Source organism: Mobula birostris, chromosome 5 (genome assembly GCF_030028105.1).
Source record: "Mobula birostris isolate sMobBir1 chromosome 5, sMobBir1.hap1, whole genome shotgun sequence".
Classification (NCBI taxonomy): Eukaryota; Metazoa; Chordata; class Chondrichthyes; order Myliobatiformes; family Myliobatidae; genus Mobula; species Mobula birostris.
In genome coordinates, this window is record NC_092374.1 from 195,300,546 (window position 1) to 195,444,724 (window position 144,179).

The 144,179-nt window shown below is 44.4% G+C and overlaps 2 protein-coding genes across 4 annotated transcripts in view; one reads left to right on the forward strand and one right to left on the reverse strand.

Moving 5' to 3' along the window:
- Positions 1–33,580: 33,580 nt before the first annotated feature.
- On the reverse strand, positions 33,581–104,952 carry ddah2 (DDAH family member 2, ADMA-independent). Of its 3 annotated transcripts, none has more exons than XM_072259233.1 (7): positions 104,770–104,952; positions 103,523–103,784; positions 57,578–57,677; positions 48,897–48,970; positions 46,032–46,151; positions 44,000–44,143; positions 33,581–35,506 (listed from the first exon to the last, which is right to left on the reverse strand). In XM_072259233.1, the coding sequence occupies exons 2-7, from the start codon at positions 103,766–103,768 to the stop codon at positions 35,396–35,398; spliced, it is 795 nt and encodes a 264-aa protein (XP_072115334.1). In that variant the 5' UTR covers positions 103,769–103,784; positions 104,770–104,952; the 3' UTR covers positions 33,581–35,395. The 3 variants fall into 3 exon arrangements, with proteins under 3 accessions (XP_072115334.1, XP_072115335.1, XP_072115333.1); XM_072259234.1 differs by having other exon boundaries at positions 104,908–104,928; XM_072259232.1 differs by lacking the exon at positions 104,770–104,952 and having other exon boundaries at positions 103,523–104,558.
- Positions 104,953–120,529: 15,577 nt separating this feature from the next.
- Positions 120,530–144,179, forward strand: part of LOC140198202 (CCN family member 1-like) — a 24,500-nt gene continuing 850 nt past the window's right edge. Inside the window, exons 1-5 of the mRNA XM_072259235.1 lie at positions 120,530–120,911; positions 126,430–126,628; positions 134,296–134,607; positions 138,079–138,281; positions 142,891–144,179. The exon at positions 142,891–144,179 is cut by the window's right edge and continues 850 nt beyond it. Coding sequence (XP_072115336.1) covers positions 120,783–120,911; positions 126,430–126,628; positions 134,296–134,607; positions 138,079–138,281; positions 142,891–143,199 — 1,152 coding nt within the window. The 5' untranslated portion in view covers positions 120,530–120,782 and the 3' untranslated portion in view covers positions 143,200–144,179. The remainder of the gene's footprint in view (positions 120,912–126,429; positions 126,629–134,295; positions 134,608–138,078; positions 138,282–142,890) is intronic.

Genomic DNA, 144,179 nt, shown 5'->3' on the forward strand with positions numbered 1-144,179 from the left:
CATCTATATCATTTATATACAGCATAAAAAGAAGTGGTCCCAACACCGACCCCTGCAGAAAACCACTAGTCACTGGCAGCCAACCAGACAAGGATCCTTTTATCCCCACTCACTGCCTTCTTCCAATCAGCCAGTGCGCTAACCATCTTAGTAACTTTCCTGTAATACCATGGGCTCTTAACTTGGTAAGCAGCCTCATGTGTAGCACCTTGTCAAAGGTTTTCTGAAAGTCCAAATATACAACATCCACTGCATCCACTTTATCTATTGTACTTGTAAACTCCTCAAAGAATTCCAAGTTTTGGCAGGCAGGATTTTCCCTCAAGGAAACCATACTGACCTGACTTTGTCCTATTTAGTCCTGTGTCACCAAGTACTCCATCACTTCGTCCTTAAAAATTGACTCTAACATCTTTCCAACCACTGAAGTCAGGCTAACTAGTCTATAATTTCCTTTCTGCTGCCTTCCTCTTTTCTTAAAGTGTGGAGTGACATTTGCAATTTTCCAGTCATCTGGCACCATGCTAGAGTCCAATGATTTTGAAAGATCATTGTTGGTGCCCTTACAATCTCTAACGCTATGTCTTTCAGAACCCTAGGGTGTAGTTCATCTGGTCCAGGTGGCCTATGTACTTTTAGGTCTTTCAGTTTCTGAGCACATTCTCCCTTTTCATAGTAACAGCACCCACTTCTCTTCCTTCACACACTACAACATCTGGCATACTGTTAGTATTTTCCACAGTGAAGACTGATGCAAAGACTTCTTTTTCTAACGTGTCTAGTCCTGGTGAAGGGTCTCAGCCTGAAACATTGACTCTTGGTTCATTTCTGCAGATGTTGCCTGACCTGCTGAGTTCCTCCAGCATTTTGTATATTTCACTCTGGATTTCCAGCATCTGCAGAATCTCTCATGTTTATGACATAGTTAACCTCACGTAGTCCCACATTTCACCTCCCACACATTAACTCAGTGATTAATCATGTTTGTATCTAATTAAATTTCTGCGCGACCTCCGACTTAGTTTCATATCATCAGCAAACTTAGATACGTTACCGAGATATACAAGATAACTGTGGTTCTACAATTTCCACCTCTTGGCTAACCCCCAATTACGTTTGTCCTTCATTAAAAGTCATGCAGCTAATTACAGCAGTGTTGCAGATAGTACAATTGCCTCACAATTGATCTGGATTGATCCTGATCTCCAGTGCTGTTTGTGTAGATGTTACATGATCTCCCCATGGCTGCATTGCTTTCCCATGACTGCGCCCATTTCCTCGCACATCCCAAAGTCTTCCTGGTGGTAGACTAAGTAGCTACCATAAATTAACTGTACCATAAGTATGCAGTAGAAAAATTAGTTGTAAATGAGAGAGATTATGTTCCAGAGAATAAGTGGGATTGCTGTAAAAAATGGCATAGATTTGAAGGGCCGAATTACCTTTTCTATGTCTTAATGAAACACGAAGCCGTAACTTGTGTAGCTCCTCATCCAATCCACACTTTCCTCCCCTGTTAAGGCATTGTCTAAAACCCCTTAATAGTCACTTTTGATTAGCCTTAAAATCTGCTTTCTTGTCTTGGAAGAGTTTTGTCACAATAAAGGCCCTATATAAATACAGTTGGTGCACTGCCACATTCTGTGTCGCTGGATCACATGATCCATCAGATATCAATAAAACATCAAAGGTGCTTCCAACCAAGTTATACCTAATGTAAAGCAATCATAAATAAATAAATTTCACTCTAACAACAGTGTTGTTCAGAAATACTGAAATTAGTTGTAGGTAAAGACCATAAGACCATAAGATATAGGAGCAGAATTAGGCCATCTGGCCCATTGCGACTGCTCCGCCATTTCATTATGGCTGATCCAATTTTCCTCTCAGCCCTAATCTCCAGCCTTCTTCCTCATGTCCTGACCAATCAAGAACATATCAACCTCTGCTTTAAATATACATAAAGGCATGGTCCCCACAGCTTCCTGTGGCAAAGAATTTCACAGATTTACCACTCTGGCAAAAAAAATTCCTCCGTATTTCAGTTCCTAAAATTCTAAGGCTGTGTTTTCTGGTCTTAGAATCTCCCATCATAGAAAACATCTTCTGCACATCCATTCTATCAAGGCCTTTCACCATTCGATAGGTTTCAATGAGGTCACCCCTCATTCTTCTGTGGTTGATAGAATACAGGCCCAGAACCATCAAACACTCTTCATATGACAAGTCATTCAATCCTGGAGTAATTTTTGTGAACCTCTTTGAACCCGCTCCAGTTTCAGCAAATCTTTTCTAAGATAAGGGCTCCAAACCTACTCACAATGCTGCAAGTGAGGCCTCATCAGTGCTTTATAAAGTCTCAGCATTACATCCTGGCTTTAGGGTATTATTCAAATCACTCATCAGATCTATGGGCGTCTCAAAAATAAACAAAGTTTAGAGTTTACTTGTGAATTCCAAGGTCAAAATACATTTTAGCAATGTTTTATAATCAGCTGTAACAAAATGGCTGAAGTCTATGCACTAGAGTCAGAGGATAAGGGGTCATTCTGAGAGAAGTTGATAGGGAAGGCTAGAAAAATGGTTTCCTTGAAACTGTGCAGCACTAGCAACCCTTCCCACCAGGATATTGGTCTCCTTCCAGTTCAGGTACAAACTGTCTCTTCTGTACTGGTCCCACCTTCCCTGGAAAAGAGCCCAATGATCCAAAAATGTTATGCTCTCCCTCCTACACCAATTCCTTATCCACATGTTAAACTGCATAATCTTCCCATTTCTGGCCTCACTAGAATGTGGCAGGGGTAGCAATCCTGAAATCACAACCCTGTAGGTCCTTCCCTCTTTCTTAGCACCGAACTCCCTAAACTCACTTTGCAGATTCTCAGCATTCGTCCTACCCATGTCATTGGTACCTATGTGGACCACCACCTCTGGCTGTTCACCTCCCACTTAAGAATGCTGAGGACTCGATCTGAGATATCCCAGACGATGGCACCCGAGAGGCAACATACTATCCAGGAATCTCGTCCACACAACCACCTTTCTGTTCCCCTAACCAATGAATCTCTATCAATATAGCTCACCTCAGCTCCCTCTGCCCGCTAAGTCACAGATTTCGGCTCAGTGCCAGAGACCTGACCAAGACTTTTCTCTGTTAGGTCATCCCCTCCTTCCCCCGAAGTTTCCAAAGTGATATACAGTTGTTGAGGGAGAATGGCTACAGGGGTACTCTGCATTGGGTGTTTAACCCCTTTTGCCTTCCTGACTGTCACCCAGCTTCCTGTGTCATGCACCTTGAGTGCTATCTATTCTCTATGTGTCCTATCTATCACATCCTCAGCCTCCTGAATTATCCAGAGATCATCCAGTTTCAGTTTCAACTCCTTAATGCAGAATGTTAGAAGCTGCAGCTGGATGCACTTCTCATAGGTGTAATCAGCAAATGTGTGCATGACACCAAGATAACGTGTGTAGTGGACAGCGAGGAAGTTTATCATGGCTGGCAGTGGGATCTTGACCAGCTTAAAAAATGGCAAATGGAATTTAATGCAGACAAATTTGAGGTGCTGCAGTTCAGTAGGACCAGCCGGGATAGGTCTTACACAGTGAACATAGGGCACTGCAAAGTGTGGTAGAACAAAGTGATCTGGGAATACAGGTCCATAATTCATTGAAAGTGGCATCAGAGTTAGATAGGGTCATAAATAAACCTTTTAGCCTTCATAAGTCAAAGTATTCAGTACAGAAGATGGAATGTAATGTTGAAGTTGACTGAAACATTGGTGAGGCCTAATTTGGAGTGCTGCGTACAGTTCTGGCCATCTGCTTACAGGAAAGATTTAACTAAAGCTGAAAAAGTACAGAGAAAATTTACAAGGATGTTGCCGGGTCTGGGGGACTTGAGTTAGTCATAGTCATAGTCATAGTCATAGTCATACTTTATTAATCCCGGGGGAAATTGGTTTTCGTTACAGTTGCTCCATAAATATTAAATAGTAATAGAACCATAAATAGTTAAATAGTAATATGTAAATTATGCCAGTAAATTATGAAATAAATCCAGGACCAGCCTATTGGCTCAGGATGTCTGACCCTCCAAGGGAGGAGTTGTAAAGTTTGATGGCCACAGGCAGGAATGACTTCCTATGACGCTCAGTGCTGCATCTTGGTGGAATGAGTCTCTGGCTGAATGTACTCCTGTGCCCATCAAGTATATTATGTAGTGGATGGGAGACATTGACCAAGATGGCATGCAACTTAGACAGCATCCTCTTTTCAGACACCAACGTGAGAGAGTCCAGTTCCATCCCACAACATCACTGGCCTTACGAATGAGTTTGTTGATTCTGTTGGTGTCTGCCACCCTCAGCCTGCTGCCCCAGCACACAACAGCAAACATGATAGCACTGGCCACCACAGACTCGTAGAACATCCTCAGCATCGTCCGGCAGATGTTAAAGGACCTCAGTCTCCTCAGGAAATAGAGAGGGCTATGCCATGACAGAACAAACTCGATGGGCCAGATGGCCAAATTCTGCTCCTATGTCTTAAGGTATTATGGTCATAAGGAAGGATTGAATAGGTTAGGACTTTATTCCTTATGTAACACGGTGTAAGGTTTCACTGCAAATATGATAGCCTCTCTGTAATGTTTCACCGCTAAACCATGTAATGGTTTCTCTGTAGCAGCAATGTTTGGGTTATGACTGGAAATAACTGGGACTTTGGAATGTATGTTATCCAATGAAAGGGATGTTGTTCTTTCTTGTGAGTCTGGAAGAGAGATTCGCGCGGTCTTTTGTCAGCTACAGAAGAAGGAAGACAGGTGTGGAGGGAACTAGGTATGAGATGACCGGACTGAGTGGACTGGGAGCGAGGGTCCGAAGGTCAGAGACGCTCGGAGGAGGTCGATGGTTGATGAACGGCCGTATCAGTGAGCTCCAACGTGCACTTTTGACTTTTTTTCCTTAAAATGGACCCTTTTTCTTTAATTTTCTTTACTAACCCTATATTCAGATTAAGATTTATAAAGTTCAGTCATTTAATTGCATATGGTGTACAGTGCTGATTTGTAACCGGGCAATACATCAGGCAGCATCCACACAAACGAGATTTCTCAGGTTGGCGGGGCCAGAAGTTGTCGTCCCCTAGACGAACGCCAGCTGGTCGAGCCTGAGAGTTACAACTGTGGGGCTATGTTTGGGATTGATTCCGTTGAATGCTTTGTGATTCCCTGAACGTTGAATCAGTGGACTGTGTGTTTAAATCTATGCTGGTATGGATGCCCCCGGGGGTGGAACGGCGGTGCGCCTCCGTGAGGTTACCTGTAACTAATGCGTGCGTCTTGAGTGGGATGGATATTCGTATCCCGGATGAATTGTTAATTCGATTTTTGTGTACGGTTAAAGCTTTGGCAATGTTGAGATCGTAGCGCGGAGTTCTGATAAAGTGGCGGGTTCAAAACTTGTCTTAGTTCAGACTAGTGCTGACATAACGGCGGTGGGACTGCCAGCGTCCCAGGAGAGGCGGGGCCACGGCCTGTCCGTACTGTCACCGAGGAAGAGAAGGTAGCCGAGCGGGCTGAGTCACAAGTCGAGTTCCCGTAGCTAGGGGCGGAGACTTCAAAGACAGAGTTCTATTGTTTCTGAGGAGTGGGGGAAAGTGTGCTCGGACTTGGAAAGTCTGATTTGTCCCCGTCTCCCAGTGAAGAGTGAGAGTTCCGAGTTGGCATCAGCCCTTACATCCCTGGCGAACGAGTGGCCCAATGCACAGGCAGAGGGCCTCCTCAGGAAGCTAAGAATGTTCTCTGGAATAACGCCCACCCCCGAGGGGGAAGAGGAGTTTGAGACGTGGGTGGTGCAGACCTCTCAGTTGTTAAGTGAGTGGCAGTGCTGTGATGACATAAAGCGACAGAGATTGGTTGAGTTTGAAGGGATTGGCGGCTGACTTGGTAAGAGTTGTGAAGACTCGCCAACCTCCGCTACCCTCGCCCAGTATCTAGATGCACTGGAGAACGCTTTCGATACGACTAGGGGCCCACTGGAGCTCATAGCGGGGTTTCAGAACATGTGTCAGGAGAAGACAGAGTTCCGCGTATTTTTTTCGGCTAGAGAGGCAGCTAAATTGTTTGCGGCGCAGAGGGGTCATTCAGAGGGCTGAGGTGGATAAGTTAAGAATGGACCAGATAGCCAAGGGCACCCAGTCCCAGGACATGATTGCTTGATGTTTCGGACAGTCCTGTGAGACTCACCCCTCCCTCCTTTGTGGCAGAGCTGAGAAATGAGATGTCCCAGGTGTTAACAGCGTGGGTGGACCCCCAGTATGACAGGACGGGTAGAGAGAGGGACCCCACCAGGGGACGCACTGCGCAGAGGGTTGTCGGTGGCCGGGTTTCCGTGCGAAGGGGAGCGGCTAGTATCATCTGCTATAACTAGCGTGAAGAGGGCCACTTCAGGTGGGTATGTGAGCGGCAGGAAGCCCCTCGGAGAGTGGGCCCCCGGGTGCCTGAGCAGGGAGAGGTGTCGGGAAACTTGGAGGAGACACGGTGAGAGAACGGCCTGGTGTCTCTGGGGGAACACGTTCCCAGCAATATATCAAGGAACCCCCGGAAGTGAAAGGCCTTAGTCCTGACGGCTTGGTGGGACCATGCTCCAGTGTGTCGCTACGGATAGAGGGTATTTATGCTAAAGCCATATTTGACACGGGGTTGCAGGTCACGTTGTTGTACCGTTCGTTTTACGACCGGTATCTGAAGCATTTACCCTTGATGCCATTCAATGCACTGGAGCTCTGGGGTCTCAGTGCCAGTGATTATCCATACGATGGTTATTTGTCAGTGAAGTTGGAATTCTTGGAGGCCAATGTGGGAGTGTCCAAGGTCCTTGATATATTAGTACTGGTTTGTCCAGACCCCGGTGAGAAGGGCGGCGTTTCAATTCTGCTAGGAACCAACACCCCTCTTGTGGGGAGGCTTATGGGGGCCTGCAAGGAGAAAGCTGGGGAGAGCTTTCTGGGAACACTGTCCGTGCACCCGGTGTTTCGAGCTGCTTTTAAGGAAGTGCGTGGCTGCATTGGGCCGGGTACCGAATTTAAACAAGGGTCTGTGTGGTTCACCCAGTCGAAGCCACTGGTGGTCCGGCCCGTGGAAGTAGCAAGAGTGATGGGGACCCCCACATTTTCCGGAATACCCGAGGGGGAGGCCCTCTTAGTGGACGATCAGGAAGAGCTCAAGTGGGAGGCTGCTGCTGCTCATTTGGGGCTGTTGATTGAGTGGGTGGGGACTTTGGCGTGGAGGAGCCTAGTAGTTTGGAAAGGGTTAGTTTGTAGCCTATGGCTGCAAAAGGGAGGGGGGGAGGTGAGATTGAAGGGGGAGGGCGGGAGACTGTGGAATACTCCAGAAGTAAGGGTAGCCAAAAAAAGGGGTGCATCAAGTGAAAGACCTGAAGTAATGGGGACAACAAATTGAGGAAAATGGGTAAATTGGAGGAATTTATAGTTCTGTATAAAATTAAAGGTCAGAAGGAAGGAGAAGGAGGATTTAGAGCCCTTAGTCCTTTGAAAATGGCAGCAGTATTAGAGAACCAAATAGCTAAAGGATTCCAGGCCAAGATTTTGTTTAATGGATTGCTGAAAATTTGTTGCAAAGATATTGGCCAATATAACAGTGCTAAAATGGTGGGAAAATTGGTTGTGAAAGTGGAGTGAATTACTCTGAAAGAAAGGAGGGAGTTAAGAGGGTAGTGTATGGTATTTGGTCTGGCATGACTGAAAAGGAAGTTTTGGACAATATTAAAGGTGGTCAAGTGATTGAAGCCAAACAATTAAAATCGAGAGAAGGTGGTAATTGGGATTCTCCTGTTCTTCTGGTTTTTGCAGGTGATGTTCTTCCAACTAGAGTCTATCTTGGGTGCACGTCTTATCAAGTTAGAGAATACATTAGGCCTTCCTTGCGCTGTTATAATTGCCAGAGAGTTGGACACATTGCTGGTTCATGTCGAGGTAAAAGAAGATGTATGAAATGTGGAGAGGATCATATTATTAAAGCATGTAAGGCAGCGGTACCTAAATGCAGTAACTGTGGAGGGGACCATATAGCGGTGTTCAGAGGATGTGAGTATTTCAGTAAGGCAAAGCAGATTCAGGATGTTAGTATCCAACAAAATATATCATGTTGAAGCAGTAAAGAAAGTTGATAGAGAGCAAAGGATAAGTATAAAAAAGATTGGAATGATGATTCATCCATTTTGAGTTCTCCAACTATGGTTCCTTCAGGCATGTTGTTGATGATTAAAGAGTCTTTTTTGGTGTTTATTGTTGATGTACTGGTCAGGGCTAAAACTACAGCTGAGAGGTCAGATATAAAAGTATTTGTTGGAGCTGCAGAGAGATTCCTTGATATAAAACAGATTTCGCCGGAAAAATTACATGAGTATATGATGGACAAACAATCACTAAATACTTCCCAGCTGTCAGGATCAGAGAGTACGGAGGAGCTTTATGTGGATGAAGAGGCAAATAATTAGAATTTGGATGTTTTTAATATTACAATGGAATGCAAGAAGTTTATCTGCAGATGGTCAAGAATTAAAAAGATCTGTTGGAACTTTTAAAGACAAGCCTGATTTGATCTGTATACAGGAGACATGGTTAAAGCCTCATTTAGATTTTGTGATCCCTGGATATGATAGTTTGAGAGCTGACAGAACAGGTAAATCTGGTGGAGGGTGTGCAACTTTCATAAAAACAGGACTCCAGTTTAGAAGACTTGATTTTAAATCTAACCTTGAAATTGTGGCTGTGGAGGTTTGGAGCTCTTGGGGTCAAATAACTTTGATTAACTTTTATAATCCAGGTAATATGATGTTATCAGAATTGGATGAAATTATGAATAAGGTAAGATCCCCAGTAATCTGGTTTGGAGAATTCAATGCCCATAATCCTATATGGGGTAGTGAAAGTAAAGATAGTAATGGAGCGGTAATAGAGGAGTTTCTAGATAAATACAACATGGTACTGCTAAATGACAGAAGGCCTACAAGATTTAATATTGTAAAGAATACTTGTAGTCACTTAGACTTATTTATCACTTCCTCAAACTTCGCTGGGGTTGGGGAGTGGGATGTGAAGGACAGATACACACTAGGAAGTGATCACTATCCTATATTATGTAGATTTGGTAGAAATCTGATAGTAGAAGTTGAGGAGAGGTCTGCTAGGTATAATTTTTCTTTGGCCCACTGGGTTGAGTATCAGGAGAAGTTGTGGATATAATAGAAGAGATTAATAGTGAGGGCTCCGTAGACGATTGGAATAAATCCCTCTATTCTATAATTCATAAAGTTGCTCAGTTGACTATTCCACTACGGAATGTACTCAAGGCTCGAGCATTAGTTCTGTGGTGGAATAAAAATTGTGATATAGCGGTAAGAAACAGAAATAGAACTTATAGGAAATTAAGAAAGCACCCAGTGTTAGATAATGTTATGGAGTATAAAAAGGAAAGAGCAGTAGAAAGGAGAGTAATTAAAAATGCAAAGAGGGATAGTTGGAGAAGATTTTGTGGAACCCTGGCCCCTGAGACACCTATAAAGCAGCTATGGACAATCATTCACAGAATGTCAGGGATATATAAGAAACCATCTATCCCAGCTTTGCTGGAAAGAGATATTGAAGCTGTAACCAATAAGGAAAAGGGTGATATGTTTGTAGAGGTGTTCCAAGCATTACACAGTTCTGGAGAGTTAGGTGATTTGAGAAAGGAAGTTATGTTAAAGGAAAGTTGGAAATTGGATAAGAGTTTGGATGATAATAGCTCCATAAATATGTTTTTCTCCCTTCAGGAATTGCAGGAAACTGTCCAAGCAGGTTCAAACATTTCTCCTGGTAGAGATGGACTGTGTTATGAATTGCTTAAGCATTTAGATGACTCTGTATTAATAGAAATTCTAGCATTGTTTAATTCAGTGTGGAAAGAAGGAAAATTACTAGTAGAATAGAACCATGCAGTGGTAGTTCCAGTTTTAAAGCCAGGTAAGGACGTGTCTAGTCCTAGTTCGTATCGGCCTATAGCTTTAACGTCAGTGCTTTGTAAAGTTATGGAACGAATGGTCACTAACAGACTTGTTTATTTTTTGGAAAATAAGGGACACTTTGCTGCCTATCAATATGGTTTTAGAACTGGAAGATCAACAATGGAATCTGTTGCTCTTTTAGATCATGATATTAAAAAAGCATTTCAAAATAGAGAAGTATTTTTAGATATTGAAAGAGCATATTACTTATGGAAGGATTAATTAAACTCTATGATGCGGGAATTAGAGGTAGAATATTTAATTGTATCAAAGATTTCCTTAAGGAAAGGACAATTCAAGTAACAATAGGTGGAACAAGCTCCAAGTCAGTTAAAATAGGTAATGGTACCCCTCAAGGAAGTGTCATTAGTCCAGTTCTTCTTAATGTCATGATAAATGATATCTTTGATCAGGTAGGGACAGGGTTTGGCAAATCATTGTTTGCAGAGGATGGTGCAATCTGGAAAAGAGGAAGAAATATCAAGTATATATTAAGGCAGGGACAAAAGGCTCAGTTGAAAACTGGACTAATAAATGGGGTTTCAGGATTTCTGCTTTTAAGTCCAAATATATGATTTTTGGCTTTAGAAGAAAGATTCCTGATTGTGAATTGTGTCTATATGATTCTCCACTAGAAAAAGTCAAGGTATTCAAGTTTTTAGGTGTCTGGTTTGATGAAAGACTTACTTGGAGGGTTCATATAGATAAAACAATGGGAAAGTGTGAGAAAGTTTTAAATGTTATAAGAAGTATTGCTGGATGCGACTGGGGAGCAGGGTGGGAAACTATGTACTTAATATATCTAGCTATGATTAGATCAGTTATAGATTATGGTTGTGTTGCTTATGGTTCTGCTGCTACAGCAGTGCTTGGAAAACTAGACGCTGTGCAGTCTAAAGCACTTAGACTCTGTTGTGGAGCTTTTAGAACATCAGTTCCGGCATTATGTGTGGAGATGGGAGAAGTGCCTCTGCATTTAAGATGAATTCAGCTGGGCCTGCAGTATTGGGCTAGGCTAAATGGATTCAATCACAGCTGTCCATCAAAGTGTCTTTTGCAGGGGAAGTCGGAGTGCCGAAGTAAAATTAAAAGATACCCATTTTTAGATTTGGTTAATAACTGGGCTGTGAAATTGAAACTGACTGGGGAAGATGTAGTTGACCACATTTGCTTGCCACCTGTCCCTTTTTGGCTTTTTCCAGAACCAGAAGTAGACCTGTTCCTCCTTCCTCATCTTAAAGGAAGCAGTGCAATTTCATCAGCGTTGATCACAAATGAATATTTAAATAATAAATGGGGATCTTATCTGAAGGTTTTTACTGATGGCACAGTGGACCCAGAGAGCAGTAGGGCAGGATTTGAGATGTATGTGTCTCAACTTGGAGGTAAGATTGGTCACCAGGTTTCAGATGGTGTTTCTGTCTTTGCAACAGAATTATTAGCTATCCTCTGGGCCTTATGGTGGATAGAAGACTCTCGACCACGTAGGGTTATCATCTGTTCAGATTCTGCTGCTGCCTTAGAGTCCATAAAAGGGAGTAAATCAAAAGCTCGACCTGACATAGTTATTGAGATACTCTTAGTGTTGTTTAGAGTAGGGAAGATGGGTTGTGCAGTTGGATTTTCATGGATACCTGGGCATGCTGGGGTGGAGGGAAATGAAATTGTGGATGGCATTGCAAAGTATTCCTTACAGAGCAGGCAAGTAGAAATTAGAGATCCCCTAGGCAGAGCAGAATTGAGAAGTAGGATTAAAAAAGGTATAGAGAAGAAGTGGCAGGAGGATTGGAAAAATGAATTAAGGGGCAGGCATTATTTTTCTAGTCACCCACTAGTTAAAAAGTTCTCAGACTGTTACCTTTTATGTCCTAGAGATATGGTGAAATTGACAGGACTTAGGTTGGGGCATTGTGGGCTAAATTATTATTTAAAGATTACGGTATAGGAAAACATCCTACTGGATTATGTGACTGTGATAGTCCAGAGACAGTCCAGCATGTTTTGCGGAGCTGTCATCGATACAAAATTGAAAGAAGCATGTTGTTCAAGAGGCTATCTGGCTTAAATTTATTTTGGTTTTCTATTAAATCTTTGTTTGGCCATCAAGAGAATCAACATCTGATTGAAGAGTCTATTATTCAGTTTATACGTGAGACTAGGTTGTATTCAAGAATTTGAGTTCCTTGAAGTTCTATAATTATTTATACATCCTGCGGCGGGCTGTAATACGCCTAGATGCTTCTAAACAGCCGGAAATAGAAGAAGAAGAAGCTCAAGGGGGAGTCGGGATTTCCTGCCGGGGTACTGGTGAGGCCCGAGCTGCAGGAGGCCCAGGCTGTACAAGCGAGCAGGATGGTAATGATTGTCAGGAACACTACGAAGAGCGAGGTCACCTTCAAGCGGGGGATGCCCCTGTGCATTTGTTCCCGTTGACGGTAATGTCTAGTGTCCCTGTGAAACAAGCTGGTGAGAAACTACTAGAAAAAGGGGGAAGTTGACCACTGAGTCAATCAACTTCGGGGACACCCCAGTTCCTGCGGGTTGGAAGAGGAGGTTGGTAGAGAAGATGTTGAAGCTGGAAGGTGTCTTTTCCACCGAAGAGTTTGATGTAGGTTGCTCCAAGAGCACGTGTCACACTATCCGGGTGACTGAGGATATCTCGTTCAGAGAAAGGTCGCGGCGACTGGCCCCTGCAGAGGTGGAGGACGTTTGGCAGCATTTGTGTAAATTGAAGGAAGCTGGGATCATCACTGAGTCCTGAAGCCCCCATGCATCCCCAACAGTAGTGGCCCGAAAGAAGAATTGGAAGGTACGGATGTGTGTGGACAATAGGACTCTGAACAGGCGTACCGTTCCTGACCAGTATACTGTCCCAAGGATTGAAGATGCACTGGCCTGTCTGAGTAGTGCAAAGTGGTTCAGTGTGCTGGACTTGAGGAGTGGATATTACCAGATCCCCATGAGTGAGGCTGACAAAAAGAAAACGGCATTTATATGTCCCCTGGGATTTTTCCAGTTCGAAAAGATGCCCCAGGGCATCTCGGGAGCTCCTGCAACCTTCCAGTGGGTCATGGAGAAGACAGTGGGGGATATGAACTTGCTTGAGGTATTGGTATATCTGGATGACCTCATTGTATTTGGATCCATCTTGGAAGAACATGAAGTGAGTCTACTGAAGTTTCTGGGCTGCTGAAAGCTGAAGGGTTAAAACTTTCCATGGACAAGTGCCAGTTCTGCCAAACGTCTGTTAGCTATGTTGGGCACATAGTCTCACGGAATGAGGTAGCTACAGACCTAGCTAAGATCGAGGCGGTTACCACTTGGCCAAGGCCCCAGACTGTGAGCGCTCTGTACTCATTCCTGGGTTCTGTGGTTACCATCGGAGGTTTGTGAAAGGATACTCGAAAGTGAGTCACCCATTGAATTAGAGTCTGTGCGGTTACCCTCCCTTGAGGAAGAAAGGGAGTGGGGAAAAAAAGGACAGGAGGGTGGTGAGTTTCTTAGCCCATAGGATCCCTTTGGACCAAGGTGGGATGCAAAATGTGAGGAGGCCATTCAGGCGCTGAAGGAGCTGCTGACCCAGACACCGGTTCTGGCTTTTGCAGACCCCCAATTGCCGTATGTACTGCACACAGATGCCAGCCGAAAATGTTTAAGGGGCATCCTGTATCAGGATCAGGTCACCGGGTTGAGGCCCGTTGCGTTTGTCAGCTGGAGTCTACCTCACGCACAAGTTGGAATTTCTGGCATTGAAATGGACGGTGGTGGATAAGCTGAGTGACAACCTCTACGGGGCCAAGTTTGAGGTGAGGACGGTCAACAACCCCCTAACTTATATCCTGGCCTTGGCAAAACTGGATGCCACAGGCCATTGGTGGTTGGCAGCATTGTCTGCCTATGATTTCAGCCTGACATACAGTCCGGGAAGCAGGAACATTGATGCTGATGCTTTGTCCCGATGGGCGCATGCGGTCAGGGTCAAGGAGTGGGAGAGCGTTCTGCCCCAGGGGTGAAGGCCATGTATCAGTTTGCCATCACCATGAAGGCAGAGGGAAAGGAGGGGCAGGATTGAGCGGTGGATCAACTTGGGGCTTCTGATGACGCCATTCCCCAAGTTTACTCTCGTCTGGCTGCTCTGAAGACCAATCAGCTGCTGGAATTGAGTTCTGGGGAAGTGGCAGCTGCTCAGCGAGATGAGCCAGGCATTGGTATCATTTAAGCAGTGGTTGAAAAGGGAGACATGGCTCAGGTGGAGAAGACGAAACATGTGTTGGTGCCTCCATTACTGTGAGAATGGCCTAGGTTGAAGAACCAGAGCTTATACTGGGTCACGTCACCCCCAGACCGACCACGCCGTTGCCAGCTGGTTCTGCCCGAGAAGTATTGGAGGATCGTGTTGAAGTCACTTCATGATGATTCTGGACATTTGGGGGTGGAAAAGACCTATGGATTGCTCAGAGACTGGTTTTACTGGCCCCGGATGAAATCGGAGGTCGAAGAATATTGCAAGTTGTGCATTCGATGCATGCGGTGGAAGATACTGCCTACGCGGGCAGGTCCCTTGTCTGACATGCAGAGTGCGGGGCCTCTGAACCGGATGCGTATGGATTTCCTGTCAATAGAACCCGATGCCAACAACAAGGCAAATGTCTTAGTCATCACAGACCACTACACCAGCTACACTCAGGTTTTTCCTACCAAGGACCAGAAGGCGTCTACGGTGGAAAAAGTGTTATGGGAGAAGTATTTCATCTGTTATGGCCTTCCCAGATGGATACATAGTGATAAGGGATGGGATTTCGAGAGCAGACTCATCCATGAGTTACTGGGCATGCTTGGAGTCGACAAGTCAAGGACCACGCCCTATCACCCACAGGGTGATCCCCAGCCAGAGAAGTTTAATCAGACCTCGCTGGACATGTTTGGGACCCTGGAGATCAGCAAGGAGAGCAGGTGGTGTCAACATATTGGGCATCTGGTTCACAGTTATAACTGCACATGAAATGAAGCTACTGGGTACTCGCCATAATATCTGATGTTTGGGAGTGAGGCGAGGTTGCCCATTGACCTTTGTTATTGGACTGACGAGTGTGATATACCACCGAACACTTACCTGAAGTATGTGTCTGACATGAGAAGAGAGCTGAAAAGGGCTTATGAATTAACCGGGGTCGCGGGTGCCAAGCAGAATCAAGGAAATAAGAGGAGGTATGATTGAAAGGTGAGGTTCTCCCAACTCCTGCCAGGAGATAGATTCCTCATAAGGAATCTGGGGCTACCTGGAAAGCACAAGTTGGCTGACCGCTGGGCAGCTACATCCTTTATGTTGGAGAGTCAGATGCCAAGTTTTCCAGGTGAAACCAGAGGATAGGAATAGTCCTGCGAAGATTCTCCATTGGAACCACCTGTTGCCTCTGAGTCAAGAGGTGCAGGTAGACCCAGAGCCTGACTTGGAGCCTACACCTAATAAGAGGAGTCTGCGGAAATGCGGGGTGACTGCAGGGCCCACAGCGGGTGAGGTTAGGCCGGCCCCCACCCCTGAGAGGAATACTGATTCAGAGGATGAGGACCTGGATGTGTGGTATATGCTGTCTTTGCTTGAGGAAGAGACTCGTGGCCCTTCTCCCATTCAGTAAGGTGAAGCAGTGGGAGGCCTATCTGTAGGCATCCTGGGTTACAGCGGGACTCTGCAGGGGAGGAAGCAGGTGTTTGGCCACGGGACAGAGGGCTCCGAGTTGCAGGTGGGCACGAGCGATAGATCGTGGAGGCCCCGCCAGGTAGACCAAAAGTATCCACAATAGTGTCCGAACCTGAAGAGTTAGATGGAGGGTGCGGAGGTCTCAGAGAATTAGGAGACCACCGGATAGGCTGGCCTATGTAGCACCAGGGTAACAGAGTGTGACCCCTACCATTTTGGGGAGCTATGTCACTGTCTTTTACACCTGGATTGGGCTTTGTGTTTTGCAGGAAGGGTTGGCGAATTATCTCAATGTCACGAGACATGACTAAATTTGGTACGGGGAGAGTGTAACACACTGTAAGCTTTCACTGCTAATGTAATGGCCTCTCTGTAATGTTTCACTGCTAATGTAATGGTTTCTCTGTAGCAGCAATGTTTGGGTTAGGATTTGAGATAACTGGGACATTGGAATGTATGTTATCCAATGAGAGGGATGTTGTTCTTGTGAGTCTGGAAGAGAGATTTTCACGGTCTTTTGTCATTGAGAGAAGAAGAAGGAAGATGCTTGTGGAGGAAGCTAGGAGACGAGCGGACGGTGTGGACTGGGAGCGAGGGTCTGAAGGTCGGCGACGCTCTGAGGAGATCGATGGTTGATGAACGGCCGTATCAGTGAGCTCCAACGTACACTTTTGACTTTTTTCCTTAAAATGGGCCCTTGTTCTTTTTATTTTCTTTATTCAGATTAAGATTTATAAAGTTCAATCATTTAATTGCATATGGTGTATTGTCTGATATTTTGCGGTGCTGATTTGTAACCAGGCAACACATCAGGCAGCATCCACACAAACGCAATTTCTCAGTTTGGCGGGGCCAGAGGTTGTCGTCCTCTAGACGAACTCATGCTGGCTGAGCCTGAGAGTTACACTTAGAATGTAGAAGATTGAGAGGAGAATTTATAGAGGTATATAAATATATGAGACTTACAGATAAGGTGAGTACAAGGCTTTTGGCTGGGACTGCAACCAGAGGTCATGGCTTAAGGGTGAAAGGTAACAAGTTTAAGGGGAAGATGAGCAGAAACTTTTTTACTCAGAGGGTTGTGAGAGTGTGAAATGAGCTACCAGCTCAAGTGGTGCACATAAGCTTGATTTCAACATTTAAGAGAAGTTTGCATAGGTACATGAATGGTTGGGGTATGGAGGGCTATGGTCCTCGTGCAGTTCGATTTGAGTAAACAGTTTAAGTGTTCTGCACAGACTAGATAGGCGGAAGTTCTTGTTTCTGTGCTGTACTTTTCTATGATTCTGACTCTATGACTGAAGGAGGCATAGCCTTATTGTTAATGGGTCAGGCCCTTTGGATAAAATAGGAAGGGTTGTCTTTACATTAAGTGTGGTAACCCTTCGCAGTACTTTATCCCAGAGAGCGGTTCTAAAGAGGATACGACAGCCTTACAAAAGGGCGAAAAAAACTATTTATTGTCATTGTTCCCCGGATAAGGCAACTTGGCTATGGGGAGACATCAGAGAATCCAGGAGTATTTAAGAAAGGATATGCTGACATTGGAGAGGGATCAAAGGAGGTTCACAAAAATGATTACAGGAATGAAAGGCTTATCATATGAGGAATGATCGATGGCTCTGAAACATAGAAGAATGAAGGACCTCATTAAAATCTACCACATTTTCAAAGGCCTTGATAGAGTGGATGTGGTGAGGATCTTTCCTATGGTGGAACCAAAGAGCACAGCCTCAGAATAGAACACAGATGAGGAGGTCAGGTTATTGGGTATATTTGAGGCAGATATTGAAAGGTTCTTGATTAGTCCGGGCACATAAAGTTTATGGGGAGAAGGCAGGACAATGAGGTTGAGAGGAGAATGGATCTTCCATGATGAAATGACAGATCAGGCTCGATGGGCCAAATGGGCCTTATTGTGGTCCTATAGTCTATTCTTCTGCAAGCAGAGAGAGTGAAGTGAATGTGTTCTGATCATGAAACTATATTTAGTGTGGAGGGAAGATGGTCAAAAAATGATCAAAATGCCTGTAGTTGATAAGTAGAAATCACGAAGGAAGAATGTTTCTTTTCAGGGCTACTTGTTTTGGCCAGAAAGAAAGATAGTGCAGTTCAAGAGTAGGCTTCAGACATTTAGAAAAAGGACAATACGTGGAGGCCAAAGGTGCAGTGAGTATAAATAGAAAGCCACATTGTCAAATATGGCCATGGACATCTTCTGCTGCATATCTTTCTATGGTCCAGAGACATCTTAATGACAAACAGCCATTAAGAATTGAAGATAAATTTATCCTGAAGTATTTTACAAATAAGTCAGGTATATTTATGCATTCAATATAGTTATTTCTAATACAGTAATAGTGAACCAGAGTTCTCCCTCTGATACTTGTTTTCTGCACGTGCAAAGTATTGACTACTTCATGCATATAACATTAATGACATGAGGAGTCACTCTTCGCACTTCCAACAAAGTGATAGTGCATACTTGGTCATGGAGAATTAAAGAACTCTGCAGCATTCGGGCTCTTCATACCTTGGCCAACTGTTGAGGAATCACTTTCCTGCTTATGTCCATTGTCCCACAATGCTTAATCCCTAATTTCAAAGTATTCATTGACAGTTGCTTAGAAATCTATTATTTATTTTGTTTCTGTTGTCCTTTCAATCTGTGTATTCTGGATCACGTCAACAATGCCTCCAGGAAAACAAGAATAAAGGAGCAGGACTAGGCCCTGAAGTCAATATGTCCATGACTGTTCTGCCCTGGCCTCAAAACCTCTTCCATACCAGTTCCTCATAATTGCCCTGTACTTCAACTATTTCTGTATCTCCAACTGAACTACTTACAGTGAAATCTTTTCCACACTCTCCAGACTCCACTCCCAATCCATTGGTCGAAGAAATTTCTACACACCACAGTGCTTAATTACTTATCTTGTAACTATTTCCCTTTATTCATGGCCTTCCGTCTAGCAAAAGCAACTCAACACCGTCAAGCCCCTTTGGATCTCATATGTTTGATTAATTTCATTCTTCATTCTTGTACATGCCAATGAACGCTGACCCCAAGATGCGTTTTCTTGACAGGAAAACACTCTCATCCCAACAGTTATCATGATGAATTTCACTTAATCATCTTCCAGTGCAACAGTATTCCATAAGACCATGGGAACATAAGATATGGGAGGATGAGAGGTGACCTGATAGAGGTATATAAGATGATGAGGGTCATTGATCATGTGGATAGTCAGAGGCTTTTTTTCCCAGGGATGAAATGGTTGCCACAAGAGGGCACAGGTTTAAGGTGCTTGGGAGTAGGTACAGAGGAGATGTCAGGAGTACGTTTTTTATGCAGAGAGTGGTGAGTGCGTGGAATGGGCTGCCAGCAACGCTGGTGGAGGTGGATACGATAGGGTCTTTTAAGAGACTTTTGGATAGGTACATGGAGCTTAGAAAAATAGAGGGCTATGGGTAAGCCTAGTAATTTCTAAGGTAGGGACATGTTCTGCACAACCGTGGGACGACGGGCCTGAATTGTGCTGTAGGCTTTCTATCTTTCTATATAGGAGCAGAATTGGGCCATTTGGCTCATCGAGTCTGCTCCGCCATTTCAGCATGGCTGATCCAATTTTCTTCTTACTCCCAATCTCCTGTCTTTTCCCTGTATCCCTTCATGCCCTGACCAATCAAGAATCTATCAGTCTCTGCCTTAAATACATGTTCAGTAAAGACTTGGCCTCCATAGCTGCTTGTGGCAAAGATTTCCACAGATTCACCACTCTCCAGCTAAAGAAATTCCTCATCTCCATTCTAAAATGACACCCCTCTATTCTGAGGCTGTGTCCTCTGATTTTAGACTCCCTCACCACAGGAAACATACTCTGCACATCCAACTTTAGGTAACTGTGCACAGTATTCCAGGTGTGTTCTTTTCAACACCTGGTTCTATTCTTAAAAAAAATGAGCTGACATGCTATAACAGCCTAAATATTGCTTGCCTTCTTAATTACTTGTGGAACCTACCAACTTTTTTTGACTAATACAATGGATCATTTAGATCCCTCTGTACTTCCATGCAAGCATTTCTATTTTCTGCCTATAAGGACCGTCACTTCTTCTGTCACCATCACCACCACTGCCCTAATGACTCCCTCATCAGTGAGTTTGCACCATCTGATATGATTGACAGCCACTCTTTCAAGGTAACATAACTGTCATGCTAATATGTTCAAAACATGCCATGCCAGTTGGCATATTTAAATTGTTAACTAAGTTAGAAAGCTGGTATCAGTGACATTTCTGTCGTATAAAACCCTTTCCTTTTATCCACGTTTGTCATGGTGGAATAAAATCCACAGCTTTTTCTTATTTTAGGCCGATATGAGACACCAGGAATATAAATTGTACCCTCTGAAATGGTATCCAAAGTTTATATGTTCGTATGGTTGTATAGACAGAACTGCATCCATGCTGACTTTTTCTGTCCATCTCCACAATTTGCATATGTCTGCATTGTATCTATACCATTCTATGTCTTACTTATGCAAGTGACTGCCTAATATAAAGTATCTCTTAAAGATCATGATTGAATCTAATGCCCTCATTTCCTCTGGTGCGAGTTTCAGATATCAATGACTCTGTATAAAATGCTTATCCTTTGGCTCCTCTTTAAATTGCTTTCCTCTCACCTTAAATCGATTCCCTCCAGTTTTTGATACGACTTTCATTGGGACAACATGCTATCTTCCTTATTTATGCCTCTTATAATTATAAATTCCTCTATCAGGTCTCCCCTCAGCCTTCTCCAAAAAAAAAGGAAAACAATTCCACTCAATCCGATTTCATCCTAAAAAGCCTATGGTTGTAGACGGGTCATATTTGGCATGGAGGTCAGTGACCAGTGGTGTGCCTCAGGGATCTGTTCTGTGACCCCTGCACTTTGTGATTTTTATAAATAACCTGGATGAGGAAGTGGAGGGGTGGGTTAGTCAAATTGCTGATGACACAAAGTTTGGGGGTGTTGTGTATAGTGTGGAGGGCTGTCAGATGTTACAGCGGGACATTGACAGGATGCAAAACTGGGCTGAGAAGTGACAGATGGAATTCAACCCAGATAATTGTGAGGTGGTTCATTTTAATAGGTCAAGTATGATGGCAGAATATAATATTAATGGTAAGACTCTTGGCAGTGCGGAAGATCAGAGGGATCTTGGGGTCCGAGTCCATAAGACACTCAAAGCTGCTGCGCAGGTTGACTCTGGTTAAGAAAGCATATGGTGCATTGGCCTTCATCAATTGTGGGATTGAGTTTAGGAGCCGAGAGGTAATGTTGCAGCTATATAGGACCCCAGTCAGACCCCACTTAGAGTACTCTGCTCAATTCTGGTTGCGTCACTACAGGAAGGATGTGGAAACCATAGAAAGGGTGCAGAGGAGATATACAAGGATGTTGCCTGGATTGGGGAGCATGACTTATGAGAATAGTTTGAGTGAACTCGACTTTTTTTCCATGGAGCAACGGAGGATGAGATGTGACCTGATAGAGGTGTATAAGATGATGAGAGGCATTGATCATGTGGATAGTCAGAGGCTTTTTCCCAGGGCTGAAACAGCTAGCATGAGAGGGCACAGTTTAAGGTGCTTGGAAGCAGGTACAGAGGAGATGTCAGGAGTAAGTTTTTTACGTAGACAGTGTTAAGTGCATGGAATGGGCTGCTGGCAACAGTGGTGGAGGTTGACACGATAGGGTCTTTTAAGAGACTCCTGGACAGGTACAAGGAGCTTAGAAAAATAGAGGGCTGTGGGTAATCAACCCTAGGTAATTTCTAAGGTAAGAACATATTTGGCACAGGTTTATGGGCCAAAAGGCCTGTATTTTGCTGTAGGTTTGCAATGTTTCTATGTTCCTAAAGCCTCCCAGGCCATGTGAAATCAGAGTCAATCGCCTCTGATCTCTTTCCAGCACAACTACATCCTTCCTATAGAGGGGCAACCACTGCACTCAACACTCCAACAGCAAGTCATTCAGCTCAAAGAGAAGGTTGGAAAGGGACATGTATACTAGTTGTCCCAATACCAACAACAGTCTTTGCTACCTGACATCATCCAACATTTTCAATATATAGTGAGAGACAACATTATATGTGTAAAGTTCTACCTCCAAAACAGTCGTGATGTGAACATTGAGGTTCAATGTGAACAGACGCGAACACTAGAGACTCTTCTTTGAAATTCAGGGAGATTGCAGGAGAATGGGGGTGAGAGAGATAATAAATCCACTGTGATTGGATGGCAGAGCAGACTTGTTGGGACAATAGTCTAATTCTGCTCCTACATCTTATTGTATTACAGTCTTACGATACAAGTTGTGCAACAATTTTTTTGTTTGTTGTGCTCTGTGTGACTATGCAGTTTAATTAGCTGCTTTTACAGCTGGCTTTCCTCTTTGTCCATGTTAACTCTGATCAAGAATCACTTCTCCCTGCAGAAAAGCAGTCTGTTCTTCTTTCATTGTCTGCTCAAAAGCGCGAGAGAACATTTTTATTCACTTCCCATAAAACAGTCTCTTAAAAACTGAACTAAATCAGTTTCCAGGTATATATTTGGTTAGCCAACAGTCTGGTGTTCAATGAGCACTGTTTCAGGTTCTGGAGCAAAGTTTGTGGCTTCATGTTCTCACACCAGAACATGACTAAAATAATGTACTGTCTGCAATTCCCTATCAATATATAATGGCTGGTTTGGACTGCTAACTTAAGAACCAGTAGACCCAGATTACTACAAGGTAATGCAATGAAAACATTTTCTATGCCCAGTGTAGTTATGATCAGAATCTCTCCGCTTGTCAGTAATGGGGATGGGGGTCAGTCATAGTCATACTCTATTGATCCTGAGGGAAGTTGATTTTTGTTACAGTTGCCCCAAGAATAGAGTATAAATATATCAATATAAAACCATAAATAATTAAATAGTAATATGTAAATTATGCCAGGAAATAAGTCCAGGACCAGCCTATTGGCTCAGGGTGTCTGACCCTCCAAGGGAGGAGTTGTAATGTTTGATGGCCACAGGCAGGAATGACTTCCTATGACGCTCTGTGCTGCATCTTGGAGGAATGAGTCTCTGGCTGAATGTACTCCTGTGCCCAACCAGTACATTATGTATGGATGGGAGACATTGTCCAAGATGGCATGCAACTTGGACAGCATCCTCTTTTCAGACACCACCGTCAGAGAGTCCAGTTCCATCCCCACAACATCACTGGCCTTATGAATGAGTTTGTTGATTCTGTTGGTGTCTGCTACCCTCAGCCTGCTGCCCCAGCACACAACAGCAAACATGATAGCACTGGCTACCACAGACTCGTAGAACATCCTCAGCATCATCCGACAGATGTTAAAGGACCTCAGTCTCCTCAGGAAATAGAGACGGCTCTGACCCTTCTTGTAGACAGCCTCAGTGTTCTTTGACCAGTCCAGTTTATTGTCAATTCGTATCCCCAGGTATTTGTAAGCCTCCACCATGTCCACACTGACCCCCTGGATGGAAACAGGGGTCACCGGTGCCTTAGCCCTCCTCAGGTCCACCATCAGCTCCTTGGTCTTTTTCACATTAAGCTGCAGATAATTCTGCTCACACCATGTGACAAAGTTTCCTACCGTAGCCCTGTACTCAGCCTCATCTCCCTTGCTGATGCATCCAACTATGGCAGAGTCATCAGGAAACTTCTGAAGATGGCAAGACTCTCATTAGGTTGCTCATTAGAGAATGGGGCATGCATAAGGAAAAATGATTTTCTTGTTATTGTGGAAGTGCATGGGGATGGATTGGCTGGCATACTCTACAAAAGACTATACATGTCTCAGAGGGCCAAATGGTAGCCTGTGTCAAATGTTTGTCCTATTTTCAGACCCAAGAGCCCTGTTAAGAGATTACTGCACACTCAGAAGAGCTAACTTTGGGGTGAAGCATGAAACTAAGATCTCATCTAATCTCTCTTGTAGATCTGTTGTGTTAATTTGGTTACAAAAACATTATATTTAACTAAGGATTATTTGATCTACCAATATTCCTTAGCCATTAAATAGACTAAGCAGAGGTTTATGACATTCTCTTTATGTGAGCCAATAGATCACAACAGTCACTGTAAGGTGGTATATCGGACCCAGAACTGTCTTGGTGATATGGCAGAGGGTGATGGCAAATAAATGTTCTTTTGATTGGAAGTCTGTGACGAAACATGCATTAATCTGTGCTGTTTCTGTATTGTTTTAAACACAGTCATAGTAAAGGTGGCTGAAATACTTCCCTGAACACATTAGGGAACTGATTGTGTTTTGTATTACTATTAAGTGCATAACCACCCGGTCACTACTGTAGACAATAGGTGCATGTGATTAACTCAACAGCCATGGTGGGGTTTGAAATCATTCCGATCTCTAATTCAGACTCAGAATGGGGTCAGGTTGATTATCATTGACCTGTGTCTTAAGCTGTATTGTTTTGTGACAGCAATACAATGGATTACATAAATATACTAATTATTATAAGAAATATATATATAGAATAATATATAATATAATACAGTACAAGATAGATAGGTATTTACATATATTATGCTTCAGGCATTTGATGTTCAAAAACATTAGTTGCACTTTAAGTTCAGTCTAGTCAAATGAGCGATCATATTGTCCTGCAGGGACAGATCCATAGCACTGGTTATTTAGAGGTGGACACTTTGGAACACTGTGACGATAGCTTTATCCCCCGATGAGTCATTCTCTTCTAATCTTCAACACTTCGTTCCAAATATATTATGGCTTTGAAACTGTATGGACCCTTTTGTGTGTGTTTGGCCCACAGGCAAGCCATTACTGTACATAGCGTGTGGAGTAAGATGCCAGAACTTGTGTCATCCCAAGTAACCTTGTGACAGAGGACTGTTCTCAGAGACACACACAGAGACAAACATCGAATGAGGCTGGCGGATCATCAACAGTGAAAGAGGCCCTTTGGTCCGCCAGCACATTGAGATGTCTGTGGAGCAATGTTCCCGACTGGCACATTCCAGGTGGCAGGAGTATATTCTGAGGGACGGACTGAAGCTTGGTGCAACCACTGCAAGGGCTAGGTGGGGAAGAGCCACATTATAAAGTCCTTCTGCTGCTGGACAGGGCGGGGCCAAATTGGAGGAGGAAACTCCTCAATTATTGTGGTGGTGTACCACACCAAGGGTAGGGAGGAGACATGAATGGCAATAGTCCTATTGGTTTTAAGGATCCTAATAGAACAGCATTGAAAGCATTGACAATGTTTATTAGGATGGAAAGGCATTGCATAGTTTATTCTTTTAAATAATATTTATTATGAATGTTTATTTTGATTTAAAACGCGGATTGAACAATATAATTGTACCTGTCTTTACACGTCCTGTTACAGTTTGTTCCATATACCTACTAAACTTTGTCTGGAAAAAGTTGTCCCTCAGACCACCTCCTGAAAAACTTTCCTCTTTTGCCTTAATCCTATGGTTTCTAGTTTTAAACTCCCCTACTCCAGGGGAGGAAAAAGAAAGACTGTGATTATGACCGTCATGATTTTATCACCTTCTCTAAGGTGATCCCCCAGTGCCCTTTGCTCCTGGAAAAACAGTTCCAGCCTATCCAATCCCTCCTTACACTCAAGCCCTCCAGTCCTGGCAACTAAAAAGATTGAGTTATAAGAGGCTTCACCAATATATTCTGAATCTCTCGGTCACATGTCGTCGTCTGTACATGGAGGAGAAGGTAGATGGAGGAATTCTGTAAGACCACATAGGAGCAGAATTAGGCCATTCATCCTTGCAACATTCTCCTTCATTCCATCATCAGTGACTTATTATCCCCTCAACCCATTCTCTGGCCTTCTCCCCATAACCATTGACACCCTGACTAAGAAAGAACATTTCAACCTCCATTTTATACCCAATGACTTGGCCACCACTCTGTCTTTGGTTATGAATTCTGCAGATTCAGCACCTCTGGCTGAAGAAATTCCTCCTCATCTCCATTCTAAAGGGATATCCTTCTATTCTGAGGCTGTCTCTTTGGTCCTGGACTCCCTCATTATAGGAAACATCCTCTCCACATCCACCCTGTCTAGGCTTTTCAATATCCCATAGGTTTCAATGAGATCCCCCCTTATTCATCTAAACTCCAGCAAATATTGGCCTAGAGCCATCAAACGCTTCTCGTACGTTAACCCTTTAACTCCTGCAATTATCCTGGTGAATTTCTTCTGGGTCCTCTCCAATGCCAGCACATCCTTTGATAGATAAGGGATCTGCTCACAAATTCGGGGGTGGTATTTTAAATATAAAGACACAAACCTGTGATGACAAAATTACATATTTTATAATGTGAGTTGTATCTTCTCGGGTGGGGGGGGCAGTTGGGTTGTGTGGGGAAGGGGAATGTTCTGTCCATCCGTCAGAAGTCATGGAGAGATGAGGGCTTTGCAATTACACTCCAAGAGAGACGACTGAGATCAAAGTGACCCAGAGTCCATGCTTGATTAGCACAAGGAGATTCGATGCTGCTGAACTGTACTTTTGACGTTGTGATCTTGAAAACGCACTGCTTACTACCTGTCACAGGTGGTGGGTGCGATGGGGTCGGAGTAAAACAACAACGCTATTCTAGGTCATAGTAACGCCATTCTAGGTCACAACGTACCAAGGGGATAATCCCACCAATTTACCGCACTTACCTGCATCCTGACTGCAACACAATTGAAACACCTGCCTTGAATGGGGAGTTTGCCTTTTAATGCAAACATCATGCCTTCAACATATGCACATCATGGATGGGAACATTAAAAATCCGAGGAAAATTAAGTGTTGGAACGAACAGCAATCGAAATTGATTTATACTTAGACCAACGCTGTTTATTTTTGGAGAATTGTATCTAAACACGTTTATACAATGACAGTTTGCATCTAACTGCAGTTCATCCTTGGAGCGTTGTATCTAAAATGACCTTTCAACCAACATTAGTATCTTGAATGTCAGAATCACATATTGAGGGATATGCTCACACATTCTTCTTCCACTTAAAGGCTCAAATATTTTTTTTCATCAGCTGTGAATCAGAGGTACATGTGCTCCAACTCCACTTAATTGGGGACCAAGAACTGGAGGAGCAAATTTGTAAGGAGATAGCAGATATTTATAGTAAGCACAAGGTTGTGATTGTGGGAGATTTTAATTTTCCACACATAGACTGGGAAGCCCATTCTGTAAAAGGGCTGGATGGTTTGGAGTTTGTAAAATGTGTGCAGGATAGTTTTTTGAAGCAATACATAAAGGTACCAACTAGAGAAGGGGCAGTGTTGGATCTCCTGTTAGGGAATGAGACAGGGCAGGTGACAGAGGTATTTGTTGGGGAGCACTTTGGGTCCAGTGATGACAATACAATTAGTTTCAGTGTAATTATGGAGAAGGATAAGACTGGGCCCAGGATTGAGATTTTTGATTGGAGAAACGCTAACTTTGAGGAGATGCAAAAGGATTTAGAAGGAGTGGATTGAGAAAATTTGTTTTATGGGAAGGATGTAACAGAGAATTAGATGAAATTTTGAGGGTTCAGAATCTTTATGTTCCTGTTAGGTTGAAAGGAAAGGTTAAAAGTTTGAGACAGCCATGGTTTTCAAGAGATATTAGAAACTTGGTTCAGAAAAACAGAGGGATCTTCAATAAATATAGGCAGCTTGGAGTTAATGAGATACTCGAGGAATATAAAGAATGTAAAAAGAATCTTAAGAAAGAAATTAGAAAAGCTAAAAGAAAATACAAGGCTGCTTTGGCAAATAAGGTGAAAATAAATCCAAAGGGTTTCTACAGTTATGGTATTGGCAAAAGGATAGTGAGGGATAAAATTGGTCCCTTGGAGAATCAGAGTGAATGGCTATGTGTGGAGCCAAAAGAGATGGGGGAGATTTTGAACAATTTCTTTTCTTCGGTATTCACTAAGGAGAAGCATATTGAATTGTGTAAGGTAAAGGAAACAAGTAGGGTAGTTATGGAAAGTATGACAATTAAAGAAGAGGAAGTACTGGCACTTTTTAAGGAATATAAAAGTGGATAAGTCTCCGGGTCCGGACAAGATATTCCCTAGGACTTTGAGGGAAGTTAGTGTAGAAATAGCAGGGGCACTAACAGAAATATTTCAAATGTCATTAGAAACGGGAATGATGCCAGAGGATTGGCGTATTGCTCATGTGGTTCCATTGTTTAAAAAGGGTTCTAAGAGTAAACCTGGCAATTATCGGCCTGTGAGTTTGACGTCAGTGGTGGGTAAATTGATGGAAAGTATTCTTAGAGATGCTATATATAATTTTCTGGATAGACAGGGTCTGATTAGGAACAGTCAACATGGATTTGTGTGTGGAAGGTCATGTTTGACAAATCTTATTGAATTTTTTGATGAGGTTACTAAGAAAGTTGATGAAGGTAAAGCAGTGGATGTTGTCTGTATGGACTTCAGTAAGGCCTTTGACAAGGTTCCACACGGAAGGTTAGTTAGGAAGGTTCAATCGTTAGGCATTAATATGGAAGTAGTAAAATGGATTCAGCAGTGGCTGGATGGGAGACGCCAGAGAATAACTGTGTGTCAGATTGGAGGATGGGGTGTAGCAGTGTGCCTCAGGGATCTGTACTGGGTCCAATGTTGTTTGTAATATATATTAATGATCTGGATGATGGGGTGGTAAATTGGATTAGTAAGTATGCAGATGATACTAAGATAGGTGGTGATGTGGATGATGAGGTAGGTTTTCAAAACTTGCACAGAGATTTAGGACAGTTGGAAGAGTGGGCTGAAAGATGGCAGATGGAGTTTAATGCTGAAAAATGTGAGATGCTACATTTTGGTAGAACTAACCAAAATAGGACATACGTGGTAAATGGTAGGGCATTTAGAACAGAGGAATGCTTTAGAACAGAGGGATCTAGGAATAATGGAGCATAGTTCCCTGAAGATGGAATCTCATGTGGTTAGGGTGATGAAGAAAGCTTTTGGTTTGCTGGCCTTGATTAATCAGAGCATTGAGTATAGGAGTTGGGATGTAATGTTGAATTTGTATAAGGCATTGGTAAGGCCAAATCTGGAGTATTGTGTACAGTTCTGGTCACCGAACTATTGGAAAGATGTCAATAAAATTGAGAGAGTACAGAGGAGGTTTACTAAAATGTTGTCTGGGTTTCATCTCCTAAGTTACAGAGAAAGGTTGAACAAGTTAGGTCTTCATTCTTTGGGCGTAGAAGGTTGAGGGGGGACTTGATAGACGTGTTTAAAATTATGAGGGGGATTGATAGAGTTGACGTTGTTAGAATTTTTCCATTGAGAGTGGGAGAGATTCAAACAAGAGAACATGGGTTGAGAATTGGAGGACAAAAGTTTAGGGGTAACATGAGGGGGAACAACTTTACTCAGAGAGTGGTAACTGTGTGGAATGAGCTTCCAGCAGAAGTGGTTGAGGCAGGTTCCATGTTGTCATTTAAAGTTAAGTTGGATAGATATATGGACAGGAAAGGAATGGAGGGTTATGGGCTGAGTGCAGGTCGGTGGGACTAGGATAGGGTAAGAGTTCGGCACAGACTAGAGGGGCTGAGGTGGCCTGTTTCCGTGCTGTACTTGTTATATGGTTAATTATTGAGTGCAGAAGTGTTGTGACATTCGTGTTGAAGGCCATTGGCAGCGGTACTGTCTTTTGCACGGACCTCTCAAGCAGATGAAGGGATTTTACGATTGTGAGAAAGGGCAAATGTGCTTATGCCTGCTGACAACCTCTTACTATAGTGGCTGAATTATAAATAGTTCACAGAGTTGTGAAAATCATTGTCTTCGTCTACTCAATGCTGCCGTAGCGCGGTCAATCTGTAGGGAGAGCGCATGGAGAAAAATAATGGCTGCACGCAGATGCATTATATGTCTACATTCCCCCTTTGCCTTACAGTAAGGAAAGTTATTATCAAATATAAATCGAGTATGAACTGAATCCTGGCCGTACCTACCTAGCTCTACAGTACTCTGAATAGCTTAGAATTACGCAGAATTTAAGTCCCAAACAATGCTCAGAAAATGCTGGAGGAACTCAGCAGGCCAAACAGCATCTATATCTACTGCCTATTACTCTGGTGGCATTTAGGGCAACAATGAAGGTCCTCCATCTCTGGCAGTGTTTAGGGCTTCCCCTAATGTGGCAGTAGCTTCCTCTCAGTTCTCATCACTGTCAGTCATGCAAGTCCCCAGTGGAGACTCAGGGATACCATTACACTCAGATGTAAAAGGCTTCTTAATTGCAGTTTCCATAACAACTTTGTTGTACCAGTCGGGATTGTTAGTCCTGAACTCAACCCGCGAACCTGGAGGACCAATCTTAGTCTGGCCTTTAGCCTTTGACCTGTTTGGCATGGGTGACCCTACCAAGAGCTAAAGCACAAAGCTTAGACTGCAGCCAACATAGCTTTCTGGGTCATTGAGGCACGCAAGCCTTCAAACCCTACAACAAGATTGTGGTTCTCTACGGAGAGGGATAAACATTCAACATTTCAGGCCAAGACCCTTCAACAGAATTGATGGAGAATTTCACCAGTCATCGCTTCATTTAATGTAACCTTAAAATGGGCTTCAAACTGTAGACACGAGATGATTGCAAATTAACAGTCATCAATGACACTATGCAGTTATCTGAAATCCAAATTCTTATGAATTTGGACGCATTCTGGTAAATGCATCCAACTACTTTGTTGCATTTTTTTCAATTTAAAATATGCACCTTCTCAGAAAGAAGTGTAAAAATTAAATATAATTTGGTGCGGTGTTGTAATTTTGCATTCTTAGACAGGGATTAACGCTAAACATTGGCATAAAGTTTCAAATGGTGGCTAAGTAACAAAATTTGGCCTTCAAGATATATAAGAGACTCCAGCTGTAGGAATCTGGAGAGAAAAAGAAACATCTGGAGGAACTCAATTGGTCTGTAGAGGGAAAATCATTGCACAGGCATCTGTGGAAAACAAGGCATTGGGTATATCTAAGATAGAGGTTGATAGGTTCTTGATTAGTACGAGTGTCAAAGGTTATAGGGAGAAGGCAGGAGAATGGGTTTGAGAGTGATAACATATCAACCATGATGGAATACCAGATGAGGGGCCGAATAGCCTAATTCTATTGCTATATCTTATGGAATAGATTGGTTGACACATTGGGTCAAGACTCAGGATCAGGAATGAAACCCAACTTTAAAATCAAAAAGGCTGCAGAACAAGGAAAATAAACTCAAGAGGGGGAATTTACTAGATTTGATACTTTCAAATTTGAAAAAAAAATAGTAAATCAATATACATTGGGAATCACTGATCACTCAGAGCAGCTACTTAATATTCCAGGCTGTGCATGGGGCAGGTAGGAACTGTGTATCTAGAGTCATTTAGTCATGTAGCACAGAAAGAACCGTCCACATCTACAGTACCAGACACAAAATGCTGGAGGAAGTCTGCAGGTCTGGCAGCATCAATGGGACGTTTAAGGCCGAAACCCTTCTTCAGGTCAAGAAATGGAGGAAGACACCAGAATAAAAAGGTGAGGGAGAGAAGGAGGGTGGCTAGATGGTGATAGGCAAAGCCAGGTGGATTGGAAAGGTATAGGAATGGAGTGGAAGGGCAGGAGGAGAAACACAAGCGGGAGGTGATAGGCAAGTAAGAAGAGCTGAGAGGCCAGAGGGTACAATAGAAGGGGGAGGGAAAGGGCTTTTTTTTTTTTAACCGGAAGGAGAAATCGATATTCAGGCCATCAGGTTGGAGGCTAGCCAAGTGGAATACAAGGTGCTGCTCATCCACCATGAGGGTGGTCTCACCATGGTACAAGAGGAGACCATCGGCCAATGCATCAGGACTGAAATGGGAATGGGAATGGGAATTGACATACTTGGCCACCAAGAATTTCTGCCTTTGGCAAACGAAGCACCCACCCCCACCAAATTATGACGTGTCCCACCAATGTAGAGGAGGTCCCAATGAAGAGCATGGATACAATAGACAACCCCAGCAGATTCGCAGGTGAAGTGTTGCCTCACCTGAAATGACTGGGGCCCCAGGTGGAGGTGACGGATTGGGAGGCGGGGTGAATCAGCAGGTATAGCATTTTGGTCACTTGCACAAATAAGTGCCGGAGGGAGATTAGTGGGGAGGGACCAACAGACAAGGGAATCACAGAAGGAGCTATCCCTATGACAGGGGGAGGGGGCAGAGATAAAGAAGTGCTTGGTGGTAGGACCCCTTTGGAGATGGCAGAAGTGTTGGATTTAGAGGCTCATGGGGTGGTAGGTAAGTATAAGTGGAACTATCACTTAAGTTGGCAGGTAGATGGGGTGAGTGTGGATGTCTGGCAACTGTTGGAGATGTGGATGAGGACAGCATTAATGTTGGAGGAGGGGAAACACCATTCTTTGGAGGGGAAATGACATTTTTGAAGTCCTGGAACAGATGTGCCAGAGATGAAGGAATAGAGAAAAGGGAATGATATTTTTACAGGAGACAGGCTGGGAAGATCTCAGTCGACAGTTTGGCTGCAGAAATGGAGACAGATAGATGAAGAAAAAGGGGAGGGAGGTGTCAGAGATGGACCAAGTGGATTTAAGGGCAGGGTAGAAGTTGGAGGCAAAGTTGATTAAATTGATGAGCTCAGTATGGGTGCAAGAAGCAGCACCAATGCAGTCTTCAATGTAGCAGAGGAAGAGTTGGGTAGCATTACCAGGGAAGTCTTGGAAGACATCTATATCAACTCTGAGGTAATGTTCATTCTAGTTCTGTTTACAAGCACTTAGTCTTTAGCCCATTGTGCTGAAGCGATTCAAGTGCATGTCAAAGTGCTTCTTAAATGTTAGCAAAGACTCTGCCTCCACCAACTTCACAATAGCATATCCAGATTCCATCTCTGACCAGGGAAAAATAAACTTCCTCAGATGCCCTACGCTCTGGTTGTGGACAAAGCTGCCACGGGGGTATGTCTTATGTTGCCTGTCCCATTAGTGCCACTCAATCTTGTGCACCTCTATCAGGAAAGACCACCTTCCTCCCCCACCCCCCAGAGCCCCCACTCATCAACACATATGCCACCTACAAGCAAATTAAACAGATTTTTCTGTCACTCCACATTAAGTGCAGCAGTCTACCCCATCTGGGTGAATCTCCTCTGCACTCTCAGGTGCAATCGCACCCCTAGTGGGGACCAGAATGGCATCGTGTTCCACCTTCAGTTTACCCGATGTTTTATAAACTTGTCCCAACATTTCCTTACTCTTACATTCTGTACCCCACAAATACAGGAAATATCCTGCCTGTCTTCCCACTAGGCATTACTGGAATACAGTGGATAGCAATAGTCTCCAGCCCCACACCTTCACCAACCCCTCTCCCCCTACCCCCCCCAATAGGCAAATCCAAAACTAGGGGGCATAGGCATAAAGCAATAGGAACCTAAGGGGCAACTTTTTTCATGCAGAGGCTGGCAAGTGGAAATGGTTGATGCAGGTACAATCATATCATTTAAGAAGCTCTTGAACACGGAGGAGATGATATGGACCAAATAGAAGAAATCGAGACTGGCTAGGAGGGCTCCGTGGACTGGTGGGTGGGAGGGGGTGAAGAGTATCTGTGGTTGTTTTACTGAGATAGGCTCTACAGTGACGTGTACAATTGACAAGTCTCTAGTCAGAATATTTAGACAAGAATAACTATACACTTGTATTCAAAACAAAGGCAAAAGACAGTAATATTCTGCATTTTTCATTTTTAATTGCTTACAAAAAGGGTGAGGAGGAATCAATACAAAAAAGTGGTCAAAGCACCGTGTGACTGGCTCTTCCCCAATGTGCTCCCACAGAACGGAGGTGTGACATGATACATTTTAGGATGATCGGGCTGCAGCGACGACAGGAATATCCCGTGTTTCAGACATACAAGCCAGCTTTGGCGAAAGATCAGTCCAGTACTGGGAGAGCACTCAGAGCTTATATCTAGTCTCACAGCTCGAATGCGAGGCCATTTCAGCTTCACTTAGTGATCCTGGGTTTGGATAATAAAGAACGACCCACACACAAGCTGGAGATATTTTTAGTTCATCAAGCAACGTTATAAGAAAGAATATTCTTCTTCTAACGTTCGGTTAATACTCGCTGGCACAGGGGTCACGAATAAGGCCACAGAAAAATCAAGCGCCCGACCAACATATAGCACATGTTATCCCTTTTCGGAATAAAGTTGCTCGCCTTCTGCTCGTTAAACCAAATATCTACTTGAACGCATTACAAGAACAAACAGCCACGCTCAATTATGCCGTACTGTTAGTACAAGTTTAGGATCACTGAGTTAATGTTAAAAGCATAGGTGGTTCTGGACTTCTGTAGACCCAACTTCCAACTCCAGAGGACGCTGTTGCATCTACAACGAAGCGGGACGCGGCGACTGCGGGAACCAGCGGCGCCTGCTGGCAACGCGCGGAACAGCAGGCAGCTGCCCCCTCTCTCCAATACCAGTTGCTACAAATGTCAGTGAGGAGTTGGGGCCAGGGTGATCAGAGGGAATTGCGTTACCGGCATCTGAGCAGGGCTTGAAGGGGTCAAAAATACAAGTCTTAGTATATTTGCATCAAGCTGTGTAGAATGGTTGACCCTCCTCACCCAGACAGCCTCTCAGCAGAGGAGGTAAGGAGGATGCCGTCTCCCTGCGGTGTTAGATGCAAAAGCAGCTTAAAATATATCTTCCTTCAAAACAGAAAGACGAAGATTTTCCTGATATCAATAGACATCGCCTTCTGGAAATAACTGAAGGGGAAGATTGGAAAGCCTTCGTGGAGGAAATGCCGTCAACAGCTAAAAAAATCGCAAAGGGACGTATTCCGCTCTTTTCATTCAATTATTTAACCCCAAAATATGAAATACAGCAATGTGAACATTTTAAAAAGATGAACGTTGTGTTTCAATAGTATTAACATTTTTGTCCCATTGTACAAGGAACAGGGTTATGGCGAGGTTCCAGGAATATCATTGATTCTTGACTCCCTACATTCCACAATATGCTCAAACGAGCCACAAACTAGGATCAAACACTAGAATTCCCAGTACTCCCCTCCAGATGGCCAGAATTTGTGGTAGGAAACGAGAAAACCCATAGCTATTGTCAAGCACTTCGGTATTTAAAAAAAATATTAAATAGAAAAGTTAACAAGTTCCTGAAAGCCACCAGGATCCACATTTCCTGACGAAGGGACAATGATCATCCATATCCCGAATAATTCCCAGAGCAAAAGCTGCAATAATGCAGGGAAACACTAGATGTCACTGCACTGCCCTCTCCAGACTTTCCCCACGCAATACAGCTTTTCTCAGTTGCTTGTGGGCTGGGGCCCGATCTCTCTCACTCACTCACAAACAAACACACACACACACACACCTTACAGACAAGGATTTGAGGGGGAGGAGCAACAGATTCCTGATGCAAGCATTCCAGTGCATCCAATCATTCAGAGCCAATTCTATTCTATTCCACAGTTGAGCCAAGGCTGAGGGGCCTTAATTGGGTCCCTGTTCTTAATACTTCTTATTGATTAGAATGCAGCAAAAACTGAGGGCAGCTCCGAGTTTTGCTACCTCTGTACAGGAGGCTGGTATTAGCGTGTAGTCTGGCAGCTTCTGGAAAACCTAAAGAACAAATAAAAACAGTATGAAAAGATGGCAGCTAATAATCATTTGAAATAGAATTGGCAGCAGCAGCCCTCAATTAAAACACCTTGCTCTGGCTTATAAATTACAAAAAGTGAGGATCTTCAGTCTTATTCCCCCTCATAAGCAATTCTCACCCATACCCATCAACTATGCCGCACCCCATACTCCCACCATCCATCTACAAGGGGTGGATTACATCAGTCATTGACCTACCAACCCAAGTTGAGATGTGGGAGTAAACTAGAGCACTCACATTCAGAGAACATGCAAACTCCACTCAGCCAACACTGTAGGTTGGGATTGGACTGGATCACTGGTGTTGCAAGCTGGTGACTGCACCAGCTACCAGCAATGCTTGCATTAATTCGTCCTTGGGGAGGCAACCAACGATATTTAATTTGAGCCCCCCCCCCTACTCAAGGAGACGTTGATGTAGCACCATCCATGGCAGCAAGGAAAGACCCCTGACTCAATGATCTGCAGTCAAACCAATACAAAAGGTGGTGGGGGCACCCAAAGGCAGGAACAATCCCAAGATTAGACAGGAAGAGCAGAGGTAGTAGTCACCTATTGCATTGGTATCTGACTGTACATTATTGTTGTGGCTCTTTCCCCACAGATGGTGCCAAGTCAACATCATTGTAACAAAGAGGCTCAAATGAAATAGTAATGTTAGTTGCCTCCCCAAGGACAAACTAATCTATGAGTTGCACACATTAAATGCTGGAAGAGCTCAGTTCAGGAAACATCTACAAAGGGGTTTCATCAGAACTGGAAAGTGGGGGGGTGGGGGTGGAGGGTGAAGCCAAAATAAGGCGAGAGGAAGGTCAGTACAAGCTAGATGGTGATCAGTGAAGCCATGTGTGGGGGGGGGGGGAGGTATAAGGGTGAGGGGAGGAGGAGTGATGAAGTGAGAAGCTGGGAGGTGATATGCAAGAGTTGTTGGCAGCAGTGTTAACTGATTGCTTTGCAAGTGACCCCGGTTAAGTCCTGACCTGCAGTGCCTTCTGAGTGGAGTTTGCATGTTCGCTCTGTGAACGGGCGCGCTTCAGTTTTTTCCCCCACAGCTCAGCTTGGGTCGGTAGGTCAACTGGCTGCTGCAATCACCCATATAGATGGTGGGACCATTGCGATTTGACACTTCGCACAGCAGAACCCTGTGTGCAACATGCACTGGAATCAAAAGCCTTGGCTGTGAAGTGCTTGTGACTCCAGTGCCCAACAGCAAGTTCAAGAGAGTCCCATCACAGAAGAATAGCAGTTGAAGCCAACACATGTCAATCTGACTTCACATCCCGCTGCCTGAGGTTATGCCTGTCCATCAGAGCAGAAACTCGGGTCAGGCAGCACTGTGTCAGGGCAGGAGTAATATACATGCCAAGTCAAATGGTCAAGAACAAAATTCTAAATTCAAGATTGTTTCATGTCATTCCCAGTACTCAAGTGTAAAGGAGAACAAAATAATTGTTGCTCCAGATCTGATACAGCACAAAAAAAATTGTAAAGAACACAATCTTAAAAAAGTGTAAATATATAAGACAGCAGATATACATTAATTGTATGTCCATAATGTGAGACTAAGCTTACATGATGTGATTGACAGGAAATAATTAAGCGGTGGTGAAGCTAGTTGAACACCCTTCTCTAGATATTGAACTGGGAAGCAGGCCACAAATAAGTTTTTCAAAAAATCAGTCTGCAAGTTTTTGTTATAAGTCGGATTCCACCACCCTCTCTAGGTAGTGGATTCCAGATGTTAGCTTTGCTTAAAATATTTCCCGTTTCCTTTCTCGATTTTATGCCAAACTCTAGCCTGCCTGGAGTTAACTCCAGACGGGCCAGGCTTGCTCTCCTCCCCCACCTCCAACTTGCTTGCACTTTTAAAGTCCCTCAGGTCTCCCCTTTAGCCTTCAAACTATTTTCCCTTCAGCTCCAAGAAAGTTTGAAGTTATGACAGAGTATTGGGATTTTACTGTCATGCAGGCAACTATCCAGGAAAAACAGTTGGAACAGATTACAAAGTATTACTGCTTCAGAATACATCAAGCAGTCCAACAGCAGGACCAAACAATTTTTACATACAACTAAAGCAAAACAAAAATTTTAAAAAAATTTAAAGCCCCACTGGCTGAAAACTATTAAAAGTTTGTTAATCGATCTTCTACATTTCTAAAAAGAATGTGTCACTGGTGCAAGTTTGGGGCTCATCTCCTCAGCAACAGGGTAGTGGGCCTGGAATTCTGGGATAGGGATGCTGAACACATTGGGTACAGGATGCCTTGCACTCCAGGAGTACTTCTTTGCCTGCAGAGCTTGCCGACAATTTGATGCACAATAAGAGGCAGTGAACGTGCCTCTGTTGGCAAGCAAAGGATGGAAGAGGAGCTGGCTCAGGGGCAGCCAAGGTTGAACGGATTTTGAAAGGTGCACAGTGTTTAAGGGAGAAAAATGCATATTTTCATAGCGAGAGAACTACAGAACTGAAACGGTCTGGCATGGAGTAGATGAGCAGAAGGGCCTATTATCCTTCCCAGTCCCACCAATCCACACATTAACATAGCCCTCCATACCCCTCTCATCCCTGTACTTGCCCAGGCTTCTGAATTGTTGAAATTGAACCTGCATCCTCCACTTCCACTGACAGTACCTGGAGTGAAGTACCCCCTCGGGTTCCCTTAAATATTTCACCTATCGGCCTTACCCCACCACCTTTCATGGGTTCTGGTTTAGTGCTTCTCTGCATTAAGACTTCACACACTTGGTTGCCTTAAGCCACATGGAGGGCCCCTCCGCCCCCCACAGCCTGTACACCTTTTTTTGCACTTCCTCTCTCGTAACTGAATGCTGTTGAAGCCATGTACATAGATGTTGTTTTCCAAGCCAGGCAAGCCCCTCTGGAAACAAACTTGACTTGCAGTTGTAAAATGGCTTCAGAGAACTGCATCATTTGCATTTACGACAAAGATTTTCTTTTTGGCAGAAACAATAAACCCATGCAACCCCCCCCCCCCAAATCCTCATCCAGTAAGGGTAGTTTGTATTTCCTTTAGTCATTTACTCCACTGAGTCTATACCAGTAATGATACTCATTTCCCCTGTAACCCACTCTCTCCCATTAACAACCACAGTTCTCCTGCAGCTCACTTACACAAGAAGCAGATTTGTGATCAATTCGCAAGTCTGCATGTCATTGAGATGTAGGGGAAAACCAAAGCTCCTGGGGGGCCCTGAAGTTCGCATACATTTAACACCGTGGTTCACATTTTCACTGCTATGCAGTCTGTTCTGCTTTCAGCCCCTTGAAGATAAGGGATGCTGAGGAATGCATGTGTCATCCAATTAGGAGGTTGTCTTGGGTTTTCTTTTGTTCAGTGGGAGATGAAGATAGAAGATGCTGAGGAGAACCAGTCGTAGGATTTGACCCGGTGGGTGACCATCATTCGATGGAGCCAGACACTGAGATTGGCTGAGGATCAGTGAGTATGAATTTTGGGAAGAGCTGAGCTCCAACTTGTGCACATTTGACTGCTTAATTATAATGGGCCCTTTTTGTTTTGTTTTCCCTTTACTAACCCTTTAGTTAAGTTAAAATTCATTAAAAAATAATTCATTTAATCGTATGCAGTGGGCTGCCTGTTATTTCTTGGCACTGAGTTGTAACAGGGTAGCAAATTACACAGCATCCGCGCAAACCGGGGTTTGGGGTGGGAGAGCACCTCAATCTCATGGGTTTGGCGGGACTGGTGAGTGTATTCCCTCGACATTCGCAACCAAGGAGACTCAGTGAGGCTTCACACAGAACATGCAAACTCCACAGACACAGCACCAGAGAACATAGATCAGTACAGCAGAGTCTCTGTACCAACCTCTTAAAGACCTACTTCACAATCTAACCCTTCCCTCCCACACATGTAGCTCCACTTTTCTCTTATCCAGCTGCCCAAGAGGCTATTAAAAGCCCATAATGTACCTGCCTCCACCACCACCACCACTAGCAGGGAGTTCCCTGCACCTTCCTGCATAAGCAGCCTACCTCTGACATCCCCCACTACTCTTTAATCTTAAAATTAATGCCCTCTTGTATGAGCCATTGCTGCCTGGAAAAAGGGTGCCAGCTGTCCCCAATCTTTGCCTTATACACTTCTTAAAGTTACTTCCCATCCTTCTGGGGATTGGAAATGGATTTTTCACCTCACCCCATTGCTTTGGCCTTGCACATACAGAGAACACCAAAAGCTCATTGACATAGAACTGAGACCATGCCCAAAATTTCTTATCCCACTCCCAAATGACCAATGCTGTGGCTTCCCAGTTCTAGACAGCAGCTCAACAAAACAACCTCGGTCTCAACCCCATCCACCCCCACCTGGTTACTGGAGGGATCACCTTTACTTCCATGGAGTTTAGAATACAGAACTCTGCATCTACACTCCATGGCCACTTAAATATGTACCATACACCTGTTCATTAATGCAAATATCCAATCAGCCAATTACATGACAGTAACTCGATGCATAGAAGCATGCAGAAATGCATGAAGAGCTTCAGTTGTTCAGACCAAACATCAGAATGGGAAGAAATGTGATCTGAGTGAGTTTGACCGTGGAGTGTTTGCTGGTGCCAGACGAGACAGTTTGAGTATCTCAGAAACTGTTGATCTCCTGGGATTTTCATGCAGTCTCTAGAGTTTACTGAGAATGATGTGGAAAAACTAAAAACGTTCAGTGAGCAGCATTTCTGTGGGCGAAAATGCCTTATTAATGAGAGGTCAGAGGAGAATGGCCAGACTGGCTCAAGCTGGCCAGAAGGTGACAGCAACAGTGATATGCAGGAGAGCATATCTGAACGCACAGCACATCGAACCTTGACGTGGATGGGCTACAGCAGAAGACCAGTAACATACATCGTGGCCACTTTATTGGATACAGAAGGTGGCCACTGAGCATCTATCCACACAATTACTTATCCTCAATTCAATTCACACTCAAGTGATTTGGTAAGTGCATTTTAGGGCATGTTTGTCAATATTCCATGCTGTTCACACCCCATATTGTCATCTGCAAGCTTTCGGGAGCACTCATGTACAGTCAGTATGTTGCTGCATAGTTTAAACATTTGTGAAGAATTAGCCCCAGCACACACATATTACAATATGGTGCTGAGCCAACACTGTCTGGGTCACAGATGGCTGTTAATTTGTGCTGAAAATATTCAGCTTAGACCCCCACTTCCAACAAGCTAATGCTTGGCTTTGACATCAGAAATAAGTCAGGTGATTAAAGTGTGCAGACTTGGGAAATGGAAGTTTCCTTTCAAACAGAGGGCTCATGTTTCCCTGTATGGCACAGTAGTGTAGCCGCTAGCATAAAGCTTTAGATACTAGCAATCAGGGTTCAATCTCTACAACTGTCTATCAGGAGTTTTTCCACATTCTCCCCATGACCTTGTAGATTTCCCGGCGTTATGATCTCCTCCCACATTCTAAAGGCGCATGGGTTAGGGTCAGTGAGTTGTGGGCACGATATGTTGGCACCAGAAGCATGGTGAAACTTGCAGGCTGCCCCGAACAAATCCCTCCACCGTTGATCATTGACACATTTCACTGTGCTTCAACGTACGTGGGACAAATAAAGCTAATCTTTATCATTAAAGCAGTTCTGCCACATTCCTAACTAATGCCAATGTTGCACCGAGGGTAGTAGGGAAACAGCTCGGCAAACCAGGGTGATTGCTCATTGCTATAGTCGTATCAGGGAAGGGCATTCACAGTGAACGGTAGGACCCTGGGGAGTGCTGTAGAACAAAGGCAGGAAACAAAAGTACAAAGGATCCCAGGAGCCATTTTATTTGCCATGTGCATTTACATGCGTTCGTAATTTGCTCTGGTGTTGGTGTGATATGCAACAAAAACATTCAATAAGAATAAAGAAAATATAATGATAAAGTTAGAAATTAAAGTACAGATATGGAATAAAATGTGCATAACCAGCATGTAAACAGCATTACAGAGAGCGCAGCTTAGGATGATGGTGCCTAGAGGCACCTCCTTTGTTTGCATCTTCTAAAACAGCTCCTTTTCCATCTTTAATCTTTCTTTAATGCACTTTTTCCTTTGTGTTCTTTTGAAGACCCTGACCTGGAGTTACACTCTGACTTCGGTTCTTTGTGGGCATGGGACCTGCTCTCAGGGCCTCATGACCGGCCGTTTATCGATATGCCAAGGAAGCAGTCCGGAAGACCACTGCGCCTTCAGGACACCGGATTTTTGTGGCTCTGGAGGCGGGTGGATTCGAGGTCGGTGCCGCCGCAGAAAACTGGTGTGGCGTGGGAGTACACAGAAGATTGAAAGCAGCAAGCTGGCTTCTGGCTGTGTGCCCAGAGACCCAAGATCTTTGGGCACAGAGCTCAGAAAAAGCGACGCAACAGACTTTTAACACCATGGATCGGCTAGTTGTTTTGTTACATCTCTTCCCCCCCCCCCCCCCGCTGTGAAATGGGGACACCTTTTTCCCCTTATGAGGAAGAGAGGAAGCCTGTTGTATGTCAAATTACTGGGTGAATGAGCAGTCTTTGGGGTACTGCAAGTCTGTCTTTATTGATACTTTGTTGCAAACTTGAGTGCTTGGTGGAAGGTGCTGATGATTTTTTTGCTGGTGGAGGGGCGGTTTCATTGCTTTGCTGCTGTTTATACGTGGGGGGGAAGCTCTGGGGTTCTAACATTTAACTGCCATTTATTCTTTGGGGCACTCGTCTGTTTTTGTGGATGTTTGCAAAGATAGAGAATTCAGGATGTATATTGTATATATTTCTGATTTTAAATTTAACCTATTAGAAAGTAGTTTTAGATGTTTACAGCATAGTGACTGAAGTAATAAGTTAAGATAAAACTTTATTTATCCCGAAGGAAATTATTGTTGCAAGGTTGCTCAGTCAGAGGGTAGATGGCTAACTAAAATGGTTCATCAGGTTAACTGACCGAGGGAAAGCAACCCTTGAGATGGCTCCCAAAAGTGACATCACTTGTAGACAGGGTAGCAAAGGCAGCATCTGGCACACTGGCCTTCAGTCAAGGCATTGAGTATAGGAATTGGGGCATCATGTTGCAGTTGTCCACAATGCTGGTGAGGCCACACGGAGTATTTTGTACAGTTTTAGATTGCCTGTTATAGGAAAGATGCCAGCAAGCTGGAGAGGTGAGAGTGTTGCCAGGCAGCCAAGTTACAGAGGGAAGCTAGGCATGCTGGGAATTCATACCTTGGAAGTTATGCGGTGACTTAAAAGGTGTACGAAATCGTGACTGGAAAAGACAGGGTGAATGCACTACAATTTAATCCACTAATGAAAGAACCACTAATAATCAAGGATGCTCATTAAGCCAGAATTTCAGCTGTGGAAACCAGCTGTAAAAACACAATCAGGCATGCAGAATGCAGCCAGTGGTGGCAAATTACTGATCAGCAAGTACCAGGACAATGGGAAAGAATGGGGCCTGGGCACCCAATTCAGACAGATTGAAAAGATCCGTTTTCCTCCACAGGTCCTAGCTGACCTGCTATGCATTTTCATTTGTTTCTGACTGGCAGCATCTGCAACGTTATTGATAGTCAGTAACTGAAGTGTCAGGAATGGCAAATTCATAAGCTCCTAAAATCATCATAGCAAGGATGCAAACTGTCCAGCTCACTCAGATGCATGGACCTAACAGTACAAATAACAGAACAGTACAACATAGTTAGGCACTCAATTAGTTTGGCAAAAGACTGTGGACCAAAGCCCATTCCTATTCCCTTCTACCTCTACAATATACTCATCCCTCCATTCTCTGCACATTCATGAGCCTATTTAAGAAACTCTTAACTTCCTCCAATCCTGTCCCTGGTGGTGCAGTCCGGACAGGCACTCACACATCTGCTTTGAATCTGTGCCTTCTTAAATGGATGCCCTCTAGAATGAGACATTACAATCCTGGAGGAAAGACGCTGCTGTCTTCTCCATATACACCTCAAGCTTATAAACCTGTCAAGTCTCTCTTCAGCCTCTGCCAATCTGGAGAAAGAACATCCCAAGTTTCTCCAACTTCTCCTTACAGCACAAGTGAATTCTGATGGCATCTGCTAAACATCTTCTGCATCCCCTCCAAAGCTTCCACACTCTTGCTATAATGGGGTGATCAGCATTGAATGCAGTATTCCAGATGTAGCCCAGAGTTTGCAAAACTAGTTTTATAAATCTGCAGAATAACTTAGACTCTTGAACCCAGTGCCTCAACTAAAGGAAAGCATTCCATTTGCCTTCTACACAACAGGCTGGCTTGACAACAGAAGTCAAGGTGATTGGACACTTCTGCTCACCCACAGCTCAGTAACAGAGGTGTTTGATACACCCTCCATTATCACCTCCACCCACCCAGCCCCAGACAGTGGATCGTGGAATGATCACAGAGGGGGTCACATAAATACACCCACTTACTGCAGAGCTTTCTGGAAATTCCTCAGCCGACCGATGCACCAGCGTATTAAACTTGTTAGCGACCCGCACGTAGATGCAGTTGGCTGCAGCATCATCTGGCACAGTCAGTTTTTCGTAGGTGAAGTCTGTCAGTTGCTCCATTGCCTGCCAGAAAGAACACAGCAGGGATTCTTTCCTCTCCTGGGCCAGGGACAACATGGTATTAGGCACAGTAAACCATCCTGCCAAATATCCAGGGCATGCTCCAAGTTTCCTATATATTCCCCTTAAAATATTCATTTTGGGCTCCCATCAGCATTTATTGCTCATCCCCTAAATGAGCTCGAGAAGGCATGAACTGAAACCAATTGTGCTGAACCAATTAAATGCTCAACTAAACTAATCCCTTCTGCCTTTGAACCTGTTCCCTTTCACCTCAATGCATGCCTTCTAGTATTAGATATTTCACCCATGGAGGGGCGACGGTGAAGATATCTGTCTACTCTATGCGTCACAGTCTTGCAAGCCCCAAGGTGAAGGTTCCTGGGCCTATCGGGAAGAGAGTTCCAAGGTTTAGACCCAGCGATGATATACACCTCAATGCAAATATCTAATCAGCCAATCCTGTGGCAGCAACTCAATGCATAAAAGCATTCACTCATGAAGGGCTGCAGTTGTTCAGACCATACATCAGAATGGGTTGGGATGTGATAAGTGACTTTGACAGTGGAGTGAACTTTGGTGCCAGATGGGATGATTCGACTATCTCAGAAATCGCTGATCTCCAAGGATTTTCCACAAGGTCTCTAGAGGTAATGGTGTGCAAAACAAAAACCATCCCATGAGTGGCAGTTCTGGGGGCAAAAACAGTTTGTTAGTGAGAGACTGGAGGAGAATGGCCAGACTGATTCAAGCTGACAGTAACTCAAATATCCACGTGTTACAACAGTGGTGTGCAGAAGAGCATCCCTGAACGCACAACATGAACCTTAAACTGAATGGGCTACAGTAGAAGACCACACTGCTGTACCGAATGACATGGCCACCGACTGTATTCCAAGTCGTATTGATGTAAAACTTGGAGAATCTGTAGACAGTGGCACCCCATTGTCTATTACCCTCATTCTGCTTGAGAGGTTTTGAGAGGCGAAGTTAGTCATACTGAGACATACTGTTTCTCTGAGTCCTCCAGCATGGGAACAGGACTCTTTGGCCCATCAAGTCTGACTAACAATCAAAATCCATTGACACAAACCTCATTTGATTCTCCTCACATTCCCCTCCTGTCCCCTGTTGCAGTACATTTTAATGGGCAACACACATTCCATGGGAGCACCAGAGGGGGCAAATGGTTAGGATGGTCAATGGGTCACTGAGCACAGGAGGATTCTTATTTCTGTACCCCTCACTAAAAGGGGGAGTACAGAAGCCAGCTTGCAGCAACAGTCTCACTTACAAACATCTGATGCTTCCTAATTGGAAGCCAGACATGCAAGCATCCAGGAAAAGGGACAACCAGAAATGAAACTCACACCGCAACGAACTACAATGCCAACTGCATCAAGGTGTGACGTGGGTGAGCAGGGAGAGAGGGGTGGCATGGCACTGTAGCGAATTGCACAATTGGTTTACAGCATCAGCAATCACTGATCGGGTTTCGATTCCCATTACTGTCTACAAGGAGTTTGCACGTTCTTCTTGACCATGTGGGTTTCCTCCTGGTGCTCTGGTTTCTTCCCACATTCCAAAGGCAAACAGCAGGCTTAGGGTACTTTGGACATGCCATGCTGGTGCTGAAAGCACGTTGGCACTTGCACGATGCCCTCAGTACAATCTTTGAACTGTGTTGGTTGCTGATGCAGAACATTGCATTTCACTGTGTTTTGATGCAAATGTCACAAATACAGCTACTCATTAATCTCTTGGAGGGACATTATGTTCCTGGATCTGGGGATTAAAAGTTCAGATTTAATGTTGTACTGGGGGAAGAAAGGGAAGTGTGGATAGTGCCAGAGAGTATACAACAGTGCCCACCCCCACTGACTTGCCTTACCTTGATTGTCTTTCGAGCAAGGTCGCTACTCCCAACAACAATCGTGCTGGGGCCTCCCATGCTGCAGAAGCTTTTGAGATGATGAGGCTCAGGGATGTGCACCTCAGACACTGTGAAGTCCTGAAGATACCAATAGACAGAAGAGTGGGTCTTTGGGTCAGCATCAGACCAAAACTTAAACTGAAAACCTGCTTTCAAGGCCAATGTCAAATACTTTTGCAGTACTGAAAGTGTTGCACTGTTGACGAGTCTTACCAGGCAAGATCCCTGTCAATCCTTCAAATGAGAGACATTTTGGAAAGCATCACCCAGCATCTCTGGGCAGGATACTTATCCTCAAAAATATCCATAAAACTTAAGAAATACTGAAACACTCAGGTTGGGCAATGTTTAGCAGGGGAAAAAAAAATCATGAAGGGACTCTGCCTGAAATGTTGACTGTTTATTCCTCTTCATAGATTGTCTGACTTGCTGAGTTCCACTCCTGCTGTGGGTTACTCAGGCTTGAGAATTTCATAAATTAGTGTAGCAGAGAAGTAAGGGTAATGGGGAAATAAAGGGTTAAACATGGTGCCATGAATCTCAGTGTAGCTCCTTTGACTGTGTGGGTGAGTCATTAATGCTGTAAAGTCTGCGTGATGTTGTAAAATGGCCAATACCGATACCGGAGAAAGGAGCTCCCCACACATTCCCGCCCCCCACCCACCCAAGTGGTCACTTCATTGTCACATTGCTTTTTATGGAAGCAAACTGGCTGCCCACTTCCAAGATCCAGTTAAAGCTTTCCAACCAGGTCCAAAGAAGTTTGTAATCCTTTACACCCACGACTGTACTGCCACACACAGCTCCAATTTGCTGATCAAATTCACGGATGAAGTGACTTTGATCGGCCTTATTTCTAGCGGTGATGAGACAGCCTGCAGAGGAGAGGTTGACACCCCGACACAATGGTGTCAGGATAACAACCTCTCCCACAATGACCAAAAATCAAAAGAGCTGATTGTGGATTACAGGAGGAACAGAGACAGGCTCGCCCTGATCAACATCAATGGGATTGCAGTTTAAAGAGTGAGTAGTTTCAAGTTCCTCAGAATACACATCACTGATGATCTCACCCACAGTGTAAACAGCGGCTTTGTGGTATAAAAAATTCCACCTCAGGCTACTGAGAAAGTTTGGCATAGGCCCCCAAATCCTCAAGGCCTTCTACAGGGGCACCATTGAAAATATACTGACCGGTGTATCACCGCCTGGTACAAGGGACACCCTTGATCGATGGGCGCTGTAGAGAGTAGTACGGACAGCCCAGCACATCTGTGGATATGAACTTTGTGCCATTGAGGTCATTTATAGCAGCAGGTGCAGAAAGAAGGCCTGGAAGATCATCAGGGACACCAGTCACTGGCCTGCTGCGTTCACCAGCAACTTTTGTGTGTGTTGCTTGAAATTCCAGCATCTGCAGATTTCCTTGTGTTTGCATAAACCGTTTCAGCTGCTTCTGTCTGGCAAACAGTACTGTAGCATTGAAGCCAAGACCAACAGGCTACGGGACAGCTTCTTTCTACAAGCTATTAGACTTAAATTCACAGGTCTGTACACTGCGATGGAGTCATAAAGCAAAGATTTTTTACTCCCTCACGTTGTGGGATGGATGTAAGATTTAAATAAATTCTTGAAGTGAAATACACAAGATCTCTCAGGTCACACAGATCAGTCCATTAGGTGATAAATCATTGCAAACAATCTTCAAATAGATTACTGATACCATTTCTTTTCCCAAATATAATAAAACCTCAGAACCAAAAGGCTGGCAATTTCCAAGTCAGGAGGGAGAAGGACTTAGAAGAGAATGTGCAGATGTTTAGGGAGATGTACAACTTCAATACCTGCTTTTCCAGGTGGAAAACTTACATAATGCATCATGACGCCCAATTCCAAACTGGGACTGTGGGTTACAGCGGCTTCCATCAAGCCCAGCATCGTTGACCATTCCCACCTATCTGCTAAGTGGTAAGTCACCTTAATCCAATGCAATCTGTCTGAAACTAGCCCGGAGTAACTTTTTTTTTCCCTCTAGATTAGATGCATCTTGGAAAAAAAAATTCAAGCTGCATTTAGTCAACAGTGGACTTATATCCAGCCAGGTCAAATGCACCCAAGAGGAAGCTATATATCAAGTAACACACAAAAGTGCTGGAGGAACTCAGCAGGTCAGGCAGCAACTTCGGAGAGGAATAAACAGCCAATGTTTTGGGCTGAAACCCCTCATCAGTACTGAAAGGGAGGGAGGAAGGAGGAATAAGGCAGGAGGTGGGGTCTGAAGGGGAGTAAAGCTGGCAGGTGATAGGTCATACTAGGTGAAGGGATAAGTGGGTGGATGAGGGAAGAGGAGGAAGTGAGAAGCTGGGAGTTGATAGATATGAAAGGTAAAGGGCTGAAGGAGGAATCTGACAGGATAATGGGAGAAAGGGGAGGAGCTCCAGGGGAGGTGATAGGCAGGTGAGGAGAAGGGGTAAGAGGCGAGCCAGAGAGGGTAATGGAAAAGAGGTGGGGAGAGGGCAAGAATGAAATTAGTGGAAGTTGGAGAAATCGATGTGCACGTCATCAGTTTGGAGGCTGCTCAGACAGATTGAGGTGTTACTGTCCCAAGATCATCCCTTTGCCTGTTTTCCCCTCACGTGTCCCAAAGTTCTCATTTAAGATTTTGCTACTTTGTGCTACTCCAATTCTATATTTGTTTAGGGAAGGGCTTCATGGTCAGCACATGGTATCCTTCCCTCTCAGCATTATCTATTCTGGCACTCGTCCATCCTCTCCACCTCTTGACCCAGACATTGTGGTGTGAAATTATGCCCCTTGCCTCACCTTAAAAGCCTCTGCAACAAATCTCGCTCCTTTATGATTAGTCCATTTTGAGATCCCAACAAAGAATTCACGTCCTGAAACAGAAATTTGGTGGGGGGGGAGGGGGGGATAAAAAATGTCAACTTGATTAGATATTAAAGTCACTAAGACTTAACAGCCTTAACTAGCAAAGTGAACACAAAGTAAGAGTAGTCTACTCAGTCCCTCAAGCCTCACTTACTATTCAACACAATGATGGCTGATCTGCCCCAAGCCTCAACTCTTCTATTCCAGTTCCATAACCTTCAATTCCATCATTCCGTTCCCTGGTCAGACCCCACTTGGAGTACTGTGCTCATTTCTGGTCGCCTCACTACAGGAAAGATGTGGAAACCATAGAAAGGGTGCACAGGAGATTTACAAGGATGTTGCCTGGATTGGGGAGCATGCCTTATGAGAATAGGTTGAGTGAACTCGGCCTTTTCTCCTTGGAGCGACGAAGGATGAGAGGTGACCTGGTAGAGGTGTACAAGATAATGAGAGGCATTGATTGTGTGGATAGTCAGAGGCTTTTCCCCAGGGCCGAAATGGCTAACATGAGAGGGCACAGTTTTAAGGTGCTTGGAAGTAGGTACAGAGGAGATGTCAGGGGGATGTATTTTACGGAAAGAGTAGTGAGTGCGTGGAATGGGCTGCCGGCAGCGGTGGAAGCAAAAAAGGTGGGGTCTTTTCAGAGAATCCTGGATAGGTACATGGAGCTTAAAAAAATAGAGGGCTATGGGTAAGCCTAGGTAGTTCTAAGGACATGTTCAGAGCTTTGTGGGCTGAAGGGCCTGTATTGTGCTGCAGGTTTTCTATGTTTCTATCATCTCTCAAATTTATCCAACAGCTATTGGAATAACACGTGATTCTATCTCCATTAGCTCAGAGGTTGGAGAATTCCTGAGATTCACCACCACTCTAAGTTTCAATGCACCTCATTTATGAATGATCGTGCCTTAATTGTGCAACTAAAAGATTCTCCCTCAAGTGCAGGTGTTCCCAACCATGGATCCACAGACCCTCTTGGTTAATGATAAAGGTCATGGCATAAAAAAGTTTTGGAACCCCTGCTCTAATGGAAACATCTCAAAGTTTACCCTGTCAGGTCTACTAGGGACCTTGAGGACATGAGATGGCAGATGTTGGAATTTGGAGCAAAGAAAGATACTGAAAGATACGTAAATGTGTAGCTATAAAATTCTACCTCGTGTAGAAACATCTCAAAGTGTACGGTAGTATCCTCCAAGAATCTAAAGGACACAAGGTGGCAGGTACAGGGATCTGGAGCATAGAAAGACACTGGAGGAAGGCGACAGGTCAGGCAGCATCTCTGGAGAGAAATCGACAGTCAACATTTCAGCTCAAGTCAGATGAAGGTATCATCGTGAAACATCAGCTCTTCATTTATCTCCAGGACATCTGTCTGATCTGCTGAGTACCACCAGAGGCTTGGGTTTTGAACCATTGACCTTGCACTTTTTCATTAAAAACTTTCTTTTTTAAAACAGAATAAACAAAACACAGCGCTTCAGCCCTACAATGTCAGTACCAAACATGATGCCAATTTTAAATGCAACTACACATTGTTTATCTCTCAACTCCATTGACACAAGATGCTGGACAGCTTGACCAATACATAAACTGCTGGAGGAACTTGGGTCAGGCAGTACCTATGGAGGGGAATTAACAGTTGACATTTCCCCTCCATAGAGGCTGCCTGACCTATTAAGTTCCTCTAGCATCGCGTCCTTCAATTCCATGCTTGCTATTGTGTCTAAAGGCCTTCTGTACAGTGCAATAGCACAGGTTTCCACCATTTCTGCACTGTCCCAGATGCATCATTATGTGCTAGGTCAAATGATGTAGGTGATCATGGTTCATCCATGACCATGATTGTCCTTGGCAAATTTTTCTACAGGAGTGGTTTACCGTTGTCTTCTTCTGGGCAATGTCTTTACAAGATGGGCAACTCCTCAATAAGGAGTTAATAACTCCTCCTAAGGAGCTGGTGGTAGACTTGAGGAGAGCTAAGGTACTGGCGACCCCTGTTTCCATCCAGGGAGTCAGTGTGGACAAGGTGGAGGATTACAAGTGCCTGGGGATATGAGTTGACAATAAACTGGACTGGTCAAAGAACACGGAGGCTGTCTACAAGAAGGGTCAGAGCCGTCTCTATTTCCTGAGGAGACTGAGGTCCTTTAAACATCTGCCGGATAATGCTGAGGATGTTCTACAAGTCTGTGGTGGCCAGTGCTATCATGTTTGCTGTTGTGTGCTGGGGCAGCAGGTCGAGGGTAGCAGACACCAACAGAATCAACAAACTCATTCGTAAGGCCAGTGATGTTGTGGGGATGGAAATGGACTCCCTCACGGTGGTGTCTGAAAAGAGGATGCTGTCTAAGTTGCATGCCATCTTGGTCAATGTCTCCCATCCACTACATAATGGACTGGGTGTGCACAGGAGTACATTCAGCCAGAGACTCATTCCTCCGAGATGCAGCACAGAGCGTCATAGGAAGTCATTCCTGCCTGTGGCTATCAAACTTTACAACTCCTCCCTTGGAGAGTCAGACACCCTGAGCCAATAGGCTGGTCCTGGACTTATTTCATAATTTACTGGCATAATTTACATATTACTATTTAACTATTCATGGTTCTATTACTATTTATTATTTATGGTGCAACTGTAATGAAAATCAATTTCCCCCGGGATCAATAAAGTATGACTACTATGACTATACTCTTCAGAGATTGTCTGCCTGGCATCAGTGGTCACAGAAGCAGGAATTATGAACAGCTGGTGCATATCACATGACCATTTAGCACCTGCTTCCATGGCTTCACCTGATTCTAATTGGGTGGTGGTGGCGGGGGGGGGGGGGGGAGAGAGGAAGAGGAGGTGGGTGTTAAACAGGTGCTACACCTTGTCTAAGGGCGACCTGCAGGCTAGTAGAGAGAAGGAGCACCTTACACCTCTTTTAGTAGAGACGCATCTCCACCACAGATATATACCACTTTAAAAAAATCTTTGAAATCTCCTTTAAACTTCCCTCCTCACACATTATGCCATCTAGTAGAGCTAAAGACCAATTGTCTACTGGCTGCCTCCCAAATTTTATACACTTCTATATACAGATCCAGTTTCATTCACTGCTCGTGAAAGGACGAGCTTCACATCCCAGTGATGAAACTTCAATATGAAAAGTCATTTATATTTGGCATGCAATCCATGCTGGCCATTGGCCAGACTGTGGCCACTCCCACCAAATCCCATAAGGGAAAATAAGTTGGACAAGTACCCCAGGCAGACGGGGATAGAAAGTTCATATACTGTACAAACATGCCTGGAGATCTGGGATGTGAGCCACGTAGAGCGAAACTGGAGTATGGAGATTTTAGTCCAATGGCCCAGGTCTGCAGAGAGGTTGGCCCCAGTAGCGACCCCGCCCTATGAAAATAAATGCTCCCAAAGTGGGGGGGGGGGGGGGGAAAAAGAGAGAGGAGAGAGAGAAAAAGAGAACCTCATCTGCAACACCCGTCATCAATTCCCACCCAACTGGCAGGAGGGGTGGCCCAGCAATGAAAGCACAGAAAACCAAAGTCTGCACATACACAAAGGATATTAATTGCCGCAAAGCACAAAATTGGCTTCAGATAATCAGGGAAACAAAGCCAATTAAATGAGCCGGCACTTAACATTGCTGAGATGAAGCTCAGTGTCACCTCCCCAACCAGCAGAAAGTAGCTTCACCATGTCCAATTAGGATAAAACTCCTATAAATCACTACTATGTAGAAATCTGGTTCACCAGAACGGCTCATCTAGTGCATGCTGATCCGACCTTCCACTTTGAAATATCTGGCCGAACCACTCTGATATATCTATCCAAACTTAAAAAGTTCCAATTGAATCCACATCTGCTGGTTTCTCATTCCACTCTTGTACCACCCTCCAAGTTCCTCCTCAGACTCCCCTTGAATAGAACATAGAATAGTACAGAACAGTACAGGCCCTTCGGCCCACAATGTTGTGCCGACCCTCAAACCCTGCCTCCCATATAAGGCCCCACCTTAGATTCCTCCATATACCTGTCTAGTAGTCTCTTAAACTTCACTAGTGTATCTGCCTCCACCACTGACTCAGGCAGTGCATTCCACGCACCATCCACTCGGAGTAAAAAACCTTCCTCTAATATCCCTCTTGAACTTCCCACCCCTTACCTTAAAGCCATGTCCTCTTGTATTGAGCAGTGGTGCCCTGGGGAAGAGGCACTGGCTATCCACTCTATCTAATCCTCTTATTATCTTGTACACCTCTATCATGTCTCCTCTCATCCTCATTCTCTCCAAAGAGTAAAGCCCTAGCTCCCTTAATCTCTGATCATAATGCATACTTTCTAAACCAGGCAGCAATATTTCACCTTTCATTCTAAACCTATGACCTGGTTGTATTCTTGGCCATCCTGAGGGGAGGAGCCTGAAAGCATTCACCCTACCAGACCGCTCAGTTTTGTATAGTATCAGATCTCCCCTCACTTTAAGGTTTCAGAGAATAAAGTCCTAACATATTCAACCTTTTCTTATAATTCAGACCATTAAATCCTTCATTCTTTTAAGCATATTGATATCTTTCCTATAGGTACGTGACCAGAACTGCACACAGTACTCCAAACTAAACCTCAGCATCCTGTGCAATTTCAACATAACATCCCAATTCCATTACTCAATACCTTGCTTTATGAAGGCCAATGTGCCAAAAGCTCTTTATGACCCTATCTACCTCTGATTCCACTTTCAATGAATTATGGATCTGGATTCCCAGATCCCTTTGTTCTACCAGACTATGTTTCACCACATAAAGGGCAACTGGAATTGATATTGGTGAGGAAAAAAATTTGGCATTTTCATAGTAGGCCAAAGGGCCCAATTCTATGCTACGTGTCTATGCCAAACATCAATTGCATGTTTCCCTAATGCCATTGTTTATTTTCCCCACATTCCCTTAAGATTCTCATCTACTTTGGAGGGTCAATTTATAGCAGCCAATTAACCCAACCTGCATGCTTTTGGCTATAGGAAGCCAAGGAATCTGAGGTACTCACACCATCACTGGAAGAATTATGTAACTGTGTTCAGCCTACACAAGTGATCAAAGTCAAACCAGGTTAGACCACAAGACATAGGAGCAGAATTAGGCCATTTGGCTCATCAAATCTGCTCTGCCATTTGATCATAGGTAATTTATTGTTCCCTTAAACTCAGTCTCCTGCCTTCTCCCCAATACTTTTGACACCATTTCTAATTTCTCTTCAACCTCTGCTTTAAACACACCCAATGATTAGGCCTCCAAAGCTGTTAGTGGAAATGAATCCCACCAGCCACCACACCCACCCTACCCCGGTCCTAGGCTCTCCCACTATAGGAAGCATCCTCTCCGCATCCACTCTACCAAGTATCTCAATATTCAGTAAGTTTCAGGTGAGGTCTCCGTCCCAATTGTTCTAAACTCCAATGAATAGAGGCCCAGAGCCATCAAATGCTCCTCATACATCAACTGTTTCAGGGGGCGTATATTAGAGCAAGTGGGAAGTTAGAGGATTGGGAACCTTTTTTAAAAAAAAAAAAAAAAAACCAACAGAAAGCTACTAAAAAGTCATAAAGGAAAAGATGGACTACAGAGGTAAGCTAGCCAGTAATACTAAAGAGGTTATCAAAAGTTTCTTCAGATATATAAAAGAGGCGAGAGTGGATATTGGACTGCTGAAAAATGATGCTGGAGAGGTTGAAATGGGGGACAAGGAAATAGCAGGTGAACTTAAGTGTTTTGCATTAGCCTTCACTGTAGAAGACTAACAGTATGGTGGAAGTTCGGGATTGTCAGGGGGAAGAAGTGTGTGAAGGTGCTATTACAAGGGAGAAGGTTCTTGGGAAACTGAAAGGTCTGAAGGTAGATAAGTCACCTGGACCAGGTAGTGTACGCCCCAGGGTTCAGAAAGAGGTGGCTGAAGAGATTGTGGAGACATTAGTCATGATTTTTCAAGAATCAATTGATTCTGGCATGGCTCAGGAGAAATAGAAAATTGAAAATATCATTCCACTCTTCAAGGAGGGAGATAGACAGAAGAAATGAAATTTTAGGCCAGTCAGTCTGATCTCAGTGGTTGGGAAGATCTTGGAGTCTATTGTTAAGGATGTGGTCTCAGTGCACTTGGAGGCACATAAAAAAAATAGGACGTCATCAGCATGGTTTCCTTAAAGGAAAATCTTGCCTGACAAAGCTATTGGAATTCTTTGAAGAAATAACAAGCAGGATAAACAAAGGAGAGTCAGTGGATATTGTGTACTTGGATTCTGACAAGTTGCCGCACATGAGGCTGCACAATAAGAGCCCATGATATCACAGGAAAGATTCTCGCACGGATAGACCATTGGCTGATAAGCAGGAAGCAAAGAGTGGGAATAAAGGGAGTTTTTTTTCTGGTTGGCTATCAGTAACTAGTATTCTACAGTGTGTCTGTGTTGGGACTGCTTCTTTTCACATTATAGGTAATTGATTTGGATGGCAGAATTGATGGCTTTGTTGCAAAGTTTGCAGATGATATGAAGATAGGTGGAGGGGCCGGTAGTTCTGAGGAAGTAGAAAAGCTACATAAGGGCTTAGGCATATTAGCAGAATGGGCAAAGAAGTGGCAGATGGAATAGTGTCAGCAAGTGTATGGTCATGCACTTTGATAGAAGAAATAAAAGCATAGACTATTATCTAAATGGAAGAAAATTGAAAAAGATGAAAAAGGGTTCCTCATGCAGGATGCCCTAAAGGTTAACTTACAGATTGAGGAAGGCAAATGCATGGTTAGCATTCATTTCAGGAGGACTTGAATATAAAAGCAAGGATGTAATGTTGAGGCTTTATAAAGCACTGGTGAGGCCTCACTTGGAGTGTTGTGAGCAGTTTTGGTCCCTTATCTAAGAAAGGATGTGCTGACTGTTACATCCTTGGCTCTCAGGAAGTACAAAGGAGTCAGGACACAACAGGAATCACAAACAAAAGATATTTATTAAATTAAAGGTAAGGGGAAAACAGGAGGGGCAGAGAGGGCAATGGAAAGATAATTGTAGGTGGCCCAGGGAACTGCAACACAGGATAGGAGAGAAAACACAGGCCAGGAACTGTACCGCTCATAACACCGACAGGGCTCAGAGAAGGTTTACGAAGATAATTCCGGGATTGAAAGGATTGTCATATGAGGAGCATTTGATGGCTCTGGACCTCTAATCACATGGAATTCAGAAGAATGAAGGGTGACCTCATTGAAACCTATTGAATGTTGGAAGGCCTGAATGGAGTGCATGTTTCGTATGGTTGTGGGAGTTTAAGACCAGAGAGGACAGGCTCTGAATAGAGGTGTCCTTTTAGATGAGGATGAATTTTTTTAACTAGAGAATGGTGAATCAATGGAATTTGTTACCACAGGCAGCAGTGAAACCCAAGGCAAAGGTTGATAGATTCTCGATTAGTCAGGCAAGAAGGGATACAGGAAAAAGGTGGGATATTGGGGCAAAGAGGAAAAATGGATCAGTCATGATGAAATGGTGGAGAAGACTCAATGAGCCAAATGCCCCAACCCTGCTCCTATAGCTTATGGTCTTATGATAAGACAGGCTCCTGGCCTCACAATCTACCTTCTTACTTTGTTTATTTTACCTGTATTGCACATTTTTGGAAGTTATTGACCACTATTCTGCAGATGGTGGGGTGGAGATATGTATCTACCAAAGGAGGTGCAAGGCGATTCTTCCCTCCTCCAGCCTGCAGGTCACCCTTGGGCAAGGTGTGGCACCTTCTTTCTCTGCATGATCAGCATCATATGAAGCTATAGGAGCAGGTGGTGCATATCACAAGTCCCAGTCATACAACCACTGATGCCAGGCAGACAATCTCTGAAGAGTATTGATAATGGCTGGGGTCACTTATCTTCTAATAACACTGCCTAGAAGACAATGGCAAACCATTTCTGTACAAAAATTTTTGTACAATCATTGTCATGGAAAGACCTTGATTGCCTACATCATATGACATGGCACATTCTAGCTCAGTGCACTGTGTAATAATTTGACCTGTATAAGATACAAGATGTAGGAGCAGAATTAGGCCATTTGGCCCAACAGATCTACTCCGTTATTCAATCATGGCTGATCCTCTTTACCCCCTCCTCAGCCCCACTCCTTGGACTTCTACCTGTAATCGTTGATGCTGTGTCCAATCAAGAACCTATCAAGCCCCGTCTTAAATACACCCAATGACCTTGCATAAACAGTATGCAAGGTAAGCACTTCACTGTATCTTGGTGCATGTGACTGATATAAATCCATACAATTGCTCGCAATACTCCAAATGTGGTTTAGCCAATGCATTATAAAGCCTCAGCATTATATCCTATTTTTAAGATTATTTTAATACGGAGCTGAGATAGTGGCTCTACCTGCCAGCTGCCTAGTGAGGTATTTGCCCTTATAACATGGCTGTGGCATATTTGTACTGTGGAGTTCATGTTTAAAGATTGTACAAAGCACACAAATTTGTCTCCAGAATAGGAAGAGGAAAAACAAAGGGAAACTGTCAAAGTCTTTCATGGCAGGGAAAGGACTGAAATGTCTTACCTGTGAATAAGATGTCACTGCCATCAAGAGTTGCTTCCTCGTCAGTCACTTCCAGCACACGCAACTTCAACTCTTGCAGTATGGTCTTCACAGTGTCCACCTACAACAAAGACACCTGTCAGTGCTCTACTCACTGCAACATCACTAACCTCATCTTGTCACTCTTCTACGACGACAGGAATTCTGCAGATGCTGGAAATTCAAGCAACACACATCAAAGTTGCTGGTGAATGCAGCAGGCCAGGCAGCATCTATAGGAAGAGGTACAGTCGACGTTTCAGGCCGAGACCCTTCGTCAGGACTAACTGAAGGAAGAGTGAGTAAGGGATTTGAAAGTTGGAGGGGGAGGGGGAGATCCAAAATGATAGATGACAGGAGGGGGAGGGATGGAGCCAAGAGCTGGACAGGTGATTGGCAAAACGGATACGAGAGGATCATGGGACAGGAGGTCCAGGAAGAAAGATGGGGGTGGGGGGGGGGGGGAGGGGAGAGAGAAAACCCAGAGGATGGGCAAGGGGTATATTCAGAGGGACAGAGGGAGAAAAAGGAGAGTGAGAGAAAGAATGTGTGCATAAAAATAAATAACAGATGGGGTACAAGGGGGAGGTGGGCATTAGCGGAAGTTAGAGAAGTCGATGTTCATGCCATCAGGTTGGAGGCTACATAAGGTGTTGTTCCTCCAACCTGAGTGTGGCTTCATCTTTACAGTAGAGGAGGCCGTGGATAGACATGTCAGAATGGGAATGGGATGTGGAATTAAAATGTGTGGCCACTGGGAGATCCTGCTTTCTCTGGCGGACAGAGCGTAGGTGTTCAGCAAAGCGGTCTCCTTTGTTATTTATTTTTATACACACATTCTTTCTCTCACTCTCCTTTTTCTCCCTCTGTCACTCTGAATATACACCTTGCCCATCCTCTGGGTTCTTTCCCACCCCCCCCCCATCTTTCTTCCCAGACCTCCTGTCCCATAATCCTCTCGTATCCCTTTTGCCAATCACCTGTCCAGCTCTTGGCTCCATCCCTCCCCCTCCTGTCATCTCCTATCATTTTGGAGGGGGAGGGGGAGATCCAACTTTCAAATCTCTTACTCACTCTTCCTTCAGTTAGTCCTGGCGAAGGGTCTCGGCCTGAAACGTCAACTGTACCTCTTCCTAGAGATGCTGCCTGGCCTGATGCGTTCACCAGCAAATTTGATGTTGTTACTTTTCTATACTGCTTCAATGAAAACACATTGCCTGGATGCACCAGCGGCTCAGTATAGTTAAAGTGCTGCCAAGACTACGAAAAATTGCAGAGAGTGCTGAGGACACAGCTTAGTTCATTATGAAAACCAGCCTTGTCTACACTTGCTAGCTGCCTCAGGAAAGGATTCCGCATACAACACTACCCACCCTACACACTCTCTTCTACCCCCTTCCATTGGGCAAAAGATACAAAAAGCGTGAAAGCACAAAACCAGGCTCAGGTCCAGCTCCTGTCCTACTGGTACAAGACTCTTGAATGGATTTCCTGTACAACAAAAGCGAACGCTTGACCTAACAAATCTATCTCAACATGGTCCTTACACTTTATCTACTTGCGCTGCCTTCTGTAATAGTATTCTTCGTTCAAGGTTCAAAGTAAATTTATGTCAAAGTATCTGTCACTATACAACCCTGAAATTCGTTTCCTTGCAGGCACACTCAGAAAATCCAAAAAACACGGTAGAATTGATGAAAGACTACATCCAACAGGACAGACAAACTGCAAATACAAAAAGGAAAAACATGCAAGAGAGAGCACGAGATGAAGGGCCCTTGAAAGCGAGTCCATAGGTTGTGAGAACAGTTCAGTGATAGGGTAAGTGAAGTTACCTCCTCTGGTTAGAGCCTGATGGTTGAGGGCCAATAACTGTTACTGAACCTAGTGGTCCGAATCCTGAGACTTCTGTACCTTCTTCCTTATGGCAACAGTGAGAAGAGAGCGTGGCCAGGACGTTGAGGGTCCTTGATGATGGATGCTGCTTTCCTGTGACAGTGCTCCATGTAGATGTGCTCAGTGGTGGGAGGGCAGTATCCACTTTTCCTTTCAAGGGAATTGAGGTGGGATGCAGCCAATCAATGTACTCACCACACATCTGTAAGCTTGCCAAGTTTTAGATGTCATGCTGACTATTCACAAACTCCTTAAGGAAGTAGAGGCACTGCTATGCTTTCTTCATAATTGCACTTGTGTGCTGGGCCCAGGACAGGAACTCTGAAATATTAACACCGAGGAATTTAAAGTTGCTGACCCTCTCCACCTCTGAACTCCTGATGAAGACTGACTTGTGGACTTGCAGTTTCCTCCACCTGAAGTCAATTATCAGCTCCTTGCTTTGCTGACTTTGAGAGAGGTGGTTGTTGTGGCACCTCTGTCAGATTTTCAACCTCCCTCCTATATGCTGATTTGTTACCACTTCTGAATCAGCCAATGACAGTGGTGTCATCAGCAAACTTAAAAATGGCATATTAGAGACTAAGCACAGCTCCATAAAGTGGGTAGAGAGGGGTCTAAGCACAAAGCTTTGTGGTGCACCTGTGCTGATGGGGATGGAGGAGATGTTGTTGCCAATCCAAACAGACTCGGGTCTGCAAGTGAGGAAATAGAGGATCCAATTGCACAAGTATTGAACCCAAGGTCTTGAGGCTTATTGATTGGTTTTGAGTGGATACTGTATTGATTGCCAAGCTGTAGTTGATAAAGAGCATCCTGATTTATGCATCTTTGCTGTCCAGATGTTCCAGGATTGACCGAAGAGCCAATAAATTGGCATTTGCTGGGACCTGTTGTGCCAGAAGGCAAATTAGAGTGGATCCAAATCATTTCTCAGACAGGAGTAGACACATTTCATGAGCAACCTCTCAAAGCCCAGTAGATGTAGTTAGCATTACTGGATGATAGTGTTTGAGGCAGGCTCCCATACTCTTCAGAGGCACCAGTATAACTGAGGACTGTGGGCACATCAGACTATCAAAATAAGAGGTTAAGATTTTGGTGAACACACCAGCCAGTTGATCAGCACAGGTCTTCCCCGTACCAAATCTGGGCCGTACCCTCCAAATATCTGGGGGTTTTTTTGCACTACCTTACTTTCCATTTTTCTATTTATGATTTATAATTTAATATTTACTATCGATTTATAATCCAGGGAGCAGGAAGCGCAGAATCAAATATCACTGTGATGATTATACGTTCTAGTATCAATTGTTTGGCGACTATAAAGTACTCAGCCAGGTATCCCAACTGGGTCGAACACTTTCCATAAGATCACCCTCCTGAAAGATGCTCAGACTGAAATTAGAGTCATTGTGGAGGCTCCTGCATCCGTTCTGTTGTAGCACCCCAAGGTACTAATATTTTGAAATCTGAATGGATGACATGCAAAAGTTTTTCCTGTGTGACAATAATAATCCAATTTCTAATTGTAATCAGAACATTTGCAATAACATACAGATATGCCAAAAAACATGACTTACAAGATTAACTATCTCCTTGTTTACCTCAAAATCTACAAGACAAATTAACCCACTCCTTCTGATCCAGAGCACAGGAGTCTTCGTCATCCCCAAAGACTGCAAACAAGGTCACTTTAAAGGTCTGGCTGCTGGATGATCAGACTAGGGAGCCATCATTGAGGTATATTTATCAGCATTACAGACACACAGTTGTTCTCCAGATATTTAGAGATGCAGCACAGTAGCAGCCCCTTCTGGCCCACGTCAACGACTAACCTAGTAACCTGTAGGTCTTTGGAACATGGAGTGAAGCCCACACAGCCACAGGTGGACTATGCAAGCTCCTTACAGAATTGAACCCGGGTTGCTGGCACTGTCACAGCATTGAGCTAACTGCTATGCTACAGTGCTGCTCGTCTTCCAGTGCACTGGCTGTTTTATACTTGTGCGTACGGGCTACGCTGTAGGCCTGATTTATACTTCTGCATAGCCCTACACCGTAGTGAGCAGCATAGTTGTGTCTGCGTCACTCTGCAATTCACTGCCAAAATGCTAGTGGATGGTGGAGGTTTCCATGCCACTGTGTTGAGTTTCTTCTTGAGAGACATGGACGAGGAAATGCATTTCAAATATTTTGGGACAATTTGGTTCATTACCTCCAACCATTTGTTTCGCATCAGTGTACAGACATGGCGGATAAAAGCAACCGGAAATGCGTAGCAGGAAATGCGATGCTACCAAATGGACCAATCACAGTCGTTGCGGTCTGCGTCGTCGCAACGCGTGACTTACATTTTTGGGAGGTGTACGTCACGCTACGGCGTAGGGTACGCAGTACCTACGGCATACGTTTCACACACAAGTATAAATCAGCCTTAAGGAGCTACTCTATTGCAGACATCCCACCTCCCTCGGAAGTTCTGGGAGTCTCCTGCAAATTGATGGCGCTACCTCCCTGAAATGAGCTTTTGCAGGGTGGGATGTCTGAGATGTACATATCAACCACAAGCAGCTGGGCCCCAGGTCAAAGTTCAGGGAAACAACCACTAGCAGGGGTGGGGGAGGGAAGTGAGCAGAAGCTGAGAGAGGTTGAGGAGTGATACCATCGATATCACTGCTGCAGTCTATGCCTGTAATCCAGTGGTTACCAGGGAGACCAGCTCTGGCAACAGACTAGAAAAAGGCCTGGGAGAAAAGTGACTTTGCAACATTTCAACCAGCTGTGGCCTTCAAGACACAACCAAAAACTCCCCCAGCAGCTGTTGGAAACAGATTATTGCTGCCAAAAAAAAAAGTGAAGAATTTGCCAAGATGGCTGACAGACTCTCATTTGCTCTGTTACTAAGGCAGAAGCTATCTGTTGAATAGTGTGAAAAAACCTGTCCCATGAAAATAAAAATTAGGACAACTGTCCTCCCAGGAATTACCACCCTGTCTACATGTATTCCTGTAAAACATGAGCATTAGCTGACTCTCAGAACTGTGTATTGTTTTAAAGAGTTTACCTTTTTGTTTTTAAAAAGAATGTAATCTTAAACTGGGAATTCAGGTTCCTCCAGAGAATCAGGCAAATTTCTGGAGACCCGATGCCAGGAATGAAGAGCTATTGGCTTGATTTCTTGCAAAGGGTTCTGCTTACATGTGAATTCATACAAACTTAGAGGTTTTCAAGATGCCAGCACAAGATTCATCCTTGAACTTTGAAGTTGTTCATCCCATCCTGGGAAACAATTTTATTCAAAGTAACTTCTTATGACTTTTCCGAGATAACAGTCCATTTGCAATGTAACACACAAAAGGCTGAAGGAACTCTGCAGGCCAGGTAGCATCTATGGACAGGAATAAAGAGTCAACATTTTGGGCTGAGACCCTTCAGCAGGACTGACAAATCAGACTCAAGGCTCTCCACCCAATACAAGGGAAGGTGTAGGGACAGGTGTAGTACTTAGTGCTTACAGGATCCCTACATCTCCTCTCTTGCCACCATTCAGGGCCCCAAACAGTCCTTCCAGGTGAGGCAACACTTCACTTGTGAGTCTGTTGGGGTCATCTATTGCATCCGGTGCAGCCTCCTCTCCATCGGTGAAACCCGACGCAGATTGGGGGACTGCTTCGTCGAGCACCTCCACTCCGTCCGCCAAAACAGACAGGATCTCCCCATTGCCACCCACTTCAACTCTGCTTCACATTCCCATTCAGATATGTCCATACATGGCCTCCTCTGCTACCATGAGGCTAAACTCAGGTAGGAGTAACACCTCATATACCATCTGGGTAATCTCTAGTCCCTTGGTATGAACATCAAATTCTCTGACTTCTAGTAATCCCCACCCCCTTCCTTCCCCCATCTTAGTTTCTCTCTGCCCCATCCCCCAGCTGCCTATCACCTCCCTCATGGTTCCATCTCCTACTACCCATTGTACTTTCCCCTGTTCCTCCTTCACCTTTCCTGCCTATCACCTCCCTGCTTCCCCTTCCCACCCTTTTATCTTTCCCCTTACTAGTTTTTCCACCTGGAACCTACTAGCCTTCTCCTCTTCCCCCCCCCCACCCCACCTTCTTTATAGGGCCTCTGTCCCTTCCCGCTTCAGTCCTGAGGGAGGGTTCCGACCCGAAATGTTAACTCATCATTTCCACAGATGCTGCCCGACCTGCCGAGTTCCTCCAGTGTGTTGTGAGTGTTGCTTTGACCCCAGCACCTGCAGAGTATTTTGTGTTTAGTTTCTGTTGATCTTTGTTCTGTGCAGAATTCATGAGGTAGGAGGGAGAGGGGTGTCTTTCTACCCATTTTCAAATGGTTATCTTTCCCCTCGCTTAACCTGGACAGGTTCTGTTCCGGATGAAAGCGCCACTAAACCCAAACAAAACCAGACTGATTTTAGAAGGGAGTAATTGTTCTCACATAGAAGCAGCAATACAGGGCGTGGCTGCTCCCTCAGCAAGGAGACGGATTAAAAGGCACCACACCTTCAACAGGACCTTGTACACAAAAGGGACTCGGGCAATGAACGTGCCTTTAATTGCAGATTCTTACCATTACCTCATTGGACTCTCAGTAGGGCTGAGATTCTAACTGACTCACTCACCTGCATCATTGCTGAGGGAAGCCTGCTCTTTGGCAGCTGATTCTTTAGTACAGCTGATCTAATACACCGACCATAGAAGCAGGGCTTGCAGACGGAATGGGGAGCTATTTAAAGACTGCCCTCCTGTTTGTTTGCACTTCCCCCTGTAGACAAGTTCCCAAGATTTACTGCCCTTTGTGGGATTTAAAAATCATTACTATTGCCCCAAAACTTCTCCCTTTCCAGATGGATTTTCCCACTGCCTCTCCTCCTCCAAATTAATTGCAGTGTTTGCAGCTTTAACTCATTTGCTCCCAGGACACCTCTGCCCAAGTTTTAAAGTATTCAATGATTATGAAATGCCCTGGATCTGTTCACGCAAAGGCAAATTTTACACACTGGAGCTCTGGAGGGGCAGCAGGGCCTGTGCACAGCAAGATCACAGAGCTTTGCCCAATTATTCCAGGAAGTGAACAGCAGCACTCCAGGAGGCAGGACACTGGCTACCGCATTCTTTTGGAACCATTTTCCGGCAAGATGGCAGCACCAGCCTCTGCGGGGCCAAAACAAAGTGTTTCTTTTTAAAACTTTATTTTTATTTATTTAAAATAAATCAGTTTCAACACTGCTAGAGATCAAGAACTTCATGTCCCATCGGTGAGTTGCCTGTTGGCGGAGTTAGGCACAATATGGACTGTGTCACTGTCTGCTACAGAGAGCCATTGGAACAGACTGCACACTGCCTGCATGCACCAATAGAGTGATTGTCTTGGATAGTCCTGTGATTGCATGACCCAGTTGGACATTGGTAGTCTGGTTTAGTGGCAAGACTGATGGTGGGGGAGCTGCGTAGCCTCTGTAGAGCAAGGATTAGGTCTAATGCTGTGGGCTTGTCTATTCCAGCAGTCCAGGAGGGGAGAAGCTAGAGACAGTGGTGCCACATCCATGCTGGATTGGGGTTAGACCCTCTCATTGGCACTGCCCTCCAGTACTTGCTCTGTGGAATGGCAAGCTGGTATTACATGCATGCATACATACATTTGTTTGTAGACTACTGACAACTGCTTGTTCTTGCTGACAACACCCAAGCACCATCTATTTACAGGACATATTACTCAGGGGTTTGGGTTATATGCTGTGTGACTGCACAGTTGCTGCTATCTTGTATGTGCCACATGCTGTGTCTGACTACTGCCACTGTGTTTTGCCGGAGAAATGTTTTCATCTGACTGTGTTCAAGGGCAATCATGTATGGTTGAATGATTAAGCTTAAACCTGAAACTTGTTTGAAAGGAGATTATGGGCTCCATTTAACCCTGCAATCCAAAGACAGCAGACCCTTTCCTTTGGGGTCTGAGGGGACTGTGCTATCAAACCTCTCAAGCCTTTCGATCTGCGAACAGCCAGAAGGAACAGACATTCTGCAAAAATTTGTTAGCTAGTGATGGGACAGACAGCAAGGAACTTTCCCGACAACCACCCCCAAAAAATCAGCAGTAGACAAAATGAAAGGACATAGATTTAGGGCAAGGATAAAAGTTAAACGGGCTCCCCTTGGATCCCTTTTCTCCCAGACAGGGTTTAGTAGCGGGAATATTCAACGAGGAAATTGTACGGAAAGTTATACTGGATCTCAAACCACAATGTCGCCTGAAGGAGGAACCAGAGCTGATGCACTCTGCCGAGGGCAATGTAGCACAGGATCCAGGCTGGAATCAATGCTACTGTCCCCAGTGTTCACTGGGCAGAAGGCAAGCTCTATTGTGGTTGACTGAAGATTTCAATGGGCTCAAGGATCTGGACTAATACATATTTAGTGTGGTTATATTTTTACTGATTTTGTTTGTGCTTGTTATCTTTTTTTTAAAAAAAAATGGAAGGACTGGGGCTTAAGCCATGGTGGCACTAGAGAATGGCATTGGAGCCAGTGTGCTCCACTGGTGTGTGTTGGGGTGGGGGGGGGGGGGGGCAGGCAGTTGTTACACGGCATCCAGGCCAGAGTCTGTGCTGCTCCCACCCCTACCCCCCCCATCCCAGTTTTCGCTGGACAGGAGGCGGGCTCTATCGTGGTCGACTGTAGATTGATGGCGTGAGTTTTGGACTTGCTGTGCAATTGTGATACCCTTTGTGCTTGCTATCTTGTGTGCTTTGTGCTGTGTGTGACTGTTGGTACTGTGGTTTGCACCTTGACCCAGGAGTAACACTGTCTCATTTAGCTGTTATTCATGGGTAATCATGTATGATTGAATGACAATTAAACTTGAATTGAATTGCCCAACTGGTACCTGTTGACCAAGATACCCATCCTGCATTTGGCCCACAATCTAAACCTTCCTCATCATCACCACCCTCCATCTTTCAAAGGTGCCTCCACAATCAAAGGCCCTCACCACCCAGGAGATGCCCTCTTGCCAGGGAGGAAGGACCATTTTAGGAAAAATTTCTCCCCCCTCTGCCAGATTTCTGAACTGTCCAGGAACACTCTATTACCTCCCTATTTTCAAGTTGAATTTATCATTCAACTATACACAAAACCCTAATGCACAGGAACAAGGTGCACAACAGTACTTACAACACAAAGAAATATTACCACAAACAAATTAATAAAAAGCACAAGAAATTCTGCAGATGGTGAAAATCCAAAGCAACATTCTTCAGCACTGAGGAGGTCTCAGCCTGAATTGAGAAGTTTATTTCCATGGATGCTGCCAGGCCCAAGTTCATCCAGCATTTTGTGCAAATTAATACAGTGCATTTATGACACAAGTTATAAAGCAAACAGCATTACTCCCTTGCCACTTCATACATGATGAGATCTGGGTGTGACAGAGTGCAAGGATTTTGCTCTTTTTTTAAAAATGTTTTTAAACTAGGGTTTTTTTTTGTATTGCACTCTACTTCTGCCACAAAACAAATTTCACATCTCAATGATAAAACCTGATCCTTTTCAAATTTTCCTTTAAAAGTTACTGTAATAGGCAATAGTGAAGTCACTGACAGAATTTAAATGTTTAGATGAATGCTCGAGTCATATTGGTATTTTAGGTCACAGGATGGAGGGTACAGATTAATATGGATGGGTACTGTCACTATGTCCACAGAGGTCACTGTGGACCAAATGGCCTGTTCCCATGCAATATGGCTCCAAAACAAATCATGCTATTGAATCGGAGGTGGAAAAGGGCAAGAAATGAGGATCAGTGTCCAGGATTGATGCCCTCCCCCACACCCCAAAAAAGGGCAACAAAAGTGAGTCAATTCCAGTGAGACAGTGACTGCTAACCACTGTCAGGTCTTCTGACAAGTGTCAGAGAGCCTGGCTGATTAGACCCTGGAGACCCACAAGCAGACTGGAGCTCAGAACAGATGGGACCAGCCCCCAGTGACTTAACAGCTGGCACTGCTGCTTCACAGCTGTGACCCAGGTCTGACTTCGACCTTGGATGCACTCTGTGCAGGTAATGAACACTCTCCATGACCTATGGATCTCCTCCACCCCCCCCCCCCCCACTGCTATATTACTTGGCTGCTATTAATTGCTCCTGACAAGGGCAAGTGGTGGGAGATTCAGGACTGTACAAAAATAGATTGCAGGGAAAAGAGGGATTATGATCACCCTAGAAGCTGGTATCAAAAGATCCCAATGAATCCAACTCATGGAAGTGGAGTAAAAGCGAATATTTCACTACATGTGAGAGACAGAACTGAAAAGACCTCAAACAGAACTAGGCTTATTGCTCACATATGTCATGAAATTTGTTTTTTTGGCAGCAGTACAGTGCAATACATAAAATCACTACAGAACTGAGTGAATGTATAGCTAGGGTGCCTAAGACATGTGCCCAAGATTTTTTGCACAGTACTGTACATGCTTAATTTAAATTTGAACTTTGTGCTGTGAGTTAAAAGAATAACAGTGCTAGTTCTTAAACTTTCTCAAAAAAATCCAAACTTCTGCACAAGCTCTTCCCTTAACAGTACAAGTTACACTGGAGGCTAATGAGCGCAAACACAAATTTTCCCTTTGAGCTTTGAATACTTTCTATCTACAGGATTTCATCCAAAAAATCATAACCTGCTCTATAAACTGTTCCAACACAGTAGGCAACGTGCCCCTTGGGCTTCATGGTAAACCAGTAACCTTCAAATAGCTTATGGACCAGCCGCTCCAAGGAATGCAGTGCAGCCCATCTAGATGCCATGGTTGTCTACAGCCACATGTAGATGTAGTCAAGGCACCTGGGCCATATTCTCACTGCAAGTGAAGTCCTTCCTAGGTCTGGTAGGGTGGTATCGCAGGTTCATTCCCCAATCTGCCACTCTGGCTGACTAACCCTACTGGAAAGTTAGTAAACAACTCTGACTTGCACAAGTGTAAAAATGCTTTAAACCCCAAAAGCAATGTGTTTTTCTTCTCCCACCCCCCCTCCCCCACACCCATTCTTCAGAGCCCAGACTTGGACAAGCTGTTCCTTGCCCAGGCAGATGCCTCAGGAATAGGCATTGGAGCAGTTCTGGCTCAAGGGGAACTTGGAGAAGAGTGACCCGTCTTTTATCCAAGCCAAAAACACCCCCCCCCCGGGAAACCAAGTATTCCACCACTTAAAAGGAGTGCTTGGCCATTAAGTGGGTCCTTGACAGCTGCCAGTACTACCTCCTCGGCACAGGGTTTGACATTGACACAGGCCAGGGACATGGATTCAGACAATAAAAGGCCGTAATACCAGAGTGACATAGTGGTACCTAGCGCTTCAACCCTTCAAATTGTGTTCACCATAAAGCAGGGAAAGGAAATGTTACTGCAGACTACCCACCTTGGTTGCCAAACATCACCACCACAGGAGAGGGTGGTAATGTGCTGGAGAATGCTCGGCCTATGCACTTACACATACACACACACAGCCTCATCTTTCTGCTGTCGCTGTGCTGAGTGCATGCACTTCAACATCTTCACCGGTGTGGTCTCAATGGCTCCTAAACAGAGCTGATGAGTATGGGGGTACTTTGTGGTGCCTTTCCCACCATACACTGGAATATTCCATCATTTTGGTAATGGGGATGTGCAAATCTGTACATTGTGTACTGTACTTAGATACTTGTTTCTTTTGTAACTACATTGTGAGGAGCATCATATTCTGATTCATGTGTAGTCTTAACTTTCTTGGTAATTAGTGGTAAATTATGACCTAGTGCCTAAAAAATGGAGCAATTCACTCAGTGGGAGAAAGATTGCATTGTTATGAGTTCGCACTGGACAAAAATAGTATGAGGTTATTTATTGTTTTCTGGTAGATATCTTCTTAATATTGGTAGTTTTCTTTTTGCTATCATCGCCATTTTTGTAAGTTTGATTTTTTTTGGCGCACCTAATAAACATCCTTGTATGAAAGTGCTCGGCGACTCCAGCCACATTTTCCTTCAGTCATAGCCCACATATCATAACAGCTTCACAGAACTGTGGGTGATAACACCCAGCACTATTTCAGCATATCACAGGCATTTATTGTACGTATTTGGTGAGAAGTGTCAACTGTGAACCACCACAATCTTACTGTTGAAAGTACTATCGCTGCAGGGGAAGGGAGCGCTGAAGGTTATATCCAATGAAAATGAGAGGCCAGTGATAAATTGGCAAATTGGGGTGAAGTTTATTGACAGATACACAGTGCATGTATGCAAATCTTACATGCTACAGTATAACAGGCATATAGCATCAGAAAAGCTGATGAAAAAAACAATTTGTAAAAGACATGTCCACTGTTATACAAAGTGATCATAGAGTTGCTCTACCAAGGTAGTGATTACAGTTGTGCACATTGGATCAAGAACCCAAACTGAACCTTGAAGGTTCTTTGGCCCATCACACTATTCTGATAGCTTGCATATCTGCCCCTAAAGAGAGAGTCCAAGTTGAAATTTAAACTTCAGTTTACTACAGGTCCCTGCTTACCAGATGTAGTATGTTTTCTACCAACATTGAGAATACTCATTGTTTCCCCACCACTACAGACCCAACCTGGTCCAGCATAATCAATGCAGCTGCAAAAGCAAGGCAGCAGTTATATCTCATTAGTTTGAGGACATTGGGAATGTCACCCAAAACACTCAGATTTCTACAGATGTACTGTCCCAAGTATTCTGACAGGCTGCATCACTGTCTGACATGGGGGGGGGGGGGGGGGGGGGAGGAGAAAGGAGAAAGGAAAAAAAAGGGATACTGCATAGGATTCAACAGCAGAGCAGTAAAGTTAGTGAGCTTCATCATAGGGACCAGTCCCTGTAGTATCCAAGATATCTTCCAAGAAGCAGTGCCTCAAAAAGGTGATGTCCATCATTAAGGACACCCTCCCCCCCCCCCCACACATTGTTTCCCCCTCCACCCCTCATATCATGTATTGCAAAGTTAAATTTCATGGCATATGCTGGTGATATTAAACCTGATTCCAAACAACTGTGTTTCCATTATAGCAGAAAGATACAAGTATTACTGCTAGAACTAGCTAATCTATGATTTGTGTCACTCAATCATACATTTATTGGAAGTTAATATTTTTGATTTCAACTTAACATCCACACACATCTATACCCTTTAACATGGAAGATTAACACCTTGGGTGTACTTAATGGCTACACATCTACGAATCCTGGGGCTGAAGGAGAACAGTCAGAACCGAGTAAAGACATGAACCTACAATCCGGCAGGTCCTGACAGGATGCTTGTGGAGAAGGCACTTCTGTGGGAGGACTGAATCAGTAATCACTTAGGCTTTGAGAAGCAAAAAAAAAAAAAAAAAAAAATTCAGAGTCCTGAGGATTTGGAGCCCTTTCTCAAAAAGGGATAGTATAAAATAGATTTGAATTATTATTTAATTTTTTTTTTAAATTTCAGATGAAAAGTCACTGAGTTGGCAAGTATACAGAGCAAGGATATGAGGAGACAAGTGTAGACACAAGTTTAAGCAGGAGTTCCAGGAATTAGTGTTCTTCTCCTAATTTATACATACTTCTCATGGACTGCTGGTTCTAGACTCCCATTCTAGAGAGATTAGTTTATAGTGAATAAAATGTTTCTGTAAATATACAGTTAGGCAGCATTCCACTAGACCAATGGAATGGTTATGTTGGCTACTACAATTTTACATTCTAGACCTTACAGCACAGCTGATAGCTAGATCCTAATGAAGGGGAAGAGAAGAATCTGGGTGGTTGGGGGGGGGTGGAGAGAAAGAGGGAGTTGGAATGATGCGTGTCGCAATAGTTAGTAAAAGGCATCACAGGCTGCTGCCATTCAATGTGGAAACACAAATAGAACAGAACAGTGTGGGCCCTGCAGCCCAAGAGATTTTGCCAATCTTTTAACCTACTCCTAGATCAACCCCTCAAAGGCACATGGATAATAGAAAATGGACCATACGAGTTTCTTCAACGTCTGATGTATCTGCCTCTACCATCAACCCCGGCAGAGTGTTCCACGCACCGTGTGCGCGCGCACGCGCAGAAAAACTTGCCTCTGACATTGGAGCCTGTACGTTTCTCCATGTAAAAATTATGCCCACTTGTATTAGCCATTTCAGACCTGGGTAAGAGTGTCTGACCATCCTCTATACCTCTCCTTTGCTCCAAACAGAAAAGCCCTAGACTAATACAAACATGAGGAAATCTGCAGATGCTGGAGGCGGGAGGAGAAGATGGCAGCGCAATGCAGCGCACGCAGCTCTCCAGTGAAATGATATCGTATGTTAAATAGGGGCCGTGGGCAATTCTGATATGATGGAGACAGATGTGAAAGCACAGAGGAACATCTGGAGAAATATCTGAAATGCCTGGTTTGCTGCTGTTGTTACTGTGCGATCGAGAATCTCTGGAGGGAAAGCCCCAAAATCCCCGGCTTTGCCTGCTGCTGGCGACCGAGGCTGAGGTCAAAGCGTTCGGATAGAGATGGTGCTCAGTACTCTGTGTCAGAGGGCTGATCGGAGCTCGAAGTTTTCGGACGACTCAGAGTCAGACTGTGGTCAGGCATGGCAGGGAGCGTTTTTCTTCCTTCTCCCGTCTGCATGAGATGTGGGACATTTGACAGACTTTGAACCTTTTTTTTAAAAAAAAACTGTGCCATGGCCTGCTCTTCATCAAGTTATGGTATTGTTGCACTGTTGTAACTGTTATAATTATGTGGTTTTGTTAGTTTTTCATTCTTGGTCTGTCCTATGTTTGTGATATCACACCGGAAGAATATTGTATCATTTCTTAATGCATGCATTACTAAATGACAAGAGGATTGCGTGTCCTCAATCTAATAATCTAATCCAATTCAAGCAACACACACAAAAGATGCTGGTGAATGCAGCAGGCCAGGCAGCATCTATGCCTGCCTGGCCTGCTGTGTTCACCAGCATGTGTGTGTAGCCCTAGACTAATTGTCTGCTCATAAGACATTCAATGTGAAGTAGTTGTTTTATCAAATCAAATGAAAATATCCCAAGTCATAGGCAATCAGATGCAGTACAGGAGGCTCTTCAGCCCATTTGAGTCCCTCCCCAACAGAATTCAAAATTCAGGTTTAATATCACTGGCATGTGTCAAGAAATTCATTACCTTTATAGCAGCAGTACAATGAAATACATGATAAAAAATAGAAAAACTGAACTAGTGTTTATTAAATAGTCAAGTTAAAATTAATGTAAAAACAAGTATGAGGTAATGTTCATGGATTCAACAAACATTTAGTATTCAGATGTTAGAGGGAAGCAGCTGTTCCTGAATCACTGTGCTCAGGTTTTTGTACCCCCTTCCTGTGTAACAATGAGAAGAGGGCAAGCCCTGTGTGATGGGGATCCTTAATGATAGATATTGCCTTCCAAAGGCACTACACCTTGAACATGTCTCCTCTGACTCTCAACCTTAGGGCTGTATACTAAGTCCCCTCCTTAACTCCCTATATACCTGTGACTGTGTCGCCACCCACAGCTCTAGTCTGCTAATTAAATTTGCCAATGACACTACATTGATTGACCTCATCTCAAACAATAACAAGGTGGCCTACAGGGAAGAAGTCATCATCCTGACAGTGGTATCAAGAAAACAACTTCTCCCTCAATGTCACAAGAACAAAGGAGCTGGCTGTGGATTAGAGGAATGGAGAGGGGCTAACCCCTATTGACATCAATGGTTCTGGGGTTGAGAGGGCCAACAGCTTCAGGTTCCTCGGCATCCACATCACTGAGGACCTCACATGGTCTGCACATACAGGCTGTGGGGTGAAAAAGGCACAACAGTGCTTCTTTCACCTCAGACAGTTGAATTAGTTTGGTATGGGCCCCCAAATCCCAAGAACTTGCTACAGGACACAATTGAGCATCCTGACTGGCTGCATCACTATCTGGTATGGAAACTGTACCTCCCTCACTGGCAGGACTCAGCAGAGTGGTCTGGACAAACCAGCACATCTGCAGTTGTGAACACAAACTATTCAGGACTTTTACAAAGACAGGTGTGTAAAGAGCCTGAAGGATCACTGGGGACCCAAGTCACCCTAAACACAATCTATTCCAGCTGTTACTATCTGGGAAACAGTACTGCAGTATAAAAGCCAGGACCAACAGGCTCTGGGATAGCTTCCACCAGGCTATTAGACTGGTTAACTCAAGCTGATTTGAATGTGCTGTATGTTACATTGACTGTTCCATGTATCATAAATTACTATGATTGCATATTTAGACAGACATATCAAAGATTTTTACTCATGCATGTGAAGAATGCAAGAATTCAATTCATTTCTTAGATACTCAGGTAAACACTAGGAACACTCATGGAAATACTTCAGCCCATCTCTGGAAGAAAGCAAATAGCAAGAGCCAATTTTTAAGACAAACAAAACCAATCTTGATTAAAGGCACATACATAGCTAGGGACTTGTACAGTACTGTATTTGTCAAAGTGCAGTGGAGAGAGTTTGTAAATCTGGTAGAAGCAAAGGATGCTGGGAATGGCATGGGAGGGGTGTGGGACAGGTGGCAGAGGAATGCCAGGGGCAGAGGTGGGACAGGTGTTGACACAGCCTGCCCCAAGACACCAGGAAGTGTCATTTGATTCCAAACAGTTGGTTTATTCATCATTATAGAATGTTTCTCCATGCTTCCTGCTCCCTCACTTTTTCTAGCCATGATTCCCCTCTGATCCCTACCCACACAGTCCACAATAAAGACTCATCAGAATCAGCATTATCACTCAAATGGTCATGAAATTTGCTTTTTGTGGCAGTACAGTGCAGTACACAAAATCACTACTGTACTATGCAAAAGTCTTGGGCACCCCAAGTACTGCATATCCATTGTTGAATTGTATACAATGTTCATTTATCACTGCAGAGACTGGCTGCTTGTGCAAATGAGGTCAACTTACATGAGCGAAGTGGGGCCCTGGACAGATCTAGGAGACAGCCAGCAGCTCTAAAGGAGCTCAAAACCCAAAATAATTTCCCTCTGTCATGGCACCTATGATAACAAGCCTACACAGCTGTGCGTGCTATGATAGCATCATGGTTAGCACAATGCTATTACAGCTTGTGACAGAGTTCAATTCCAGCAGTATCAGAATGGAGTCTGCATGTCCTCCCCATGGAATATTTAGGTCATTTCCAAACACCCCCCACCCCACCCATGTTTCTAGTTTCCTCCCACAGTCCAAAGGTGTACTGGGTTAATTGGTCATTGTAAATTGCCCCATGACTAGGTTAGGGTTAAATTGAGACTGCTGGGACAGCAAGCTTGAAGGGACTATTACATACTTTAACTTCCCTAATATTGACTGGCACCTGATTAGTTCTAAGGGTTTAGATGGGGCAGAGTTTGTTAAGTGTGTCCAGGATGGATTCCTGTCACAGTATGTGGACAGGCCGACTAGAGGGAATGCCATACTGGATCTAGTACTAGGTAATGAACTGGGTCAGGTCTCAGATCTGTGGGTGAGCATCTGGGGGACAGTGAGCACCACTCCCTGGCCTTTAGTATTACCATGGAAAAGGATAGAATCAGCAAGGACAAGAAAATGTTTAATTGGGGAAGGGCAAATTATGAGGCTATAAGGCTAGAACTTGCGGGTGTGAATTGGGATGATGTTTTTGCAGGGAAATGTACTGTGGACATGTGATCAATGTTTAGAGATCTCTTACAGGATGTTAGGGATAAATTTGTCCCAGTGCGGAAGATAAAGAATGGTAGGGTGAAGGAACCATGGGTGACAAGTGAGGGGGACAATCTAGTCAGGTGGAAGGCGGCAGCATACATGAGGTTTAGGAAGCAGGGATCAGATGGGTCTATTGAGGAATATAGGGAAGCAAGAAAGGAGCATAAGAAGAGGCTGAGAAGAGCAAGGGGGCATGAGAAGGCCTTGGCAAGTAGGGTAAAGGAAAACACCAAAGCATTCTTCAATTATGTGAAAAAGGATGACAGGAGTGAAGGTAGGACCAGAGATAAAGGTGGGAAGATGTGCATGGAGGCTGTGGAAGTGAGCAAGGTCCTCAATGAATACTTCTCACTGGTATTCACCAATGAGAGGGAACTTGGTGAGGACAATATGAGTGAGGTTGATGTTCTGGAGCATGTTGATATTAAGGGAGAGGAGGTGTTGGAGTTGTTAAAATACATTAGGACAGATAAGTCCCCAAGGCCTGACAGAATATTCCCCAGGCTGCTCCATGAGGCGAGGGAAGAGATTGCCGAGCCTCTGGCAAGGATCTTTATGTCCTCGTTGTCTACAGGAATGGTACCGGAGGACTGGAGGGAGGTGAATGTTGTCCCCTTGTCCAAAAAAGTTAGTAGGGATAGTCTGGATAATTATAGACCAGTGAGCCTTACATCTGTGGTGGGAAAGCTGTTGGAAAAGATTCTTAGAGATAGGATCTGTAGACATTTAGAGAATCATGGTCTGATCAGGGACAGTCAGCATAGCATTGTGAAGGGCAGATCATGTCTAACAAGCCTGATGGAGTTTTGAGGAGATGACCGGGCATATAGATGAGGGCAGTGCAGTGGATGTGATCTATATGGATTTTAGTAAGGCATTTGACAAGGTTCCACACGGTAGGCTTATTCAGAAAGACAGAAGACATGGGATCCAGGGAAGTTTGGCCAGGTGGATTCAGAATTAGCTTGCCTGCAGAAGGCAGAGGGTGGTGGTGGAGGGAGTACATTCAGATTGGAGGATTGTGACTAGTGGTGTCCCACAAGGATCCGTTCTGAGACCTCTACCTTTTGTGATTTTTATTAATGACCTGGATGTCGGGGTAGAAGGGTGGGTTGGCAAGTTTGCAGACAACACAAAGGTTGGTGGTGTTGTAGATAGTGTAGAGGATTGTCAAGGATTGCAGAGAGACATTGATAGGATGCAGAAGTGGGCTGAGAAGTGGTAGATGGAGTTCAACCCAGAGAAGTGTGAGGTGGTACACTTTGGAAGGACAAACTCCAAGGCAGAGTACAAAGTAAATGACAGGATACTTGGTAGTGTGGAGGAGCAGAGGGATCTGCGGGTACATGTCCACAGATCCCTGAAAGTTACCTCACAGGTGGATAGAGTAGTTAAGAAAGCTTATGGGGTGTTAGCTTTCATAAGTCAAGGGATAGAGTTTAAGAGTCACGATGTAACATTGCAGCTCTATAAAACTCCGGTTAGGCCACACTTGGAGTACTGTGTCCAGTTCTGGTCACCTCACTGTAGGAAGGATGTGGAAGCATTGGAAAGGGTACAGAGGAGATTTACCAGGATGCTGCCTGGTTTGGAGACCATGCATTATGATCAGAGATTAAGGGAGCTAGGGCTTTACTCTTTGGAGGATGAGAGGAGACATGATAGAGGTGTACAAGATAATAAGAGGAATAGATGAGTGGATAGCCAGCACCTCTTCCCCAGGGCACCACTGCTCAATACAAGAGAACTTGGCTTTAAGGTAAGGGGTTGGAAGTTCAAGGGGGATATTAGAGGAAGGTTTTTTACTCAGAGAGTGGTTGGTGTGTGGAATGCACTGCCTGAGTCAGTGGTGGAGGCAGATGCACTCGTGAAGTTTAAGAGACTACGAGACAGGTATGTGGAGGAATTTAAGGTGGGGTTTATATGGGAGGCAGGGTTTGAGGGTCAGCACAACATTGTGGGCCAAAGGGCCTGTACCATGCTGTACTATTCTATGTTGTATACTGTATCATGAAATAAAGTTGATCAGCTTACATCTCCCAAAATCCAGTTACTTGGGAGGCATTCTACCCTAACCCCTCCAAATATCTTCCATAACCAAAGCAGGTTGCTCCCTTGGGGAAGTAGTGGATAACAGTCCATTACTATTTTCTGGGTTGGTAATTTAGGAAAATTCCCACAAATAAGAGAGTGTTGTTTGGGGGTGGGGGGGTGTGAAAGTGGGGGAGAGGAAGACGAGCAGGAGAGGAAGGAAAATATGAACTCTGTATACAAAAGCAAGAGCTTTTATGTTGGCACTTCCCTGGCCCTCAATGTCTCCAAATCCAAGTCTTTAACCACCTATAGTGGATTGCCCTGTTTTAATAAAGGCTGTCAGACTGAACTTGAGTACTGTAAGCAGTTTAGAGCCCAGTATTCAAGGGCTCTGGAGGCAAGGAGAATGATCCCAGGAATAAAAGGGTGAAAACGAGGAGCATTTGATGGTTTTAGCCCTGTACTCGCTGGGGTTGGAGGAGGGGGAAAATCTCATTAAAACTTATAGAATGTTGAAAGATTTTGATAGAGAGGGTGTAGAGAGGAGATTTCCTATGAGGGGTTGGGGGTAGGGAGAAACAAGTATTGGACCAGAGAGCACAGCCTCAGAATAGAAGGACATCCCTCAATAACAGATGAGGCAAAATTCCTCAGCTGGTGATTCTATGGATTTCATTGCCATCGATGGCTGTGGAGGCCAAGTCATTAAGTAGAATTAAAGCAGAGGGTTGATATGTTCTTGATCAGTAAAGGTGTCAGAGGTTCTGGGGAGAAAGCAGGAAAGTGGGGCTGTGAGGATTAATAAATCAGCCATGACCAAACAGCAAAGCATATTTAATGGACTGGATGGCCCAATTCTGTCCTGTTTTATGGCCTAATATGCCACTGGAATGGTCAACGTGGGGCAAATTACTTGAAAGTTTGAACTTCCAAGGTGTTTCTCCCAGGCCACCACTGATTTGTATCTAGCACCACCAGTCTTACTGAAAATAGTCTTCAGCTGCTTAAATTAAAGCAATGTATCATTAAACAGGATGTGGAAACACAAGAATTAAATAAACTGTTCCTTTCAGGAATAGGTTCTCCTGACAGAAATCAGATGAGTTTGAGAACCCCATCCCTTTTGGCACTTTGTAAGTCATAATGATGTTATCTCATCATTAGACAGTGATAATGACCCCAATTTTGATAATGCTGGCAAGAGGTTAGCAGAAACAAGACCAAGACATCCCTACTGAAATTGAGTCATAAGTCTTTCCCTGCCACCCCCCTCCTCCATGTTAAGGTAGGCACAGGACCATCAGCCTCCTGTGTTTCTCCACCCTTTGAACAGCCATGCTCTATATTTGCAACTGCACTGCTGTCCTGTACTAATGCCACATCCCTTTCTCACCAACGTACTCAGCAACTGCAGCTTTTAGAGAACTTGCAGGTAGACATCTCTTCCACATTCTCCATCAGCATCATAGGGATGCGTGCTCAGCCCCCTGCCCCCGCTCTACTTGCTTTACACCCATGATGGTAAAGCTCCAACACCATATACGAGTTTGCTGATGACACCACTGTTGTGGGCCGTATCAAAGGTTGTGATGAATCAGCATACAGGAGGGAGATTAAAAATTTGGCGGAGTGGTCTTATAACAACAACCTCACACTGAATGTCAGCAAGGCCAAGGAACTAATTGTATACTTCAGGAGAGGGAAACCAGAGATCCAGGAGACATGGAAAACTTTGATAAGTGTGATTGAAAGTGTGCTGCCTGGTTGCATTATGGCCTGATAGGGGGACACTAATTTCTTTGAGGGGAAAATCCTACAAAAAGGTAGTGGGTTTGGCCCAGTACATCATAGGTAAAACCCTCCCAGCCATTGAGCACATCTGCACGAGATGTTGTTGTAGAAAAACAGCATCTATTAAAGGCCAGGCTCTTTTCTCTACCTGATGGCAGCAGTGAAGGTACTGTGCCTCAGGACTCACACTACCAGGTTCAAGAACAGTTACAGCCCCATCAGGCTCTTGAACAAAAAGGGGATAACTACTTTCATTCCACTTCTGGTGTTCCCACAAGTAACGGTCTCACTTCAAGGACCATATTGTTATTTCATGCTTGTTATTTATTTGTATCTGCATTCCAGTTATAGTTCTACAGATTTGCTAAGTATGCTTGCAGAAAAACAAACTTCAGGATTGTATATGGTGAATGCATTACTCTGATGATAAACTTTACATTGAAATTCTCAAAGTGCAATGAGTTCAAAAGGTTATTTATTATCTATGTAGTATATACAACTGAGATTAGTCTTCTCCAGATAAACACGAAACAAAACTATGGAAGTCATACAAAGAAAAAAAAATCAAACCACCCCCATGCAAATGGCAACAAGAACAAACCCGACAAATCACATCAAACAGCAACAAGAAAGAATGGGTGAAAACATAAGTGAGAACCAATTGCTGAAGAAATGACAAGATTGCTGTCTGATGTGGCACAAGTTGCAGAGAAATAACAATATCAAACAACCATAACATGGAATAGAATGAATTCCCAGCAATTCTGGGACTACACAGGTCATTACTTTTGGAGAATGAACTTGCATCAAAACAGGCAAAGGGCAGAGAAGGGACAACTTGGGAAGATGCAGGGAACAGGAACATGGAAGAGATTAAATAGAGATATGGAAGTGTCAAGTTAGGACAGATAATGACATCTAGAATCCAGGGAATGCCATGTTTCTAGAGACAAATTTTCAGCCCATTTGGAAAGGGAGGAAAGTAGTAGAAAAGCAGAACTAATTACTCTGAAGGAATTAAAGTTCAAAGTAAACTTACCCAAAGTACATATATCACCATATACAACTGTGATTCATTTCCATGCGGTCATTACCAGTAAACAGAAAGTCATGAAAAACCACACAAATCAACTACTGCAGAAGACAAACTGTGCAAATATTAAACAAATGATAAACAAGCAATAAATATCAACTACATGGGATGAGTCCTTGAAAGTGAACCCATAGGTTGTGGGAACATTCAGTGATGGGATGAGTGAAGTTAGCCATGCTGGTTCAGAAGCCTGGATGGCTGAGGGGTAATGACCAATGTTCCCTCCAAGGTGTGCTCATGCATACATCTTTTGCAACTATGCACAAAGGAATTTAAACTGTGCACAAGAGGTTGTTGCCATCTACCTCGTTAGCACAGCAAATATAGTTCACAATCATATACAATTGCATTTCCTTTTCCAGTTTCTGGTGTGGACAGTGTGGAGTTTGCAGTGATTTGTCTGCAGATTTTAACACTGGTTTATTTATACCATTTTCATTGAAGAAATTATTCATTGTGCCATTGTCGTGGGGCAAAAAAAATGCAGTGCAAGATTTTTGCAGACACTGGTCATTACAAGTTAGAAGGAACATTGGTAATAACTGTTTCTGAACCTGTTGGTATGAGTCTCAGGGGTCCTGTGCCTCCTTCCTGATGACAGCAGGAGAGGAGAGCATGGTCTAGATGATGCATCTGGTAACTTCAGTCCACTGGGGCAGGTAGTGCAGCCAATCACAGTTGAGCATGTTTACATAGAGCACTGTTGCAGGATGGTTCACAATGGACGCCACCCTCCTGCGACAGCAATCTATGTCAACAAGCTCAGATGTGATCGACTGCACTAGCCCCTCCCTTTTGCCCCAAAGGAGAGCTAGCACATCATCAACGGACTGAAGTTACCAGATGCATCATCCACTGTGACTACAGAGTATCAAAATAGAATGCTCATTTCATTGCAATATAAATAGCAAGCTGACAGCAACTTCACCCTTACACAGGCCTCATGTATAACAGGCATTATTCAAATACAGGCTTGTGATGGAGCTATTAAAACAGTGAAAAGCCATTTTGAGCTACTCTTAGTTTTGTGGCCCAGTGACCCTTGAATCCCCTACACAGTCTGGGGTAATACAACATCCACCACTTCCTCTGCAATGAAGTCTGCTTAACAAAACTGCAAACACCCAGGACTACGCTTGCCCCCATGCTAGAAATGACCTTCATTTGGTGCTGCGAGGATGTACATTTAGTCTGTCTTTCTAATGAGAAATTGCAAAGGCTGATGGCGTTCTGGTTACAAGGGAAATAGTGACTAATTTTCACAAGGAAGCTCCCACAAAAAATAAAACAAGAGCCAACAATCAAAATCATTCCTTTTAGATTCAAATCATTCAGATAACCATTGCTATGTTAAATAGGAATTAGAGGATGGGAGTCACAGGAATTTGCCATCTGAGTATAGATCATGTGGAGTAATACATGTGGAGGAATTGAAGACAATGAGGAAGAGACAAGGAATTGGGCAGATCAGCTGTGATCAAACCACAGGGTTTGAGGGTCCTGGTAGGCTTCTGTTCTTGTGACCTTGTTCATTACACAGACCAGCCTTCCTTCCACCTACTGTCTACACTTCCCCTGCCTCAGGAAAGCAGTAAAAATAATCAAGTACCCGTCCTCTCAGTTACTCTGCTTTTTGTGCAGAAGATACAAAAGCTTGATGGCACGTACGACCAGGGTCAAAGACAGCTTCTGTCCCGCTATTCATCATTATTATGCTCCATGTTATATGATTCTAGTTAAGATGGTCTTTGACCATGATTATTTTTAGCAAACTTTTCTTCAGAAGTGGTTTGTCATTGCCTTCTCCTGGGCAGTGTCTTAACAAGATGGGCAACCATTATCAATACTCCAGAGATTATCTGCCTTGCATCAGTGGTCACATAACCAGGACTTGTGATATGCACCAGTTGCTTGTACAACTTGCTTCCATGGCTTTGCGTGACCCTGATCAGAGGGCTAAGCAGGTGCTACCCCTTGCCCAAAGGTGACCTGCAGCCTAACGGAAGGAAGGAGAGTCTCGCATCTCCACCCCACCCTATCCTGTTATTATCAGTGTTTCAAACAAACCTCTCATATCCCCAAAGATGTATTCTAAACCTCAAACTACCTCAAGTTGTCTGACATCTATCTGTAACACTGCACAGTATTTTGCATTGTTTAACTATGTTAACCACAAGATCAAGACATGGAGGCCATTTGGCCCATCGAGTCTGCTCTGTCATTCCATCATGGTTGATTTATTAACCCTCAACTCCATTCTCCTGCCTGCTTCCAATAACCTTTGAAACCCTGACTAATCAAGAACCTATCAACCTCCACTTCAAATATACTCAATGACTTGGCCTCCAGTTGTCTGTGGCAATACATTCCACAGATTCACCATCTTCTGGCTAAAAATTCCTCCAGATTTGCTCTAAAGGATGGTCTACTATTCCAAGGTTATGCCTTCTAGTCACAGATAGCAAAAGGGAGGAGGTCCTGAAGAGAATTCAGGGGGTTGAGTAGGAAGCTGAAAAGCAGGACCTGAAGGGTAGTAATCTCAGGATTGCTGCCTGTGCCACATTCTAATGAGCACAAGAATAGCATGCTCTGGCACATTAATGCGTAGCTAAAGAGACTGGTGCAGGGGGCAGGGCTTCAGGTTCCTGGATCATTGTGGCATCTTCTGGGGGAGGTACAAAAAGGACAGGTTACATCTGAACACAAAGGGGTCCAACACCCTTGCAGGCAGGTTAAGTAGAGCTGTTAGGGAGGATTTAAACCAATTTGGCAGGAGGATGGGAACAGAAGTGATAGGTCTGAGGAAGGGGGAAAAACAAATAAATCAAAGATAGTGTGCAACAGAGCTGATGGAATGGACAGGCAGATGAGGCATAATCATAGACAGTAGGGTGAGTTACAAGGCAATTGAGGCATGGTGCAATTGAAACAAAGTAACAACTACTGGACTGAATGTGTTGTATTTGAATGCATGCAGCATAAGAAATAAAATAGGCGATCTTGAAATTCAGTTACAGATTGGCAAATATGAGGTTGTGGCCATCTCTGAATCTTGGCTAAAGGATGGCTGCCATTAGGAGTTGAATGTCCAAGGATATACAGTGTATCAGAAAGATAGGTTAGTAGGCAGAAGGGGTGGTTTGGCCCTGTGTACAAGAAATATTAAATCATTAGAAAGGGATGACACAGGATCAGAAGGTTAGTTTCTATGGTTTGAGTTAAGAAATGGCAGGGGTAAAAGGACTCTAATGGCAATTGTAAACTGCCATTAAACAGCAGCCGAGATGTGGATTACAAATTACAGGAGATAGAGAAGCGTATCAAAAAGGTAATGTCATAATAATCATTGGGGATTTTAACATGAAAGAAAACCAGGCCAGTACTGGAACTCAAGTGAGAGAATTTGCAAAATGCCTAATGGATGGCTTTTTAGAACAGCTTGTGGTTGAGCCCACTAGGGGATTGGCTGTGCTGGATTGGGTGTTGTGCAGTGATAAGAGAGCTTAAGGTTAAGGAACCCTTAGGGAACAGTGATCACAATATTGTAGAGTTCACTTTGAAATTTGACAATCTAAATTCCAATATGTTGGTATTTCGATGGAATAAAGGAAATTACAATGGCATGAGAGGGGAACTGGCCAAGTTTGACTGGAAAGGGACACTATCAGGAAGGACAGCAGAGCAGCAATGGCTGGAGTTTCTGGAAAAAAAAAAAAAAGACAGATTTATTCCAAATAAGAAATTTTCAAATGGAAGGACACTACCATGGCTGACAGGTGAAGTCAGAGCCAAAGTAAAAGCAAATGAGGGCATACAAGGAAGCCAAAGCTAGTGGGTAGAGGATTGGGAAACTTTTAAAAACTTGAAGGACACCAAGGAGGTCATTCAGAGGGAAAAGATAGATTATGAATGGAAGCTGGTGACTAATATCAAATAAGAAACCAAAAGCTTTTATAAAGTGTATAAAGGGTAAAAGAGAGTTGAGGGTAGATATAGGACCAATAGAAAATGACACTGGAGATATTGTAATGAGTGATGCAGAGATGGCAGAGGAACTGAATGCATATTTTGCATCAGTTGTCACAATGGAAGATATTGCAGTATACCAGACATTCAAGAGCATCAGGAAAGTGAAGTTTGTGCAGTGAAAATTATGACTGAGAAGGTGCTCAGGAAGCTTAATGGTCTGAGGGTGGATAAATCTCCTGGACCTGATGGAATGCACCCTGTTTCTGAAGAAAGTAGCTGGAGAGATTGTGGAGGCATTAACAGTGATCTTTCAATAATCGAGATTCTGGCATTGTAACAGATGACTGGAAAATTGCAAATGTTATGCTGCTATTTAAGAAGGGTGGGAGGCAGCAGAAAGGAGACTATAGACCTGTTAGCCTGACATCAGTGGTTGGGAAGTTGTTGGAATTGATTGTTAGGGATGACATTACAGAGTACCTGGAGGCACATGACAAGATAGGAAACCATGCTGGCTTTGGCCTGAAAGGAAAATCCTGCCTGACAAACCTACTTCAGTTCTGAGGAAATTACAAGCAGGGTAGACAAAGGAAATACGTGGTGTACTTGGATTTTCAGAAGGCCTTTGACAAGGTGCCACACATGAGGTTGCTTAGAAAGATAAGAGCCCAGGGAATTACAAAGGAGTTACTAGCTTGGGTGGAGCATTGGCTGATCGGCAGAAAACAGAATGGGAATAAAGGGATCTAATTTGAGATGGCTGCTGGTTACCAGTGGAGTTCCACAGGGGTTGTTGTTGGGACTGCTACTTTTTATGATGTATGTCAATGATTTGGACTATGGGATTAATGGATTTGTAGCTAAATTTGATGACAATACAAAAAAAAAGGTGCAGGAGCAGGTAGTGTTGAAGAAACAGTCTGCTGAGAGACTTTGATAATTTAGGGAAATGGGCAGAGTGGCAAATGAAATACAATGTTGAAAAGTGCATGGTCATGCGCTTTGGTGGAAGAAATAAATGGGCTGACTATTATTTAGACGGAGAGAGAATTCAAAATGCAGAGATGCAAAGGGACTTGGGAGTCCTTGTGCAGGATACTCTAAGATTAATCTCCAGGTTAAGTCAGTTGTGAAGGCGGCAAATGCAATGTTGACATTCATGTCTAGGGGTATAGAATACAAGAGCAAAGATGTGATATTGAAGCTCTAAGGCACTCGTGAGACTACACTTGGAGTATTGTGTGCAGTTATTTTAGACAGGATATACTGACATTGGAGAGGGTTCAGAGGAGATTCATGAGAATGATTCGAGGGATGAAAGGGAGGACTGATAGCTTTGGCGGGGGGGGGAGAGAAGAGGGGGGAATCTCAAACACTAAGAATGTTAAAGGCCTGAACAGATTAGATATGGCAAAGTTATTTCCCATGGCTTGGGGAGTCTAGGACAAGAGGGCATGACTTCAGGATTGAAGGACATCCATTTAGAACAGATGTGGAGGAATTACTTTAGTCAAAGGGTGGTAAATCTGTGGAATTTGTTGCCATGAGCAGCTGTGGAGCCCAAAACCATTGGGTGCATTTAAGGCAAATAGGTAGGTTCTGATTCACCAGGGGAATGGGGATGACTGGAAGAATTGGATCAGCCCATGATTGAATAACTGAGCAGACTCAATGGGTAAATGGCCTACTTCTGCTCCTATATCTTATGGTCTTATAGTTCTAGACTCCCCAACCATAGGAAACATCCTTTCCACATTTACTTTCAAAGTCTTTCAATATTTGGTAGGTTTCAATGGGATTCCTCTCCTCTTTGTTCTGTTGAATTCCAGTGAGTACAAACCCAGAACATTTACTTGTTTCCCATATGTCAACGACTCTCATTCCTGGGAGTGTTCTCAGGAATCTCCTCTGGAATCCTTCCAATACCAGAACATCCTTTGAGATATAGGGTCCAAAACTGCTCATTAGACTCCAAATACTGTCTGATAAAGCCTCTGCTGTATAGCCTTGCTTGTAGTAGGTGAAAAGGTCAGCACAACATCATGGGCTGAAGGGCTGATACTGTGCTTTACCGTTCTGTGTTCAAACTTCAGGCCTACAGTTGCTGGAGTTATAAAATTACACCTACACCGTGGAATAGCTGCCATTACCCCTTCCACTCGCTGTGGAGTGATCAGCAAGGAGGCAAGGACTCCACGTCACGGCTCAGTAACTTCAATGCATAGGGAGGGGTGAGGAAAAAGTTAAATTTGCATGCATAGTTTTGTTTTAGTTTCATAGCAGCTGGTGCCAAGAATAGAAAGGAGTCACACCACAACATATGCTGGTGCCTCTAGTTAATAAACTAAACCACAATCACACAAAGTTTGATGATAACGGAGGGGGGTGGGGGGTGGTGGAATCACAAAGAGAGCATTAGCCCATTTCCTTGCACTGTTCAATACGCTGAGCACCGAGCCCTTCAGTAACAAAGCAAGGAAGGTCTGCAAGTGCTCTTCACAGAGGCTGCCATCTGGGGTGGGGGGGGGCACGCGGGGGGGGGCAGTATAGGCAGAGCCAGCAGATTGCTCCAGAGAGCTGGGTGGCCAGTTTCACAAGGGCTAATGGAAAAGGGTCACGACCCCAACACAAGATGCTGATTTGCTGGCCATCTACGCTTAGCATAGCAAGAAACAGCTGCATTTTCTGGTCTCAAAGCAAACATGCACATGCAGGAAGCTGATGTTCCCAGCTGCAAAACAGCTCAAAATATACTTGGATAGTCAGCATCTATTCGTTCCCATCCATTGCATTTCAACATCAGCTTTTAGCAACAGACAAAGGTTTACTACTATTCAATGGGAGATTTGGCATTGTATCTGGTGAAAGTGGGAAAGAACATTGTGGAGGCGAGTTCCCACAACGTGATAGAGAGTCACAGCTTGGAAATAGGCCTTTCGGCCCAACTGGTCCATTCTGACAAAGATACCCATTGAAGTCTAATACCTTCCCAAACCTCAGACATCTACCTGCCCAAGTGGCTGACCTCACTTGTTGTATAAGGTGTTTGCAAGAGCTCCCAGTGACTAATTTCCTCACACACCCTAGCAGCTGACTACTTAGCCACTGTAAACCACCTTTTATGAACTAAGTGGCAAAGAATCAAAGTACTAGTGGGCAGGCAAGGGACCAGGGAATTCAGGAGTGGGGCAAAGCGGTACCAGTGTGACTGCTCTCCTGGAAGCTAGCACAGACATGAGCCAAGTACACCATTTTTCACAAGAAGGCAGGTACATGAACCTCTCAGATTCTGTCAGTTTTTGGGAAATTCCTTTATCAACTCAGCTATCAAGTTGTCCTACATCTCTGGGCCACATGCACACAAAATGGTGGAGGAGCCCTGGTCAGGCAGTATCTATGGCAGGAAGTAAATAGTTGACGTTTCCAGCCAAGACCCTTCATCAAGAGGGTGTTGGCCCAAAACTGTTTATTCACCACTATAGATGCTGCTTAGCTTGCAAGTCCCTCCACCATTGTGTGTGTTGCTCAAGACTGCCAGCATCTGCAGAGTTTCCTGTGTTTACAGTGCTTGGGGTGGGAGAGGAGAAAAGAGAGATAGGAGGGGTGTTGTGTCACTATTTATGCATTGAAGGACCTTTCATTTGATCCTTTTAAATTAATGACTTCCATGGGAGACCATTAAATTTCATAGAACATATTATTAATTTTTTTAAATTCTGGGCAGTTTGAAATGCAGAATTCACCAGTCCTGCCATTGTGATCTAAACAACAGGAATTCTGCAGGTGCTGGAAATTCAAGCAACACACAAAGTTGCTGGTGAACGCAGCAGGCCAGGCAGCATCTGTAGGAAGAGGTGCAGTCGACTTTTCAGACTTTTTTTTTTGAAAGTTGGAGGGGGAGGAAGAGATCCAAAATGATAGGAGAAGACAGGAGAGGGAGGGATGGAGCCAAGAGCTGGACAGGTGATAGGCAAAAGGGATATGAGAGGATCATGGGACAGGAGGTCCAGGAAGAAAGACAAGGGGGGGGGGGGGACCCAGAGGATGGGCAAGAGGTATATTCAGAGGGACAGAGGGAGAAAAAGGAGAGTGAGAGAAAGAATGTGTGCATAAAAATGAGTAGCAGATTTAACATAGCAAGGCATCTTAATGTCTCTTATTGTTCTGAGATAAATCCACAAAGTATGTGTTATCACTGAATCATAGGTCGGTGGGATTAGGAGGGAGTACGAGTTCGGCATGGACTAGAAGGGCCAAGATGGCCTGTTTCCATGCTGTAACTGTTATGTGGTTATATGTTTTGACAGACCCATCAACTAGCAGGTATTCCAGGATGTGGAGGAAGGCCAGGCACAAGGAGCACTCTCAACACAGAAACAGATTTCTCTCTACAGATGCTGCCTGACCAGGATATTTTACAGCCCAATGTTTGATACTTTACTGGACTATTGCATGCAATTTTGCTCAGAGGATGGAGCCAAGATGAAGACTGCTGCAGAGGTTCGCCAAGATGCTACCTGAATTGGAGAAGGTTAGTTATGGGAAGATTAGTTATGGGAAGATAGGCTGGATTTATTTGCCCATGGAGTGAAGGAAGTGGAGGAGCAACTTGATAGAGGCAAGTAGATTAAGGAACAAATGGGATAGTGTCCAATTCTTCCCACCCCCATGCTAGGGCAAAGGTTTAAGTTTGGTGAAAGGGTGTACATGTATGTGTACACAGTGGCTGCGTGGTGGAATCGGATTTAACAATAGAGTCAGAGCACTCAGCACAAACAGGCCCTTTAGCCCATCTAGTTTGTGATAAACTTATTCTGACTAGTCCCACCAACCCACACCTGGACCATAGTCAGCTCCCATCCACGTACATATCCAAATCTCTATTAAATGTTACAATAGAATCCACATCAACCACTTCCATTGGCTGCTTGTGCCACACTCACAGCACCCAGAGTGGAAAAAAATCCCCCTTCTGGTTCCCTTAAGCATTACATTTTTCATCCTTAAACCATGACCTCCAGTTCTAGTCTCATCCAACCTCAGGTAAATACAAGCAGGCTTTTCCCTTCTATCTATACACCTCTTAAATTTGTATGCAAAGATGCATTTATACAGACACTTAAACAGGTAATGCATAGGTGGCCATGGTCCTAAATTGGGCAAGTGGGATTAGTCAATAAGACCACAAAGCATAAGAATAGAAATTCAGTCCAACAAGTCTGCTCCATCATGGCTGATTTATTATCCTTTCAATCCCATTCTCCAGCCTTCTTCCAGCAACCTTTGACACTGACTAATCAAGAACCCGCCAACCTCCACTTTAAACATACCTAATGACTTGGTCTTCACAGCCATCTGGAAAATGAATTGCACAGATTCACAACCCTCTGCCTAAATACCTCATCTTAGTTCTAAAAGGGACGTCCTTCTGAAATAGGATTTGGTGCTTTCCCGGCACATGATAAATAAATTCTTCCTGGGCTTCAAGCAGGATACAGGTATTGATTATAATCAACGTTTCAATGAAAACTCACTGAAGATGGCAGAGCATGTCATTGAAACATTGATGATGGTCGATACCTGCCCCCAGCTTGAAGCGCGAGAAGAGTTATGCATGTCCTTCTATTCTGAGAAGACGCCCTCTGGTCCTAGACTAGGCCACTATACAAAACATACTCTTCATATCTACTCTGGGAGTTTCAATATTCAACAGGTTTCAGTAAGATCCACCACACCATTCTGAACTCTGGCAAGTACAAGCCCAGTGTCAAATGTTTGAGGTATACCAAGCTTTCCATTCCTGGGATAATTCTCTGCCTATCTGCACTAATTGACATTGGAGGAGGTTCAGAGGGCAGTATGAATGTGGCCCATTCCTATATTGTACAACTCTAACCAACACTAACAATGGTGTTACTCTGTGGTCACATAGCAGTTAGCCTGACACTATTGCAGCTCAGGGCATTACGGAGTTTGGAATTCTGGAGTGGAGCAAAGTCAAGATGACACTAAATAGTGACACCTTTGCTTGCACCTTTGGTATCTCTTTCCTTTTCAAGTTCTTTTGAAGATCCTGACAGAGTTACACTCTGCTTTTGGTTCTTTGTCTGAATGAGACCCGCTCCCAGGGCCACATGACCAGCTGCTTTACAATATCCCAAGGACATTGTCTTCAAGGCAACAGCAAATTCAGGGTTCCAGATTTTGAAGTGTTGCAGGAGAACACAGAACACTGGGAGCAGCAGGTTAGCTGCTGGGGGCGGGGGGGGTGCGGTGTTGGGGGTGGTGGTTGCATGTCCAGAAAGCTGCACCTTTCTGGTGCTGACTCTCTGGGTACAGAGCTCAGTAAAGCAACAGACTTTTAACATTGTAAATCAGCCAGTTTGTTATGTCTCCCCACTCGCTGTGAAATGAGGACATCCTTTTCCCTTATTAGGGAGAGAGCAAGCCTGTGGTATGTTGAATTACCAGATGGGCAGGTGGTTTTTGGGCTACTGCAGGACTGTGCCTTTGCTGATTCTTGCTGCGTGTTTGAGTGCTCGGTGGAGGGTGCTGATGTTTTTCTTTTTTCTGGTGGGGGGGGGGGGTCATTGCCTTACTGCTGCTTGTGCATGGGAGCAGGAACTGGGGGGAGGGAGGCTTTGGGGCTCTAACATTTAACTGTCATTCATTCTTTGGGGCACCTCTGTTTTCGTGGATGTTTGTGAAAAAGAATTTCAGGATGTATATTGTATACATTTGACATTAAATGCACCTATTGAATTCTGGTGTAAGGTGTCTGCACATCATCCCCATAGGATGCATGGATTTCCACCCAGTGCTCCGGTTTCCTCCCACAGTCCAAAGTCATACCAGGTAGGTTAATTGGTCATTGTAAATTGTCCCATGATTAGGTTAGGATTAAATCAGGTTGTTGGGCAGCATGGCTCACTATTGTTTTGTATCAGTGAATAATAGTTGACTGGCCAAGAGTACCATTTCCTATCATCTGCCTTCCTACTGTTAACAAGCACCAATAGCCAGCAGCAATGATCCAGAGACTAGCCTGAACCTCACAGCAGTCATAGAATGGCCAAAAAACCACTGGACGATTGAACCAAGATGTTCACCATCCTTATCTAGTCCAACTCAGGGCGCAGAGTCACAATATGCTTGATTTGTATCCAAGCAATTGAAGTAGAAATCAGGGGGTGGGGTGAGAAGATCAGTGAGAGTTTGCTGATATCCTCTGCTCAAAACAGAGCTGCAAACAAAGCTTAGAAAACAGTCAAAATCTTCACATTAGAGACTTGGAGCTCACTTGGCTGTAATCTGCCTCACTTAACCCTCAAGAGCCATTAACCCTTGCCAAAGGAAGTCCAGTCAAAATGGCATCAAGCTGTGCCCTCAGTTGAGACCATGGCTCTGACTCAAGTCGTAATTGTAGGTTTGTGGGGATAGGTTTGGGGACAGAGGGGAATTAGTGTCAAATTAGTATTGAGGGATAGGGAGTTAGAGGCCAGGCCTCCACTCCTTCCTCAAAATCCAGTGATGTAGAAAAGGTCGATGGGAATAAAATGATTAGGGTAGGATTACTGGTCCTCTCGTGGTCAGCATAGACTTTGTGCTTTATCTGATGCATAGACCACACTGATAATTCAAGGACAATATTTAATTCCCAGTGTGAGTAAATGGGGGGGGGGGGGGGAAAGAAAGAAAACTTAGAGGAAGCTGGACTTGATGCAGAAATTAAATATTGGTAAGATTGAAGACACCAAAGACTGCAGACACTGGAATCTAGATCTGCTGGAGGAACAGAGACAGCAACACCTCTGGAGGGAAATAGATGTTTGCACATTCCCTTTACATCTGGGTCCCAACAGATCCTCCACCATAGACCAACTCTACCATCCAGCACAAGCTCTATACATACATCTTGTACTTCTGGACATCTTCTTTCCCAACTGACCAGGCAACACACACCTATTGACCTCACCAACATATCCCCATTAAACACTTACACCCTTGACCAAGGGACCACAGACCACATCAAGGGCATCCTCACCCTACATGTGCCCAGACTTAACGTGCCCTCAAGCACCTAACCCCTGTGCAGGCCAGCACTGTATATTCAGTGGGTGCAAGGCCAAGTATCCCCTCCACTAACCAACATCCTCTTATCCCAAGCACAAACAAGCAGCCCAACTAGCCCCAAATTTAACACCAACTGTATCCTCCTCAACTCCAGACCTCTCCACTAATCAACATCCTATTATCTCAATCACAAATACAAACACCCCCACTAACACTAATGTCAACAGTTCTAACCACACCCCAAATCACCCCCCCCCCATCAACCCTGGACAATGCCCCCATTAACACTGAGCATCCTGACTAAGCACCCCCCCCCACCCCCCAGAATCTAAGCAATGCCCTGTGACTCCCAGGCCACATCACTCCTATAAATACGCAATTTTAAACAAGTCTCCACCTCCTGCACCATGCACCCCGACAACATACAAACATGAAATACATAGAGTGGGGCAAGTGCTAAGATAATAATTAAAATAGATTTCGAGAAAGGGAAGTGGAGTTGAACCAGGTTAATGAAGACGAGGACCATTCCAAAGTGGCAGGGTCCAGTGATGAGATCAAAATACGAGAAGTAATTTTCTTACTGACCTCATGCTGACAGCCCAAGGATGTGCTTGGGGCTAGTGCCACCACACAGTCTGGCACCAACATGGCATGCTCAAAATGCTTGGCCGAACAGGACACCGGCAACAACTCATTTTCATACATGTCAACAAAAGTTTGTACTTTGTTAACCTCTCAACAATCCAAACCCTCGAGTGCCGGTATAATCCTAAAAAAATCTCCTCTGCAAACATGTCTGCAGATGTTGGAAATCCAAAGCATCACACACAAAATGCTGGAAGAACTCAGCAGGTCAGGCAGTATTTATGGGGGGAAAAAAAAAAGTAAACAATTGATGTTTTGGCTGAGACCTTTCTTCAGGGCTGAGAAGGGGGAAGAACTAAGAAGGGTTGAAGTCCAAATCATCCACTTTTGTTTTTTAAATATAAAAAAAAGCTCTTTTCCATGCCTGACATGCTGAATTTCCTCGGCAACCTTCCAAGCTTAATGATATCTTTCCTACAAGCAGGGTGGTCAACATTAAACAACATTCCAAATGAACAAAACTACGAACTTTACAGAAGGATATCTTAAACTACTACCAGTCTTGCACACTATCACTTAAGCCTGTTTCGGTGCACAGTTCAGCTGCAAGACAAAGAATGGGGGCAGTTTTGCTGCAAGTTTGGAAGGGGGCACACAAAAATCCTCCACCACCCCCCCACCCCCCCGCAACCACCATATACCACTCAGGAGTCTAATCAAGAGCCATGTCTTCCTTTGCAAGAAATCTGCCTCAGAGACCAGCCTGAGATTGAGCAGCAGCAAAAATAATAATTAGCTGCTCCTTTGACCCTTCCCGGAGGGGCGAGCAAATAGATACTTCAGCGCACAAGAGTGCTTTCATGGGGATCTGCAAGCTATTCAAACATTGTAATAAAGACCGGTCGCAACAGAGTCAAATTACTGAGCCCTGATAAAGGGGTCCCATTCAATGCTTTTCCATTTTTTCTTCCCCTGTTAAACTCATCCACTGCAAGCATAATAGCAAATTATGGGCTGGAACATTAACATCTTTTTTCCCCCAATTAGAGGTTTTCAAAATCATCTCCATTCCAAAACAACTTGAAATCCAGGACTCAAAGAAACCCTAAGCATATTTAGCCCCTCCTGTCCATTCTGCCATTTAAAATTTGCAGCTGATCATGTCTTTCTGGATAAATGTCAAACTCCCCAGTAACTGAAGTTCAACAAATCCACTTTTGTTTTATTGGTTGTCCAGGTAATCACAGTGATAGTTGGAGGAACATGGTTGGGAAAGATCTAGAGGGCCATGGACCAAACACAGGCAAATAGGACTAATGTAGATAGACAACTTGGCTAGCCTGGACATTCCCTAAAGAGTCCATTTCTGTGCTATACAATTGTACAAAAAGAGCACGTGGATTTAGATTTATGAGGCAAGTTTTTTTTTAAAATTATGATACACAGACAGACAGAGAGTTGCTGCCTGGCCTGCTGAGTTCCTCTAACATTTTGTGTGTTGCTTATACAAACCATGTGTCAGCAAGGGGATTAAAAGTTTAACATATAGGCAGGGAGATCATATGATCTGCACAAGGACTGGTGGTGAGCACCGAATATTGATGTAACACCTGAAGAGTTAAGTTAATTAAGTTTAACATTGGAGTTGGTTATACCACTTGAAAACGAAATCAGCTTTTCCCGACAAACATCAGCCAGATCTGGCTGACTAAGATAATGAGGTCAGTCTCAAAGTAATAGATTCAGAGTGACAGATTCCCACAATTTCCAATATTTTGCTTTGGAAGAGTCAGTTATCATGGGCTGTAGGCTTGATTGCTGGCTTTTACTAAATGCTCTGACAGAATAAGTGACTCCACCAAGGGCTATATTCAAGCCTTCAAACTGATGCTGCAATGTGGATAAAACAGGCCTTACAGACACCCTGTGTGGGCACGTGGCCAAGCGGTTAAGGCATTCGACTAGCGATCTGAAGGTTGTGAGTTCAAGCCCCAGCCAAGGCAGCGTGTTGTGTCCTTGAGCAGGGCACTTAACCACAGAGTACTCTGTGACAACACTGGTGCCAAGCTATATCGGCCCTTGCCCTTGGACAACATCAGTGTAGTGGAGAGGGGAGACTTGCCGCATGGGCAACTGCCGGTCTTCCATACAACCTTGCCCAGGCCTGCACCCTGGAGAGTGAAGACTTTCCAGGTACAGATCCATGGTCTCACAAGACTAACAGATGCCTTTAACAGACGCCATTCAGAAACAAGAGGGGACTTTCCTGGCCAATTAATTTCTCCAGATCCTACATCTCCTATAACTCTGATTTTAAAAATGCACCTGATCCTGCCTTGCTGTATTGCAATTTATGGCAACTGCTCTGCCCAAGACTACAAAAATAATTGTAGTGCTGTGAGCACAGCTCAAACCAGTTCTCCTCTCCAGTGACTCCATCTACATTTCCTGCTGCCTCAAAAAAGTGGCCGGCTGGAGGCGCAGTGGTATCGGTGCCGGACTCCGGAGTGAAGGCTCCCATGTTCAAATCCAAGTCAGACCACCCCACCTAAGCACGCTTTCCATCCGTGCCAGGTTGAGCGTCGAGCTAGCCACTCGGCCTCAAAAAACAAGGGTCAAGTCAGGATATATTCAGCACCATATCCTGATGAGTTCTCCCATCCCTCCCCCAACTTTATTCATCCAATTTCAATTATTCTATTAGCAGCTTGATTCCTACCAAAAAGCTCCCTTTAAAGACACTCCTTTATTTCATCTCCTGACCAAGCCTTTGGTAAGATTTCCCCAATGTCTCCTTATGCCAAGCTGTCAAGGGTGTTCGGAACAATGAAAAGATGTGTGAGTCATCAGCCCAAACTAGCAGTAGAGGGGTGGAGGAAAGTCACGTCAGCAAAGCCTGAGGGAAGACTGAACAGGCTTTCTCATATATAAACCTTGGTTTAATGAGAGTGTGCAGAAGCTCACCATAAAATATGATTCATGCACACAGCTGTTCTGAGGTTGCTTGCAAAAAGCAATACTTAATGAATTCCATGCTATATACACACACAAAACTATCCTCACTTTTCAGGTACAGCTTTCACATTGAACAGCACTGGAACAAGTTTTGAAACTCATTTTTCATCTTGAAGTATTAGCAGGTCACCGGGTCCCCCATCAAATTGTTTACTCTAACAAACTGGGTCCAAGCCAGCTCTCAGAGCAGTCATCCTGCATTTCCCAGCAGTGTATTCTCTCACATGGCCAGCAGCTCCCTTTAGCCACTTACTTACATTAAGTGTCAATTTACTAGAGGTAATTAACCAGCCAAGGTCCTTGGGAAAGGTGAGGAAACAGAAAGGGGAAAGCTGGGAGAATATGCAAACTCCACACAGACAGTGCTCAAGGTCATGATTGAACCTAAGTTGCCGGCACCCCAAGGCAGCAGTTCTACTTAAACTACTGCAATGCCATCTGTTAACAGCAACAAAATACCCAGGGTCATTGACAAGACCAAGACTAATGGCTTTGAACAGATTACTTTGATACGCTGCTTCAGAATAGAGTTTCATTTGCGGCAAATTAGTTTATTGTCACACATGAAAAGAGTACACTCAAAGAAAACTAGTTTTTAATACCATCCATGATTATTTCACTATAAAGTGCATTGAAGTGGCTAGATTTCATTAGAAGTTTGAGTAGATTTGGTATGTCAAAGATTCCAACAAATTCCTACAGATTTATCATCTAACTGGTTGCAACACCTCCTGGTATGGAGGGGCCAATGGACAGCATTAGAAAAAGCTCCATCATGGGTATTAGCTACTCTACCATTGAGGACATCTTCAATGGGTGATGCCTCAGAAAAAAAGACCCCAACCTTCCAGGACATGCTCTTCCGATCACTACCGAGAGGGAGGTACTGGAGCTTGAAGGCACTGCTTTAGGAATAACTTCCTCCCCACCAGAGGTCTCAGTCCATGAGCACTACCATGCTATTTTACACAACACACAAAACGCTGAGGAACTCAGGCCAGGCAGCATCTATGGAAAACAGTATCCATCAGGATAAAGGGGGTTGCCCTGAAACATTGACTATACCCCCCCTCCTCCCCCACCCCATAGATGGTGCCTGACCTGCTGAGTACCTCCAGCATTTTGTGTGTTGCTTGGATTTGCAGCATCTGCAGATTTTCCCTTGTTATTTTACACTACTTTTCAAATTCTTATTGCAAGTTTTTTTTAATGTCCTGCACAGTACTCCTGCTGCAAAACACCATTTCTTGACACATCTGATAATAAACCTGTCCTCAAGCATATTGTACATGCTTTCAGACTGCAGGTCACATACTTAAACTAGTAATATGCCAATTTACCTCATGCAAAAGACACTAGTGAACAAGATTTAGCTATTAAATACTCAAGGCTTCATTTTTGTTTTAAAAATGAATCAGTGGAATTCAAACTCTGTCCTGCTCATCTCAATTTCCAACAAGATGGTGGCGCGTCTGGTTGCAGCAGCTTCTACGGGGTCAACAAAAGGTGCTACTTCTAATCAATCGCAGGATCCGGATATAAATTTAGAACTTAAAGTACTGCAGATCTACACCACAGGTGAGTTACTCGCTGGCGGAGATAACGAGGGAGCTGCGCAATGATGAGGCTTACGGTCAAATAGCGAGTGGTCATCATGATTGCAAGACCCCTTTGGACATTGCTAATCTGGTACGGCACAAGTTCGCTTCGCTGATTTATCAGATGAGAGCAGAGGTAGATGGTAGGGGAACTCGCTGGCCTCAGTCTTCGTTAAGACTAGACCTGAAGCCATGGTGTCACCCGCTTGCTACCGCCGGAGTGAGAAGATGAAGCCGTTGCACTTTAGCGGGGGGCGATGTGGTTTGGCGACCAGAACGGAGTCTGCACTGCCCTCAGGGCTGCACTCAGCAGAAAACAAGCTCTATTGTGGTTGACTGCAGATTTGTTTTTTTTTAAATAAAAAAAAAAAAGTACTTAATCGACTCGTAAGCAGTGGGGTCGATTACTACTCAACCGCTGGGAGAAGTAGCATCTGAGCCACACTGCTCGGGGGCAGCCAGCGCAGCGTGGTTGACTGAAGGTATCAACTGGACTGAGGGGTCTGGACTATTTGGCTGGTTGTGTTTTTACTTGCATGCCATGTACAAGGACCAGCCCTCCAAGCCACGCTGTCACCCAACGGGCATCGGTGGTGGGGCGGGGGCTGGGGGGCTCTGGACTACATACACACATACTCTGCATCGTATTTACTGGTATTCTATATAGGTTTGTCGACATGCATGTGCGAGGACTGGGCATCTGCCAGGGTGTGTCAGGGGCTGGTGTTGGGACTCTTATTCCGTGAACACATTCTTGTGCGTGACTGCTGGTAATATCTTTTAGCACTTTGACCCCATAGTAACGCTGTCACATTGGCTGTATTCATGTATGCAAGTGCTGTATTAACACTGGTGGAATGAGAATTCGCCATTGCCTGCCAAGTTGCCAACACACAGATCTGGCAATTTCCTCTAAAGCTTAACAAAATAGGTAATGGCCTTATCCAAATCCCCTTGGAACGTCAAGCCAGCCTATACAAGTATGAAATCCAAGCGCTTGATTATAATGGGAAGGCATATAGACTTCCACTATACTGTACAACTTTGTAGTGGCCAAAGCAAGCTCCACAATGTGCACAAGTTTTAATTATACATTTTTTTTTAAAATAATAGTGTGTGGTCTTCTGCTGCTGTAGCCCATCCACTTCAAGGTTCAGTGTGTGTTCAGAAATGTTCTTCTGCACACCACCGTTGTAACGCGTGGTTACACAAGTTGCTATTACCTTCCTGTCAGCTTGAATCAGTCTGGCCATTCTCCTATGAACTCTCATTAACAAGGTGTTTATGCTCCTCGAGCTGCCACTCACTATATCTTTCTTGGTTTATTGCACCATTCTCAAGAGTATGTGCATGAAAATCCCACAAGGTCAGCAGTTTCTGATATACTCAAACCAGCTCATCTGGCACCAACAATCATTCCACATCCAAAGTCACTCAGATTACATTTCTTCCCCATTCTGATGTTTGTTCTGAACAACTAAATCTCCATCGTGGATGCATGCTTTTATGCATTGAATTGCTGCTGCATGATTGGCTGATTAGATATCTGCATTGAGGCCAAGTTTTTCCATTTTAAAAATGTCTTGTTTACTAGAACACAAGTTGTTTCTTTTCAGACCTAGTGGCACATCGGGTAGCATTTTTGCTGTTTCCGTACCATTTGACTTAAAAATATATAAACAAAGCCAAGTTGCTAGTTCGATGCTCAACCCAGCATGGATGGAAAGCATGCAAGACGACTGCCAGATACAAACTTGGAACCATTCACCCATGATGCCACTGCACCACCAGACAGCTGACTGGAACACAAGCCACATCCATTATAGTAAGTTACTGGATTTAGCATGATTTTTTAAAAATAAAACATCTGAATGATGAAACCCAAGACATCATCCACAAGTAAATCCTTGAATGACAAGGCAGCAACCACCTGTCAGGTCAACAGTGCAGCTAATAGGACAAAGGCCAAGTTCACTCAACCTATTTTCATTAGGTACACTCTCCAATCCAGGCAACATCCTTGCAAATCTACTCTGCACTCTATAGTATCCACATCCTTCCTGTAGTGAGGTGACCAGAACTGAACACGGTACTCCAAGTGGGGTCTTACCAAAGTCTTATATAGCTGTAACATTACCCATGATTTAATTATAGTCTCACTCAACTTCAGTAGAAGAAAAAAAAGACTGCTTGCACTAATCCTAGCTACACCCCTCAATTTTACACACCTCTATCAAATCTCCCCCATTCTCTCACTCCAGGAAGTAAAGTTCTAAACAATTTAAACTCATCCTAGTCAGCTCTAGGTGGTAAATAGACAAGTGAAAAAGGGAGTGATAGCTTGTCTGACAAATTGCAAGGCAAAACCAACACTGACATGTTTAAACTTATTCAAATTCTTCCAGTGGGTACCATGAATATTCAGAGGGGTGAGGGAAAGCACAAGACATTTATAATCAAATACTCTCCAAGCTTCCAACCAGGTACAGGTATTGATTAAAACTAATGTTTCAATAACAAACTCTGCCATCTTCATCAGGGATTCCTGATGAAGATTGTGGAGCTTGTCATTGAAACAGTTATAATTGATACTTGTACCCACTGGAAGCCAGAGACAAATTTATTCATCATGTACTGGGAAAGCACTGGACCTTTCTCAATTTGTGTTCTCCACTGTACAATATGAAAAAATTAGAAACCATTTTACCCCAAGCCTGACTTAGAATAGATAGTATTGTTCCCAATGCTGTTATCTAATCTCTTTCCACATTTGACAAGACACTCCCAAACCTAAAAATCCTTCCCCCAGAGTGACTCACTTTCACAGACTAAGAGCAGCTATTGAGGGTGGGGAGGACATTTGTAAATGTGAATCTGTCAGATAGAACAAAGACTCACCCCTGCTCAATAAACAATCAAAAGGTAGAAGTCAACAGGTCAGGCAGCATTTGAGGGAAGTCCCGAGAGAGGTTGCTGAAGAGATGAGGCATTGGTCATAATCTTTTAAGAATCTCTTGATTCTGGACTGGTCCTGGAGGACTGGATAATAGCAAATGTCACTCCATTCATTAAGGGAGGAAGGCAAAAGAAGGGAAATTATAGGCCAGTTAGCCAAACCTCAGTGGTTAGTGAAGTATTGGAGTCTATTAAGGATGAGGTTTCAGGGTACTTGGAGACTGATAAAACAAGTCAAAGTCAGCATGGTTTCTCAAGGGAAACTTTGCCTAACAAATCTGTTAGAGCTATTTGAGGTGGTAACAAGCAGGGTGGACAAAGGAGAGGCAGTGGATGTCATTTACTTAGATTCTGAGAAGGCATTTGATAAGGTGCCACACATGAGGTTGCTTAACAAGACAAGATCCTATGGCATTACAGGAAAGATGCTGGAATGGCTGACAGGCAGGAGGCAGCAAGTGGGAATAAACGGGGCCTTTTCTGGTTGGCTGCCAGTGACTAGTGGCATTTCTCAGGGGTCTGTATTGGGACAGCTATTTTCACACTGTCGTTCATTCAGCTAGTGGAATTGATGGCTTTGTGACAAAATTTGCAAATGATTTGAAGACAGTTGAAGGTGTAGGTAGCACTGAAGTAGCAACGCAATTGTGGCAGGACTTTGACAAATTGGAAGAATGAGCAAAAAGGTGGCAGATAGAATACAGTGTTGGGAAATGTATGATAATGCATTTGGTACAAGGAACAATAGTGCAGACTTATCTAAATAGGGAGAGGGTTCAAACATCAGAGGTGCAAAGGGACTTGGGAGTCCTCATGCAAGACTCTCAGGTCAATTTACAGGTTGAGTGTAGTAAAGGCAGCAAATGAAATGTTAGCAGTTATTTCAAGGAATAGAAAATAAGAGTGGCGTCACAGGTATATAGGGTCATAAAGAGAGCTTTTGGTACATTGGCCTTCATTAATCAAAGTATTGAGTATAAGAGCTGGAATGTTATGATGAGGTTGTATAAGGCATTGGTGGAGCCAAATCGAGTATTGTGTTCAGTTTTGGTCAAATTACAGGAAGGATATTAATAAGGTTGAAAGAGTGCAGAGAAGGTTTACAAGGATGTTGCCAGGACTTGAGAAACTCAGTTACAGAGAAAGGTTGAATAGGTTAGGACTTTATTTCCTGGAGCGTAGAAGAATGAGGGGAGATTTGATAGAGGTATATAAAATTATGATGGGAATAGATAGAGTGAATGCAAGTAGGCTTTTACCACTGAGGCAAGGGGAGAAAAAAATGAGGACATGGGTTAAGAGTGAGGGGGGAAAGTTTAAAGGGAACATTAGGTGAGGCTTCTTCACACTGAGTGATGGGAGTGTGGAATGAGCTGCCAGACGAGGTGGTAAATCCAGGTTCTTTTTTAACATTTAAGAATAAATTGGACAGATACATGGATGGGAGGTGTATGGAGGGATATGGTCTGTGTGCAGGTCAGTGGGACTAGGCAGAAAATGGTTCAGCACTGCCAAGGAGGGCCAAAGGGCCCATTTCTGTGCTGTAGTTTTTCTATGGCTCCTAAAAGCAAGGAGATAATACCTAGTCTTTAAAAGACACTAATCAGGCCACAGTTGGAGTATTGTCAACAGTTTTGAGCCCCATATCTCAGAACAGTTGTGTTGTTATTGGAGAGAGTCCAGAGTATGTTCATGAGGATATTCTGGTAATGTAGGAGTTAACATATGAGGAGCATATGGCAGCTTTGGGCCTGTACTCACTGGAATTTACAAGAATGCAGGGGTGGGGTGGGGTGGGGGAGGGGGAAAGAATATCTCATTGAAAACTACCAAATGTTGAAAGAACTAGATAGGGTGGATGTGGAGCAGATGCTCCTCTGGTAGGGGCATGCAGAACCAAGGGCTGCAGCCTCAAAATTGAGGGGCAACCTTTTAGAACAGAGGCAAGGAGAATTTGTTTTTTTAGCCAGAGAGTAGCAAATCAGTGAAATGTTCTGCTACAGATTGCAGTGGAGGCCAAGTTCATGGGCATCTTTAAAAGAGAAGTTAATCGTTTCCTGATTAGTCAGGGCATCAAAGGATTATGGGTGTATGGGGCTGAGTGCGATCTGGAATTAGCTATGATGGAAGGGCAGAGCAGACTCAATGGCCCAAATCTTTTGCTACATCTTATGACCTTCCCTTAAACTTCACACCCCAACTCACTCTTTAAAGTTGCACCTTGGAGTATTGGATATTTCCAATTGTGTACTTTATCCACGCCTCCCATATTTTCATGTACTGTATCGTGTCAGCCCCTAACACCTCCTTTAGGAGAAGGAGAGTGAATAAGACTTCGTGGATGATGGAAACCTGCAACAAACGAAGTACCTAGCAGGTCAGTCAGCATCAGTAGAGAAGGGAATCAGTGGGGCAAAGACAGCTGCCACCCCGTGCAAGTGTTCCAGGCGTTTTAAGCGTGTAGTGAAAGTGCGTAATTAATTGCCGATAAGCGATAACCATAGATCACACAAACTGGCCCTTCTGACTGTCGTGTTCACAGAATACCTCTGGCTCAACTCGTCTGTGATAAAGCAAAACATTCAGACTGTTTAAAACCTTTAATGCTCCCACCCCTCCTCTACACAGGGAGATGGGTTGAACCTCAACCCGCGCCCCACCCCTCGTCTCCCAGGAGTTAGCAAAGTAATCCACGGAGCTACAAACGTAACTCAACTGGAAGGCACAGGAGAGTGCTGTGAAGAGAGAAGAACGCACTCCCAGCGGATTACCGCCGTCAGGACGACAGAAAAAGCAAGATGAGATCACAGGCCAACTGCACAATAATAAAAGGGAAACACTTCAGTAGAGCGCAAAGCATCGAGTTTGAAACTACAGCAAGGAAACGCGGGTAGGGGTGGGGGCGTAGGGAAAGAACAAGTGTTACCGCTTAATCATGTACAAACATTGACGCGGTCAAGGATAGCGATGAAGAGTTAGAATTAGTGTGGCAGATTAGTGAAAAAAGTTAAGACACAAGCGACGGACTAACGAGTAAGAACTCGAGGACGAGAAAACAAGTCGGGGTGTGGGCTGCTCTTGGCAGCGGTCAGGTCCTCGATTCTCACCTCTTTTCTGCGGTCTGGGTCCCAGGGACGCGTGAGCAGCGCCGTGTCGCCCTGGACCACGGCGATGTCCTCTACCCGGAGGCTGTGAGGCCAGCCAGGTTCTTCCTGCGCCGGCAGCTCCACCACCTGCAAGCCCAGCTTCTGCCTCAGGATACCGGTGTAGACCCCGAGCTGCCGCTGCAGCTTGGCCACGTTCAACTCCGAGGCCGCTCCGCCCGACACCTCCTCCCTCTCCCGCTGCAGCATCGCATTCGGGACGGCCCTGACGATGGCATGGGTGTACCTTCCGAGATGTGCCATAAACTCTGATCGCAGGCACCTAATCCAACCTTGTAGACCCCAACTAACTCCTTCTACCGGGCAACCCGCGGACTCTTTAAATCCAATTTCAATTGCCCTGATTGGTTCCTATCAAGGACTGATTGATTTCAATTGCTTAATTGGTTTTGTTTTCTATTTATAGTTTATATTGGTTTAATCTCCCCCGGTTTGCAAGTTGTCTGATTATATCTCCAGTATTTGAATCTCGCTTCTGCGGACTCGATTTTCCCGCCGATTGCCTTCTCCCTCTAACTGTCCATATCTGTTTTACCCACTTTCTGTCCCCCCATTTATCCCAATGCCCTTCTCCTCCTTAAATGCTCCCTTTCTTTTACCCCCGTTTCGCTATAGTTGACCTTCCCCCCCCAAATTCAGCTACAAAACTCTTTTATTCTCTAATACAGTTAGTCCACTGTTTCTATTTCCCCTGCCTCCGATCACTGACTGTTCGTTCGATTCCGCTTCTAGTTGCCCCCGTCTGTATCTTACAGACCCTATCTTTTTCTTCTCTTCTCCCTCCCCTCCCTTGCCCTCTTTCAATCTCCCTTCTGCTCTTTGTTTCTTTCTTGCCACTCCTCTCGGGACACCCCTGATTTTTAGCCTCCCTTTTATTTCTCTTGCCCTTTATCTGTACTGTGCTGCCGGCTTCCGCTCCTGGGGCTCCCTCGTTCTACCCTTTTCACTTTGCGTTTAAAAACCTTATTTCGCACCCCCCCCCTCCCCCGGTCTCTTCACTCCCGCCGCTCCTACGTTAACTTATGACTGACCTGATCGCCAGTTCCGGGGCTAATCTCCCCTCCCCTCTTCCTTGCCCTGTCACCTCGTCCGCTGAGAGACTCCACAGCCCAATTCCTTGCGATAAATCTTACTTCTTCCCCACCTCCCCGCGGATAACGGTTCCATATATAAACGTGTTGTTTCCTTACTCGCCACGCTGTTGACGAACAGAACTCACTTTTCTTTTCAGAATGAATCTCCTCTCAGATCAAATCTTACTTTCCGTCAAATAAAGAACTACCCCTCATTCAATCATGCTCCTTATGTCCTGATTTACTCCTTCTAACCTTCTGAGTTCTGTGTATGGTTTTCTTCTCCCGATTCATCACTCCTCTCTGAACTCCTCCCTCTCCCACCACCCCCACCTCCCCCGCGCTTCTCTCTATCCACCGATGAGTTGTTTTTTCCTCTCTCTCTCTCTCTCTCTCTCTCTCGTGGCTGTTTTAACTCGCTCTGGTAAAGCCGAGCCTGATCTGAATCCCCTTTCCCCAAAGTGATCGCGCGCCTTTTCCACCAAGTCTTTTCACCGGAGCTCTGAGAGACGGTGGGTGTTGGTGGGGGTGGGTGGGAGGGAGGGAATGCACTCAAAGCCAGACCCCGCGGAGGACGAGAACGTTTGGAAGATGGCGAGAGGCAGCGCCACCATCTGCTTGTCTGGAGGAGCACCCACTGTCAATCTTTTTTTACCCTCTCGCCAGCTCCTTGGGAGCTGAGACAGGAGACATTCAGATTCAGGATTGATTAATGTCATTTCCAGCACATAGGTTTAAGGGGAACGAAATAATTGTAACTCCTGATCCGATGCAGAACAAAAAAAAACACAATAAGATAAATAACACAATAAAAAACACAATGAATATGAATAAATCAGTTAGCTTATCTACGTAGATTGATTGTACGTCCATAAAGTGATGCTAGGTACAGGAGTGCTGGTCTTTTTCTGGCACCATTCTTTAAATACTGTATTTCCTTCATGGCCTGTAGACTTGTGCGGCTGATGATTGGACAGTTTTGACTACCCATTGTAGGGATCTTCCTGTCCACCGCAGAACAGTTTCCGAACCATGCAGTGATGCAGCATAAACACGAGGAATTCTGCAGATGCTGGAAATTCAAGCAACACACATCAAAGTTGCTTGTGAACGCAGCAGGCCCGGCAGTATCTCTAGGAAGAGGTACAGTCGACGTTTCGGGCCGGGACCCTTCATCAGGACTAGAGATGCTGCCTGGCCTGCAGTGATGCAGCATGTAGGATGCTCTCCACTGTGCATCTGTAGAATGATATGAGCATTGATATGCACAGTCCCACTCTCTTCAGCCTCTTCACAAAGTAGAGGCATTGGTGAGCTTCCTGATTATGTGGAATGTGTTCTGGGACCATGAGAGGGTGTGGGAGATGTGCACTCCCAGGAGTTTGAAACTGCTCGCAGTTTCCACTGCCAGGTTGCTGATGTAAAGAGGGGTGTGAGTAGAGTGATTTCTCCTGAGGTCGATAACCATTTATTGTCTTGTTGACATTGAGGAAGAAGTTATGTGCCTGGTATCAGGCCTCAAGCTCTTCGCTTCCTCTCTGAATGCTGTCTTATAGTTGCCGGTGGTGAACTCTACCACTGTCATGTCTTTGGCAAACTTGACACTGTTATTACTCGGGTGTTTGGCCATGAAGTCATGTGTGAGCAGAGTATACAGCAATGGGCTCAGCACACAGCCTGGGGAGGCATTCATGTTGAGAATGATGGGGAGGGAAGAGCTATTGTGCATCCTGTTGTGCTGATTGTGGCCAAAAAGTTCTATTTTAACTTCATCACTCCACAGGACTTGTTTCCAAAATGCATCAGGCTTGTTTAGATGTTCCTTTGAACCTTTTGAATAGAACTTTTTGGCTGCAATGAGCAAAGGGATGTTTGGAGAAAAAAGGGTGCAGAATTTCATAAAAAGAATTCCCCTCCAGCTGTTAAACACAGAGGTGGATCAATCATGCTTTGGGCTTGTGATGCAGCCAGCGGCACGGAGAACATTTACTGGTAGAGGGAAGAATGAATTCAATTAAATACCAGCAAATTCTGGAAGCAAACACCACACCGTCTGTAAAAAAGCTGAAAATGAAAAGAGGATGGCTTCTACAACAGGATAATGAACCTAAACACACCTCAAAATCCACAATGGACTACCTCAAGAGGCACAAGCTGAAGGTTTTGCCATGGCCCTGACAGTCCCCTGACCTAAACATTATTGAGAATCTGTGGATAGACCTCAAAAGAGCAGTGCATGCAAGACGGCCCAAGAATCTCACAGAACTAGATGTCTTTTGCAAAGGAGATGGGTGAAAATCCCCCAAACAAGAATTGAAAAACTCTCAGCTGGCTACGAAAAGCTTTTACATGCTGTGATTCTTGCCAAAGGGGGTGTAACTAAGTACTGCCATGCAGGGTGCCCAAGCTTTTGCTTTGGGCCCTTTTCCTTTCTTGTTATTTTGAAACTGTAAAAGATAGAAATAAAAAAGTGTTCTTACTTAAAATATTAAAGAAATGTGTCATCTTTAACTTTATGCCTTTTGGAAATCAGTTCATCTATTACTTGCTTAGCTATTCACAGTAACAGAAGTTTTGACCAGGGGTGCCCAAACTTTTGCATGCCACTGTAAGTATCCTTACTTTCTAGGAGTGTCAGGGCCACGTGCTATGGCATCTGTCATAGAGGCTGAAAATGCTGGAATTTGGAGCATCCCACAACTTGCTGGATGAAGAGCAGGCGAGGCAACAGCCCATTCACTCCATAGATGCTGCCTGGCCTGCTGAGTCCTTCCGGCACTGTGTGCGTTGCCTTGGGAGTTGAAGATGACTTACCTCAACCTCCTATCTGTAAGCCAGATTCAGGTTTATTATCACTGACATATGCCGTGATATTTGTAGCTTGTTCAGCAGTAGTAAAGTGAAAGCCATAAAACCTACCACAAATCTCAAAAACAAGTATATAATGCAAAAGAGGAATAGTGAGGTCATGCTTTTGCATTCAAGAACAATTCAGAAATCTGATGGCAGAGGGGAAGCTGTTCCTAAAAGATTGAACATGGGTTTTCAAGATCCTGTACATCCTTCCCGTAAGGAAAGTGTTAAATGTGATTCCTCCTTGTTATATGCCAGAGTAAAATGAAAATTCAAAAGATGAAATGGTGTCAGCTTGGAATGCGATAATGACCTGTTTTCCCCTTTCTATCAACATTTGTCTCTCATTTGAATGCACATTGTAAAGATTAGATAGTGGTGAAAAATATTTTCCTCTTTACACACCTGCTGTTTCTATTTTTGAGTTGTGTGTGTGTCTAGGCTAAAGGTTGTGAGAGATAAGAAGGGATCTTGAAGAGTATAAAAAGGAGCACTTTCTTTGTGCAAAGGGAAATATTCTCTTTGGCTAGGTATTTGACAAGGTGCTGCACGTGACACTGCTGAACAAAATAAGAGCCCATGTTATCACAGCACGGACAGAAGATTGGCTGACTGGCAGGATGCAAAGAGTAAGAATAAAAGGGAACCTATTCTGGTTGGCTTGGCTGGCTGGTGGTGTAGTGGCATGAGCGCTGGACTTTGGAGCGAAGGCTCCTGAGTTCGAATCCAGCCGGCTCCCTTGCATGCTCCCCATCCATGCCGGGTTCAGCGTCAAGCTAGCAACTCGGCCTCGTAAAAATAAGAAAGCCCGCTAAAAAAAAAAAAAAACAGCATGACAGCGTCCCGATGACGCCACTCCCAGGCTTTCTTCTTCTTCTTCTATTCTGGTTGGTTGCCAGTGACTGGTGGTGTTCCACAGGGGTCGGTATTGGGACTGCTTCTTTCGTTATATGTCAATGATTTGGATAATGGATGGCTTTGTGGACAAGTTTGTGGATGATACGAAGATATGTGGAGGGGCAGGTAGTGTTGAGGAAGTAGTGAATTTGCAGGACAGGGATAGTTTAGGAGGATAGGCAAAGAAGTGACAGATGCAATAAGGTGCAGGGAGATACATGGTCATGCGCTTTGGAAGAAAGAATAAAGGCATAGACTGTTTTCGAAATGGGGAGAAGATTCAAAACTCAGAAGTGCAAAGGGGCTAAATGTTAACTTATAGGTTAAGTCAGTGGTAAGGAAGGCAAATGCAATATTAGCATTCATTCTGAGAGGACTAGAATATATGCAAGGATGTAATGTTGAGGCTTTATAAGGCAGTGGGCTGAATACACTTGGAGTATTGTGAGTTTTGAGGTGACAGACTGGCAGGCACTCTGTGAGCCACATGGAGAGGATATTGATGGGCTCACAGAATGCATCACTGATTACATTAACTTCTGTGTGGACTGTAATTTTCCGACAAGAACTGTCCTTTGTTATTCAAGTAACAAGCCATGGGTGACAAAGGACATTAAGGACATCCTGAACGCTAAAAAGAGGGTGTTTAGAGATGGAAATAGGGAGGAGCTGAGGGCAATACAGAGGGACCTGAAAGCCAGGATCAGGGAGGCTAAAGACAGGTACAGGAGGAAGCTTGAGTGGAAACTCCAGCAGAACAACATGAGAGAGGTCTGGAAGGGGATGAGGACCATCACTGGGTTCCGGCAAACTAGCAACAGAGGAGCTGAAGGCAGTGTGGATGGGGCCAACGAACTTAACCTGTTCTTTAACAGATTTGACATCGTGACCCCTGCCCATCCCCCACATGAGCCATCAGTTGTCGGCCCCCAACCAACACATATTCCACTCTCCCCTCCTACCCCTCCTCACAGTTTCCCACCCTGCTCGCATGACTATACCCCTCCCGCACACGAAACCACCACGGTGGGCTTCATGGCTGAACAGGTGAGAAGACAGCTGAAACGTCTCAACCCAAGCAAGGCTGCAGGACTGGATGGTGTCAGTACCAGGGTGCTCAAAGCCTGTGCCCCTCAGCTATGTGGAGTACTTCGCCATGTATTCAACATGAGTCTGAGGCTCCGGAAGGTCTCTGTGCCGAAGACGCCGCGCCCCAGCGGCCTCAATGACTACAGACCGGTGGCATTGACCTCCCACATCATGAAGACCCTGGAGAGACTTGTTCTGGAGCTGCTCCAGCCTATGGTCAGGCCACACTTAGATCCCCTCCAGTTCGCCTACCAGCCCCGACTAGGAGTTGAGGATGCCATCGTCTACCTGCTGAACCGTGTCTACGCCCACCTGGACAAGCCAGCGAGCACTGTGAGGGTCATGTTTTTTGACTTCTCCAGTGCGTTCAACACCATCCGCCCTGCTCTGCTGGGGAGAAGCTGACAGCGATGCAGGTGGATGCTTCCCTGGTCTCATGGATTCTTGATTACCTGACTGGCAGACCACAGTACGTGTGTCCGACAGAGTGATCAGCAGCACTGGGGCTCCACAGGGGACTGTCTTGTCTCCCTTTCTCTTCACCATTTACACCTCGGATTTTAACTACTGCACAGAGTCTTGGCATCTTCAGAAGTTTTCTGATGACTCTGCCATAGCTGGATGCATCAGCAAGGGAGATGAGGCTGAGTACAGGGCTACGGTAGGAAACTTCGTCACATGGTGTGAGCAGAACTATCTGCAGCTTAATGTGAAAAAGACTAAGGAGCTGGTCGTAGACCTGAGGAGAGCTAAGGTACCGGTGACCCACATTTCCATCCAGGGGGTCAGTGTGGACATGGTGGAAGATTACAAATACCTGGGGATACGAACTGACAATAAACTGGACTGGTCAAAGAACACTGAGGCTGTCTACAAGAAGGGTCAGAGCCATCTCTATTTCCTGAGGAGACTGAGGTCCTTTAACATCTGTCAGACGATGCTGAGGATGTTCTATGAGTCTGTGGTGGCCAGTGCTATCATGTTTGCTGTTGTGTGCTGGGGCAGCAGGCTGAGGGTAGCAGACACCAACAGAATCAACAAACTCATTCATAAGGCCAGTGATGTTATGGGGATGGAACTGGACTCTCTGACTGTGGTGTCTGAAAAGAGGATGCTGTCTAAGTTGCATGCCATCTTGGTCAATGTCTCCCATCCACTACATAATGTACTGGGTGGGCACAGGAGTACATTCAGCCAGAGACTCATTCCTCCGAGATGCAGCACAGAGCGTCATAGGAAGTCATTCCTGCCTGTGGCCATCAAACTTTACAACTCCTCCCTTGGAGGGTCAGACATCCTGAGCCGATAGGCTGGTCCTGGATTTATTTCATAATTTACTGGCATAATTTACATATTACTATTTAACTATTTATGGTTCTATTACTATTTATTATTTATGGTGCAACTGTAACGAAAACCAATTTCCCCCAGGATCAATAAAGTATGACTATGACTATGACTATGAGCAGTTTTGGGCCCCTTATCTAAGGAAGGATTTCCTGCCATTGCAGAGTGTCCAGAGGAAGTTCACGAGAATGATGAATGATCCCAGGAACAAAAGAGGAGTGTTTGATAGCTCTGGGTATATACTCATTGGAGTGTTAAAGAATGATGGGGGATCTTATTGAAACCTATTGAATATTGAAAGGCCTAGATAGAGTGGATGTGGAGAGGATGCTTCCAATAGTGGAGGAGTCTAGGACCAGTTGGCATAGCCTTAGAATATAAGGATATGTCTTTTGAACAGAGATGAGGATGAATTTCTTTAGCCAGAGGGTGGCAAATCTGTGGAGTTCATTGCCACAGACAGCTGTGGCAGTGAAATCATTGTGTCTATTTGAAATGACGGCTGATAGGTTCTTGATTAATTAGGGTGTCAAAGGTTATGGGAAGAAGGCAGGAGAAAGGGGTTCAGAGGGATAATAAATCAGCTATGATGGAATGACCAAGTGGGCCCAGTAGCCTAATTCTGCTCCTATGTCTGATTGTCTTACAGTCTAAGTTACTGCAGGTCGCAAAGATAATCAAATAGTACAAAAGAGGAATAAGGTGATGGATGATTCAGAAATCTGCTGGTGGAGTCAAAAAGCTGTCCCTAAAATATTTTTGAGCATGGTTTTTCAAGCTCCTCTACCTCTCTCCTGTAAGGAAAGTGTTAAATCTGATTCCTCCTTGGTATATGCTAGAGTAAAATGGAAGTTCGAAAGTTGAAATGGTGTCAGCTTGGAATGTGGTAATGGCCTGTTTTCTCACTTATTGAACAATATTTTGTCTCTATTTCGAATGCACATCATTGAGATTAGATACGAGTGAAGAATGTTTTCCTTTTTATTCACTTGCTGTCTCTATTTTTGAGTTGTGTGTGTCTAGGCTAAAGGTTGTGAGAGATGGGAAATGATCGTGAAGGGTAGAAAAAGGGGGCACTCTCTTTGTGAAAAGGAGGTATCTTCTCTTAGGCTACATCTTTGACGAGGTGCCACACATGACACTGCTAAGCAAGATAAGAGCCCATGGTATTACAGCAAAGATACTTGCATGGATAGAAGATTGATTGACTGACAGGAGAGTCCAGGGGAGTTTCACGAGAATGATCCCAGGAATGAAATGGTTAATATATGAGGAGTATCTAATGGCTCTGGGCATGAGAGTTTAGAAGAATGAGGGAGGATCTCAATTAAATCTATTGAATATTAAAAGACCTAGATAGAGTAGGTGTGAAAAGGATGTTTCCAATAGTGGGAAAGTCTAGGACCAGAGGGCATTGCCACAGTATAGAAGGGCATCCCTTTAGAACAGAGATGAGGAATTTCTTTAGCCATTTGGTGGTGAGTCTGTGGAATTCATTGCGGCAGACAGCTCTGAGGCCAGGTCATAGGGCATACTTAAAGAGGCGGTTGATAGGTTCCTGATTAATATGGGTGCCAAAGGTTACAGGGAGAAAACAGGAGAATGGGTTTGAGAGGGTTGATAAATCAGCCATGATTGAACGGCAGATCAGACTCAATGGGCCAAATAGACTAATTCTGCTCTGTTGGGCTTATGGTCACTACAGGTGCCAGTGCTAAGATTTGGAAAAGATAGGGACAAGCATGTCGAGAGGGCAAATACATAGAGAGGGAAAATATATTGAGAAGGAAAGAGAAGAGTGGCATGAAAGTTTCTGTGACCTGTAGTTCCCTCCAGTATTCTGCAGATCAGCTCGTTATGTGCACAAGAGTAATAGTTTGCTTTCTGTACTACGACTTCCTGAACCATTTGTTTTTCATTTTGCATTGCATGTTTTCTATAACTCTAATAAAGTGATTTATTGTGGTTTAACACATGTACAGGGACCTCTTTGTGAATACATATGCGAATACCCCTGGCTGAATCAGAAAAGAGCACACGACAAATTTTAAAATACTTTTGTTACATTTCAACGCTCAAGGTAAAATTTATTATCGGAGTACGTACATGTCACCACCCTGGAATTCTTTTTCCTGCAGGAATACTTAGCGAATCTATAGAACGGTAACTGTAAACAGGATCAATGGACAACAAACTGCAAATGCAAATATAAATAAATAGCAATAATTAACAAGAGCATGAAATAAAAGATAAAGAGACCTTGAAGTGAGAGCATTGGTTGTGAGAACACTTGAAGGAGAATGAGTGTAGTGATGCCCTTTTATTCAAGAGCCTGATGGCTCAAGAGTGAGAAAAGTGCTTGTCCTGGGAGGTTAGGATCTTTGATGACGGATTGTGCTTTTCTACAGCAACGTTTCATGTAGATATGCTTGGTGGTAGGGAGAGTTTTACCAAAAGACATAGGAGCAGAATAAGGCTATTTGACCCATCGAGTCTGCTCCACCATTTCATCATGGCCGATCCATTTTTCTTCTCAGCCCCGATCTCCCCATATCCCTTCATGCCCTGATCAATCAAGAATCTATCAACCACCACCTTAAATGTACATACAGACTTGGCCTCCACAATTGCCTGTGCCAAAGAATTCCAGAGATTCACCAGTCTCTGGCTAAAGAAATTCCTCCTCATGTCCACTCTAAAAGGACACCCCTCTATTCTAAGGCTGTGTCCTCTGGTCTTAGACTGTCCCACTATAGGAAACATCCTCTCCACTTTCACTCTATCAAGCCTTTTCCTCAATCGATGGGTTTCAATGGGGTTCACTCCTCATTTTTCTGAATTCCAGTGAAGACAGGTCCAGAGCCATCAAACACTCTTCACATGTTCAAACCAGGAGTCATTTTTGTGAACCTATAATGTAGTGGGTCGAATCCACTACCTTTTGTTGGATTTTCTGCTCAGGCATTGGGATTGCTATGCTAGGCCATAATGCAGCCAGTCAGCACACATTCCACCACACATCTACCGAAGTTTGCCAATATTCTTAAAGACATGTAAAATCTCTGCAGACTCCTAAGTAAGGTGCTGTCATGTTTTCTTTGCAATTATATTTATATGATGCGTCCAGGACAGATCTTTTGAGATTGTGACACCTGGAAATTTAAAGTTACTGACCCTCTCCACTTCTGATCCTCCAGCATGTACTGACTCATGGACCTCTGGTTTCCCTCCCATAAAGTCTACAATCATTTTCTTGGTCTTGTTGACACTGAGTGAGAGGTTCTTGTTATTCCACCCTTCAGTCAAATTTTCAGTCTCCCTCTTGTATGCTGATTCATCACCACCTCTGATTCGGCCGACACCATTGGTGTCATCGGCAAACTTGTACATGGTGTTGGAGCTGTACTTAGCCACACAGTGAAGTGAGTAGAGCAGGGGGCTAAGCACACATCCCTGTCATGCTCCTGTCTTGATGGAGATTGTAGAGGAGATGATTTTGCCAATCAAAACTGATTAGGGTCTGCAAGTGAGGAAAATCCAGGATCCAATTTCACAAGGGGGTTTGACAGTACAGAGAAGAGGATATGTTCTGGATGATGAGGGTCCTTAATGATGGATGCCACCTTCTTAATGATGGTACCACCTCGCGAAGATGTCCTTGATGCTGCGGAGGGTTGTGCCATTATGGAGCTGGCTGAGTCTACAACCTGTTAGAGCCTCCTGCGCGTTAGAGTTTCCATACAAGGTGGTGTTGCAATGCTGTCCTACGTACATCTATAGAAATTTGCAAGGGTCTTTGATGACATACCAAATCTCAAACTCCCAATGAAGCAGAGCCAGTAGTATACCTTCTTAATGATTGCATAAGGCAGTGTGGGACTCTAGGACTCTGATGTGTTGCGGGGAGGGCTGTGGGTTTGGCTCAGAGTACTTCACAGGTTGTTCAGGAAGCTGTTTTGCAATGTATGAATTAAACCTTAACATGCTGGAAATACTCAGCAGGTCAGGCAGCATCTATGGAAGGAGATACATTAATATTCTAGATTGAAGACCTATCAAAAATGAGAGAAAGATAAAAAAATGTTTAACTTAAAGTTGTGGAGCTGCTGGATAAATCATAGTGAGTATCTGCTATAGGCTGAGGCTGGAGTTGCTGACAGGATCGGTGACAGGGAAGTGGTGTGTGTTGTAAATAGCAGGACAGGGTGTGTTAATGGGGAGCAAAAAAAAACAATCAGATTAAAAAATACTGAGGCAGTATCGCAGAAGGATGACTTACAGCAAAAAATGGCCAGTTCTGACATTGACAGAATGAGTTGTCAGAAGTTGCAGAATTCCATATTGAGTTAATGCACTCAATCAGAAGATGAGGTGCTGTTGCTCAAACTTTCTATAGACACTTTTAGCATGGAAGTGATGCCCATATAAGCTAGTCCTATTTGCATGTGTTTGATCTATATCCCTTTTAAACTTTCCTGACTAAGTACCTTTAAAATGTTAATGTACCAGCCTCAATCATTTTCCCTAACAGTTCATTCCAAACACTAATCACCTTCTGGATGAAAAGGTTTCCCCTGATGTTCCTATTAATTCTCTTCTCACTCATATTAAACCTATATCCTCTTGTTCATGATTCCCCAGCCCTGGAAGGAAGGAAGTGCACATTCACCCCATGCTCCTCTGAATTGTACACACCCCTAACTCGACTTTCATTATGTCATTAGTAAATCTTAGCCTGCTATGTGGGACATATGCCAGCATTTATTATCCATCCCTGCCAGCATTTATTGTCCATCCCTGCCAGCATTTATTCACCATCTTTGCCAGCATTTACTGTCCATGCTTGCTAGTGTTTATTGGCCATCGTTGCTAGCATTTATTGTCCATGATCACATAAACAAACTGAAGCATTAAGAGTCAACCATGTTGTGTGGTCCAGATCACACATATACCAGACGAAGTAATGTTCTCAGATTTCCCCCATTGCAGAATATTGGTGAACAGGGTTGGCTTTGACCATAACGCAGTGGTTTGGTGACCATCATTATTGAGACAAGTTACCTGTTTAAATTATAGATTTGTTTAATGGTATGAATTTAAAGTGTTTTGAGATGCTTCCAACCGGAGTGTTCGATACGCAATCAAAAGCCCTACTAGTGATTTTGCCTAGCGCTTGTTTTGTGCTCGGTTCAAAATCCAGTTAGATACCATGTCTCGATCCTTGCTCCAGCATTTGGGTCCAAGCCATCCTCCTCACATAAAGTCCGCAGCTATCATGATCCTCCAAGCGGACCACAATCTTGACGTGGTTTGGAGGCCTTAATGAGCCAGAAAGCTCTGTTGGCTGGAGTCAGGGCCTTGTGCTTTACCTCTTGGAGGGGTCACCCATGCCAAGCAGGACAAAGGGCAGAGGCCAGACTAAGAGTGGTCCTCCAGTCCTCCAGGTCAGAGGTTCAGCTCACCGCCCACAACTCTGACTGGTAAAACAAAATGGAAACAGCAACGAACAATCCTTCTACATCTGAGTGCGACAGTATTCCTGAGTCTCCACCTGGGACTTGTGTGGCTGACGGTAGTGAAAACTGAGAAGGAGCTACTGACACGATGAATGAAGCCGTGAGCACCACCAGAGACGGAAGGCATTCAATGCTGCCCTCAGAGCCAGAAGCATAAAAGGCAAAAGACAGTAGAGAGTTATCATGATGGGATTCAGCCATAAGGTCCTGGATCACAGGATTAAAATGGTGACCACAAGTAGCAACGGCAACTGACTTGGCCAGGAAGTAAAATTGGGGGAAATGTGAAGTTTGTTGGGCTCTGAGTATCATTTACTCCACAGACTCAAGAATGATAAGATCGTTAGTCTGTTTCTTTCCCTCTCCTGCTTTTGTTGGAGTTCCGCTGCCCGTAATCAGCGGAGGACAGCTGCATGATAACACTGAGCTGACAGACATCTGACAGCAGGGCACTAAAATGGGTATCGACAGGATGCACTCTGTGGATTCCAGGGAAAGCATAGTCACCTCGCATTGATATCCAGACTTGCTGCATGGAAAAGAACTGGGCTGCTTCCTTCTCCACAGGCTCTGACTCTTGGGACTGGTTACAGAAGACACTAAGTGACAGACATCACCACATCCTGATGGCAGTCGTTCACTTTGGAGTCCAAGAGGCAGGTGATTCAGCTAAGGATTCTGGCCTCTCTCTGTGGCTTACTCACCTGTCCGGGGTGGAGCTGAGGGCTCTAGAGACTAGCAAGATCGCAGTAATTAGTGAAGTAGCAACGGCTTCCATTTACAAAGTAGGCTGGTTTACTCCCTAGTCGGCACATTGTTAGAAGCGTGGGTGGAAACTGGAGTAGCTGAGGGACACCCACACAGTCACAGGGAGAACTCATCCCTTTGAATGGGGTTCACTTGGCAAGAGTGATCCCTGCCATCCATCGCAGGAAAGGCCCTCTCCATCATTGAGTACACTTACAAGGAGCACTACAACCAGAAAGCACCATCCATCATCAAAGTCCCCCACAATCCAGACCATGCTCTCTACTTGCTGCTGCCATCAGGAAGGTGGTACAGGAGTTTCAGGACTGGGTTCAGGAATAGTTATCACCCCTCAACCATCAGGATCCTAAACCAGCATGGATAACTACACTCACCTCAACTCTCTGAACTAATTCTGCAACCTATCGACTCACTTTCACTACAACTAAATGTTCTCAATATTATTTATTTCTAATTCTTTGGGGTTTTTTGTGTTTGCACAGTTTGTCTTTTTTTTGCACGTTGGTTGTTGTCTGTCTTTGTGTGTAGTTATTTTTCACTGATTCTATTGTACTTCTTTGTTGTGCTGTGAATGCCCACAAGAAAATGAATCTCAGGGTAGCATGCATGTACTTTGATAATAAATTTATTTGACCCTTGAACTTTGAAGCCTGCCCAGTAAACCTGTGCTAAACCCTACTAGATACAGCAACGAAGTGTATTCACAATATTCTGGAATGGATTGTGCTGGCTCGCACTGGGGAGTTTTGGGGGGGGGGTTGGTTGTGGGTGGTGGAGGGCAGATTGTTACGTCTTTGTGATTCCAGAGCCTGGCTTCCAATCCAATCCAATCAATTATCTCGGCTTTCTGATACTAGAGGGCTCAATTTAGGTGGGGGGGGGGGGGGGGGGAGAAGTTCAATGGAGAAGTGCAAGGCTAGGTTTTTTTTTAAAAACGCGGAGGGTGGAGGGTGCTGGAATGCACAGTCAAGGGTGGGGGTGGAGGTAGTTTTGAGGGACTGCCTGCATACTCCACAGAGGTGGAACCAAAGGTCATGATCAAACCTGGATCACTAGAAGCAGATTCAGATTCATTATCACTGACATATGTGCTGTTTTACAGGAGCAGTACAGTGCAATACATTAAAAAATTATCAGCTACAGTAAGAAACATATTAATGATAAATAGATAGTACAAAAAGAGGGGAAAATAGTGAGGCTATGTTGATGGATTCATGGACCATTCAAAAATCTGATGGTGGAGGTGGAGAAACCGTTTTTAAAAATTGAGTGTGCACCTTTAGGGTCTTATGCCTTCATCCTAATCGTAACAATGAGACACAATAGCATACTGGTTAGCACAACACTTTACAGTGCCAGAGACCCAGGTTCAATTCCCACCGCAATCTGTAAGGAGATTGTGGGTTCTCCCCATGACACAGGGGGTTTCTTCCAGGTGCTCTGGTTTCCTCCCACAGTCCAAAGACCTACCAGTTGGTAGGTTAATTGGTCATTGTAAATTGTCATGGGATTAGGCTAGGGTTAAACTGGGGGTCACTGGCAGCGCAGCTCAAAGGGCTGGAAGGGCCTGTTTCACACTGCATCTCCACAGATAAATAAAAATAAACAATTTACATTGTTTAAATGCACACTTGCTTTCAGTAAGATTACACAGAGAAAAATTAGTCAGGATGGGACTTAAAAGCCAGAAGTTCAAATCTAGTATCGAAGTATGTATGGGGTATACAACTTTGAGAATCACCTTCTTGCAGGCAGCCACAAAACAAAGAAGCACAATAGAATCGAGAAAAGAACACACGCACACAGAGACTGACAAACATCCAATGTGCCAAAAGAGGACAAATCATGGAAATAGTAAAAAAATTAAGCCAATAATGCATGATCCAGCTGGTGGAGTGGTGGCATCTGCACAGGACTTAGAGGTGAGTGGCCCTGGGTTCAGATCCAGCCGGTTCCCTGCACGCTTTCCATCCGTGCTGGGTTGAGCATCGAGCTGGCAACTTGGCCTCGTAAAAATGCTATAGAAATGGCAAGGTTGCTACAACGATGTGCCACAAGGCATGGAAAGGAACGAGGACAATGAGCTGCAGAGTCCTTGAAAGTAAATCCGCAGATGCAGAGTCAGTTCAGTGATTTAACAAGGGCAAGTTACCTTGAATGAGAGGGGCAGTTTTAGTCTCAGTCCATCATTGGGAACATTCCAGTGGACTGCTTGATGTTGGACTGACCAGTGGGATGGATGGCTCCAAGTTTGACTCAGGAGGCAGGTTTCAAAATGAGGAAAGAGTGACTGAAGGGTTTAGCAAGGGGATTCTGGATCTTAGGGCCCAGGAAGTCTGACTGCCAGGGGAAGTGGGGACATGGAAGTGTTAAGTATAAAGTAGCAGGTAAGAGATACAATTAAACTCAGCACATCTTTGCTAAAGTGTCTTCAGAACTGCTCCACGGACAATGGTCAACAATGCTCAATAAAGACTCAAGAAGTAGGAACAGGAGTAGGTTATCCAGCCCCTCGAGCCTGTCTTGGCATTTAATACCATCGGGCAGTAGGTACAGAAAACTTAGTTGACAAAGGCCTTCAAAGCACAAAGTTCAAACTTATTATTGCAGTGTCTATACCATGTACAACCTTGAGATTCATCTTTGGTCCTACCCACCAGGTTCAGGAACAGTTATTACCCTTCAACCACCAGGCGTGAATGAACCAGTGTGGACAACTTCATTCACCACCACTCTGAACTGATTCCATAGCTTACAGACTCACTCTAATGGATTCCTTACAACTCATGTTCTCAGTATCATTTTTTTTTAATTTACACAGCTTGTCTTCATTTGTACATCGGTTGCTTGTCAGTCTTTGTCTGTTAGCATAGAGTTTTTTTTTGTAAATTTTACTGGTATTTTTATCTGTGAATGCCTCCAGAAGGTGAATCTCAAGGTAACATGTATGTACCATACGTACTTCAATCATAAATTTACTCTGAACTTTGTTTAAACTTTACTGGCCTCTGTTTTTCCAACCTAATTCTCCTCAGCCATCAATTCATTCACCTCTCAACAATTAACTTACTTCCTGGTTTACCACGGAAAGCTGTGTGTGAGTTATTAATTGGAGAGACCTACGGTTATGGAAAAGCAGGCAAGGGCTTGGAACTGGGGTGCGATCACTTCAGCCACTGTGGTGTGGAGTGGATGCCTCCTGTGTCTGGACAGTTCAAAACAACATGCCACTCCTTGGAAGTGCTCTAAGAATAAATTCTTGGAAGCCAACCACAGTGATGCAAAGTCAGCGCCTCTCTCAGAATTGTAAATTTTGAGCTTATCTCTCCCACCCACCTTGCCCGACAGTGAAGGGATGCCTATAAATACAGGCTTGCAAACCACCAGGCTTCATTCTCCTGAATCTCACTCCTCCCCACAAGAACGAATTTGCTTGCCTAATTGCCCAGCTCCAGCGACTCTTCCTCTAGGCAGCCTTGTTTGGCGATCTAATTGCACATACCTGGAACTTTGAAGCTCCGGATTGTTTTGCCAGTAGCTGGAGTGGGACAGAAGAGTCTGGATTAATTGGACTCTCTTTGAATCCACTTCTAAGTCTTTTGTTTACTCCCTGTAAACCCTTGACCCATTTCGGAACAGGAGGATTGCCCTCAGGCAGTGATGGGCTTCGGCTGGAAGAGCGGATTGCCTAGCTTGGGGTTGGGCTCCCATGTGCAAGTGCTTGCCGGCACCATCACCACACTCTGGGTTGTGCTCCTTCTGCTGGGAGCCTCGTCATTCGCTCATGAGGTAAGGGCGTTTGCTGCGGGTCCTCTCAGTGACTTGACTGCCAGAGGTAGAACCAGAACGGCATGAATGCATTGGAGGGAGGCTCATGGCTCAGTGAGTGAGTGGGTGGGCAGCATGCAGAGAGCAACAAAAATTGGGAGTGAGGGGCAGGGATGAGTGATAGAGAGTAACACGACTGGGGGTGAGTAATAAAAAGTAATGTGTAATAAAGGATAGGGATTAACAGGACTAGGAGAGAGTTTTAGAGAGTAACGGGACTGGGAGTGATCAATAGAGAGTAACAGCGCTGGGAGTGATCAATAGAGCGTAACAGGACTGTGACTAATAAGGAGTAATGGGACTGGGAGTGAGAGATAGAGAGGTTTAGGGTTAGCAGTAAGCAACAGAAACTGATACAGACCAGGAGTGCTATCACAAAGTGGGAGTGAATGACAAAGACTGACATGAACCAGGCCAGGCATGAGTGACAGAAAGAATATGGATCTTTGTGTCAGTGGCAGAAAGTAATATGAACTAAGACTGTGTGATAGAGATTAACACACTGACCATGAGTGACTGATAGGTATGAAATGGACTGGAAATGTGGTCGAGAGTAACATGGATCAGGAATGTGTCATTTAGGGATCAACAAGAACATGAGTGACCCACAGAGTTGATAAATATTTTTGGTATTTTATTGCTATCTTATATGCGTTTGTGATCTTATATGTGGTACTTGTGCCTTGTGCTGTGTATGACTGCTGTTACTGTGTTTTGTACCTTGGTCCCAGAGTAACGCTGCTACATTTGGATGTATTCGTGTGCACGGCTGAATGACAATTAAATTTGAACTTGAATATAAAGAGCATTTTGGTGTGGGAATCTGAGATCATAACTCAGAGTGAATTATTAACTCTGAAGGGCATTTGACAGGAGTGCTGTGTATGCAGGGTTCTTAGTATATTCAAGGATCCCACTCATAGATCCAGCATCCTCTCTGACTTTTTACCATTAGGCAGGAGACTCCGATGCACAAAAACAAGAATGGTCAGGATTGGAGGAAGTTTCTTCCCTCAGGCCATTAGGCTTTTGAACTCCATGCTGCATCGCATTCAAAGTGTCACTGGTTAATCAGAATCAGGTTTATTATCACTGGCAGGTGACGTGAAATTTGTTAACTTAGCAGAAGCAGTTCAATGCAATACGTAATCTAGAGAGAGAGAAAAAATAAATAAAATAAAACAATAATAAATAAACAAGTAAATCAATTATTTATATTGAATAGATTATTTAAAAATGTGCAAAAACAGAAATACTGTACAGTAAAAAAGTGAGGTAGTGCCCAAAGCTTCAATGTCCATTTAGGAACCGGATGGCAGAGGGGAAGAAGCTGTTCCTGAATCGTTGAGTGTGTGCCTTCAGGCTTCTGTATCTCCTACCTGATGGTAACAGTGAGAAAAGGGCATGCCCTGGGTGCTGGAGGTCTTTAATAATGAACACTGCCTTTCTGAGACACCGCTCCCTGAAGATGTCCTGCGTATTTTGTAGGCTAGTGCCCAAGATGGAGCTGACTGGATTTACAACCTTCTGCAGCTTCTTTCAGTCCTGTGCAGTAGCCCCTCCATACCAGACAGTGATGCAGCCTGTCAGAATGCTCTCCATGGTACAACTGTAGAAGTTTTTGAGTGTATTTATTGACATGCCAAATCGCTTCAAACTCCTGATAAAGTATAGCCACTGTCTTGCCTCCTTTATGACTATATAACCATATAACAATTACAGCATGGAAACAGGCCATCTCAGCCCTTCTAGTCCAGGCCGAACTCTTACTCTCAACTAGTCCCACTGACCTGCACTCAGCCATAACCCTCCATTTCTTTCCTGTCCATATATCTATCCAATTTAACTTTAAACGACAACATCAAATCTGCCTCAACCACTTCTGCTGGAAGCTCATTCCACACAGCTACCACTCTCTGAGTAAAGAAGTTCCCCCTCATGTTACCCCTAAACTTTTGTCCTTTAACTCTCAACTCATGTCCTCTTGTTTGAATCTTCCCCACTCTCAATGGAAAAAGCCTATCCACGTCAACTCTATCAATCCCCTTCATAATTTTAAACACCTCTATCAAGTCCCCCCTCAAACTTATACGCTCCAAAGAATAAAGACTACATCAATGTGTTGGGACCAGGTTAGATCCTTAAAGATCTTGACACCCAGGAACTTGAAGCTGCTCACTCTCTCCACTTCTGATCCATCTATGAGGATTGACGTTCCTTCGTCTTACCCTTCCTGATGTTCACAATCAGCTCTTTCGTCTTACTGACATTGAGTGCCAGGTTGTAAGAGTGCTCTGTGTCATGTGTGTTAAGTATACCACGGTGCATTAAACCCTGGTTCGGAGAAACGGCAATCATGTATATAGTTAAATGGCAATAAACTTGACTTGATATATGGATCATCAGAGGATGCGAGTATGTGGTAGTTATAATGTTGGTGTTTGGGAGAAATGCTTCCTGATGCACGTCAGGGAGTCACACAAAACAGAAGTGGCCCTTCGGCCCTCAACATCCATGCTGTCATGTACTGATCTATATCAATCGTATAAACCAGCACTTGGCTCGTCGCCTTCCGAGCCTTGGCAATTCAAATGCATCCCTAACGTTGTGAGCAGCCCCTCTGGCGCACAAAAAGCGCCCCGCACCGGGCCGGGGTGGAGTATCAGTGGTGACAACAAAAACCAAACAACGACAGTCCATTTGTATCTTGGCTCGGAGTGGCGGCTATCAGCCAGCAAACCTCAGCCGGACATGAAAACGACAGAATTCGCATCTTGACTCGGAGTAGCTGCAAAATGGCCAGCAACTCAGCTGGACACGAAAAACGACTGAATTCACTAAGCAGCCACAGGCACCGAAGCAACTTAGAGTCCACGATACTCGGCGGCTCCGGGTCAAACATAGTCGCACTGGTTACGGTGACACACCAGCAGCAAGTAGATGTAAGCTGGAGTTTTTATGCCGCTAGTTCAAATGAGGATCAGATGCCCTAATCAAGGAGCCCAGTGGAACGCTGGGATAAGGAAATTAACTGAATTGAGGAGTCAATGGACCGGACCATGACAGTACCAGCCCCAAACATCAATTGTTTCCTCCCCTGCATAGATGCTACCTGATCTGCTAAATTTCTCCAGCATCTTGGGGGTGTTGCTCAATTCTTCCAGCTTCTGCTGAATCTCTGTTGGTTCGAGTCCTTCCTCGAACAGGAGCAATAGGTGCTGCTGAACGTGTGTGTGTGTGTGTGTGTGTGTGTGTGTGTGTGTGTGAGAGAGAGAGAGAGAGAGAGAGAGAGATCCAGAGACAGACAGTCAGTCAGTCATGGGGGGAGGGGTGATGGATCCAAACTGTCCAAGGTGCTTGTTGGAAAGCAAAGGCGATCAAATGTCCTGTTTTATATCCTCAACTATCATCTGAGCCATCATCTCACCATCATCTCAGCCAACACATAGGGATGTGCAACAGCGACCAAGGAACAGAAGCGGATCCACTGTTCCTTCTAAGCTGTGCGGGTGCGAGGCCGCGCAGTAACTGAAATGCTCCCGTGCACATACCTTCAGTTGCTGCACAGTTGGAATTTTCTTTTTATATACTGTAATGTTAATATAATTTTTAAATTATAGAGATATAATTTTAAATTTTATTTTAATACAATAATAAATCTTAAATTTTCTAAATAATAAACATACTGCAGCCTTTGCTTTGAAATATTTTAGAGCTTCAATGTATTTACATTCAAGAGAAATTCAAATTCACCTGGTCCATTTCCACCACCTCCCTACTCTTTCTCAATATCACTGTCTCAATCTCCAGAGCCAGCTTATCCAATAATGTCTATTATAAACCTACGGACTCTCACAGCTATCTGGACTATGCCTCCTCCCACTCTGCTACTTGTAAAAATGCCATCCGCTTCTCTCAATTCCCCCATCTTCACCGCATCTGCTCTCAGGATGAGGCTTTTCATTCTAGAAAGAAGGAGATGTCTCCCTTTTTCAAAGAAAGGGGCTTCCCTTTCTTCACCAACAACGCTGCCGTCAACTGCACCTCTTCCATTTCACACACGTCTGTTCTTACCCCAGTCTCCCACCATGCTACCAGGGATAGGGTTCTGCTTGTCCACACCTACCACCCTCCAGCCTCCACATCCAGCACATAATTCGCCAAAACTTCCGCCATCTCCAAATGGATCCCACCACCAAACATATCTCCCCCCCAAACGAACTTTCAGCTTTCCGCGGGGATTGCTCCCTATGTGACTCCCTTGTCCATTTATCCCACCCCACTGATCTCCCTCCTGGAACTTATCCTTGCAGGCGGAACAAGTGCTACACCTGCTCCTGCACCTCCTCCCTCACTACTATTCAGGGTCCCAAACAGTCCTTCCAGGTGAGGTGACATTTCACCTGTGAGTCTGTTGGGGTCACGTACTGTGTTCAGTGCTCCCAGTGTAGCCTCTTGTATATCAGTGAGACCTGACATAGATTGGGAGACCGCTTCACCAAGCATCTATGCTCCATCACCAGAATAAGCGGGATCTCCCCGTGGCCATCCATTTTAATTCCACTTCCTATTTCCATTCTGATATATCCATCCATGGCCTCCTCCACTGTTGGGATAAGGCCACACTTAGGTTGGAGGAACAACACCTTATATTTTGTTTGGGTAGCCTCCAACCTGATGGCATGAATATCGATTTCTCAAACTTCCAGTAATTCCCTGCTTCACCGTTTCCCATCCCCTTGTCTCCTTGCCTGCCGCCCATCACCATCCTCTGGTGCTCCTCCCCCTCTTTTTTCTTTCTTCCATGGCCTTCTATCTCTTTCACCAATTAACTTCCTAGCTCTTTGCTTCATCCCTCCCCCTCCAAGTTTCACCTATCGTCTGGCGTTTCTCTCTCCCTCCCCCCCCCACCTTTCAGATCTAGTCCTTAGCTTTCCCCACTCCACCCACCCCGTCCTGCCGAAGGGTTTCGGCATGAAACATCGACTATGCTTTTTCCCATAGATGCTGTCTGGCCTGCTGAGTTCCTCCAGCATTTTCTGTGCGTGTTGCATGTACTTACATTGTCAGTGTTTCAAGTTACAACACTGTTACAAATTGTAACAATAAACACAGAATGGAAGTCAGTAGCTCATTGTTAATAAACCACCAGCCTGCTGAATGCTGACACATATTACAAACAAAAATATTTGAAGTGTCATGCAGTTTTCAGACCATGTAAAAATCTCCTGCTCAGCTGTAAAACAAAATTAATGGGACGTTGGTCCAGTTTGCATCATGTGGCTCTTAGAGGGATCTTGCTCTGCAGGCATTGACTTGCTTTCCCTCAAGATGACCACGTTTACTCTTCAAGGAAAACAAGTTGTTCCTTGGCTATGAAATACTGTCCTGGGCCAATGACAATGAGTTAACTCTCTCTTATCGAGGAACACAATTGAACGTTCCTGTAAATTGCTAACCTTGTCCCTTTTCCGCACAGGTAGCATGCCCTTTGGAATGCGAGTGCTCAAAGCCGCCAGCCTGCCGCCCAGGGGTTCCCCTGGTGATGGACGGCTGCGGCTGTTGCCAGGTTTGTGCCGGTCAGTTCAATGAGATCTGCAGCGTGCTGCAACCGTGTGACCAAGGGCTCCGCTGTGAGCAGGTGATGGGGCACAGTGCCAAAGGTGGAATTTGCAGAGGTGAGCGGCTCCAACCTCCACCTGGGGGCAGAGGTACTCTCGGGCAAGGGTACCACCCGGGGATACTGGGATAGTCAGACTACACAGCAATACACACAATGCCAGAACACACACACACACACACACACACACACATAAATCTAGGGGAAAGGCACCACCCAGGGATATTGGGATAGTCAGACTACACAGCAATACACACTACGCACACATGCATCTTCATACACACACATAAACTCTGGTTTCCTCCCACATTTCAAAGAGAGGTTAGTGGGTGTAATTGGACTGCCTGGGCTGGTTGGGCCAGAAGGACCCATTACTGTGCAGTATCTCTAAATAAAATATAAAAAATAAACACACACACACACACTCTCATGCAAACACATGTACTCTCTCTCTCTCTCACACACACAAACACACTCATAAACACATACAGAGACACACACACAGTCGCACACACTCACACACACTCATGCTCACTCACACTCACACACACACACTCACACTTGGGTGCACCAATGCCCATGCACATACACACATACGTTCTCAAGCACCTATATATATTTACACACACAACTACCCAAGGGCATGGGCAGGTTATCTCCTGTGTTTTTGATGAGTTCAATAATATTTAGAGAATACTACTACTGATATCTATTAATTCAATACAAATTATTGAATACTAGTTATAGAACAGTACAGCACAAAAACATGCCTTTCAGCTCATTTAGTCTCCACTGAACTATTTATATGCTTAGTCCCAGATTTAGAACTTCATACCCCTCACATCGATGTATCTAATCAAATTTCTCTTAAATGTTGAAATCAAAACCACATCCACCACTTCCGCTGGCAGCTCATTCCACACTCTCACCACCCTCTGAGTGAAGGAGTTCCCCCCGATACTCCCCTTAAACATTTCACCTTTCACCCTTAACCCATGACCTCCAGCTCAATCTCACTCAACCTCAATGGAAAAATCCTGCTTGCATTTACCCCATCTATATCCCTCATAATGTTGCATACGTCCATCAAATTTCTTCTCATTTTTCTACGTGATAGGGAATAAAGTTATAACCTATTGAATCTTTCTCTATAACTCATGTTGTCAGGTCCTGGCATCATCCATGTAAATTTTATCTACACTCGTTCAATCTTATTGCTATCTGTCCTGCAGTTAGGTGACCAAAACCACACACAATGCTCCAAATTAGGCATCACCTGTGTATTGTCCAACATCAACCCAACATCCCATCTCTTGTACTTAAGACCTTGATTTATGAAGAAAAATGTGCCAAAAGGTTTCTTTATAACCCTATCTACCTGTGATGCCAGCTTCAATGAATAATGGACTTGTATTGCCAGATCCCTCTGTTCGACTGCACTCCTCAGTGCCCTACCACTCACTATGCAAGTTCTACCCTCGTTTGTCCTCCCCAACTGCAACATCTCATACTTGTCAACATTAAATTCTGTCTTTTATTTTCCGGTTCCTTTTCCCAGCTCGTCTAGATCCCACTGAAAGCATTGACATTCTTCCTCATGGTCCACTACATTCCCAATCCTGGTGTCATCCATAAATTTACTGATCTAGTTTACCACATTATCATCCAGATCTTTGATAACAATAAGAGACCCTGCAGTGCACCACTAGTCACAGGCCTCCAGTCAGAAAGGCAACGACATGCTACCACCCTCTGGCTTCTCCCACAAAGCCAATATCTAATCCAATTTACTACCTCATCTTGAATGCCAAGCAACTGAACCTTCTTGACCAACCTCATATGCAGGACTTTGGCAAAGGCCTTGCTAAAGTCCATGTAGACAACATCCACTGCCTTGCCTTCATCAACTTTCTGATAACGTTCTCAACAAAAGTCCATAAGATTGGTTAGACATGATCTACCACATACAAATCCATATTGACTATGCATAATCAGTCACTCACAATCCAAATATATATTTGGTCACTTAGAATATCTTCCACTATCTTGCCTGCTACTGATGTCAGACTCACCAGCATATAATTTTCTGGCTTATTCTTAAGAGCCTTTCGGAAACAATGGAACAACAATAGCTACGCACCAATACCTCACTTGTGGCTAAGAACATTTTAAATATCTCTGCTAGGTCCCCCGCAATTTCTGCACTGACCTTCCAGGGAGCTGTAGAGAACACTTTGTCAGGTCCTGGGGACTTATTCGCCCTAATTTGCCTCAAGACAGCAAACACCTCCTCCTCTGTAATCCGTATATGGTCCATGACTTCACTGCCATTTTGCCGCACTTCTATAGACTCAGTATCATTTTCCCCAAGTAAAAAGAGATGCAAAAAGACATTTCAGATCTTCCCCATCACTTTCAACACTATCCTAAATTATTGAATTGAGTGAATACCTACTACTGATCTAAGCTTGTTGGATGTGGGAAGGGAGGGACGGAAACCTCCAGTGTTCCTGATGACTACAACTGCAAAAGTGCATCCAGCTGCAGCTTCTAATAATCCGCGTTCAGGAATGCAGCTGGAAATGGATGAACTTCGGATTATTCGGAAGGCTGAGGGGGGGTTGATAGGACATACAGAGAGGTAGTTACACTTAAGGTGAAGGACACAGGTAACTCGGTGACCTTTAGGAGGGGGAAAAAGAATAGGCAGCAAGCGCAGAGTACCCCTGTGACCATTCCCCTCAACAGTAAGATCAATAGACAATAGACAATAGGTGCAGGAGTAGGCCATTCAGCCCTTTGAGCCAGCACCGCCATTCACTGTGATCATGGCTGATCATCCACAATCAGTATCCAGTTCCTGCCTTCTCCCCATAACCTTTGATTCTGCTATCTTTAAGAGCTCTCTCCATCTCTTTCTTGAAAGCATCCAGAGACTTGGCCTCCACAGCCTTCTGGGGCAGAGCATTCCATATATCCACCACTCTCTGGGTGAAAAAGTTTTTCCTCAACTCCGTTCTAAATGGCCTATTCCTAATTCTTAAACTGTGGCCTCTGGTTCTGGACTCACCCATCAGTGGGAACATGCTTCCTGCCTCCAACGTGTCCAATCCCTTAATAATCTTATATGTTTCAAATTCCAGAGTATACAAGCCCAGTCGCTCCAATCTTTCAATTTATGACAGTCCCGCCATCCCAGGAATTAACCTTGTGAACCTACGCTGCACTCCCTCAATAGCAAGAATGTCCTTCCTCAAATTTGGAGACCAAAACTGCACACAGTACTCCAGGTGTGGTCTCACCAGGGCCCTGTACAGCTGCAGAAGGACCTCTTTGCTCTTGTACTCAATTCCCCTTGTTATGAAGGCCAGCATGCCATTAGCTTTCTTCACTGCCTGCTGTACTTGCATGCTTGCTTTCAGTGACTGATGTTCAGAGGAAAGTCACAGTGGTCAGGTCTCTGGCACTGTGTCTAACACTGTGGCTCAGAAGGGAAGTGGAGAGAAGAGGTGAGCTGTGGTAATAGGACATCTCAGATCAAGTCCACAGCATGGACAGTGAGAGGATGAGTAGCCAGAGATGGTGGTCCACGTCTGACATGGGTAGCAGGGGGTGACAAAGTCCTGCAAAGTGAGTTCAGGGATTTAGGTGTTAAGTTAAAGGACAGGACCTCCAGGGTTGTGATATCAGGATTGCTATCTGTACCACGTGCTAGTGAGGCCAGAAATAGGAAGATCATAGATTAACATGTGGCTAAGGAGATGGTGCAGGAGGGAGAGCTTCAGATCTCTGGATCATTGGGCTCTCTTCCAGGAAAGGTGGGACCTGTACAGAAGGGACAGTTTGCACCCGAATTGGAGATGGACTAATATCCTAGCAGGAAAGTTTGCGGGTGCTGTACAGAGAGGTGGGGAGAGGTTAAAACTATAGTTGCAGGGGGGAACCAGGGTGCCGGAAAAGATGGTTGTGGAGAAAGATGTTGTTAAGCCTACATACAAAGTCAGAACTCCAGAGATTGAGCATGGTGGGACTAATGTTCCGAGCTCCGTATATTTCAGTGCAAGGATTATTGTAGGAAAGGCAGATGAGTTCAGGGCTGATCCACCTGGAGTTATCACATTGTTGCTATTAGTGAGACTTGATTGAAGATGGGGCGGTACTGGCAGCTCAGTGTTCCAGGGCTTTGTTGTTTTAGATGTGATAGAGCAGGAGGGATTGAAGAGGGAGGGGTGGCATCAGGATAAATATCATGGCAGTGTTCAGTCAGGAGAGACTGAAGAGCTCTATAGAAAACCCAAGAGTCTGCAGGATTTGGAGGAGGAAATTTGTGGAGAGATTGCAGACTGTTGCAGACAATAAGGGTGTGATTATAAGTGATTTTAAGTTCAAACTACAAAGTTTAAAGTTAATTTATTTTCAAAGTATGTATACTTTCTACAACCTTGAGATCTGTCTCTTTACAGGCAGCCACAAAACAAAGAAACCCAATAAAGCTCATTAAAAAAATAAACACCCTCAGTGCAGAGAAAAAAAATCAAATTGTGCAAACAGTAAAAGTAAGCAAATAGCATTCACAAGCAAAGTTCATAGAAATGAGTCCACATTGAGACACAGTGAATCAAAAGTGAGACACAAAGCCGAGCATCATGGCAGCCAATTCAGGAGCCTGTTAGTTGTAGGCCACAGCCTCAGATCAGCACAGTGGTGAGTAAACTCGTGGAGCAGCAAGCTGAACCAGTCTGTCCCTTCCCTACAGTCCCAACACCCTGACCTTCTCAATTTGGCCCGGTCCTTAAATTGATCAAATCTCAGGTCTCTCCTTGCTCTCAGGCCCGGGCTCCGTCTCGACTCTGCCTTGCCTCCACTCACCTTGCTTTGCCGTTTCGAATCACCTCCAAGTCTGCACCAGCAATGGCCAAGCATTGACGCATTCCCCGCTCTCATGCCAAGCCGCCTCAATTCACCCGTTCACGTCACATTGCAACCATCCTGCTCCAGTTCACACCACAAAAATGCCAAGTCATACAGGGTACAAAAGCTCAACTCTGAAAGGGAAGCTACAGACTATTGTTTACAGTGACCATTTACCAGAAAAAGAAAAAGTGTTATTAAGTAAGTAATTAGTAGTCTCTTTGTTTTGTTTTGAGCTTCACCAGCCATCTTAAACCAAACTTTCCACATATTGACTGAGACTCCCACACTGTAAAAGTACTGGATGGGGTGGAGTTTGTGAAATGTGTTCAGGAAAGTTTCCTTAATCAGTGCATGCAATTCCCAATACGAGATAGAGTGTGATACTAGATCTCCTATTTGGAAATGAGACAGTGCAGGTGGGATAAGTTTATGTAGGGGAAGACTTTGCACCTAGTGATCATAATGCCATTAGTTTCAAGGCAATTATGGAAAAGGATAGGTCTGGTCCTCAACTTGAGATTCAAAATTAGAGAAAGGCCAATTTTGATTGAATCAGAAAGGAACTGGCAAGTGTGGATTGGGACGGGTTGTTTTCTGGCAACAGTGTTCTTGGTCAGTGGAAGACTTTTAAAAGTGAAATTTTGAGAGTACAGAGCTTTTCGTTCCTATCAGAATAAAAGGCAAGGATAGCACGTGTAGGGAACCTTGGTCTTGAAGAGATGTTGAAATCCTGGTTAAAAAAAAAGGAGGTGCACAGCAGGTATAGGCAAGCAGGAATGAACGCCTATGAGTACAAGAAGTACAAGAGAAGAGTTAAGAAGGAAATCAAGAGGGCTGAAAGAAGTCATGAAGTTAATCTGGCAGACAAGGTGAAGGAGAATCCTAAGGGTTTCTACAGATATGTTAAGAGCAAAAGGACAGCAAGGAACAAAATTGGTTCTCTGGAAGATCAGAGTGATTATCAATGCCTGGAGCCGAAAGGGATAAAGGAGATCTTATATAGATCTTTTGCATCTGTATTTACTCGGGAGATGGACACAGATGTGAAACAATGCACCAGTGAGGTCATGGATACTATACAGATTACAGAGGAGAAAGTGTTTACTGCTTTGAGACAAATTAGGGTGGATAAATCCCCAGGGCCTAACAAGGTGTTCCTTTGGACCCAGTGATATACTAATGCAAAAAAATTGCAAGGCTCTAGCAGAGATATTTAAAACATTCTTAGCCACTGGTGAAATATTGGAGGATAGGAAGACAGCTAATGTTTTCTGCTGTTTCGGGAAGGCTTTAAGAATAAGCCAGGAAATTATAGGCTGGTAAGACTGACATTCGGCTCGATGGGCCAAAGGGCCTACTCCTGCTCCTATTTTCTATGTTTCTATGCTACATCAGAAGTGGGAAAGTTATTGGAAGGTATTCTAAGGGACTGGATATACAAGTATTTGAATAGACATGGACTAATCAACATGGCTTCGTGCATGGTAGGTTGTCTCTAACCAATCTTCTAAAGTTTTCAAGGAAGTTACCAGGAAAGTTGATGAAGGCAAAGCAGTGGATGTTGTCTACATAGACTATAGCAAGGCCTTTGATAAGGACCCACGTGGGAAGTTGGCCAAGAAGGTTCAGTAGCTTGGCATTCAAGATCAGGTAGTAAATTGGATTAGACATTGGCTTCGCTGGAGAAGCCAGAGAATGGTAGTAAATGGTTGCCTCTTTGACTGGAGGTCTGTGACTAGTGGTGTGCCACAGAAATCAGTGCTGGATCCTTTCGTGTTTGTCATCTGTATCAACAATCTGGATGATAATGTGGTAAAGTGGATCAGCAAATTTGCAGATGACTCGAAGGCTGGGGATGTAGTGGACAGCGAAGAAAACTATCGAAGTTTGTAACAGGATCTGGACCAGCTGGAAAAATGGGCTGAAAATGGCAGATGGAATTTAATGCAGACAAGTGTGAGTGTTGCATTTTGAGAGAACCAACCAGAGTAGGACTTGCACAGTGAGCAGTAGGGGACTGAAGGGTGTGGTGGAACAGAGGGATCTTGCAAGTGGCATCAGGTAGATAGGGTCATATAGAAAGCTTTTGGCACATTGACCTTTATAAATCAATGCGCTGAGAACAGGAGATGAGATGTTATGATGAAGTTCTATAAGACATTGGTGAGACCTAATTTGGAGTATTTATGCAGTCTTGATAGCCTACCTACAGGAAAGATGTCAATAAAATTGAAAGAATGCAGAGAAAATTTATAAGAATGTTGTCAGGACTTGTTGACCTGAGTAATAGGGAAGTGTTGAATAGGTTAGGACTTTAATCTCTGGAACATAGAAGATTGAGAGGAAATTTGATAGCAGTATACAAAATTGTAAGAAGTAAATATAGGGTAAGTGAATGTAGGCTTTTTCCATTGAGGTCATGGGTTAGGAGTGAGAGATGAAATGTTTCAGGGGAACATGGAAGGGACTTCACTCAGAGGGCGGCGAGATCGTGGAATGAGCTGCCAGCACTAGTGGCGGATGTGGGTGGATTTCAACATTTAAGAGATATTTAGATAGATCATTGATGGAGGGCCATGACTGGGTGCAGGCCAATAGGAATAGGCAAATTAATGCATCAGCATGGACTAGATGGGCTGAAGGGCTTGTTTGTGTGCTGTAGTTTTCTATGACTCTATAATCAACTGCATTTGAGCTATTCCCTCCCACAGTTAAAATAACTTCTTCTGGTTAAGTAGGTACTTTGTTCATTAAAACATCTATGGAGAGTGGCTCTCAGACCCCAAATGCACTATTTCCTCTCTCTTGAAGCCAGCACCCCAGGGCGCCCGTGCACTAAGGATGGCAAAGTGTACCAGCATGGCGAGATGTTTCGGCCCAGCTGCCAGCTCCAGTGCACCTGTGAGGATGGTAGAATTGGTTGCCTGGCCCTATGCCCTCTGAAGCTACCCACTCCGCCCGCCTCCTGCCCCAATGCTCGCCTGGCGCAGGTAGTCGGCACCTGTTGCAAGAAGTGGAAATGTGTCACCCGATACTCCAAAGACTGGGCATGGGGAGTCGCCAAGTGGAAGAGCAAGTTCGATCCCATCAACGAGGTGGTTGAGCACAGAGTGGCAGCAAAGAGTAAGTCCATCATGTGAAAGAGAGAGGAAGAGGGGGAGGAAGAGAGAGTGGGCCAAGAGAAGGCTAGAAATGGGAGAGGCAGAGAGGAAGAGATGGGAGAAAGAGAGGAAGATGATGTATAGATATAAAAGAGAAGAGAAAGGGTAGGACAGAGAGGGAGATATAGAGGAAAAGAGGGACAGTGAGAGAGTAACAGAAGGGCAGAAGGTGAGATTGATAAAAAGGGTGGATGTTGAAGTGGCAGAGAAGGGGAGAGAGAATGGGGAAGAGAAGGACAGAAAGAGGGGGTGAGAGGACAGAGAGCAGGAGAATGTGGAAGAGAGTCTGTGTGTATAAGAGAGTGAGAGAAATTGAAAAAGAGACCAAACATAGAAGATAAAACATTACAGCACAGTACAGGCTTTTCAGACCACTATATTATGCCAGCCTTTTAACCTACACCAAGATCAATCTAAACCTTCCCTCCTTCATAGCCTCCATTTTTCTATCATCCATGTACCTATATACGAGTTTCTTACATGCCCCGACTGTGTCTACACCCATTATCACCTTCACTCTATCACCATCACTTCATACTTTTCCGGATTGAGCTCCATTTGCCACTTCTCAGCCCCAGCTCTGCATCCTGTCAATGTCCATTTGCAAACTATGACAACTTTCCACACTACCTACAACTCCACCAACCTGAGTGTGGCAGTCACAGGTACAGATAAAGTAGCCTGGGGGAGTAACAACAGGGCATTTTGCAGATGGCATACTCTGTTGTCATTGTGTAAGGCGAGTCAGATTTCTGATTTCAGATGTATTTCTTCATCATTTTATCGCACAGAGTACAGTGAGCAGTTTAGGGCCCATTATTTAAGGAGGGATGAGCTGTCTATGCCTGCACAGCATATTCCCACTGACAGTCATTAATAGGTAGAGATCTTGGAGTATTGTGAGCAGTTTTGGGCCCCTTATCTAAGAAACCTTCAAGAGGACCAAACCTTGTTGTAGGGTTTGGAGGTTTGCATGCCTCAGTGGCCTGGAGAGCTGCACTGGCTGGAGTCAGGGCTTTATGCTTTGGCTCTTGGTAAGGTCACCCATGCCAAACAGGTCAAAGGGTAAAGGCCAGACCAAGAGTTCAGGGGTTCAACTCAGGGCTAGCTACGCTGACTGTTCAAAAAAAAATTGTTATGGAAACAGCAATGAAGGATCCTTCCATCTATGTGTGTGACTGTATACCTGAGCCTCCACCCAGGACTTGCATAGCTGACAGTACTGAAAACTGAGAGGAAGACTGCACTTCATTGAACCCCTGAAGGGCAGAGGAAATGTGGGTGACCAAAGACAACTTGGCACTGTAACGTCGAGGCAGAAATAGAGGACCCTGAACCACACCTAGGGTACAGTAGAGAAGGTGGCCAAGGACAGACAGAGTTGGAGGACCTTCATTGCTGATCTAAAAGCTAGGGCAGTAAGTAAGTTTCTAAGAAAGGATATGCCGGCATTTGAGAGGGTCCAGAGGAGGTTCACGAGAATTATCCAGGCATAAAAGGGTTAACATATGAGGAGCATTTGATGCCTCTGGGCCTGCACTCGCTGAAGTTAAGAAGAATGAGGGGAGAATTTCATTGAAGTATACTGAATATTAAAAGGCCAAGACAGAGTGTAATTGGAGAGAATGTTTCCTATAGTGGAAAACGGCTAGGACCAGAGGCACAGCCTCAGAATAGAAGGACGTCCCTTTAGAACAGAGACGAGGAGTAATTTCTTCAGCCGGAGGGTAGTGAATCTGTGGAACTCATAGCCATGGACGACTGTGGAGGCCAAGTCATTGGGTATATTTAAAGTGGAGATTGATGGATTCTTGATTAGTCATGGCATCAAAGGTGGCAGAGAGATGGCAGGAGAATGGGGTTGAAAGGGATAATATATCAGCCATGATGGAATGCTGGAGTAGACTTGATGGGCCAAATAGTCTAATTCTGTTCCTATGTCTTGTGTCTTATTTCATGTACATTGAAACATACAGAAAATGCATCTAAGGACGTGCTGGTGGCAGCCCGCAAAGTGTTGCCACACATTCCGGTGCCAACATAGCATGCCTACAACGTTCAGCAGAACAGCACGAGCAACAGTGAAACAAAATAACGGGGAAAGCAAGTCCATTTTCACCCTCCCCCCCCCCCCCCCGCCCACTCCAACACAGACAGGCCTCCAACACCGGGAGAGTCTACCTCTGAACCTCGGTCCTCCAGTCCTTGGCCCTTGACCTTCCGACTCAGAGACATCAGCCTCCGACCTCCGGCTCCTGGCCCAAGCTAAAGATGCTGGATGGAGAGATTGCAATCAAAGAACCACTGTGGCAGAGATCCATGACGAAAGGCCAATTATAACCGGGTCACTATCCCCATTATTTGCATGTCAATACAGGCTTTGGTTAGTTCACTCCATGTCAGGTGCAGTGTTTTGCCAGCCAGGATGGAGTTGAATGTGGTTCCCTAGATCACATCTCAATCTTCTGGACTACAATGGAACTAGCATTTCACCATAACCTGTGCTTTTTAAGTATATTCAGATTTTATTTAATTATTTTATTATATTATATTTATATAATAATTATCTTATTATATTATATTTAAGTATGTGCCTAAGACTTTTGCACAAGGCAGAGGTTGGACATGGGGCTAGCAACCCATCCCATAAAAACCCAGTGCTATAGAAACACCAACAGAAGCTCCAAAGACTTCATCCCTGGGGGACGAAGGGGCTTCGAAGATGGGCTACACCTGGGGTCAACTTGAGAGTCTGGCACAGGACAGAAGACGATGGTGAGCTGCTGTTGCCAGTCTGCCCCAGTATAGGTGATGAATTTAAGTGTGTCTGAATAGGCACACACACACAGTTAGAAACAGACAGCCTCCCATGCACATTCATGCAGATCTGCACATACGACACTGTAAGAATCCACTCATATGGACAACACACACATGCACGTCCCCATACACCTTCAGACAGACAGCAGAGCTGTGCTAAGTGCACTCATGTGGTCTCCCAAGCACAGACTCATACACATGAATATACCACCACGCAAAAAAACAGGAACAGGATACAGTACACAGAAAAACATTCACATAGCTGAATACGTACATATTTACTGCACTTATGCAAACAGGCATTTATACACATACACACGGACATTGCATGCAAACACACAAAAATATGTGCTGTAGATATACAGGTAGACAATATGCATGTAATTTCAGTTACAGGTATATGCAGTTAGCTATACATATTGATAGACACATATTAATACCCACACCTTAGATTCATTCATTTGACCTCTCCCTACCTCTCTTACCCCACCTCTTCCCCCCTCTCCCCGGCAGAGGGTTGGACATGAAGTGTGCAGTTGTGTGTCTATGTATTTGAACTAGTGAGCATATGCATTCCATTATTCCTGATGAATCTGTTTCCTGATTGTCCCAGAGTCAAGGGGCCGTTTCAAGAACCGCAGACTCCAGAGTCCCGGGTGCACAGTCAAGGCCACGGAGTGGTCGCAGTGCTCGAAGACGTGCGGCGTCGGCACTTCCACCAGACGCAGCAACAACAACACCAAGTGCCAGCTGAAAGAGGAGACAAGGCTCTGCCAGACCCGACCCTGCAGCATGCTGAATGATCTCAGTCCCAAGGTCAGCCAGGAACAGGGCTAGTGTAGTGGGGAGAGCTGCTGCTCCTGAGCAGCAGATCCCAACTTCTACTCTGTGGATTTTGCACATTCTCCCTCCGACCGTGTGGACTCCCTCCCAGGTGTTCTGGTTTTGCAAAGACATGCGGGTTGGAAGATTAACTGGCCACTATAAATCACTTTCGTATTTGTAAACTGTGAGGAGTTAGATGACATAAATGAGAAGGACCAGTTTTCCTCAGCAGTGTGGTTAAAGACAAGTTTATTGTTATAAAGGAACATCAGAAATAAGAGCAGGAGTAGGCCATTTGGCCCATCAAGACTGCTTCACCATTCAATAAGATCATGACTGATCTGGCTGTGGATTCAGCTCTACCTACCTGCCCGTTCTCCATAAACTTTAAACCCTGCTATGCAAGTATCTACCTAACTGCATTTTAGATACAAGAACGTAAGAAATAGGAGCAGGAGTACTGTAGTCCATCTGGCCCACCGAGACTTCTCCGCCATTCAATAAGATCATGGCTGATCTGGACATGGACTCATCTCCACCTACCTGCCTTTTGCCCATAACCCTCAATTCCCCTACTATGTAAAAATCTAACCAACCGTGTCTTAAGTATATTTACTGCGGAGGCCTCCACTGCTTCATTAGGCAAAGAATTCCATTGATTCACCACTCTCTGGGATAAGCAGTTCCTCCTCATCTCTGTCTTAAATCTACTCCCCTGAATCTTGAGGCTATGTCCCCTAGTTCTGGTCTCATCCACCAGTGGAAACAACTTTCCTGCCTCTATCTTATCTATCCCTGTCATAATTTTATATGTTTCTATAAGATCTCCTATAAAATATATTTAATGAAGTGACCTCTACTGCTTCCCTGGCAGAAATTCCATAAATTCACTCGGAAGAAGCAGTTTCTCCTCATCTCCATCCTAAATCTATTGTCCCAAATGTTGAAGTTACCTCCTCTAGTTCTAGTCTGTCCTACCAATTGAAACACATTTCCTGCCTCTAGTTCTGTATGTTTTGATAAGATCCCCTCTCATTCTTCCGCACAGGGGTAATGAAAAACCTATTTTCAACTCCATCACAGGCACACAGCATCAGATACATGACATCCACAAGAAAACAGAAACAAAAAAAAATCAAATTTATAACATACTTACAAGAAAAAAAACACAATTAGAATAAAAGAAAAGTCAGTTGTGGTGTGAAGGAGCCATAGCGTCGTTCTACTGAGGCGGTGATTAGGTTGTGCCAGTTGGTTCAAGAACCAAATGGTTGAAGAAAAGTAGCTGTGCTTGAACCCGGTGGTGTAAACAAAGAGGGCATTGGTATATGGATCAGAGGGCAGATGAAGAAAAATGTTTTCATCTGGAGGTGAAGCCCACTCCTTAAAAGAGAAACCCTCATCAGTTTGAACAGTAAAGAGGTGTGACTTACTAAGATCAAGAGCTGGAAACTGGGATGACCCTGGAGAGCTTTTCTCTGACTGGCATTAACACTTTGGGCCAAATGTAATGCCACTGTTTAAGGAAGGAGGGGGAGAGAGAAAATACAGGGATGGGCAGAGTAAACGTGGAAGGGAAATCATATTTGACAAATCCAGTCAAGTACTTTGTTGTATGGGAGAAATTTTTACAGAGATGTACAGTGTACATTTATCTTTCAAAGCGATTTGGAGGTGCCTGGGATGAGCAGCCAAGGGAAGTGTTGGAAGCAGATACAATAGTGATGTTTCAGAGGCTGTTCGACAGACACAGAAATATACAGGGAACAGAGGGGTGTGGATCACGTACAGGCAGAAGAGATTTAATTTAATTGGGCATGTTGTTTGGCACAGACACAGTGGGCTAAAAAGTCTGAGATTGCGCTGTATTGTTCTATGCTATGTACATTTGTTAGAGGTTTTAACTAAAAGAATAGATGAGGCTGAACTGATAATTGTAGTGCGCTTGGATTTTTCGATTGCTTTTGAATAAACTGCTACATGAGACAGCATTGAAGGTGGTGGTGTTGGGATATTATGCTGGCATGGATTGAAGATTGGTAGAAAGCACAGTGACAGGATCGACAGGTCAGGTTTGGGAGGTCACCAGTTGATGTCAAAGGGATTAGTGCTGGACATCTGCTGTTAATAGAAGAAATCAATGATTTGCAGATAGAGGATTGAACGTAATACAAGTGGCACCACGATAGGTAGCAGTTAAGTTAGCGCAACACTATTACAGCTCGGGCCGTCAGAGTTGGGAGTTCGATTCCGGCACCATCTGTAATGAGTCTGTACGCTCTCCCCTTGAACTATGTGGATTTCCTCTGGGTGTACTAGTTTCCTCCAACAGTCCAAAGAGATAGTAGTTAGTAGGATAATTGGTCATTGTAAATTATCCTGTGATTAGGTTAGTGTTAAGTAGGCGGTAAACTGAAACAGCCTGTTAGTATCGAGAGATTAGAGATTAGAGATAGAGAACTGTATTTGACAACATAGAACAGGGAGTGAGTTTGTAAATCTGGCAGGGGCAGAGGATGTTGGGAATGTTGTGGGTGGAGCTCCACAGGAGGAGCGTGGGAAGGTGGCAGAGGAGGACCGTCGGGGGCAGGGGTGGCACAGGTGCCGACACACCCAGCACTGAGACACCAGGCAAGGTCATTGGATTCCAAGCAATTAATTTATTGATCTCTCTGGTGCTTCCCGCTCCTTCCCCTCTCCCTACCCCTTTTCTCAACTATGATTCTCCTCTCCCTGCCCCTTTCCCACTCTCAGACCTACATCAGAATCAAGTTTATCTTCACTCACATATATCATGAAATTTGTTTTCTTTGGCAGCAGCAGTATTATACAAAGGTCTTAGGCACTCTGGCAATATGCATGTGCCAAAGACTTTTGCACAGTACCGTACCTATATAGGTCAGCTGATGATACAAAGGAGGGGGCAGTACGGATTGTGAAGAGCATCCAGAGACAGCCTAATTAACCATTCAATGACATGGCTGATGGGATGTAAAATGAAAATGTGAAGATGTCCATTTTGGCTGAATTTATTTTAAATGGCAAGAGACTGAAATGGTAAGAGGTAGTTGTTCAGAGTGAGCTGGTTGTCCGTGTACAAGATTCACTCAAGGCTAACGTGCAGGAAGTTGTTCAGAGTGGGCTGGTTGTCCGTTACACAACTCACTCGAGGTTAACGTGCAGGTGCAACATGCAAATGGTGCATTGCCCCTTTCGTGGAGTCATAGAGAGATGTAGTAGAGAAACAGATCTTTCAGCCATCAGGTGCACAACAGTCAAGTGCCTTTATAATAATCCTACTCCAACCCATTGTATTTTTCCCCATAGTCCCACCAACTCCCACCAGACTCAACCACTCTCTGGAGGCAATTTACCGTGGCCAATTTACACATTTTTGTGGAGTGTGGGAGAAACCACGGCATCTGGGGGAAACCTGCGTGGGAGAGCGTGCAAACTCCAATCAGAAAACAGCGGCGGTCGGGATTGAACATGGGTTCCTGGGAGCTGTGAAGCAGTGGCTGCCCATTGCTATTGCAAGAGGATTTGAGAAGCAGAGCAGAGATACACTATTCTAACATGATGAGACTGTGCCTGGAATAATGTCTAATGATTTGGTCTCCCTACCAAAGGAAGACTACATTTGCAATAGAGGAAGGGTTAAACAGTTTGATTCCTGGGATGTACATTGTATGAGGAGAAATAGCAAACTATGGTTACAACCTCTTGAGCTTAGAAGAATGGCAGATGATCTCATTGACAAAAAAAATGTGGTGATAATGAATCACAAAGAGAGAATCTGCAGATGTTGGAAATCCAAGCAACACACACAAAATGCTGGAGGAACTCAGCAGGTCAGGCAGCATCTATGGAAAAATGATACAGTTGACATTTCGGGCCGAAATCCTTCCGCAGGACTAGAGAAGAAAAGACGAGTAGATTCAAAAGGAGGGGGAGGGGAGAGAGAAAGACAAGATAATAGGAGCAGCCTAAAGGGGGAAGGGATAAAGGAAATAGCTGTGAAGAGATACAGGGCTAGAGAGCATGCTGACAAGCTGCATCACTGTTTGGTACAGAAACTGCATTAGAGCCAACAGGAAGGCTTTTCAATGGGTAGTCAAAACTAGCCAGCACATTAATCTTGAATCTTGATCTTGATTTTATTCTCTGGAGTGTAGAATATTGAGGAAGAATTTGAAAGATGTATACAAGATTATGAGGACTACAGGTAAAGTTAATGACTGGAGGCTTTTTCTATGGAGGTTGGGTGAGGCTAGAAATAGAGGTCATAGGCTAAGCATGAAAGGTGAAAGTCTTGACAAAGGGTTCTGGGCGTGTGGAAGGAGATGCCAGCAGAAGTGCTGGACGCAGGGTCAATTACAACATTTGGGAGAAGTTTGGATCAGGGCATGGATGTGAGGGGTATGGAGACCTATTGTCCATGTGCAGGTCCATGGGACTAGGCAGAATAACGGTACAGCACGGACTAGACGGGCTGAAGGGGCTACTTCTGTGCTGTGGTGCCCTACTTCTTTCCCTGATTTTGTCTGGTTCACTGCCTCTTGGTTGAATCACTGTTTCCGACCAATCCATTTTGTTTCAGGAAGGCAGCAGCTGCCTCAAAGTCTACAAGGAGAAGGTCCCCAAGCCGCTTGAGTATAAAAACTGCACCAGCCTGAAGACGTACAAGCCCAAGTACTGCGGGATGTGCCAGGACAGGCGCTGCTGCCAGCCATCTGCCGTCAGAACCATCAAGGTCCGTTTCCACTGCCCGGGATCGGGCACCCTTGTCATGCAGGTGGCGAAAATCCAGAGGTGCGAATGCAGCCGCCGGGCTGATGGGTGCGGCCTGACAACCTCCCGCAGCTACGACTGGAAGAGGAGCCTGCGGGGTCCCCTGGAGCCCCAGTGACCCTCCGGCCACTCCAAAATGCAGCACGCCCATCACACGGACAGTCACACGGCATCGCCCCACAACGCTCCGTCCTGGCTCCTCGTTGCCACCTAGTGTCAAGATCAAGCCTTTCCATTTCACTGGCAGGAACGCCCGCTGGCAGCTCCTGGTGGCCAGCCGGGTTCTCGTTGAGCAGTCTGCTGAAGCCAGGAGGAGCAGCAGTCGGCCACTCCGCCCCTCAAGCCTCACCTCCCCCATATCATCATGGCTGATCTGGCCCTGGGTCTCACCCCTTTCTCGGCACCGCACCAGTTCCACCTTGGTTACTTTCCCCTGACCTTCCAAACGCTGATTTCTTCATAGGTCAGAGACAGCTGTTTTCTGCACTAGCTCATACCGTATCATCTTACAAGCACCTGCTGTAATTGTTCCGTTTCAATTAATAAACACCCTGACGGTACCCATAATTAAACTAATGGTCTATACACAGTATCTCAGTTTTTAAATGAGTAACACGAATCATCTAATTATCGACATTACTGTTTGACAGAGGGCTTTGAAAATGTATGGGAGAATACATAACAGGGAGAAGGGACTGAAGCAACTAATACAACTAATGGGCACCACAGCAGTTTAGTGCCTAACGCTATTACAGCTCGGGACGTCAGAGTTTAGAGTTCAATACTAACGTCATCTGTAGGGAGTTTGTACATTCTCCCAGTGGGATGAATGAGCTTTCTCCAAGTGCTCCAATTTCCTCCCAGAGTCCAAAGACGTACCCATTGGTAAGTTAATCGGTCATTGTAAATTGTCCTGTGAGTGGGTTAGGGTTAAATCCGGGGGGGGGGGGGGTGCTGGGTGGAGCAGTTCAAAGAGCCAGAGGGGCCTGGTCCCTGCTGTATCTCCAAATACTAAAGTCAGACAGGCTGATAGATCCCCATGGTCAGCACCCAGTTTTTACAGGATAAAATCTGATTTTCTCAAGTGAGGTCATTTAC

Bases quoted from the DNA above. Each gene is read 5' to 3' on its own strand.
- ddah2 (XM_072259232.1), bottom strand. From the start codon at position 103,822: ATGGCACATCTCGGAAGGTACACCCATGCCATCGTCAGGGCCGTCCCG. The intron at 44,144-46,031 runs GTAAGGCAAGTC...TCTTTCTGGCAG, and splicing joins TTGCTCGAAAGACAATCAAG to GCAATGGAGCAACTGACAGA. The intron at 35,507-43,999 runs GTAAGTGGGTGT...TTTGTTCTTTAG, and splicing joins AATTTCCAGAAAGCTCTGCA to GTTTTCCAGAAGCTGCCAGA.